Below are 108,458 nucleotides of genomic sequence, written 5' to 3'. Positions count from 1 at the left end.
AGAAATTCCATTCCAAACAACTGAGGCATATTCTAACTGTGACCTGGATAGCGAGCAGTATAACGTGATAAAAGCCGTTCGGGGTTTTTGAACTCCCTGGTTAAGCGAGAGGCAACACCCAACATTCGCAAAGACGAGGTTAACCAGCCTACCAACGTGATCAGAGAAACGCAACCCAGAATCAACCATGACTCCGAGATCTTTCATTACACTTACTCGAGACAAAGTCTCTCCTTGAATATTATATGCAAAAGAGATATTGTGAGTTTTCCGAGAGAGCGTCATGACCTTGGTTTAATAATAATAATAATAATAATAATAATAATAATAATAATAATAATAATAATAATAATAATAATAATAATAATAATAATAATAATAATAATAATAATAATAATAATAATAATAATAATAATAATAATAATAATAATAATAATAATTTTATTGTCAACGCTGAGGTACAAATGTTTTTACGGGCCCGTCAAAGCCTATGATGGCTTGTGCGACGGGGCCCTGCAAGTCACCAAGTGCGAGCGAACACAAAAGAGCTGGAAATATAATCAACAAAAGGTACTATACAGACACACACTCCAGCTCAACTCAGCTGCACTAAAGGCTGATTCCAAGCCTGCCTTGTAATCCCCCCCCCCCCCCCCAAAAAAAAAAAAACAAAAAACAACAACAACAACAAAGAAAAAAAGTAAAAAAGAAAACGTAAATTTGAGACCGTTTACACTGCGTCCGACATATATGCGCGGAGCCATTTCTTAACTTTCGTCTTGGAATCTAAGGAAAATACACAATCGGGTAGCCGATTGAAGGTATCGGGAACGTAGTAGTCTCGCGTTTTCATTCCGTATCTCGTGAAACAGCGAGGTTTCTCAAATCTGATCGACTGTCTAAGAATACGAGACGACACATGTGGGATTTTGTAGCTGTCTGTCCAAAAATACCGAAGAACTACTGTTTGTTGGTACAGAGAAAAAAAGTTTGGCATCTCTAGATCGGCGAAGAGATTCGTGCTGTTTGAATACCTTGAATTGTACGCCACATTTTTTAAAAGACACTTCAAAACACTGTTTACCTTCTCGTGCCAGAGCCCTGCACTGTGCGCGAACACTGTCACACCGTACCTTACCACACTGTACGCCAGGGCATGGACGAGGATTTTCCTAACGTGGAAAGGAACAAAAACTCTAATATTGTATAACAAACAAGCTACGTTCCGTAAGACACGACATATGTAGGCTAACTGCTTGTTCCAGGACATGTCGCTTTCAAAAATAATACCCATGTACTTCGTGCTGCCTACCCATCGAACAGGAACACTACTGCCAGATACACCGTCGACCCCGCGTAAGTAGAAAGGCTTATCTATGAAACCATGTTTTAGCGGATTGCGGAAACAAATTAACTGAGTTTTTACTGGATTGACTTTTAAAAGATTGGAGGCGTACCAGTCCACCACTCTACTGGCATTAGTTTGCAAATTATTACATGCACTGTCGAAATTCACATGTCTGGAAATCAGCAGAGTGTCGTCGGCATATTGATAACATGTACAACCCGAAATGACAGAGATAAGGTCGTTGACATAAATATTAAACAGCAGCGGGGATAACACAGAGCCTTGAGGAACCCCCGCTCGTAGATAATAAACGGAGCTCGTTTCATTGCCCACTCGAACTTGTTGTGATCGATTTGATAAGTAATTTGCCAGAATTGCAAAAAAAGGCCCACGAAACCCGATCTTAAACAATTTACGCAGCAAGATATCATGGTTGACGGTGTCAAAGGCTTTTGCAACGTCTAGGAACAGAGCACAGGAAAACATATTGTCATCAAACGCGGAGTTCAAAAAATCGGCGACGTCATCTAGTAACAATTGCGTGCCCTTTCCAGGCACGAAACCGTACTGCGAGGCTGACATTATGTGGTGGCGGTCCAGAAAACTATTCATCACCACAAAGAGATGCTTTTCCAACAAGAGTTCTAGAACAGGCAGAATGGATATGGGGCGGTAGTTTTCTATTGCTTTTGATTGACCCCCCTTGAAAATCGGTCTAACAATAGCAACTTTCAACGCTTCGGGAATCGAACCTGTTTGAATAAAACCGTTGAGCATATAAAGCAGGACATGTTTTAACGAATCAAAGTTCCTTTGTAGAAAACCAACGGTAATTCCGTCAGCGCCTGGTGATCTGGTCCACTTCATACTGAACACGGCAGAACGCAAACCCTCTTCATCAATCTCATAGAGAAAAGCGGACGCACAATTCTGACCCTTCAAGGTTAATTCCGGCATGCTCCCACTGAGTGTTTGCTTGGATGACGCAGCAAAAAAGGTGTTAAATTTTTCCACCGTCCCCTTAGTATCTGCACCAAAGTTCTTAACTATGACGTCATCAAGGGAGCGCTGGCGGTGGCACCCTCGAAGACCGTTTGCAAGGGACCAGGTTCTCGCGATATTCAAACGATTTTTCAAAAATTCTTTTTGGAAGTAGATCCTTTTAGCAGAGCGAACAAGGGCATTAACCTTGTTTCTGGTTGCACGAAAGACTCCACGCAGTTGCACATTTGCAGGTGATCGCCTACAACGCGCCCATAGCCTATCTTTCTCCGCGATTGCAGACAAAATATCTGCGCTTAACCAAACGCAATCTGGCTTACGTTTTTTCACTACAACGTTTCGCCGTGCCTTTGACTTGAAAGAGTCGTGGAGAGCAACAAATTTTTGGTAAACATCGGAATACGACACTGTTTTGAGAAACGAGCTCCAATCATAAGACGACGCCAGTGAGTCCATAATTTGTCTATCGAAAATTTCTAAAGTTTGTTGACTGATGTTGGTACAACCCGACGTGCGTTGCCAAACCATTTGGCATCCAACAAAAAAGTGGTCAGCCAGCTTTTGCAGAATTACTGCCGACCTCACCGTTGTGTCTAGAGTCCTAACCAGAATATGGTCGATACACGAAGATACCAGCCTTCCAGCCATAAATTCCTCCCTCGTTGGTGAACTAATAGTACTTTCGATACCCGCACTAGCAAGTGTATTAAGGTAGTCACAAACCTCAGACTTGTCATCTTTCAGCAAATCTATGTTGATATCCCCTACGATGAAAAGTAACCCCTGACTGTAACTCGCGGCTAGGATCTCCGAGAGTTCCTGAAAAAATTGCCTGACGCTTTTGGACGGGGGCCTATAACAGGCTAAGAGAGAAAGGGAGTGACAGGAGTTCTCGATTTTTAAAAAAATACATTCTACGTAATTGAAAGCCACTTCCTGTCTTGAAACGAGCCATTCCCTTTTTACGTAAACTACGAGCCCCCCTCCAGTGGAATATTGCCGAGAGAACCAAAAAGAATTGTACCCAGACAACTGAAAAAGATCCCACAGTGCTTCTGGAACGTTTGATTCAGAAACGACAAATACGTCTATACGAGACGAAACTTCATTTACCAAAACTTTAAACTGTTCCCAGTACTTCCTCAGACTTCTAATATTAACGTGAAGAACTGAAAATGATTGAAAAGGTGTTACGAGTAACTGCTGAAACTCTTTGAAGTCCTTACACTTATTAAAGGTCACTGCCATAGTCTAACGTATTTTTTCCAGATCTTGAACATTGGTTACACGGACAATGTCCATGCCTTCCGCCTTCTTCGCGTAGATTTTTCCCGACTTAACCCAGACGAACTTGTAACCCATTTCCTTTCCTCTTACTCTCGCCTTCCAGAAGAGTTCCCTGCACACCCTAGACAGGTGCTCGTTAAAAAATACACTCGAGAGTGCATCCGACTTAGGCAGTTTCCGCAGGCGACTACGGTAGCTCATCCACCTTTCTCTCACGTCGCACGACGCAAACGTAACTAGAATTGGGGCAATGGTACCCCTCTTCGACGGGAGACGACAGAGCTCATTAAAGTCACTTTGCTGGGGGACCGGTAGTTCAAGTTTTGTGGCAATGTTAATGAGCAACAAACACAGATCCTCATTCTGGCCGTACGGTACGCCGTGGACTTCCAAAGTAGACTTGTTCACAAATGTCTGCATGTCGCTTAGATCACTCTGAAGTTGCGTAATAGTGTGCGACTGCTCGCCGACTATCCCCTTCACATTCGCCAGCTCACTTTCTAGGTTCCCCGTCCTCTCTTCGTTACCCTTGACCATGTCCAAAAGTGTATCGTACTGACCAGAACAGAATTCGACTGAGGCCTGTAGGTCACCTACTTGACCTTTAAGTTCTTCTAAGGCAGGTTTAAGAGACAGTAGTTCATCGACCTTGGCCGGGAGTGGGAGCAATCTATCTACACTGGTCTTGATAGAAAGCAACATGTCAAGTTTGTTGTTTACCTCGTCCAGAGTTGCCGAGCAGCAAGTCGGAAGCTGTGAGTCTTCCAGACTGCTTGCGAGACCAGAACGAGAGTCTTTACGGCGGCATGTTTTGCATTGCCAGTTTAAACGTTTTTGGCCCATAGATTTAAAAGTGCTGTCTGAAATTCCCGCACAAGCTCCCAGATGATAAGAATTACTACATTCGACACATGTTATGTATTTCCCATCAGCTGGAACGGCCTCTAAGCACACTATGCAGTCCATAGTCACCCGTGAGTGGCAAAATACAAGAAAATGTTTAAAAGACGACAGTCTCACCCGTGACGAGGTCGAAAGCACTCGCCAGTTAAAACTTGTAGTCGGCCATGAAGACGGCCGTCAGATCCTGTGCATCTGAACGCGTACACGTCAGTTTGAGTTCCCAGATATTGTGGCGTGGTGACGCTTTTCTTGGGAGCACTGGGAGGGCGGTGTGCACACTGAAGAACGTCCAAGGAAGCACCTCCGTAGCTTGTCCTGAGGCCTCCGGTGACTACGATGGTGGGCGTCTCCCGCGATGTTCTTGAGCGTTTCCCGCGTCCGGCTCGAGCTGTCGTAGTCCACGGTGCGGCGAGGGCTGGCAGCAAAAACGGGCGGCGTGACGAAAAGCGGAGCACACACTATAATAATAATAATAATAATAATAATAATAATAATAATAATATCTTTATTTCCATCAATCTTGATGGGGGAGCCCGAGGAAAAAAGCTGCGATATGCAGCTTGTCCGGTCCTCGGTCCCCTTACAGCGGTCAACGGCAAGCATCGAGAAACAACTTGATGAAAATCACTATCAGTAGCAGCTGAAGGTATTGGTAACAGAAAAAGAAAACAAAACAAACAACGTTTTATGAAAATAATGCATCATGTACAAAAATATCCACGCAAGTCTTTGAAAGTTAAGTCTTCAAGGGAAACATTACTACTGCACAAAGTATTTAACAAATTTGAAAGAGTAAATTGGAGCATCTGAGAGCCATAGTTGGTTCGCTGAGTAACCATCTTCCACTTCTCCGCGTGACGAGTAGAATACACTGGTGAATTTTCCTCCAACAATGCAAGATTTTGTAAGAAACATGTGCCCTTTATTTTTTCACTCTTAAAACTGGTACAAAGTCTATATGAATAAAATTTGTGAACATCAATTATCCTATAGGTTTTAAATAATTCGGCAGTGTGAAAATCAAAAAGTACATTAACTGAGTAATTTCTTTTGTAGTATGAATAGTTTTTCAATATTAGTTAACGTTGATTTACCCCAAGCGAGGTAGCAGTAGGCTAAGTGGGAGTAAAACAAGGAGTTATAGATCAAGAGTTTCACATTTGTTGGCAATATGTAACGGTAGCGATTCACAATCCCTACCACGCGAGCTAGTTTTGGAATAATATAGTTGACATGGCTATCCCAGGACATATTTTCACTAAAAAATACTCCGAGAATTTTAAAACAACTGACTATTTCAATTCGAGACGAATTAAAACGGAGAAGCTTAGACACCACCACAGGTTTATTTTTTGGACGAAAAATAACAGCTTTTGTTTTACTACTGTTTACTGTCAACGAGTTACTATCACCCCAAGATTTAATTCTAGACAAAGTTAAGTTCGCCATATCGATTAGCTCATCAGCGGTTTTGGAGGAAAAAATATGCTTGTATCATCAGCATACATTAAAAATTTTGCCTCCTTATTGACGTTAATTATATCATTTATGTACATGTTGAAAAGGAATGGCCTTAGTACACTACCCTGTGGAACGCCTGACGTAATAGGCTTAATAGTGGAGGATTTACCATTGATGGATACATATTGCTGTCGATGCTCTAGATAAGATTGCAGAAGTAATAGCGCCTGCCCACGGATACCGCGAACTTCAAGCTTTTTAAATAGGACCTTATGACTAATACAATCGAACGCCTTGGTAAAGTCTAAAAACACACCGAGAACCAAGTTTTTCTTTTCAAAGTTTTTTAATATAAATTCTTTTTGACTAAGTAAGGCTGTTCCAGTTGAGCAATTATTTCTAAAACCAAACTGCGAGGAAGTAACAAGGTCATGTTTATTTGAAAAGTCTACCAAACGGCGATGAATTATTTTTTCTAACGCTTTAGAAAAAACGGACAGTATAGAAATGGGCCTGTAGTTCCCCAACTCATTCTTATCGCCTTTTTTGTACAGAACAGAAGGAGAGATTAAAAATATGATTTAAAACGGGGGCAATTATATCAACAACATACTTAATTGGACGTATCTGCATACCATCAGCGTCGCAGCTACTACTATTTTTTTAAGTGCATAATCACGTTAATTATTTCTGAGGCAGTAGTTGGTTCTAAGAAAATTGAGCTACAGTTTTTATGGCACATGTATCTGCAAGCGTCGGTACCATCGGTATGGACGGCTATATTTACAAAATGGTCGTTAAACAGATTGGAAAGCTGTTCGCCGGTTAATGTAACTCCGTTATGCTCTAGCGTTTCAATGGCAGTTGACGAAAGAGCACCTTTCACCAAAGAACCTATGTGCTTCCACATTACATCAGTACGTCCATTCGCGGAAGAAAAAAGAGAGGAGTAGTAACCTTTTTTTTGCATTTCTTAGCTCTTTAGTTAAGCAGTTACGACAGGTTTTGAAGGTTTTAAGTGCATCGGGGTCACGTGTTTTAAGGAAGCGTTTATAAAGTAAGTCTTTCTTACGAATTTTACGAACTAAATCGAAGGTGACCCACGGTTTACGGATCTTTTTTGATATATTCTTAATTTTATATGGGAAGTGATGCTTATATAGCTTAAGAATTTTTGTTAAGAACATACTTTTTTATGCCAAATGTGTCGAAACTGAAAACATAAAAATCAACTGAAGCAGAACCTAATGCATCAAATGGAAATGAGAAACCGTAAACTTTCTTCTGGTTATTGTTTCCTGTCAACGCTTACTTTTATCCCCAACATGGTGCTACACTCTAAAAAAAGAGCCCGTGCGTCTACTTTCCCGCACAACACTCGGAGAGCCAATCACCACGAGTTACGGAGGCAGCTCAGCGAATGATTGCATAATGTCACAACTCAGACTGCGTTTTTTTTTTGTCTAAACCTATGTTTCGACATCGTCATTCGCTGAGCTGCCTCCGTAACTCGCGGTGATTGGCCCGGCGAGTGTTGCGCGTAAAAGTAGACGCACGGGCTTTTTTAGGGTGTACACAAATTTTTAACAGTATGTTCTTTTTCGACCCTTCTGAGTTGCAGGCTTTTTCCCTTGTGTAGCTGCCTTCACGAAAAAATTAAAAAAAGAAATCCACGGCAAACGTTTTGCTGTGACACAGCGGTAGGGAAATAATTACAGTATCTTATAATTAAAATTTTGGCGAGCAATTTTTTTACAATATTTTGCCACGAAGGGTAGGGGAGCAACGGAGCAAGCGCGTCGGTTCTACCGATCGCTTCCCGCAATGCTTAGATAGAAAATGGCGTACCCATGCGATTCACACGATTCCCAGCGACCTCAGCGCTTCCCCGTGCCCCGTTGTTCGGCAGCACCATGAGTTGCGGAGTGAATGTTACGACAGTATGAAATGCGGGACATTTTGAAGATTGAGAATTTCTCGCGGGACGCGGGACACGAGCCCTCAATGCGGGACAGTCCCGTGAGTGGCGGGAGGGGGTGGTCACTCTACTAGAGGCTGAGTGGTGATGTGGGCGAGTTGGTCCATGTTTAAGCAATACATGAAACAGCGCGCAAAACAGCGAAGACGGGAGAGGGGTACACAAAACGAACGCTCGTGAAAAGCGCTCGCCGACGAGCGCTGTTGTAATAATAACAATAACAATTATTATTATTATTATATGTGTGGTGTCGCAACTCTGAAACACAAGGCGAGGAGCCCGTACCAGGAGGTCTGCGGTGCTGCAGTTAGAGGAGCAACGAGGAAAATACTTAAAAAAAAAAAAAAACGAACAAAAAGCATAAACAACATACAAAACAACACTCGAATGCGTGCCGCTCAGGACCGCAAATGCGGTATTGACCCCCCTTTTCCGCAAATGAGTTTTATGCCTTCTTTCTCCTTCAGTCCCGCTGTCATCTCTGATGGCAGGGACCGCCGCAGAACAGCGTCTGTGTACTTCCCCCGTCTTCGTTGTTTTGCGCGCCGTTTCATACATTGGAGTCTGAGACAAACAATTCCTGGCTGCTTGATACCGTCTAACGAGCCAGGAAGGAAGTGCATATATGTATATGTGTCCGCCATTTTGTGGGAGTGTGTTTATAGACAGGTTCTTCGCGCATACAGCAGCACGCTCCTGAACTGATTCCGTTGCACGCATCTCGCACCGAATTTCCCCTACTTGGTCGAAAACATGAGATTAGTTAAGTATTTGGGATTTCGTTAAATCCCTATCTCCCGAACACTTGCGGGGCCTATGTTCACTTCATATATATATTGCCGCAGTTCTATATGGGCCCGGCTAAACACGGACGTTATTATACATGATGATGACGTTATTATACATGACGTTATTATACATGACGTGACCCCCCCCCCCCGAGGTCACGTGACCACCCCCAGGGTCACGTGACCCCCCGCCGAGGTCACGTGACCTCCCCAATGACGTCATCACCACTGATGACGTCACCGGCATCCGCATCGTCATCGTCATCATCATCATTTATACAGACGTTCACATGCGATATACGTGTCCTGCCTCGCTCTCATCACCATTTACCCAAGTCCATTCAGATCGGCTCTCTACTCAGCGTCGCCTACCGCGTCAGCATCATCAACGGCGCGTCTGGCAGCGCCTCAAGCGCGAAACACAGGCGTGTCAAAAACTGTCCGATCCGACGTGCGGACTGTCGGAACGACGGTCGGTCGTTCGTCGCACCGGAGCGTCAGACGGGGGCTCCGTCCAGGCGGCAAGATGGACGGCGCTGCAGCTTTGCGACGTCTATCGTCGAACTCCGACGCCACTTGGGGGAGGGGGGAGTCCACTAACGATGACGTCATGAGCAGGCCTTGTCGCTGGTATTGCTCGACGCTTCGGTATCGAAACCAGGGCACGCACACACGCACATACACGCGCGCGCACACGCCACGCAAACGCGCCAAGATGTGGACAACGAGGATGGAGAGGCGATGTTCCTTGTTCCGCGTCCATCGCCGTTTCCCCGACCGATTCCGAACTGTCACTTGTCTCGGCGTCGGAATCGCGCATCCAGCGGTCGGCACGTGTGGCATGCATCTTGGAGCAGCCGAGCTCCGATTCGTCACGGATGACGTCACGCACGGCGTCTGTGCGTGACGTCACGGCGAACGTCACGTCCCCGCGTTATTTGCGAATGCGGCGACGAATCCGAGGGTTTGGCTGGCGCACTGCCAAACGTTTAATAAACTTCTAAAAGAAACAAAAGAACGGTGAAACTTTGAATCTCTTTATTTTAGACCGACATTTTTGGAGGTTAGAATTTAAAGATTAAAGTATAAATATTTTATCTAACTTCGTTTCATTTAATTACCTCGAAGCGCCCGAAGCCGTTACGAGAGGGGAGAACAAAGAAATAATAAACACTTTGAATACAAAACACACAAATTCAAAAAAGGTTTTACAAAATCTTACACAAAAAAAAAAAAAAAAATTGCTCTAATGTTGTACATAGGGTGAAAAAACACGTGGAATAATTCTTCACGATCACTTTTAAACTTACTACAATCAGGGATGACATGGGGGAAGCCGGATTTTGCGCTGGTGATCGCGATAACTCTATTATAACTTTCATTTCACTAGATTCATAAACATTGCGAAATTTCGAACTTGTAGCCCAGTCGTTCAAAGAAACAATTTATTTTTCACATGTTCGTTCTATCCTTGAGTATGCACGTGTTTTCTGGAACCCATATAACCGAAAACAAATTCGAAATATGGCTGTAAGGTTTGTCTTAGGAAATTATGATTGGTGACTTACTATGACAGTGTGTAAATAGAAGCTAAAATGGCCATTATTAGGTGATCGTATCCGTCTCAAATTTGTTCACGATCTTTATTGCAGAAAAACTGGTGTAGGAAAGAATAAATATATGAAAGTCCCTTTCTGCGTATCCCGTAGAAATGTCCATGTTTCAACAATTAGAGACAGATTCCTTTTAGAAATGACATGCTGCGGCACTAAGTTTTTTTATTGTTTTGTATCCCCCCCCCCCCCCCTTATTTTAATGCCAGATGGCAAAGTTAACACCCAGAAAAATAAGAAAAAAAAAAAAACTACACGCTTTGCGCTGGGAAAACACAAACAGCAGCACTTTCAGCCGATGATTGTGTTACACGCCGTTATAGAAATATGAGAGAGCTTTGAGGAGAGGAAGTCAGACAGACAGATAATTTTCTAAAAACACAAAAAAAAAACAAGCCTTTTATCCTTTCCTGTGTTAGGAGAGCCCCTAATTCATTACCATAACAATACTTGCACCGAGCATGCGCATATTAAACAAGTAAAAGTATCTCTCTCTCTCTCTCTCTCTTTCAATTTTTTTCTTTATCCCTGAAACGCAGGCAAAATCGCCCCTGCGAAAACTACGCATCGCACAGAATAAAAGGCTGACGCCGTAGTGGTCTGTGTCAAAGTGCCCATTAAGAAAAATTAGTAGCCTAACGAACGAAAGGCTCGGCATGCTGCGGCTCACCGTCTACGCAGACAAGTACCACCAGGGCCCGTTTGCTCGAAGCCGGTTAACTTTAACCGCGGTCGATTTGGGGCCTTCCCGGGGTGGGTGTGGGGGATCTTATTTCCTACTTTTTCCTTTTTCAAGTAATAAATTTTCAGTTGCGAGTCAGCGCTTGTACCGTCTGCGTGTTTCTTCTCCTTCGTCCGTGTTTGTTTGCGCTGTTTTTACATTATGATCAACGAGTACCAACTAGCCCAACTCTCGACATTAATTCTCGGTCCAGACGCAGCCAAAGCTACAAGCGCGAGCTCCGGGCTTTCAGCATCCCTGCCAAGCACGCGCGCTCGTGCAGTGGAAGCACTGTTCTGGGCCGCATGCTCGCGGTTGTAGCATCGGCTGCGTCTGGACCGAAACTGAAACGAAGTATAGCCCAACTCTCGACATTAATTCCGCGGTTAAAAGTTAAGCGCCCTTCCCTACTAGGTACCTACAAGTACCTAGCCAAGTTTGACGAGGGCTGAATGGGCGATAGCTCCGTGTTTTATTATGGGGTGGTAGCTGGTGTCACCTACTGGCTGTAGCGAATATAAGTGGCTTCCGTGGAAAGGTTCCCGATGGGGGGACCCAAAAATGCGCAAAACGCTACCGTGTTTTCGCGACGTAGCGCGGCATACATTCGAGCTCAAGAAACAATTTGTATTGCTCGTGGTATAAATAATCGGCAAGGCAAAACTAAATTAACCCTTGTTTGGAAATTTTCTAAATATTTGGCTGAACGAAGTGAAGAAATCCTTCGTTGAAATTTCCTTCCGGGTTTGAAAGAGGACGACGAAGTTGAGTCCTAGATACGACGAGAAAGAAGTGAGCAGTGGAAGGCGGGCGGTACACCGCATAGAGTTATTACAATAAACGCTAGAGGCTCAGCTGGCGCTAGTGTGCTGTTGCAAATTGAAGCAGACAGCATGCAGTCAGAAATTGACTTCCGGTAATGCATTTCTATGGGAAAAAGCGAGTGTATTTTCTCTCTGCGCTCGATTATAAGAGCAAATATCACGAATAATTTGAGCGTACTAGGCACATTGGAACATTTCTCAGTCACGCAGACGAAATTATTGGTCAGTTACAGCTTTTTTTTTTTTTAATTCGCGGCATTAAAAACGGTGTTAAAACCGCTTCGTTACATGTATTTATGTGCACTGTCGGACACTGTTAGCGCGAACACGGCGTCGACGCTTTCCAGCATAAGGGATATACGTGCCAAACGAACGAACGACATCTGGAAAACCAAGAGAGACGTCAAGAACTACGCAGTAACACTAAGTAAGTAACTACTTGTGCTTGCAGACGATCAAAATAAGTTGAAAGTCACGTAATATAGTCCGATTTGCAATAAATAAGTACTGCTTTATTCTTTCTGCTCATGGTGCGAAGATGCTTGTTCTATCTTTGCAAATAGGGGGAAGCCAGAGGACAGGTGCGTGATAAAAACTGCCCAACATAGGAAATAATAAGAAAACACACCTTTCGTAGCTTACGTACTTTATTCTTTACGTTTCGAACGTTTTTTTAACCGCTCGTAGAGATGCACGACGGGGTCATTTTCATATAGTGAGAGGACAGGCATATTAGCAATATACAAGCACCAACAGAATGCTGGCGAACTTTGAACACACTCTGCATTCCTTTCGATCGTTATTTTGCTTAAAATCGTCGCTCGTTTCTACATACATGCCATGGAACAGAGGTTTGGGCCTGAAATATAGCGAAGATTAGCATCGTTCAGTGGTAAAGGAAAAATGCTGTAACTAAAGCAATTACACTTTCACAATATTAATAAAGGTACATACTATCCGGTACAATCGAAATAACAAAAGTTATTAATGTTATTTTCCGGCGACGAGACAAAATTCACGAGCGTTTTCCCATAGGAATACAAAGGAAGACTGGAAAAGTAGACTGCATGCTGTCTGCTTCAATTTGCAACCGGAAGTCCCATAGACACTAGCGCCAGCTGAGCCTCTAGCGTTTATTGTAATAACTCTATGGTACACCGGCAGCATGGTTGGCCAGCATGTAAGAACTATATATAACACCGTCATAAATTGAGAAACCTGTAACTCGGCTCCACTGAAAATTGACCTATTAGTAAATTACCCGAACATCGAGAAGAACGCTGGAAGTGTAATTGTACGATCCGCGCGCGCTGGCCTTCCACTTCTAAAAGATTTGAAGTAAATAATCATAATAAATATTTGACGAACGCGCGTGCACGGCAAAATTTGTTTTAGGCGTTTTGCTTCAGAACAGTTATTACTGCAGACGCTAGCAGGTGCAGCGCGTGTAACTACACTCGTAGCATGCACCTCGGTGCTTTTGAAATTTAGCAAAAGGTCTATGGGAACGCTCTCTGCTTTTGTGTGCTATCAATACCCGGCCGATTGAGTCAAGGCAATCCGCTTTTCATTTAGGCTTAGGAATGGCCAGAGTCGAAAGTCTATCTAAAAAATACGGCGAGGTCATTGCTCATGTTTTGCGTTTTAAGTGAGGTAAGGCAACGCGAAAACCTCCTGCACCATTCATTGCTGACTAACTCGCCCGTACTGCAGCTACTACGACGTATCAGTTCCAAAGCGAGCGGCGCTCACTCACCGGGGCACCGCCATGTTTCCCCGCCGTCCTCACTCTGCCGGTCACGTGACCCGAAGTTCCCCCTCGTAGGGGAATCCGGTTAACCGCAGTTATGGCGAATTCGGGTGGTCAATCGCCGGCGAGCTCACGCCGGCGGCACAGGCAACGAAAAGCGCGCCAGCGGCGCACCACGTGACCCTCTCCACCCGAACACAAAGCGCCTGCAACTGGCGTTTCCGTCTGCCTGGGTCGCTCGTGAACTTCGTTAACTTCTTCCAGGATTATTTTATGATAGGCACGCTCTAGGCATCAGCAACATATATTCGGACTCTGAGATGTGGGTAAACAAATTGTAATATATTTTGTTTAGATTCTCGAGGAACTGTTGCCATCTTACAAGGGTCCTAGAAGGCTCACCAGCGTCGCCATTTTATATTCCATTTTCTTGTTATTACCCTTTTGCTGGAATCCTCAGCATTTTGATTTGACCCAGCCCTCTAAAATAGTACTGCGCGTTCAAGTGTCGAGCTGCAGCACTATCAATACATTTTTTACAGCGGTGTAATGACACGCTGTGGCCCATAGGAAACTGATCTTGCGGAAGCTTCCTTTAAAATATTTTAGCTTTATCTCCGTTGTTTTTGCTGTCTTTCTCGGACCACAGAGGGGTGTCTGTCTCAATGGCTTCGTTTTCTACTCGAACACGCTCTCGGCGACCATTGTTTCGTTTGGTTCCCTTTCCCGATTCGGATATGACGATACAGGATACAGTCTGGCAGACAAGCTGCCCGACCTCCTGGAGCTCGGGCAAAAATTGTGCCGGTAAATTGCCAGCACACGCCTGAGAACTGCCACCCGAACGGCGCGCACTCGCCAGTCTTTGACCACGCGAACGCCCTTGGCGGAGATGTGGCAAAATATTTTGCCGGGAAATGACCACGCGAATTCGCCATTAGTGAACCAGCTTCGAGCAAACGGGCCCAGAGCTTCGCCCCAATCAGGGATCCTGGGTTCGAGCCCCACCCCTGCCCGTTTCGATCTGGATAAGCATCGTACCGGCGTGCGGTCGTGTACCACTACTGCGTGATGCGCGTTAAAGACCCCAGGCTAGCGGCTGTACCGCACTGGCTAAATTGCTCATCTACAGCTGCAGCTGTAGATGAGCAATTTAGCCAGTTTAGACTCGTCGCCCCTGTGAGGCAGACCAAGTTCTAGGCTGTATAAACACACACACAACCCAATTTGTTTTCAACATCATTCACCACGTAAATGTGCGGGATTTTTTTTTTCCCCTTTACGAGCACGGAAGCACGGGAGCACGTGACCTTTCGTTTTCGGCAAAGTAACGCGCATAGCTGGCGCGGAGCCAGAGCGGGGGAGGCGCCGCGCAACACCTCATCCTAGATAACAAAGGCGTAGTGCTGAATGAGGTGGCTTAATCAGAGAAGGCCAACACTGGACACAGATTGGAAACGAGTGCTGCCTCAGCGCTCGGCTGCGAGTCAAGTTTGAGCCGAACGTTGACGCAATCGTCGTGTCCAATCTGTGCCCAGCGTTGGCCTTCTCTGATGACGCCATCTCATTCAGCACTACGGCTCTGTTATCTAATACCCCTGTTACACGGACACACTTAACCGCGGTTAACTCAGCTTTAACTGCGGTTACGTGGCAGCACAGATGCCACACTATACCCTCGGACAGCTATTTCAAAAGAAGTGAAGAGAGTGCGTGCACTGCTTTGATGGGTGCTCAAGATGCTCAAGCGCACGTTCGCCCATAGCTCTGACTGCATCGCCGCAGAATGTTGTCGGCAAGTATTGTGCGTTAATTGTGGTTTAGCGTAACTGCGGTTAAGTGTGCCCGTGTAACAGGGGTATAAGAGGTGTTGTGCAGTGGAGTGGTTGAATGCGGGCGTGCTCGGTTGCCGCTCCGCTGTCGACGGTTGTTCTTCGCTCTGGGTTTCGGCAGTAGCGGTGCGTGGGCTGTGACGTGTGTTTGTGTGTGTGCGTGGTCAAAACGATATATCTGGTTCACTCCACGAGTGATATGGACGACCGTATCCAAGGGCGTCGACGTGCTCTGACAGGCAGACTACCAAAAAAAAAAAAAAGAGGGTAACAAAATTACAGGAAGATCCATTGGTGGGTTTTGGGGAATCCGTTAACATGGCCCTCGGGGAAACGCCACACATGTCTCTCTTCGGGGAACGCTAACACTGACTGCGTAACGAGGCCAAACAGAGGCAGCACAAAATAGAGAAAGCAAACGAGAAAGCCAAAAGAAAAGAAGTGGAGGGGTCAGCATTAGCATTTCCCAAAGAATCCAAGGGACGTGTATGGCGTTTCCAAGGGTCATGTTAATACATTCCCGAAGAATCCACCAATTCTTGCAATTTTTTTTTTTTTTATGTTCATATGGTTTGGTCCAGTTTCAAGCTGTGATCGCCCGCTATAAGGCCGACAAAATCCAATCCAAAATATGGCTACCACGTAGCACGAGCGGTCACGTGATCCTCTACGCGTCAACGGGTGGGATCAGGTGTGGCGGTCCTTAGTCGGGCTGTCATTGGAGCAGGCCTCCGCCTGTGCGAGGCACAACTGTCGTCTGCACCGCAGTCTTCACGTTTTGGGGTCTACAATATCTGATGACGCCTGCACAACTGCGGCATCATGTCTGCGCACGCAGTGCGACCGAAACTCCGAGAGACAATAACCACAAACGGCGAGACGACGACAGCGTTTGGAACTTGGGACATGGGAGGCGGCCGGACGAAGGCTGAGAAGCGCGCTGCGGAGGAGCGTATATGCTAATCACGTGGGACACCGCTGAAAACAAACAAATATTAACAGTGTTGATGACTTTTAGCTCAATGTTGGCTACGCCAACACCGTAACCTTGACTGCGCCGTTGATTTCAATTCGCCCGCTAGAGTCAGCTGATTGAAGTAATTTGGTGGGTTCCATACTTTGCCAGTTAGTTTAAGAAACAGTTAGCTAGAAGATAGAATTAGGTCTTAATATTCAACGTGCAGTCTTCGTAAATGATACTGAAGGGAACTGCATTTTTTTAAAACAAAAATGAAGCGGAGTACACATAGAGAAGAGAGAAAGGATGATAAACCGATGTACACAATTATACGTGGCTGTTTATTTATCAGGCTTTTCGCAAGTTGCTGAATTATTTAAATGTCAGCAACATGCCGAATCATCTTGGAATCTATGCACTTTCAGGGTGACATATATCGATCTCATAAATTGTTGAAATGAAGCACTTCTAGTTGTGTACCAACTAGGTCATGAGATACGTTCTAAATATAAATACTCGAGCATATGATAGCTTTTCGACTGCGATTAGAACATACCCATAAACTAGTATGACTTCCGATCCTGTAAGTTCGAAGTTATTTAATCTGACCATGCATGGTTGCAAATGTGCATATCAAGTGTGGGGGGCTCTAATATACAGCTCTATTGAAAACTGTTATTTTATGCAAATATTTAACAATACTTAGCATGTATCTTTTTGCCCCACATAACCTTTTGCATTTAGCAAATGAGAAGCTTCTTTTGTCAGCGATTTCGAGATTCAAACATTTTCTGCAATAAGCACAGTGGGATCAATAGTAGGATCGATAGTATGTAAATAAATAAATGTATTTACTATGGCACTCTATCGTCAAGGGTGAATAAGGATACTTTATGATACCCATAAATACGTCTTTTTGTTAACCGAAGGAAGGGTCACCCGACTCATCGGATCGGTTCAAGAACAGTTACGATTGATAAAGTATGCAATATATATATAACCTTCTGGACATTCAGACACTGTGCTGGTCCCCGGCCCCAAGCAGGACCTGCGACAGCTGCAGCCGAAATTTACAGACACCAGACCCCTTTACGCAAGAGAAACCTGCAAACCATAGCTAGGCTCACCAAAGCCCACGAGAAGATGGTAAGTACCTGGAAGGACCCGCTTTACACTAGACTGGCCGCTTACACGGGCGCTGAGTGGACGGCGGTCCTGTGGGACCTCTGCGCTCCGCGGTGGAGTTGGGCAGCTCTTTCCAGAGCTGCCCATCTCCACATCCTGTGAGCTCCCATCGAGGACCACGATCAAGGGGGGGGGGGGGGGGGGGGGGGGGTGTGCTTGAAGCCATCGCCCTGGTACTCGAGACCGTTCTTCATGAATACCCCAACATCCGAACCTTGCGAACAGCGGGTCTTCGCAGGCTCGCAGGACGCACTAATTCCTTACAAAAATGACACTCCGAGGACGTTCTATAGAGCAACGTCCTTAGGAAGAACATAGGGCACCCATAGGCAGACCACGACTACAGTTGCCTTCCTGAAGTCGTCCTATGGCCGCCCTATAGACTATTGGCCAACGGACGTTTTATGGACATCCTATTCTAGGGATAATGTAAGGTCATCCTATACACTACCTATACTAAGGCACCTTCGGATTTTTCAAGGTTGACTTCATAATGCCCATACCGACTCTACAGGGTGTCTATAGGGTGCCTGCAGAGAACCCATACAAGGTCTACAGGGAGTCCCTACGGTGTCCTCAGGGAAGCCATACAGGGTCTACACGGGGTCCTTATGAGGCCTGCAGAGAAGCCGTAGAGGGTCAAATCAAATCAAATCATTTATTTGCATCTGCGAGTACAGATGCCGCGGAGCCACGGACAAAAAAGACAATCTTTGTCGGCTTGACGGGGTCCGAGCTTCGAGAGCGTGGCAGATGGTGACAGAGATGCAGGAAAAACAATCAGGGTAACAAATATGCAGAAAACACGTTAACTAAAAGGTTAACGTAACTTAATATATATTATACAAAAAGTAGGTACTGCGATTTACGATCTAATCTATAAATGTCAAGATTATCTCTGGAATACTTATTGAGTAGTGTGGACAGGTTATAATGAAGGGACTGCAAGCCGTAATTTGTACAATTACGGGACACCCTCCATTCCTCAGAGCAGCGGGTGCGGATGGTGGTTATATTTCTGGTTAAATTTGATGTATGCTTCGAAAAACCAATCACTTCTGGTGGTGAAAAACAAAATGACCTAGTCAGAAGGTATTCATACAATCGATGTCTATTGATATTTTTGTATTTTTGAAATAATGATTCGGCGTGGAATAAACAATGAACATTTCCAATAAAGCGTGACACTCTCTTTTGAAACAATAGTTTTTTATTTAGATTTTATTTTGTCGTCACATCCCAAATAAGAGGACAATACGTTATTTGGGATTGAAATGCATGATATATTTGTAATTTTATATTTTCGCGGAGAATGAAACGACGTCCAGCAATAATACCGACGGTCTTGCATAATTTACTGGTAATATGTGATTTATATGTTCATCCCAAGACAAGTTTTCTGAAAATATAACACCCAATGTTTTATGATTTTTCATAGTTCAGCTGGCTTAGAATTAAACTGAAGAGTCTTGTTTAGAGCTACATGTTTATTGATTTATCTAAATAATATTGATTTAGTCTTTTGTTTCATTAATATTAAGCCCATTTGTCTTGCACTACACGCAGTCCCTACGGGGTCTGTAGAGAATCTACACCGACTGCAGGGGGTACAGGTATACGGGGTCCACAGAGACCAACTTTACTAGAACAACTCAGTTGGGAAACTGCCACAGAGCCTGCTCTGAAAAAGTGGCACCGATCCGTACTCGAGAACCGGAGTAATGGCGATCGCAACGCCGCCATTTCTCCTGCAGGAACCACACTGGGAACTGCAGGGCCGCTTGTATTGGTTCGGGAGTATCGCATTCGATAGCGGCCGCTGTGATTGTTCTATTATTGCTTTAATCGGCCATTTTGACGCTGAAACATATACGGCAGAAGGGGTTTCAGGGGTGTCAACCCCCATCTCCCAGTCGGATGCGCCGCGGATCATCACCCAAGTTAGGACGTACCCAGGTCGGGACAAGCTACTTGAAGTCACCGGTGACACATGGTGAGACACCTACCTCCCACTGAAAAAGTAAGGGAATTATTTTGGTACATACTAAACACTTCCACCTCCACATTAAACATGCCCTGAGGTTGGCCATGTCTCTAGACATCAATGTAACATACTGATGCCCGGCGCTTAATTAACAACTCTTTAACTCGGACACGTCCCTAGACCTAACGAAAACAGCTACCCGGCATCACTTTAATAATCCACCAATCTATAGCTCACAACATAGAGAGGGACTAGGATGTCCGTAGACTCACCAGGGCCGTAGCATTGCAATAGGGAGGAATGAAAAACTTTTTGAATCGGGAGATCCCTATTTCGTTGTTAGGGCCGTTCTATGCAAACCGGCGGTCCATAACAGGTCCATGAACTGTCTACAGGAATCCATAGGATGGACATAGAGATCGGCACTAGTCAGGCACGTAGCCAGGATTTTGTTTCGGGGGGAAGGGGGGGGGGGGGGGGGGGGGGCGCCCATGACAAAATGCTGTATGAGGGGGAGGGGGAGAGGAGGCCCCAGCAAAACGGAAGATTTCGCCCCCCCCCCTCCCCCCCCCCCCCCCCGGCCTACGTGCCTGGCACTAGTATGGACATAGGACGTCCATACCAATTTTTATAACGATAGGAAGCACAGCAATGGACGCCGCACTGGATTGGCTGGTTATAGGGGAGCGACGCCGTGACGTAAGACCTAGCAACCGAGAATCGCAAGCGACATCCTCCCCCCCCCCCCCCCCCTCTCCCCCTTTGCCAATTTCGGCGCCGTGCAGTGGGGGACGGCGGGTGTATCATTGAGCATTGAGGCGCGTGTTAAACCCCCTCCCCTCGATGCCGTTTCGCGGCGACAGTCTGCGGATGGCTCATTAAAAATATTAACCCGTTTCGGGCCAATCGAACACGCCGCCTCGCGGCGCCCTGCCGGTGGCCCAAGTACGCCCTAACCCTGCTGTCCCCTCGGTTGCGAGGTGTTACGTCACGCCGTCTATCTCTATAACCAGCTAATATTGTGCGGCCGCCGTCCTTCATGCTCACGCTAAGTAACCTGATCTACTTGCACTAGGAAGAAGGGCGGTTTGGAGAATGTTCACCCCACGGAAAAGTGCTGAGAGGCTGCAATCACCATGCTTTGTTATTTTATATAAAACCTCTGCGGCGAAATGTTAACGCACTTCTTAGAGAATCAGCGTGGCGGCCGCATCGATTTCGGTCCATTTTTCTTCGACTAAGTCGACAATGTTTTACCCCATTTTCTGGTTATGTGGAACATGATCAACACTTGTGCTAATTTTCACTGTTTCGTTCGTCCCTCATTCGGGGCTCACCTGTTCTGCGTTGCAGTGTGAAGAAGCAACACAGAGGGACACGGTCGTCATTGGACCGGTGTTGCATAGTGGCCAATCCGGAGTTCGGACGATTCCGGAATCATTCCACCCTTCCGTGACCCTGGAATAGAATGGGAATCGAATGGCGGCAGCACTGAATGGAATGGAAATGGAACACAAGGTTTTGCCCGAAATGGAGTGGGAATGGGATGGGCTCTGTTCATTCTTAAGCGAGCGGTGCCGATGCCGGCCGATGTTCCTTCGAGGATGAAGGTGGCACCCCCAGTGAAGCAACCAAGATTGCAGAGGTGTAGGCGGACAAGGACTCGTTCCTGGCGCAGCGAGACACGACAATGTGACTGTTGTGACCATGTGCGATTACAGTATACCAGTCGTAGGTCACCAGGCAGGGGCAATGCCACACCGCTCGCGGTTCTTGCATGCGTGACTCCTAACTTGCCGTGTATCTAAGTGGAGGACATATGGTCATTTTTGTGAAGAATATGTGTGGCTTGATGTTTCTCCGTCTGTTACGAGGCTTTTACGCTTTGTCGAGTGATCGATTTCTGCAGTGCCACCATATACCAGTTTCCCCCGGCGCCGCTATTATGCAACCACTGCTCGGTTTAGTGGAATCAATGCTTTTGGGACTGTTTTGCATATTTCTTTTTTACAATTGTCCGTGCGTTTGATAACGTCACCTTTATACTGACGTTATTTGTCGGCAAGCGCTATTCTTCACGGTTGGGAATTAGAGGAATAGAATGGAACGGGTCAGCCCTTCTAAGAGTGAGAATGGGCCCAGTGTTCATTCCTAGGAGTTCAAAGAAATGCAATTACCGGAAAATCCAGTTCTCTGGAGTGGAGTTAGAATGGAGAGGGGTGTGCTCCTTCTGCAACACTGCTGTGGACACATTCTTACTTTGGAGGCTCGCTTGAAGCGAAGTGCACGGCACTGAAATGTTCAGCGCCCGCATGCCGGGCGATCCTTTCAGTGGGAGTGATGCACACAGCACCCCAACTTGTAAATCGCCCGTATTGTGAACTGATGCATGCGCCCTGAAGTTCAACTGCGACGTTGATTAGAGCCTATAATGTTTCCGCGATGTTTGTTCCGGGGCAGTCTTCCTTTCATGCCAAGAATCAGCTCAACTGTGAGCCTTTACCGAGGACAGCAAGTTCGAAAGCTGAATGTTCACGCAATATCTTTTCGCAAGTATAGTAAACGCAGCTACGTCACAACTTTTTTTTCACGGGATGACAAAGTTTTGTGGGAGTGGCTGCGACCTTTACCGCAGCAAGCAAGGTTTAAGGATTGCTGAAAAATGGAGCCTTCACTTAAATATGTTCATCAAGACAAGTCGCAATGCAATTTAGGCATATGAAAAGACGGTGAGAGTGCAGGCGAGCTGGTGGTAGCTAATCATGTCGTATTACACCTGAGACTGCGGTGGAAGAAATCGGAAGAACTTTCAGTAGAAGGAACAGACACAGAGAACGTCTCAATGACGTTCTCTGTGTCTGTCCCTTCTACTGAAAGTTCTTCCGATTTCTTCCACCGCAGTCTCAGGTGTAATACGACATGATAGGCATATGAACCGTTTCTATAGAATTGATTTATCTAAAAGGTGTTGATGAAACAACTATAATTTCTTCTAATGATATGGGGAAACTCTATATAATGAGCTGATATGATGAAATATCATGACTAGGGCTCCGTGTTTTCGGAGTTCATTTTTCGTGAAATTCGGAGGGTGTTTTTCGGAGTTTATTTTTTAGCAAAAATTCGGTGTTTATCGGAGTTTGTTTTTCGTAAATCCCCAATTCTCCGAAATTCGGAGATTAATTTCGCAGTGTTTCCTATTAAAAAAAAATAATAAAAATTAACCGGATGCAAACGTATGCCAGATAGAAATAAAGCGCGCTTGTATCAATTAAAGTATCTTCAGTTGAAGTTGGCGTTGGTGTCATTGGCAATACTAATTTGTCCCACAAGAAAAGTCGCACACAAGTGTGGCTTCGATAAACGTCGATACCTTAAAATCAATAAACTGCCGGAGGTAGCCGCAGGGAAGCTCGTAGTCATCCCATCAATCTATCCCGCGGCCGCGCGAGGTGGAGTGGTTAAGGACGTAATAGGTAGTTTCAACTGCCCCTCTTCCCTATTTTAAACAATCTTTATGGTCCATAGCTTTCACTGTTACCACAGAAACATACCCTCTCCTTTCTCTAAATCCCATGGCGCAAACTAGAAACCAAAAGGGTGGCTTTTGTCGTTACACGAATGGTGTACGATGACCTGTTACGAGACAAGCCGTAAGACCCCCTTTTGACAACGGTATGTGGCTTGAAAGATAATTATGGTTTCATTATCCCAGGACCATTAATCCTGCGCTGCTCAAATTGTAAAAAATAATAATGATTATTATTATTTTTTTTTTTGTAGTTGTTGGGGGGGGGGGGGGGGGCATGGGCACATGAAAATTCAGAGTTTATCGGATGAATCCGAATTGACAAAAAGTTTATTGGCGGGTGTTTTTCGCAGTTTTTCGGCTTTATCCGAAAACACGGAGCCCTAATCATAGAAATGTAATTAACGTGGACTGATTTCAAAGTGTTTATAAGAGGTTTACTAATAAACATATTAGCTGAATTTGAGAGGTCGAAGACTGACTTATTCCCTTGTCTCTTCTACTTTTTTGGTTATTTCAAGTTTCCTCGCACCCAGTCTCAGGTGTTTTAACACAATAATGGAGTGTCCATTGCAGTTGCATAATGAAGTGAGTATTTTTGCAGAAATACTTTGCCCAGAAGGTTTAGGTTAGGCTTATTTTTCAAGTCCATCCGGGGTTAATTTCATTTTTTATAACACAAAATGGATTTGCTGGGAATACAGGCATTCATGTCTTAGAGCGCAGCTCTTAGGCGCCCGTTCCCGGGTGCCCGGCGTCGGCGTAACCGCGCTACATTTAGCGGGGAAAAAAGACGTCACATGACTTGGTGTCACGTCACCTACGAACAAATTCAGTTTATCCTCTAGATTTAGGGGGAAAATTGACGTCCCGTGAACTCTACAGAAATTCAATTCCTCGCTAAATTAGCGGAGAATTGAATTGCTGCTGAGGTCACGTGACGTCAATTTTTCAGCTAAATTTAGCAGGGAAACTGGGAGGAGGGGAGGATATGGAGGAGAAGGATTTGAGGGTACGCAGGAGGAGGAGGACGACGGAAGGAGGAGAGGAAGAGGAGGGGCATACCCACCCCTCCGTACCCTCCCTTCCTCCCCAAGAGCTGCGCTCTAATTTCGCGTTACAGAAATTTGTAAATGGTTGTCCACTTTTTTCTATTCTAAATAGATGATTGTCACCAATATTCATTATATCCCATATAAAGATAACATTTCGAAGACGAAATATAGAATCAAAACTTGTTTCAAGAAAATACTGTCACTTTTTAGTACGCAGCTCCAAGGCGCCCGTTTCGTGGTTGAGTGGCGTCGGCGTCGGCGTAATTGCGCGCGTTGCATTATGGGACGTCACAGCCTCCCCGCTAAACTTAGCGGGGAAACTTAATTGGTGTTGAGGTCACGTGACGTCAATTTCCCCGCTAAAGTAGCGGGAAAACTTAACCCGCTAAATCTAGCGGGGAAACTTAACCCAGTAAATTTAGCGGGGAAAGTTTCGCTAAATTTCCCGCTAACAAGGAAGGGAGGAGGTGAGGGGGAGGGGAATTCCTCCTCCTCAACAGCTGGGCTCTAATTTCGCATTACAGAGAACTGTAAACGTCTTTCATTTTTTGTTATCCACATATTCGAGTTAAAATAAAATTGAATTAAAATGGTGCTATCAAAATTACGGTGAAATCTTTTTTGGAAGCTCGTTTTCTCTGAGGAACTTTAAAAGTAAAAGTGAGACTGCAGCCATTCCAAGCGCCTGTAGAAAAAAAAAAGAAAAGATTACCCGTGCTCCTTGCGCCCTTTATTTATTCAAATTAAGTTTAAAGTAAATAACCAAATCACAGTTTTGTGCGTGAAAGAAAATAGACGTTTCGAACTTGCTCTCGTCCGTCATCTTTCAGCCAAAGAATGCTTTGCTGTTGCAAAGCAAACGTAGTTGCGACTTCGAAATCCGCGAAGTCCCAACCACGTCGCTGAAAAGGGACATAAAATGCGAAAAGCGTCGTAGGATACCCCCGCGAAACCTTCTGCAGAATTCCAACTTGGCACGCGCACTTCAATCCACTGCACCCGTCACATTCGAGAAACAATCGCGATTCACATCGCAACACATTGGCTCGCTCTCGACGTAACCGCGCGCTTACGAAAACGAATGCTCACCCCAACAACAACGCATTTTAAAGTAGACTGGAGCCTATTTTAGACCCATCATTGCAAAAGCACCGCGGCGTATCCCTCATGGTGTGCCTAGATTTGAGAGTGTTTCCAACTGCACGATCAGGGTCAGATGGTTTAAGGGCCGCGTTTGCAACACGAGCTGCAAGGAGGTTACCAACGCGGCGATCGTCTGCAATCGTCTCTGCCTCTCTGCCCGCTTTTCTCCTTGCCAGGTGACAAGGCGGCACATGCGCAATGCGACCAATCTGCGCAGGAGCGTCCACCATTAAATTGCAAACGCTCTTTATGGTTTGAGTTGCTCCCTCTCTTACATCTAGGCTTTCGAATCCCCCCAAGCGCGCACAACCGCGCCGCGCTCACTGCGACCGACCATCGTCTGCTTGCTCCGGAAGCCGACCGCTTCCTCCCAGAACTCTCCCTCTCGTCGAGCCTCGCGTGACTTCTCACGAGATCTCGCGAGACCATTCGCCTGCGCGGGCGCAGTTTCCCCACTAGTGTTCGCTCTCCACACCGCCGAGTCCGCGCAGGCTTCGACGGGCGAGCGGAAACCAGCTGATTCAGAAGCGCTCGCGCTCTGCAGCAAGCACAGCGTTCAACGGCCACCACCCCCACAAGATCGGAACCCTGGCTCCTTCTGGTCACCGCACCGCCACCGTAAGCCTTTTTTCTTACCTTCTGCCCCGTAACCACCCGAAGCTTAACCCTAGATATCGACAAACACGGTTGAGAGTGCTATTTGTTTTAGAGATTTTTTTTTTCTCTCGGGGTAGAATGAGACCTGGCACGCTCGCCGTTTCATCTGTCAGTGGAGCAACTGTTCCAAGGCGGATCGCGTGTTTACCTCGGGCTCGCGAAAATATGAACACATTATACGCTATCTTTTTTTTTTTTCTTCGTAGCGTTTAGGTGGAAGCTACAACATAAAAACCTCGATAGTAAGGTTATGCCAGACGAGCAGCGTAATCAATATTCCGCCGGTAGTTCGATAGAGTTATACGCGAGCACGCCAAAGTGCTGAGGACTTGCGCCTGACAACAGCCCGGAATTTGCTTATAGTGGGGAGCGTTGCATGCTCCCGGCGGTGCTGACTCTGAAGTGAACGTTGATCGGTGAATGTGCGATGGACTTTGAGTCTATTGCACCGTGCGCCGATTTTCTTACATCCTTGTTTCCCTTTGCAGTAGCGGGGTGGGACGTTGAGCATTGGAGGATGGCTGGCGCGGAGTTCTCTTGCATCACTCGCCGTGCGTTGCGGGAGGGAGGGCTGTTGCCCACTCGTGCTGACTTCTGTTGAAAGTGAGAGTTGGGACACGAGCAACTGCTGATCCCGACACGCGGGATCCTTGGGCGCTCTCTGAGTCAGCTGTCACCCCGACAAAGGCCGCCCTTTGTCTTTGAACAACGTTCCGAGATGAGCTAAGAATCGGGCTCAGACAGTGAAGCCGAGGAGTCTGCGCGCAGCTCTTGACAATAAAACACGCACCTCTTCCGAGAAAAAAAAAAGAAAAGTATGAGTTCGATATTTGCCACTGGATAAAATAGCTTTTCTCTCTGTGTGGATTTATGTTGACAAGACATATTCACACGAGAAAGTAACTTTAGCTTAGTGCGACATCTTCTCGAGTGAAAATTAGTGACGAATCGGCTGTACTCAGATTTAGACAGGGAGAATTTTGCCTCCTTTTAAATTTGACGATTCGTGTCTCTGCTGCCTAAAAGAATTTAAGCCGACACATTACAGGAGCTAACCTAGAATCTTAATGTTTGCCTGCATTTTTCTCGTGTTTTTATTCACAACAATTTCCTCGCAAATGCCCACATATTCATGTCAATCTGAATCTGAAGTCGGGTGTGCAGTTCCAACTCTAGTTTCAATTAAGAGTCTTCGCTTGCACAGGGAAGTACAGCTGAATTTTGAATAAATTCGTAAAATATAAATTTTCATGTGTGTACATACGAATTTCAGGAGAGCGTTGAAAGATCTAAACTATTTACAACGTTTGCCTGCCGGTGCCACTGCGCAACAAGCTGGGTGCAACTGCCGTCGGTAAGTGTGCTTCGCCACACTGAAACGCTATGAGGCAGGGAAGCTAGCTTGCCGGTACCGCTCTGTTGCTGGCACCGGTCGCGTGCTTGAACTTAGTCTGTTGTCACGTCAACAATAGCATTCGGCTTTTATCCCAAAAGTAAATGCGCAAGTTCGGTATATCTCTCCCTCTCTCTTTATTTCCTCCCTCTTTCGGGGTTGCTCTGTAGAAATTAATGTGTTCATAATGTAGTCGCTGGGCTACACTTTGAATACAGTTTTCCTATCTACGAGTATATCTTCGTAAACACATATAATGTCAATCTGAAGAATCACGGCAAAAAACAAGCCCCAGAAAAAAAAATCGAACATAAATAAAAGTGCCATGTTTTTCCTGCTTAGTGTCCCCAGCGCAGATTATACATACACCTTTTATACAAAATCGCAGCCATCTTAAATGTCGTCACTTTTGGTATATGCGTTAAAACATCGTTTTGGTCTCTCTACGCCGCTGGAAGGTGTTCACGTAAAAATGCGTGATTTTTCACACATTCTTTTTTGGCCTGCCCTATATGTTTTTGCGTATTCCAAATTGAATTGTTTGATTATTTTTTTCGTCCCGCATACCAGATACAGATCCCACGTGACTGAGAACAAAATGAAACGAAAAACGTCTATAAATTGAGTGGTCAGTCTATAAATTCAGGGGTCAGTCTCGTAGATCTTTAAATTGTTATGTCAATTACGGTAATCATGGAATAGCGTCGGTTGCTAACCGCTTTACCTTGGCGGATCGTCAAGAAAATACCGTGCAAGTATTTGCGGCTCATCATGAGTGGCAGTGTAGCTCTGCTACTTTTGAGTACGATATATTCGACAGATGCAATTGAACAGTGAGGGATCATCATCATCATCATCATTGTTTATTTTTCTGGAGGACCGCTAGGGGTATCATAGAGATTTGAATAACTGCACCTGCTGAAGTGGTGCGTACTGTCTGAAGCCACGGACGAACAAAAACGCGATCTCTGACACTGATTAATGTTCGCTTTCTAAGTGCAAGGACAAGAAATAAATTTGACGGAAGCTTCGCTTAAGTTGGTGATGCGAATCTTAAAATTCAACGATACATTTTTGTGGCTTTTGCGATTGTTCCATACTGTACTGCCCTACAGAAAAACGGTAAAGGTAAAACAAGAATTAAAACAAAATGGCTGAAGGTCTCAACGTCATTCGTCTAGTAGTGCCTCTCTGTGATTGGATGAAGGGAATCCGAGCGGAGCAATCTCCATTCCTCCGCCAGACTGCCACAGACTTTGCGTCCCGCTGAAACGACCCCTTCCAGACATAATAGGATGCCGCCGAGCAGAAAAAAACTAAGAAAAGCTAAAAAAGAAGGAGTCTGGAAGTCTTTTGCATAAGAAGCACATTGCAGAGAAGTACAAAGAGGCCCGCGGAACCGTTTAATTAGGCGAAACCTGAGAACAGAATGAACGCGTGTGCCTATATTTCAGAGTGTGTCCAACTGCTCGATCAATGTCACGTGGTTTGTGGGCCGCGTTTGCAGTGCTAGCTGCGAAGAGGTGTCAAAAGCGTTGGTCGTCTGCGATCGTCTTCGCCTTTCCACCTGCTTGCCTCCTCGCCACGCGACAGCGCAACGCACGCGTATTTGCGAAGAATCTCTTCACAAGGCGTCTGCCATTAAATTACAAACCCTCTCCGTGGTTTGAGTTGCACCCTCTCTTAAATTTAGGCTCTCTGGAATGAGCTGCGTCAATATGGCGCCCCCTTGCGGCTGTGACCGTCTGCTAACCCTTCGCGTTGCCGATGGCTTATTTTGTTTCCTTTTACTGCGTTTTGTAAGCCCATGTTTGTTTGTGGAGATTGAGATTTCATATGCTTTCGCTGAAATCGTATGAGGATTTCGTCTCCGCTCTTTCAGCTAACGGGAGGACTAATGGATTGAGCAGCGTACAGGGAAGACAGCCGTCTTTTAATTAGTTAATAATTGTCGAAGGTTTAGAGTGCACCAGGATGCAGCAGCAGCGGTTGTAATGATCTTCCAAAGTTTTAAAGCTTACACTTATCGGAACCGAAGGGACCTTTTGATCTGGATGGGCATCGCACCGGCGCGCGTTCGTGAAACGTGATGCATGATGCGTGTTATAGACGGAGTCATGCGGTTTAGAAAAGCTCGTTTTAGCGAACGCCGTTTTACCGACCCCGGTTTATCGAATTCTTTTATAGAGAAACCCAGTTTAGACAAAATGGCGGTGAACCTCCTTATAGCGAATTCGGCCGCCGCGAAGCGGCGTGTGCAGATAAGTCAGGTGAGTTAACATTTTTGTAATGAGCCGCCGCAGACTGCCGCCGCGAAGCGGCGGGAGCGCAGCGGAGGGCCTGGGTTAACACGCGCACCAGGGATACACGCGCGAAGTAGAAAACCCTTTTTTTAAATAGCGTCCCCTTTTCGATAAACGGCATTTCTCTAAACTGAGGCTCTGCTTTCTCTAAACTGCGCTTCGATAAAACTTGCCCGTTCTCTAAAATGTGCTTCGACGAAGTGGCATTCTATCAATAGTAGTAAACCCTAGCCTGGCAGTCGTACTCCACTGGCTAAATATATCATCTACGTCGGAGGCGCTCATTAGGGCTGACTAATTTCCCGCTGTCTAAACATACCCACAACACGATTACAATTACCCCTACTGTATTAGATAGTTGCGAGCGAAAATCCTCTTCCGCCCACGAGAGAACGCCGTCGGTTTTGTTTGATTGTTTACTTTTGGGAGGACGAAAATGGTGGATATCAGGAGATGTCTGTGCCTCCAGTAATGTAAACCTTTATTGGCAGATGCAATTACTTCAGCGCTTTACATTCACGGGGCACGTCTCTGCCTGGTAGATCAGGGCTGCAGAAACGGACGGAAGGAATCTATTTTTCGAGCCATCTTTCAGATGGCGTTACTGTCAATGAGCAGCACTGCTAAGGTTTACGTCGACATTTTACTGCCTGTCAGGCGCTTGTCATTGACAGTAGCGCCATCTGAGAGACGCAGTGAAAATCCAGAAATGTACTCTGTCTGCTTCTGCTGCCCGACGGATCGTCTTGTAGGCGGGATCAGTTTTTGGCTTCATCTTGCACGAAAGAAAACAACAAAAGCCAAACAAGTGTTGTAGGAGAAACAAAGATAGAGCATTTGTAAAGCCCTGAGCTACAGGCGTATAGCCTCTATTAAAAACTACAGATAGAAAGATATGACAAGCAACAATTATCACTTGACCCAAACGGTTTCAATGACTTTCGCAGCCATTTAGGTAATTTTTCTATTGAGTAATCTGGAGATTAATAGAAACACTTTTTGTAAGGGAACTAGAGTAATTGTAAATATATATATATTTTTCTTAGTAAGGCTTGCAAGACCGCGAGCAGACTACTTTACTTAAAGAACAAAAAGACTTCCTTAACGCATTAAGGAAAAAAACAAAAAACTTGGTCATTTGCCAGTATTTGCTCTGTTTGCGGTACCTCCGCTCGACACTGACCACGGACAAAGTCGACAAAAGCGACAGAGCGCAAACTTGGGATCCCTGCGGAAAACTTGCTTCAAGCAAATACCTCGCTGGCATTTTTTCTTTGTAAAAAGAAAATTGCTCTACGCAACGTTTTTCCTGGCGCGCAAAATCGACAACTTTGTTCTTCCTACTGTGTCTCCAATTCGTACACGTAACGATCACATTAATCTTCAGATTGTGTCTAGTCATCAATGCTAAAGTAAAGGTGGTTCTAGAAATATGAAATCCTTACCCCGCATCTTCCGCGTTGAAATATGTATTGCGTCTTATGGAAAGGCAGCTTCGATTTGTTTGAACCGTAGGTGCATTTAAAGAGCTTCTCTTAAAAAAAATAATAATCCGGGTGAAGGCGTTTTTGTTAGTCGGATGTTCTGACGGGTCGGCAGCTTCCTTCAGATGCTAAATTTAATTTTAAAAAAAGTAAGTTTTTTTACATTTTGTATCGTGTCATGCCACAGTCACAGTTTTGGTTGTATCGGTGACACGAACGCGATTTCATATAGCTCACTTTTTCTATATACAAGGTGCTTAATGTTAATTCAAACATATTTATTAAAACAAATTAACTGTGAAAGGTACAATAATGCGATCTGTGCGTGTGAGTTATACGGCCAGGGGGACATACTATAGGGCGCTAATCGACACTATAAGTCGAATAATGGACCAAAACCATTTTAATACTCTTTTTATTTAATGAAAAGAAAAACAAAACACAAACACGTGGTTTTAATAGATCGATCTCACGAAGCGTTCAGCGCATGCTTGACGCCGCCATAACTTGAGTTCGCAGGACGCAGGCTCCGGTGCACGAGGCGGCGCGTGTCGTTTTCGTGTTGTACACACGCAGAGCTCCAGCGAGGTTGTCGCGCGCGCAGAAAGACCTCCCCGATGCATTGCCTCAGCGGTGGCGTACTCAAACTGGCTGGTGAGATCGGTCTATTAGAAACTTGCTGAGTGTCATGTAAAACCATCGAATAAGTTTTTTTCTTTTTTTTCTTTTTTTTTTAAATAAATATTTAAAGCAGGTGGTAAGCGCGGAGGTGCGCGAAAGTTTCTATGCGTGGGACAGGCGTAACGCTTGCAGTTCGAAAACGCGGTCTATCATCCACGTTTTTGAATCGCCAGCGTTGCTCCTTTTGCAGGAGTGCAAAGTTTCGCGCGCCATCGCGCTTACCACCTGCTTTAAATTGTACTAAGCGACTGATCTAGCGGGTTTCGATGACGCTCGGCAAGTTTCTAACTGGAACCCTTTGTTTATTTTCATTAACTAAAAGTTAATGAAAAAGTTGTAGTTAATTATTTGACTTAGCGTATCGATTAGCATCCTATATTACCGTATTTTCCGGGCTATATTCCGCGGACTATACATGTTTAAAAGTTGAAATTTCTGGCTGTGCGGATTATCTACGCGTGCGGACTATACAGGAATTATGTTTTTCAATGTCGTTTATTATGACGAGACGTGACGAATTTTGTGCACGAAAGTGTATGTTAATGATGATTCATGCACATTATAGGCCTTATTGTGAGCTAAAAAGCAGACATTTGTAAACGTGTGCCGTATATGAGAAGATTTTCGTGTCGACTAAGCACCAGGTGCGGACTATGCACCGGGTGCGGGCTATGCACCGGGTGCGGGCTATCTAAGCAAAATCTTTTATTTTTGACCCCAAATTTCCCCCTGCGGACTATACACCGGGTGCGGACTATAGTCCGGAAAATACGGTATGTCCCCCTGACCGTATCTCTCAGCTGCACGATAGAATTAGACTGTACCTTTCACGTTTTTTTTTTTTTTTTTTAATTGAATAAAAAAAAAAATAGATTCGCTCGAACTATAGTTAAACCCTATATATGGTACACCTCGCTCCGCTGAGACGAACTATACTGCTCAAAGATAATTTGAAATGTCTTTATTTGTTACGTGCGCTCTGCGCATACACCGTATTATGCCACATATTGTACCACTTCGCCATTTAAGTGAATTTCTAAAGTCGCCGTATGTAAACAATTTTTGGTCTAATCAGCATTTGCCCCTCTCGCTCTACAAATATATTAAAAAAAACGGTTTGATTTTTAATGCTTCGTAAAATATAAAGTACTAAATGCGCATGCCATGCAAGGTTGAGCTTCGCGTTGCTACCGGAAACTCCGCGTCTGCTGAGGCGGACGTTGAAAAAGAGACCAGCATTGAACAGACTCGAGTCTCGAGTAGCGCTTCCTGCCCGTACGGACAGGCAAAGAAAATAAAGATGACGGCAGCTGAAAAGCGCGCGCCTCCGACGCGACAAATCCGTGTCGTAGTTGAAGTGATTCGCGATAAAAATGCCTCGAAAAGACAAGCTCTGCGTGAGCCTCGCTGCCGGTTTGCACGATTCTCCGTGCACTCCTAACTTCAACCTAAGCCGATAGGGAAGGGAGAGCGCTACGCCCCCACGGGACCAATCAGACGCCTCCATCTTATCACGTGACCCCTCCCTCTCTCTCTCCGCGTGGCATTGGGCGGGAGCGGACATAACCAACTATAGAGGCATGACTAGACCAACGAGTATGTAGCTTCCACTCCACTATCAGCTCAGGGGTGAACCGCGTATACAACTCTGGGGCAGCTCTTTCGTGTACGCACAGGCACGCACGCACGCACACGCAAAGAGACCCAAACTTCCTCACTCACGTGCACACATATGCACACACACGCACGCACACGAACAAGCGCATCGGGAAACGCGAAGCAGATAGGCGGTCAGGCAGTGAGAAAAACGGAAGGTACGTTTAGTACAGATGTACACAGACACGCACTTACATAATACAATACAGACAACTGAGGGGTGGGCGAATAGAGGTTTGCATCTAATAGCGCTGCGTCATACGTAGCTTTCACGGTGCTGCGAAAACCGACGAAAACCCTCTGCAGTGTTGCAGCTAAAAATGACCTAACACAAATATACACAGAAATATGCAGACAACCATACAGGCAATAAAGACTTCACTATCAAGAAAACATTTATAACAAAAAGAATATTATTAACCAGTTTCGTTTAACGATAAATGAAAAAAAAAAAGGAAGTCATTTGAAAGCATAAGAACAAGTTACAGAGTAGCGGATTCCAGTCTTCAAATATACGCGATCACCTTTGATCAATGTCGTCGAAGTATGTGCTTTACTAGCCGTTAGTGAAAACTGAAAAAAAAAAAGTGTAATAGCAAGTGTCCAAACACAGCCTGGCGACCTTCCCCATGGATTATTTTCGTCTGTATATAACTTTTTTTCTTCTTCTTTTGGTGTACGCCAATAAGGCATCGACTGCGAGAATTGAACGGCGCAGAAACCCGCCAAGGGATCTGGACTTTGAATGGCTTCACTGCCCAGAGCTCTATAGATATACTAGTCATAGTGTGTATTTATGGCTGAGAGAGAAGGGAGCCACATTCATTGCCAAATAAACGCCATACAAAATCAAATCAGTTCTGCACTTATGTTATTTGGCTATTTTCGGTTGGAATGGTGTCCGAATGTTCAAATACCGGCTGATATGAAGTACATATGCTACACGGAGTAGGGCCTCGTCAAGCTGCAAGCCACGCAGCTTTTTGCCCTATCTCCCTCCTTTGTAAAAAAAAAAAAGAAAATAAATTATTATTATTATTATTATTAAGTAAGACAAAGTTACAGCGAAAAAAAAAAACAGATTTTATTTTGCTTAAACATAATTTTATTAAGTTATTTATTTTACGATTGATATCGCACCCCTTATAAAAAAAATTTCCAGGGGTGGAACGAGCAAACAAACATTCATTGAGTTTATTAAAAAAAATCTCAGTAATTCGTTCACGAGCCGTATCCGAAAAAGGTAAATGTCATCACATGTTAGTTAGTGAAAAAGTATAAACCACACAACCGCTGTCAAACATCCGAACATAAAATTAACGCAGTAATATATATGAAACGGTTAAAATGACAGCTTACGAATATTATCTGAAAACCTCGCATGAAAATATTGCATCGTCCGTCATGGTGATCAATACTTTCGATAGGGATATTCCCTCGTGTATCGTCCCGCGAAAGAACGAATATTTAAAACGAATCTATTTCACGTAGTACGTATTCGAAAAAAGCCGTAACGTCCTCCGTTTAGAAAACGATGTGGTGAAAGGTGACGGCTAATATATTTGAACTTATAACCTACGCTAAAATCGTTGTTTGATTCGTTGATAATAATAAAAAAAGCCTTTTAATTACGCGTAATCAAGTTAAAGTTAGTACGTCGATATGAAGTCAGTACGTATTATGTCGGTATTAAGTCGGGAAGTGATAATCGTTCTAAATAGAATGCAAACTTTTTTTTTTATCTATTTCAATTTAAGTTAAGGTCATATGCCATAAAGTATATACTATGTCTGAAGTATTCGAGACCCGACATCACGAAAGTTACACAAGCTCTCAATGTGAAGTTGTTCGGAGTTCAAATCACCTTAGTAAGTACCAAATTTAATGGGACAAAAGTAAAAATAAAAAAGAAGAAGGAATTTTTTAATAGCTTGGGTTTGTTAATGACGAGTTCCGGGCGTTTTCTCATCGCTCGGCAGCCAATCAGAATGCGGCATTAGCCGATAGCAAGACCGAAGAACCAATCCGGAAGCACGAATGGAATAATTAAGCCCTGCATTTGTTACACTGTCAGTGACTATCGGTAATGAAACCTGTCGCATACGGCGGGGACCACACAGGTTGCGTAAAGAGCGATTCAAGGGCATTTGCCACGCTTCACATCATTATATTTTTTTAAATGTCACGGAGACAATTTAGTTTTAAATCTGATATTATTACTACACTATGCACATCTGCAAAATTACTTATGATCAGATGGACACCACGTGTAGTGATGATCCCACATGGAACCAAATGGAAGATAGAATGAAGACTTAAAAATCAGTCCCGAAGAAGACAGTGCGACTGTCGCAACGTCGACGGACGTCGGGCCCCTTTCTTATTTTTATTTGTATTTTCAATTGTTTGTTAGATTTTCTATTTAACAATATATTTTTGTAAGTTCTCGTGTTTTCTAGGCTCCACGTATCTAGCGGTCTTGTGTCTAGCTTTGATTGTTCTTCTTGTAAGCTAATACAACTTCTTTTCGGCACTTTACTCTTTTTTCTTGTGTGACTTTTTTCTCAATTCGCCATTAAATTAGATTTTTTATTTTTATCCTCCCACGGCTGCTATGTCTGCGCACCTTACTTTTGCCAATAAATCAGCGGAAGCATTTGGAAACCTTCACTAACGTGGGCCTTCAATCAGCAACGACTGTCGTCTACCCAATTAAGCGAATTCGAAACTAGCAGTACACACAGAGAGCTGATAAAAAATTGAGTCCGTCGAATCCAGTGGCCGTGATGGTCTAATGATGGTTCTCAGCCATTGATGTTTCGCGGATTCCTTGTGGATCGGCTTAGATGATGGAGGATCCCGTTCGTGGTGAGGGGAAGGAAAAGTTTAGGTTAATTATGATAGTTATTTAATAAATGAATATGACTGAGGGCTGGTGAGAAGTAAACTTCTCTTATTGACATATACATGTACGATGAAACGCACCCGAAAATTGAAACGTCTTTTCTCAATTTCAGAAAAGACAACTTTTATTTCAGGGCTTCATTGATGAGGCTGGGTTTCGCGGACCCCCGTTTGAGGTCTGGTCGGTGAAGGCGTCGCGCCGGATAGGCGAAGGTTGCGGGTTCGAACCCCGCTCCTGGCCCAATTTTTCGCCAGCTCTCTTTCCCTTTTGCTAACTCTATTGCAATAAATTCAATAATCCCTATTATTGAATTTATGCATGCTCCGCAGCAGGCAAGCTCGACAGAGTTACATAGTGAAGAATTATGCGAGAATAGGAAAACTGCACGTTTCGGCTGTTATCTGGGTAACAGCGGTAAGGTCAGACGAGCACAACGATTTCGGTCACCTTCGGAAGAAATCAATTGCAAGGCTATCGCCGACCGAGGGACTCTGGCACGAATATATGTGATCGCGGAGCCGTCGCAACTGCAGTACGCCGTTAGCAACTCGCTCGGACCTGACTCCGAAGCATCGTCCAATTGTCGGACGGTCTCCGGATAAGTGCGTCATCGTCTTACACTTGCCTCGTGTTTCCGACCGAACTTGGGAGCCTGGATTTCCTCGTAGCTTTGCGTCATCAAAGATAAATATGAGCGGAACTGGGGGGGGGGGGGGGGGGACGTCACGGTACGCCGGCTTCCGGCTAATGGAAGGACTGTCGTCCGATAAGTGGGCGCTTATTAAGAAAACAAGCGCCATTTTAAGTTTGACTCACACAATTGATCTGACATTATACTCAGTTTCGCACTACGTAGGTGCGATGTTGCTTCAAACAGTGTTTACACTGAGTGAGCACGTGTGCAGTAAAAGCGTCGTTCAAGGTCACACTGTAGCACTTGTACATAGTGTCGCGTTCCAATTTCGGTATAGGATGGTTAGCCTCTCGTATACCAGCGGTACGCTTCCCAACACCAGATCGTACACAGGATCGCTTGGAAAATAGTTTTCCGTGAAATATGGAGTCTTCAGCATTATCTCCGGAACGTACCTCACGGTCCGGTCCAGGAGAAACACCGGGTTTGATGTTCCTAGAAAGGCTTCCTCGGGCACCAACTCTCGGCGAACTCTGGCCGTGGTGTAACATCACGTGTCTCTGAGGACCGTCATTTTATGGCCGCCCATAGAATCCCTCAACGGCCGGCAAATTCTCCACTAATAACTTCGGAGGACTGTCGTGCGTGCGAGGGACTTTTGCTAGACGGTTCGACTTCGACTCCATCCCGAAACGAATACACCGGTGGCTGGCCTGGCCTTACCACCCGATTAGCTCCTGCCTCGTGCTGAAGACGACCACGAACTAATTCATTTCTCGCGAGACTGGCCGATGCCCGCATTCAAATGGAAAACTACCGACGAGCACCTCAGTGGTTTCCCTACACACCCCCTAGGAGGGGTGTCCCCCCCCCCCCCCCCCCCCTTGTTTTCTGAAGGCACCCCCTTGATTCGCAACGACTCCTCTATTCTCAATGCCTCCCCCCCCTTCCCCCCCCCCCCCCCCCCCCTCCCCTACAAATTTAAACAGCCCCCCCAATTTCAATTCCTGAGGAAACCCCTTGAGCACCTTCTGGACCTCCGCGGTGATGTGAGTTAATGACAGTCACTCTGGAACTGTATTTAAGAGTTTGAACCCGGTTTCTTTCATCTGAACATTCCGTTTAATCCTCTCTTTTTTTGTTTTGTAAATATCTTTTTTTGTGGTCCCATCTTTGTTTCTTACATCTCCCGATTGTGTGCACGATCCCAGACGAACGTGACATATGATGCACCTATGATGAACCGGAGTATAGAACGATGTTTATTCTAGAATTTAGGGGATTCATTGAAAGATTAATTAATTGACGGTGAAATTTGAAGTTTTTTTTTTTAAACTACTTTTATTTTGTAGTAGAAATCTTACTATTTCTTATGTTGCAAAGACGAAAATAAAAACTCTTCAGTACTCGAAGCGTCAATTTTCGCTGGTTTTGGAAATAATTGCACGATGCGGAATTCGCGTATAACCGTACGTGAGATTTATTTTTAATATTTTAACTTTTACAGACCACCCGCCGCAGAACCGAATTCGTTGATCAGCATTGTCGCCACACAACAGTGGTGACAAATGCGCAAGAATCCGCTTCTTTTTTTTTGTCAGTACGAAGCGTTGACGAAGCGTTCTATTCCATCGCAAGTACCACGTTTTTACGCGTGTTGTCAGGAACATTAGTTAATGTTAGATCTTCTTTCGTGTTCCCGACAATCACCTCATGCTCCTCGGAATTCCATTATTCGAGGATGCATCGACGCCGCAAACCGCGGCATTCTTTTTCGGCTTACGGCTACCCCAGCTGCCTTTGCTATCCATCGAATCGATTATCGACACGAGCGGACATCCCGGTGAGAGGTCCGATATCGCTGCCTGCATGCAGTATCTAGTCGCCGCCGTCTTATCAGTCCGTTTTCATCTGCAGAGTTCGATGAAAGCCAGGGGGAAGAAGCTCCCCCTCGGAATCGGGGACTTGGAGCTCTACCTGACGTGGGCCTTATCAGAAGCTCTGACAAGAGCCCCCATCCCCCGCACAATTCGGAGGAGTTGCCGTTGAATTTCCGCTCGATTTCCCGGAGGCGGCAGTAGCCTCTGTCTCCAAGCCGAGTTTTTTGCGGTGGCCAGCGCTGTCGCCTTTGAAGAGCGTGAAGGAAGTCGTGCCCACGGCCAGCTGCATGTTGGCGGGTGTATGACTCTACGTTGCGGACAACACCGCTAAAACCGGCGTAACGCAAAAAAAAAAAAAGGAAAGTGTTCAAGAGCAGTGCACAAGATATAAACTTCAGGTGTGACCAGAGTGCTCCAAGCTTTTCTGTGAGAAGTTTGGGCATTGAAAGTGGGCTTGACGAGTTCTGCCTCGCAGCGGCTGGAGTTTTTGTTGGTGAGTTACGTTTTTGGCTATTTTGTCAATCAAACAATTTTATACGCGAGATATCTCCGAGGTTATTCTTCTGCACAAACGTGACTTTTTTTTTTGTTTTTTTTTGTTTGGGGGGGGGGGGGGGGGGGGGATAGGCCCAGAGCTGGTCAAATTACTTTTTTTTTGTAGTTAAATTACATTACTAATTACGTTGGTTAAGACGGCTGAGATGCAATTACATTACATAACAAATAACAAATTACATAACAAAAACATAACAAAGTAATGAATTACAATTATAAATTATAGCAAAAAAGTAATTAAATTACTTTCAAATCACTGTTTTTAATTTCATAAAATCTTTTATTAAAACGCTATTTACTCTCAAGGAGTGCCTACTAGAACTCCCTGAACTCCCAGTTACATCTTAGGAGCAGCTGAGCTTTGAAACTTTCGTCGGAGAGAAAGTTCCGAAGCTCTCGTGTATTCCTGTGGGCTGGGTGGTGTTACCGACCGGAGCCTCGAGTCTCACGGTGTTTCGTGTCGGCCAGCGGGCGGATGCGCCGAAGTCCAAGTCCAAAAGGCCTGGTCGGATCGACTAACGATGACGTGATGTTCGAGAAAGATCGCGGCCTGTTGTCAGGCGCCCAGCTGGATGTAGGGAAGGAACACGAATAAAGGAAGGGAGGCTTTTTTCGTTGGTCTCTGGGATCTGAGCGTGACACTGCCTAGCGTCGCTGGCTCGCGCCGGGGCCCAACGCGACACTGTCTTCGTCGTGTGAATTTAGGGGGCAAGACAATCTTCAGGGAGTACAAAAGCCACCCTTGGGGAAGCCTATTCCTGGTAACAGCAGTGCAAACCCAGCAGGATTTAGGTGGCACGACCCTCTAGTCCGACCATCAAACGAGCCAGCGGCCACAAACGAAAAGCACAGTTGTCGTTTCTTTTTCGCTATTTTTTTTAAAGATTCTTTATTTGTTTCGAAATGCAAGAACTGCTTTGTTTTTGTCCCTTTGTGGGCAAATAAAAAGAAACATGCCTAAAGACCCAAAGAAAGTAATTACGGATCTAATTACAGTTACTGCCACTGGGGTATTTCGTTACATTACTAAATTACCTGCACCAAGAAGTAATGAGATGCATTACAAATTACTCCGAGAAGTAATTTAATTACAGTAATTCAATTACAGTAATTTCATTACTGCCACCTGTGGTTAAAACCATTTCGATCTGAACGAGCATCGTTTACCGGCGTGTCGTCGTGTAATCACTAGCAGTGGTACTACTGCACTGGCGAAATCTCTAATTTGCAGCAGACGTTCATGGTGACCGACCGCTCTTTCAACATGCACACAAATGCTGGTTCACAAACTTGCGTTGGACTACGACCGACTGCGCCACAGCCGGAGCTATTTTTGCTAGTCGGTGTCAGTCGCATAACTGCATGAGTAGCTCCGGGAGAATGCCATCAACGAAACTCTAACGTGTGCCGCATGCAGACTCCATAACACACTTCAGTGTGTCTCCATAGAAAGAAAAAAACCGGCTGAACGTTGTGCATGTTCTGGAGGAAGCGGCAGCGGTCAGCAACAGGCGTCCCCGCCCTGTAGAGTGACGATTCACGGGGCCCGTCGAGAGGGCTATCGGCGTGGCGGTCACTTGCGCAAGGCTCCCCTCGCGGCCCGCAGCGAGTGAGCAGCCAGCGGCCGAGCGTGCCGAGCGTGTGGAGCTCCTTTGAATCTCGGCGCCGGCGCTTGCCAAGAAGCCGCATCGCGAGGCCCGGAATAGAGGGCTCGATGACGTCACCGAGTCTTTGCTTGCGTTTTTCATGCCGCTTAACGACAACAGTGCCGCGGAGGAGTTGGCCGGCGAGGCACTTTTACTGGACGGCTCTTTCAAGTCACTGACTGCATTCTTCTCCGCAGTGAACTCCGAACCCCAAACACTGAAGCTGGGGTTTGGGCTAGTCGGTTTTTTCACTATTTTTTGTTCTGCGTTGCTAAAGTTTACGAAAGAAATAGACTCGCTAAAAAAAAATGCGGCGTCATGATGGGTAGCGGAGACGTGTATTGGCCGCCGCAGCCAAGATGTGAACAAGAGACGTTTTTACACTCGCATGACTGCGTACGATCTGATTACATCCGTCCCTCTTTTATCTTTTCAATGTGTTTTCTTTCAACCATGCTTGTTTGGAAGGAAAAAAAACGGTTGTTATTTGCGCCTTTCGCGTGGGTGTGTCGTACCTTCTTCGTTCTAGATTGTAAACTTCAGCAGAGTAGAACAAAAAATAACCCAGTCACTGGTTGTCCTCTGATCAATTCAACCAGTCAGTATGGCGATCGGTTACCTTCTCCAATGGCTACTCGGTTTAAATTAAGTGCAAAAACGGGTGAACACCTCTCTAATACTTATTGGCTAAACAAATTAAAACCAGTCTTTTTCATTGGCTAAGCAGGTTAAAGCTAGCCTTCTCGTCGACGAAACGTATAAAATAAGCCTTCTCGTTGACCAAAGAAACTACAAAGAAACTCGATATTTGGTATTCCAAGTGCATCGTTGGTAGGTAATATACACATGCACGTAAGGCAAAAAACAGCCCAGAAGCTCCGTTTCTCTGTATGCGGTGGTGTAATGCATTGCAGAGTGGCACAGCAAACTATCTGGCTCCAACGGTAGCGTCTGGAGAGTAGACTTATGTGAGGGGAGTGTTTATTTGCTACGAACATGATGTTGTTGTGGAAGTGCTGAAGGAAGAACAGGTGCGCGGCGTATGACTTTTCGAGGTAAATTTGTCTGCGCGAATCCGCGTACCAACGAAGCATTTGGCGGAGCCACAGGGCATTCCAATAGTCACCTTTTGCTCGACGCCATCTTTACCTAGGCGCAGCGCAAGTTCGTCTGCTTTTTGCACAGAGGCTGCGATAATGTCATAACGCAAAGCTCTTATTGGCTGATCGAAAAAAAAAAAATAGTGGGTAGACCTTGAGGCATCTAGCAGTGAGGTCTACCCACTACCCTTTCAATCAAAGCCAATCAGAGTGCGGTGTCGTTCTGACGTCACCGCAACCCAAGAAGCAGACGACTTGCTCCCCGCAATGAGTTGTGGAACGCGTTCCGAACATGCGCCGTAGCTCTCTTCTGCGAAATCAGAGAGCCGCGCATGCGTCCACAGCCCAGTGACTCGGCATTTTCCGCCCGTGTGACAAGCGCCGGAAATGTGCGTACGCAAGCCCTCAGGCCCGTGTGGCTTTGATAGCAATACGTACGATTCGTAAGATGCAGTGGTGGTGCCCTGATTTTTTTTCTCTAGGGTACTCGCATTTCGTCGCATCACAGCTTATCCTGAACGTGTCAGCTTCGAACGGAACCAGTGAGACCAGGCAGGCGAAGCCAAGGCAACAAAGACGCGTGCAAATGAAGCGGCGGCCTCTCGCTGTGGAGGATTATCCCTTCCGGTGGCCCGCTAATCCCGGAGGCTGGCTCTCTGACCTCGCCCCGAGGGGATTATCCCCAGCGTAAACAGGCTCGCTTCCAAAGTGCCGCGGTCGGCCGTCTTGGACACGTAGACCGGTTCACTGACTGTGACCCTGGCACAGAAAGTGAACCCCGCGAAGTTCCCAAGAAGTGCTGGTCTTCAGAGCTGATCGACGCAAAAGAATGTTGAAAGTTCAACAAACTAAAAATGCTTTCATAGATGATTCAATAAAGGCTACAGTAAGAAAAACACCGAGTGTTAGAAAGTAGCGCAAGTGGATTACTACTATGCTTCACGCCCACCACACGCATAGATCAGTGTCCGAAATCTTAGCCCCCATCGATAAAAATGGGAAATAATAATCTCAAACGCGGGCTCTTTTGGAGAGAGGGGCTGCGCATAAAACAATAGTTTTCCTGTTTACAACACTCTTGGCATCGGTGTTGTTCTTGGACCGATCGCGACTATGCATTTCTGGCGTTCGTGCACTACGATATGTGCGAAGGTTTCTAAAAAAAGAACGGAGTCTTGAAAAAACAGCCCCCCCCACTGTGTCATGGCGTCAGCATAAACAAACATGGCGGCGCCCATCGAACAGAGCAGACGCAGGTCTTTAGGGAGTATTCACCGGACGCCATATTTGTGGGTGCTCTTTAAAGCGCATGCTCAGAGCGAGGTCACATTAATAGGCTGGAATGCACGCTGAAAAAGAACTGCGAAAGCTCACCGTCAGCACGCGCTCAGTAGTCGCGCACAGAGCTATGGCCGCCAGTGAATAGTCCCTATTAGCGGCGAGATGTTTCGGTGGCGCCCTCGTTCGGTTACCTTCCGTGACGTCGTTACCTTGAAAACAACAAGTTCAATGATGTTTGTAATGAGCCCCCACCATGCAGGTGGAAGCCTCAAATCCTATAGCGCTCTCAAAGAACACTGCCAACGCCGTCAAGATTGAAATTCTTACATTCCTCTTATTTCCGTCGATGAGACATCCTTTGCTGACGTCATAGTCAGTATTCGGCCAATTGTGGTGGGCCGCACACAGCGACGCTTTTGATCGCTCACGTCGTGAGCGTTCTGCCTTCGATAGCACTTCGTCGCACGCGCAGCCTAAGCCCAGGGAAAGGCAACAAGCACGTGTTGAAGCCGGAACTTGTACTCAATTCTTAACCTGTCACTGGTATTAACTGGGTGCCATATTTGAGCGCAGACTTGGACAGTGCATGCTCAAAACGATACCCCACTTATCTTCCGAGGAGACTCGCTATCTTGGTGGTGTGAAGTGCACGTTTCGGAAGCGCTGTGGAGGCTCGTCGTGCATGAGCTCGCGGTCTGCATCAGCGGTTACAACTATGGCCGCCAGTGCTGTGCCTGGGCGCCGCCATAACCGACCCTCAATTTTTGTTTCCTTTTAATTATTACGCTTACTTCACTCCATCGTGACCACAGTAGGCCCGTAGCTCTCAAGTTTTAAGCAGCGCTCCAGGCGAGCAAAATATAATATTTGGCTCGCGTTTCGAACATGCGTCAATACGCTTCCCCACTCCAGTTTTTTCTACTCCGTTCCATTCTAAGTGCCAGCGTAGCAGAGGCTACAAGAGCGAGCTCCGAGCTTTCAGCGTCCCTGCCAAGCACGCGCTCGTGCAGTGCGAGCATCGTTCAGGGGAACATGCTTTAGCACGTAGCTTCGGCTTCGCTATCAAGTAAAGTGAAACATACGGGCTCACGGAAGCCATGAAAGAAAGCAATAAAAAAGCTGAAAGGAATGTTTAATGGGACGTTGAGGCCGCGAGCTGCATAGTTCTTTTTTTTTTATTTCAGTTTCTTTTTTTATATATACGTTTTGTTATTGCACGTCTACAGATACTGACAGACGCTTGCATTCAAACGTGGCACGTGCAAAATCGAACGCTACAGCACCGCCTGGGTGGTGCTGCCAGCATATATCATGGTCGCGTCTTGCGGACGCTCTCGCGCCCCCTACCCGAGAGCAACGGGTCTGTAGGGCAGGTGATTGCCATTTTAGATTCTACTGCGTCTCCCCAGCATTGGCCTTTGTGGAGACTCGTCAACGCCCGCTTCACTTGCTCGGCATCTGGATAAGACTAGAGAAAGTCAGCAATGGCGGCTGTAACCTGGCGGGTGTGCAAACATCGACCCTTATCTAATAAGCAAATAAAGCAACACAAAAAAAGTAAACCTCCCGGGCAAGGAAGACCGGAAGACCGGGTGAAAGTTACTGTTAACATTAAATAGATAGCTTTTTATTTTCTTTCTTGAGGGGGCCGGGGGGGGGGGGGGGGGCGTTAGAGAACAACAATTTATTTCAAAATTAATGGAAACAGCTCGTTATATTTTATGGTATTTAAGATATTTTTGTCGGAGCGCAGTCAGTGCCTGCGATGGCCGACGTTATTGAAGTCCACGTGTGTTTTGTTATTCGAACCAAGTCGGAACATCTTTAAATTTTTCATGGGGAGTGCTCAGAACGGGCCCGATCATACGCTACGCTATGCGACACAACTAGCACACACAAAAAGTAATTTTTATTATTATTATTATTATTATTACACTCGTGCACGCATTTCTGCGAGCGTACAGGAACGTATGGCCCCCTGATTGAGTGATGTTAGAGCGAAAAACGCAACGTATTTGGATCGATGGAAGATTACGAGGGGGAGGGGGGCAGCCTGCAACGACGCGGAAGGCCGAACGGTTCTAATTAGCGGTAATGAGGGAGCCTTATCTTTGGGAATTGCCTTTGTAGTTACGGACTCTGGTGCCTACCGACTTACAAAAAAATGATTGCCCAATTTTGCTCGAGTGCGAATGCAATGTATCTTGTTATAACCATTCTCTCGTTCGGGCATCGTATAATGAGAAGATTAAAGCTCGCGCTATAGTTCGAAATCCCGTTAGTTTGTGGCTGGAAACGGATGGAGAAACTACAATCGTAAGCGATATTATCGAATTGGAAGAACTGTCTAAGCAGCACTTGTTGTCACCAACATCATAAAAAAAGACGCGGCAAGTTCTTAGCATATTACTATCGCTCCGCAGCCAATGGGGTTGCAACATTATGCCATTACATCGCCAAAGAACCAATCACAAAGCAACAAGCGCGAACACAATAAGCCAAACCCAGCGTTAGCGGTCTCTGACTGTATGTATACGCTTTGAGAAATCTGGAGAGTCTGCTTTCTAGTGCCACATAATTATCTGCACCGTCATTGGCCGAGCCACTTCCGTATGCGTTACAGCGATAGGTTCTCCACACTGCTTTGTGGGAATATATACATATTCCAGATTTCTTACAGTGTAGCTCTACTAGCTGCCAGTGCGTCCGCTTTTCTGCAAAAGATTCGCTGGGCCAATAAGGAAACTCAACAAATTAAAAACCACGCAAAAAAAAGTTTTGACCTAGAAATGGAGTTTGCGTTGTGACATTAGTCATGACATGAACCCGTAAAAGGCTGTACCCAGTGCCGCTGTGCAGACTGGGTATAGGTTTAATCGTTTCCTCGACTTCGTCTTTTGCGTACGTTGCAGTAATTGCCTCGGGAAGGGTTCTGCCAAAATGCAAAATCAATCTTATTTTCTTTTTTTTTGTAAGTGTTTTAACGTTTATAACGTTTCGAAGGCGAAACAAATTCGCACGATGACTACTGGGGAAGGTAAAATACTCTGCGGCTCTTCCTGGCGCTCTTTATGCCCAGGTATATTCTCAAAGCTCCAATTGTTAGACAAGCGATATGGCGCTGATAAGCAGGCAGAAACTAGCTTACGCCATGAATACTCGATGAAGAGCACTCCTGAGGGCTGTCTTATGACTGGGCGGATTTGAGTTTCAGTGTGGCCGCGAGCACGCTTATCTGGACTTAATCGCTCGAGAGGAAAGTGTTTGTTTAAGATAAGCCGACCGCACGCCGCAGCAACGAAAACCACATTCATTCGCCCTCTTAAGTGGAGTCAATCTATATCATTGACATCGAATTCCGGTGTTCATTTAAAGAGGAGTTTATCGCTTTCTTATCACCATGCTTGAAAACCCTATGCTCCCGTTGTCCCGCACTTCAGTATCTTCAGCTTTATCTGCGCGCCGCTTCTCGACATATTCAAGTTCTCGGTGACAATAGACACTATAGGGCCGATCGGATAAAGTAACGTATTCACGAGCGCGTCCCGTCCACACTTGTACACGTGTATAAAACAGCGTAACTACAATCGTGCCACTCGTTTATTCGCAACTTCAGAGGAAGCAACGCCATCCAGTGAACAAGACGCGAAGGAGATAAGCGGGACACTGCCGCATGTCCAAGTGCGCAGCGAAAGCTGGTGTCCTGGTGGTCGAAATGTGAAACCGAAGAAAGTGGGTTAAATGCACAGATATGGAGTTGCGAAATAGTTATAAGCACTAGCCTATCGCGATATGAGCTCTGATGAAGCAGCTCCGCCTCCAGCACGCGCTCGTTGACTGCGCGTGCGCATTATCGAAGGTAGAAGGCCCGCGTTGGATGCGGAGCTTCTATGTGGAACTTAAGTTGCAACGAACTTTGAGGAATCACATTTCCTGTAGAAAGGCTTCGTGCTATTTGAAACCTACAAAAATATAAGGTTTCTATTTGCAAATCCAACGAAATCGACGGCACCTAGCGGCTTAAAGAGGAAGCTGAGGCGGCAGATTCGCTCACCAGACTTCTCGAGCGAAGCAGATACCGCATTTACTCGAGTAATGGACGCACTGTTTGTGAAGAGAGCCGTTCGTTTTTTCGCGGAGCGTATGGGGGGGTCGCCCATCACCACGAAGCAGCGACTTACGGGACAGAGGAAACACCTTCACGCAAAAATGCTATCTGCGCGTCGTACATTTACGGAGAATTCGCGTCCTGGACTTTCTTATTCGCTACATTTCTTATGCAGAACGCAATAATTGGATGCATCTGTGTTCTGCTGGAAAGTAGACACGAGGGCCTCGTTCGTAAGTAAGTAGTGGGTCTATTACTCGAGTAAATACGTTATTCACAGTGCCTGGAGGTCTAAAGAAAAAGCCTTGAAAGTAGGTTCAGAAGCGCGCGATGAAAATCGCCAATAGTCATAAACACACCGTAATCTCACTAGTATATGATAAAAGTATCTCGTAATTGTTTAAGGGTTAGTCTAGTACCATAGTCGCTGGCATTTCCGGGCGACGTTAATCTTCACTCTTTTGGTTAGTAGTGCCGTATATGTGCCGATGTATCGGCTCCGGAGCGTTTTAAATTAATTCCTCGATCTCGTTTATGAGCACAGGATTAGTGTGTGCTGCCGTTATATTACGTTCTGAAGGGTTTATTGAACCGAGACATCAGAAGTCACACACGACAAACGTGCGTTCGATCGGCCAGCTTGGCATTCCACAAGGCAAAGACCGTCTGAACAATTGAAGGTGAAGAATCTTATATATATATATATATATATATATATATATATATATATATATATATATACACGATTCAAGAAAGATAACAGTCGTTTTACTCGTTTTGCGCATAAAAAAAATAACGTATGCCAGTTACGCGATCGCCCTCCTGGAAGACAAACGTCGGTTTTACATCGTCAAAGTTCAGAAAAGTAACTAGTAACGGCGTCACATGTAACGCGTTAAAGACAGAGTGACCTAAATGCTCGGTGTAAGTACGCATTATTGAGTGTCTCTTAGCGAGGCCGGCTGGTGTCACGGTCAGAAAAGGACGCCAAGGACGGACGCAACGTTTGGAACTCCTCCTCGAGCAGGCCAAGGTCAGCGCGACCCCGGAGCCAGGCGGAAGTGCGGGAGCATGTCGCCCGTTTTATTGCCTCTCGCTTGCGTCCGGAAAGGCTTTTACTTCCGCGCGCACAGGGTGTCACGCACTGCCCACGGTCGGTTTTGTCGCTCGTTGGCTCCTGATTAATTAACTAACGCGCGGGTATGTCGGACCTCTCGGTCGTTTTATCTCTGGGACGAACGGTCACGCCGAGCGGACAAAACGAAGCCCATCGCGAGTGCGACCTACGTGTCTGTAGAGCAATGGCGGTACGGGCAGCGGGAATGAACCATGGCACAACGGTTAGTTATAGGAACGTTAAAAATCGGGTCGCATTTGCGTAATTGCATGGTGTTCTTTATTTTTTTATTTTTTAGGTTTAGCTAAACTTTTGTTGGAGGTGGTTCAGCTCTTGTACCTGCACTCTACCGGCCTGGGACGTGCCACCGATTGAGGTCATGGCGCCCTTGGAACGTGAGACGTACATAGATTGACCATGTTATACGGGGAGTCAGTCCCAATGCTCTAAACCCCCCCCCCCCCCCTCCAAAAAAGCAAAAAAAAAATGTTTGGGGCGTTGCAGTGCGCATGCTATGTGCGACGCCCCAAGCTGCTCGGGGCACCTAAAGCGTTGGGACCCCTTATTCTAAAACCCCCTGCTACCCACGTTTTGGATCATCACAAGAAAAGAGAAACACAAACTGGTTCCGGAGTACGCGACTCCAGCGAACTATAGGGGGCGCGCCGGTCAGGCAAAATGGCGGACGAAAGGAGGTCATTTTCGTCGTTCAGCCACGCGGACCGCCATAAATTTCTTGCACTGTAGCGTAAAATGGGTGTTACATATGAAAGCAAAGCGATTTTTCGACGGTAGAAACCTTCTTCTAGTCAGTGCGTAGGAATGACATGGCGGAAGCATAAACACATTTACTGGAAACGATATTTGTTTCTATGCTGCCTACGAGAAAAAAGCACCAATAGCAGACGACAGAGTCGTCTTAAGCTTCTCCAGCAAAATCGAAGCCGCGTAGCGGCGTCGATTTCGCTTTAGTTGTTAATTGCGCGTCCCCTAAAATGCTTTTAATGACCTTCTTCATCTATCTTACCTGGATTACGCGGGAATCTACTTAGCCCCGAGTGCAGAGAAGACAACAAGTGCGAGCTTTTAGCCTTCGCTGGGGTAGGTAAATAACCTGAACTAAGACGCCAAGTCCCTTTTTGAGCCTATTAGGCGACGTGCGCGACCAAAAGTCGCTGCGATCGGCCATCCACGATTGGTCAAACGCTCGCAATGCCATCTTCAATAGGAGAATTTCTGCTCTCATCGATGAAAAAAAGAACATTGTCAGACTGTCCACCCTGACGGTGTTGATTGAGAAGCGTGATTGCTAAGCTTCCACAGCGTTTTTTTTTAAGGGTTATTCACACGAGGGACGCTTTTCATGGAGGGATGTGGGTGACGCTAGTGATCGACGGAACCAGTGGAGCTCCCTCCCCGATTCAAGCATTCACGCCGCGACCTACAGTAGGTCGTAATTCACACGAACAGCGGGGAGCCGAGAGGGATATCAGTGTTATCAGGCGCTTTTAACGATTGCACTCTCGACAGCAAGGTTCGATGCGCGCTGACGAGGGTAGAAGAATTGAAGCGTACATAAAACGGCGATACGCGAATATGGCAGCAGCGCGGTTAGATGCAGAAGACGACGAACCGCTTCCCGGTAAAAGAAAGACGCTTCTTGAAGGGGCGGATGCAACACAAAGGACGTAGAATCCAAAACCAGCTGTATGAGGAGCGGCTTGAAGATGGCATTGGTGAGTATCGAATACTCCTCCGGGTGCTTTGGACCAGAGTCGTTCTTGTTGTTGTTCGCCCATGGAGGTGTTAGAGCATACCCAAGTAGAGGATTGGCCAGAGTCTCCGATGACCTACGCACCAGCGCAAGCTGCAACAATTCAGGCGATCCCTATGCCACCGCCGGCATCTCGCTGTGCAAAACCTGTAAAGTTGCCACGCCACGGTGGGGAGCGTTTGTGCCAACGTTAGTTTGTGCAGCCCACCCCCCGGGGATGTCTACGTCAGCGTGGCTCCGCACAAAAGCGTGACGTTGTTACCACGTGATGCGCATCCCGGGGAACAAAGGGAAGGATTTTCCCCCATGTGAATATCCCTTTACGCACCATCGAATTTGTGGCTCGCCACGAATATTATCGGTCGTGACGTCAGGGATAGGAACCACAAGAGAACGCCGCCGAAACATCTCGCCGCCAATGGCCACCGTGGCCTATGTACAGGGGCCTAACCGCTCATTCACACTGGAAGCGGATCCGCGTTCGCAAAGCGGTTGCGAACGCGGTTGTATAAAGATCCAGTACAATTGCACGCGCACTCGATGACATCGGGTGCGCGTGCAATTGTACTGGATCTTTATACAACCGCGTTCGCAACCGCCTTGCGAACGCGGATCCGCTTCCAGTGTGAATGAGCGGTTAGGCCTATGGCTGAGCCAACAGCATTTAGACTGACCAAGGCCTCTCCAATACCTCCTCTCTACATCGCGTGACGTCGGCCGATGTGTCCGACCTCTCTGGTCATCTCGGCTTCCAGCCAAGCCGAGCCGCCGGGCAAGTTCTAGGCTGTTCGTCCACGCTGTTTGCCCGTCGTCAAATGCGTCGTCAAATTCGTTGAATACGCAGTTGGCAAAGGCGGAAGGAGTTTAAAGGGGTCATGAAACGATTTTCCTACTTCTTCCTCCTTAGCTTTAATCCTCAACTCAAATGCGAATTGTAATATCACGTGGTCGTGACATCCCTTCGGCAACGGTGCGATGACTCCTAGCTTCCACCGTGCTTTTTATGCACACCATAGAACTAGTCATTCCCCATTGACAATAAGTTCCGTCAGGGCACTCATTGGCCACGAACGCGAATCCAAATATTCGTCAGCGGATTGATAGTTGACGAGCGCATACGTCCGAGTGACGCAGTTCTCGTGTCCAATGCGTGAGCTGGGCTCTGCTGACGTCAGTTTGGCGCCGGTGACGCGCTTTTGGAACCGCGGATATTTCATAGTGAAAAGGCGGAAAGATTTAAAAGGCAAGAAGGTACAAAATAGTCCGCTATATTTTCAAATGTTCGTACCGAAAAGCTGGCTTTTGACTTTCTAGCGTCTTTCTTTTGGCCAACTAAACGATATGCGATTAATGAAGTCCCAATTTAAAATCATTCATCCCAACCCAAAATTCGTTTCATGGCCCCTTTAATATGTACAGAGAAAGCTTAGAACGTTGAGACCGTTGCGTGTTGCGTGTTTCGCGGGGGTTCGTCGTCGTCTTTCCTTTCGTGAGCTCTCGTGCTCAGCAGGATTCTAATGCTAGACCTAAACCAGTTAAGGTTTAACCATTAATAAAAGGCATGTTGAAATATACCGTCACGCAGAAATTACATAGAACTAAACAGTGGCGTACTGGTTAAGAAAAATTACCGTCTGCAAATCCAACAAAACGAAGCCTAATCGAAGCTGTTCTCTACAGGGTGTCGCCCCCCCCCCCCCCTCCCCCCAAAGAATATTACAGGGTGTTTTTAAACGCAAAAATAAACTTTGCATTGCCGAACGCTCATTCTCCGCCCAAAGGTAGCGTTGGAGGTTCGAACCACATGCCAAAGTTTCAGCACGAACCGGTATCTTATTCAAGAGTTATAAGTGATTTTCTGAAAATTTCAATAGGAAAATGGAGCCCATTTTGGATTATAATGCAATTAATGAAAAGGTGCAACCGAGCTGGACAAGAATGACAATAATAATCCCTGGAGAAGGAGAAACGAAGGGGACAAAGTTTGGAGATTTGCGTTTGTCCTTTGTCCCCTTTGTTCCCGTTCTCCAGGGATTATTATCATCATCCCATTTTCGCTTGTTTCCGGTTTCTGGCGCCATAGAGCTCCATGTACTTGAGAGCTCCATCGGCCGCCAAAATCTCATTGAAATAAAAACAAAAAACACTTATAACTTTAAGATAAAAAAACGATTAGTGGTGAAACTTTGGCACCTGGTTCGGACCTCTAGCGCTATGTTTGGGTGGAGAATGAGCGTTCGCTGATGCGTAATTTATTCTTGCACGTTTCTTCTACATCACAGTACACATCACAGCACACACTGTCGCGTACTGATCATTCCTAGGAAATCACTTCAAATTAAAAAAAAAAAAAAATGTCGAACGATTGAAATTTAGACATGTCAGGCGGCCGGGCCCAAAGCGTGACGTCATGGGAAGAGGCCTGTCAGTCTAGGCGGTGTCGGCTGAGCTCATCATAGAGCGCGCGGTTCCGGGGTTCAAGATCCAGTGCACCCATCGACAGCGAGACCCCGCGCTCGACACCGGAGCTCGTGAGGCAGAGAGCCGGCTGGAAAGCAAAGCAACGATTTTCTGTCAACGAGATGACCGTTGTCCCGACGGCTTGAGCTCGGACAAGGCCAGACCGCGGGATTCGGTGAAGCCAGTACGAGACAGGCTCCGCAAGATTGAGGAAGGTCAGTTACGAGACGCGATTGCACGGATGGGATTGACGCGAATACTCGAGGAAGGCCCGAAACGCGAGGGGTCGGAAGCTGCGCGGGGGCTCGTCGGTAATAGGAAATTTTCGTAGATCGTTTTCGCAGTCCCGCAACGCTCTCCGCAACGCGCTACGATAGCGGGAACTCCGCGGTCAAGGCTATCGGCGCGCAGGCGCAGTAGCAACGTCTTCGTTGCGGAACGCTTAGCGGAGGGGGCAGCGCGGTCTACGAAAACTCCCTATTGAAACGAAGCGGTCGCGCACAGTGGCAGACGGAAAAAATTAAGGCGACGCGCAGATATGGACGATTGCACCGGACTTTTTAAGTGCACGTGTTTATCCCTGTCCATATTCGCGTGCGTGGCGTTTTCGCTGCGACAGAAACTGCGGAGGCGACGCTCTCGCAATTGTGGTTGCCACAAAGTTTCGAGAGCAACACCGACTGGTCGTGACACTCCTCCCCATCTTGCAGCGTTTCTACAAGATATTCGAGAGATCAATATTCCTGGAATGCGACCCCTTAGGAACTATAATACGTTAAATTCCAGCGGAAAAAAATATATTACTTCGATAGATGGTGCTGGTTAGCGGTGCTTAGTTCCATAGTTTTGCTGGAGGCTTCTACTGGAAATGTTTAAACTCAAAATCTACTTAATTAAAACCGAAGGTGTTGTCCCGTTCCTGACTCAATCGTGTTAGTTATGGTGCAAGAGGGATTGTGGCTGTGGGTCGGTCCGCAGGCTTCGTTTTTCACAGTTCTATCAAGGAAGCGAACTTCGGGACCCACGACATAGTCTGCTGTTTCACGAGGACACAACTCGTGTGGCAAAGAGCCGTAAACTGCGATGATGATGATTCTGCAGTGTTGAGAGACATCGCGAAAATGCATGCTGATGCCTTCTCGCAAGATTCAAAAAACGGAAGTACGCCACGTATACCTAAGACAGCGTGGAAGCATGCAAGAACATTCGCACTTTGACGACGCGCTCCTAGCGATATTCTCGTTGTCCGACCGCCATCACTTAGACGTGGCGCTTTATGATCCCCAAAATGGTTAATGATTTCACGTGGGCGAAAAAAAAAATAGGCCTCGAGGCACTTCGAATTTTTACCGCGCCTTTGTCGCCGGAGTGTCCCCGGATTCAGGGAACAGGGGACTCGATCCTGAATAATGCGTTCCTTTTTTTATTTTTGTTTTTAGATGAGGCATCGCGTTGTTTGTAATCGTTTTAGGGAGATTCACCACAAGGAGCACATCTTCTTTCTTTTTTTAGCTTTGAGAGGGGTGTTAATGCCCATGGAGTGTAGCGAAATAATAATAATAATAAAAAAAATATGCTTCGAATAGGATGTTAATTGTTGATGAAGTGTTTGTTTGGCTGCGTTGCCGGAGTGCTAAAACGCCGGTCGAATTTCTGCGATGTCCCGTTGGGTGCGTTTCAGTCGATCTTTAGCTGTCATTGCGCCGAAGCGTACTATACAAACCACTAGTACACACTCGTTTACAAACACGCAAAAAGTGACATGGGCTTTCCATTTTTGCCATTTGATAATACTAAATGTAAACAAATTCTTGGTAAATACTCACGTAAGGTGTTGTACAAAAAAGAATATGAAAAACGACACTTCTCGTTTTATGCCTTGAAAACTCGGCGATGTATACGAAATGAAGTCCAAAACGATAACATCGCGTTTGGCGACTCATAGATGCATTTTTGCATGAGCACCGCATCCCTCATTAGTTTGAAAAAGAGACACAATGCATACGAGGTCGCACAAGGTTGACTTCACCCCGCTACAGACCTGCATTGCGTTGAAACGAACCTCAGGGAACCCTGATTGCTCCGAAATCAATTTTCTGATCGAGATGAACAGAAGGCTCTACGTAAACAAAGAAAGAAGAGAAACACAAAAATGAAAAGAGGGGAGTTGAGTTGCTGGCGATGAAGCCTAATTACTCGCGGATTTATCTTATCGATAATGTCGGGTAGCATGGTAGATTTTGGGTGAAACAAATCTCCCCCCCCCCTCCCCCCCCCCCCCCCACGCACGCACACACACACACACAAAAAAATACGACTAGAGATGTAAGGAACGACCCACTTTTCAGTGAAGCTGTTGCTGTACATCTGACGGCTGTAGTTATTACGCATTTTACGGGAAACGGACGAGGGCTGCTGCACATCAGCGTGCTACAACGGGTTCCGGACGTTCTGTGAATATAAATGAGCATAGGCCGGGGCGACACGCGCAAATTCATCTGCCGCTCAAGCATTCATGGTCGTTGATTTCGAGTTCGCCAGCGGCTCTTCACTCAGAGGATGCGGCAGCGCTGCTTTGCAACTTGACCCAGGTCGTCCCTGCAGCAGACTGTCCTACTCATAGTTCGGTGAATGGATGGATGCCGGCTCTGATCGGTGCTACCGGCTGAACCCTTTATATTGGGCGGTAGCTTGTGCAACCTAGCTTGAAAGTTAAGAACCAAAAGAATGATTTATTTTTTTTGCTTTGCCAATTTGCTTACCCTCTGCAATTTCGTAACTTTCACCAAGCGGTGTGGGATATCACCAAAATGACCTTCACGTAAACAGGCAAAAAAAAAAAAACACAAAAAAAACACACCTAAAAGCTTTATTTTCCGCCTCTTCCCTCTGGCGATGGATTCGCCGATCTTCCTCTGGTCAAGCCTAGTCGGCGTTGCCCTGGCACTAGGCCTACTGGGCGACACGGTACCTGGGGCCGGAGCCACGCGGGAGGGAATCCCAATTTTCCTCTGTTCCGCCTGTCCCCAGCTGTGTCAGTTAGTTGTACGCCATTCAATTGTCCCTAGATGTTTTCCACCAGTCTTACAATCTCCTCTTTGTTATTAAAATGCACTTACCATTCATTCTTCCATTCTCGTCTGCAAACCCAGTGCTCCGGCTAAATCCGTCACCCCTTCGGGTGACGAATTATGAAGCCTGTGCACCTCAAGACCACATGTTCTATTGTCTTGTCTTCCCCTTGGCATACCAAAACACCGCGTATCCATTTCCTCATACTATATGTCCTAGTCCTCAATAGTCCTGGTCTAGCCTCGAACAACAACGAAGTCCCCCGTGATCGTCATACCAATGTTCTTTCCTTATTTCGTGTTTTCGTCTCTTGTACATAGTTAAAGCTGATTTTCCCATGTCTTTCCTCTCACATCGAGTCCCTCAGCTTCTGTTACTTCTTTTTTTACAGAGGTGGTCTGTTCTGCCCCCGCACTTGACTATTGGTATTTGAATCTTAGTTCTCGAGTTCGGTTACTTTTCATGTACAGATGCTTATATACATTCCTCGCCCATCGTGTATCCTCGATTGTGTTTAGTCTTTGTTCAAATTTCAACTTACTGATCGCCTATCAAAGCCTCGAAAGGTGCCCAGCCTATGTCTCCGTGCACTCCTTCGTTTGGTGTGTTTCCATGCGACCCCAGTGCCAGTCTGCCCAGGCTCCTCTGCCGGATCTCTAAGCTCGGCTGGACCTCAGAGTTTACGCATAATACCGCATTGCCGAAAGGCAAACCCGGTACCATAACTCCTTTTATTCCCCTAACAACTCCATATCTATTGTAATTCCATAGTGCACTGTGCTTCATAATTGCTGCATTCCTTCTTCCTCTCTTTAGCATATTGCACTGTTCTAATTTTTTGTTTCTATTCTACTCAGGTATATCATAAGAAAGCAGAGGTGATAGGGGACAGCCCTGCCTGAGTCCTTTTTTTTTATTATTTCTGCCGGTTCTGTTATTTCTGCTTCCCACGTTACAACAACCTTACTATTTGTGTATACCTGTTGTAAAAGCCTATTCAAGTGTGCATGTAAATCGTACTCCACCAGCTGTACCCAGAGTTTTTTCTTACGCACATTGTCGTACTCCCCTGTATTGTCTAGAAATGCTATCCATAACGTTTTTTTTTTCTTCTTCCCATCCGTGGCAACAGTAAGGCATCCCACATAATGCCCCACTGTTGCCAGGGCTCGACGCCGGAATGCAGAATCCGGTCGAAGTATGTACCTTTTCTCTTCTTTTAGTATTTATATTCTAAAACCGGATTCGGGGGGTGGGCTGAATGGGGAGGTGTTCTCATTGCCTGCTTTGGCGTGGTAGACTGGAAGTGACGGTGTGGGTCCTTTTTGCTCCTTCTCATTGTTGCTGAAACGTCACTTGTGCATGATCCGCACATCGGCGCTGTTGCCGTCAGTCGAGTTACAGTCAAGTCACACATGAAACGTACACGGCACCTTGTTCTAGCCAGTTAGGAAATCTGTTATCTAGCATCAGAAGTAAAAGAAGAAGAGGTTGAAGTTGTTTTGATATCAGCTAAGGTGAGCTACGGATCTGTTTTCGGCACCCGTGTGTACTGTCAGAGCCTTTACCGAGGCTTCGGCACATTAACACAAGGAGCCCCTTAATCCTGTCCCATTGGGGCAGGCTCAGATATAGCATACATTGACTGATGAACCCTGGTTCAGCTTTGTCCGTTTACTTTCGCCTAGCCCACTTTAATTTCAGTGCACTGAGACAAATAATCAACGGCTTCGGGGCAAACATGAGAGGGCGCTGGGATCGAATCTGATGCAAACGTCGTAGATCTGCTCAACCAGTCATCTGCCTGAGCCGCGTCATACTTGTTTTGACATGGACAAGCACCGTAGAGGTGTGCGGTCGTGTAATCAGAGCAGCGTGAAGCACGTTACGCACCTGGGGTTAAGGCTCGGATCGCACTGGATAACCCCTCCACAGCATCGAACCGTGCCGCCCAATCTGAGAGGCAGATTGCCCTCTCGCTCTTTAAACTTTCAGGAAGCAGCAATTTCTTTTCCAGCATTTAATACCAAAGTAAAAGACGAGAAAAATTACGAAAGGTTCTGTAAGAGTACGTGTGCTTCTAAGGATTGCAGTGCACTTCCCCCGGATTACAGTGCACTTCCCCCCATGAAGGACATTTGAAAGGGGGAAATATTAGAGAGTTTTAGTAGACCGTTTTCGGTTTCCCGCTCCGCTCTATGGAAAGCGGAGTTGCCATCGCGCATGCGCGACCCGCTCTGGGATTTGAGCGAGGAGCGTCAGCTCCGCTATCGTCGCCATTTTAAGAAGTACGTTCCACTCTCAGTAAAGGTTCACTAGATGCTGCTTTTCTGGAAAGGTGGGTGCTCGCTATTTGAAATCATGCTTGGGATCGCGCTTGACCCTTATGAACCTCGCTGCACTAAGAAGCTGCGCAGACTTTGTTTGAAAAGGCGTCCCCCAGAAAACGTTTCACGGTGGTCAAGAACCTCTGGCTGCTTCGAGAAATCGCTGGCCGCAATCCTTTCACGGCCCCTGAACGGTGGGAACAGGTGCTGCCTTGTCTAAGCCAGCGGGCTCGATTTTTCTATGCGAGATGACGACGACGACGTTGAGACGATGACACACCGGGCGACGGCGGTGTCTCAATCTGAGCCCTGGGCCTCGGTTCCTCGGAGGCGGCAGCTTCTACTTCGGCTTGACTACCTCCTTGGAGCATGATTCTTTGACCCCAGTGGACCCCAGTGAGCAATAGCGCCATTATGTTCCTGGTGCTCCTTCAAGCACTGATCGAACGGCGTGCAAGATCCTCATAGCTCGCTGCTCACCCGCCCAACCCGCCTCCACGAAGTCTGGACTTCTGCGAATCAGACTGCCACCCTCCCCAATACCAACAACCCATGTCGTCGTCATCTTGCACGTTTATACTCATCACATTACCATGTTCCCTAAACGCGGCACCGCAGGCCTCGGTGGTACGGGCTGCTGCTTTCCGCGGTGCCGCGGCCCTCCAGAGCCAAAAATTACAGGTTAAAGACCAAAGACTAAAGCAATCGGCAAACGGACAGATATTTTGTTTGGTTACTTCAGGCAGCAAGACAGCGAAAATTAGCGAAAGCGAGTGCTCCATTTATATCTCTACATTTTTTTTCCCAATGAAATTAGTTTTTTCTTCTTCGTATGCTTCGATTTGTGATATGGTGCCTTGGTGTTTATGTACACTGCGCGACACTGTTAGTGAGAGCATTCAATATCCTGTTTTTATTTTTCACCTTAAATTCGAGGGGCTGACATTTGCCTATTGGTGTGGAATAAAGCGCTCGTTTGGGGCACTAATCTGAGCGACAAATTTTCAGCTTTTTCAATAGCTGTCAAAAAAATAAACTGCAAATAAAAGCGATTTTTGTCGTGTTCGTATTAACAGTGGAGCGCAGTGTATGTATCTGCCTTGGGGGGTGACATGAAACCATTTTGCTTGACTATACACTTCTTTTTATTTCTTTTGCGTGTTTATGAAAGTGCGTTTTTCAGCTTAAGCTCCTGCCCAGTTTCTGCCTCACTTGTGCTACGGTCTTTTCTTGCAATAGAAGGCCACGCAACATAGTCTACTCTTACAATGCTGAATTCAACAGTAACACTGTAATTTGGTTAGATGCAATATTCACACGCACATCTGAGAAGTAAAATGGGAGTCGTTAGTAAACGTTTTTTATTAAAATATTTCTAGATGCCTTTCAGCCCAGTTGGACAGGTATTTCGCTCAGTACAAAAGCTGGAACATGATTTACTGTGATAATTTTATGCATTCTATTATTAAACAAACAAAAAAATGCCCATGGTCTTTGTAGGTTTCGTCCAGCCGTCAAATTATGCCGTCTGCGCACATCACTGCCTGGTGCTTCACGACGAGCACCCTCTTGTGGTCTTCTTCTAATTTTTTGATGGACGGCATATGGGCATGCTGTGCGGTCAACAAAACCCCAACAGTCGTTCAGGGGTGTTCCCTTGTCCTTGACGGCCTAATAAAAAAGACAAAGAAAAACACTCTTACAACACGGCAGTATTTAAACACTACCAAAACATGTGATATGGGACTTGTTACTCCTCTAAGATAAAGCGTATTTCCATTGTAGGGTTGTAAAAAAACTGGGTATCGTAAATTAATATATATATAGATAGTTGTTCCTTAATTCTGCTAAAGTTTGAGGCCGTCAAACTGTGCATGTGAGGCCCGCTACGCCGGAATTCAAAACGAAACTTCTGAAAACTGTTCTAATCTACCACTATTGCTTAGAAGTCCAGGGTTGTGTTTGCTAAATTTTGCAGTGTTTATGCCTGTCTGGTTTTCACCAGACAAAAAATTTACGTGGAATATTCTTTCGACCGTTATTGGTAACTCTTTTCAAAACACCACCGGGTAACATATTCGGCCGCCATATTTTGGGCATCGCTTTTAGTGCGAGACTTGTGACTAGAACCCATTTCATATTCAGTATTGACGCAGCATTCGTGTCTAATACATTTAGACTCGCATCCGCGACAAACAATGACGTAGCTCTCTTGCTCCCTAGACACTTGGCCAAAATAAGGCGGCCTCGAAGACTAGCGGCACCATGGGTTGCACTTTTAAAAAGGCTGCATTCAAGTTTCTATTATTTTCTAAATCTACCAAGGAAATCCAATGTAAACATTTCTTGAGGAAAGTTAAACAATTCAAAAGTTGCGAGCGAGTGTGAATAAATAAAGCTGAGAGGAATGGTTTCTTTGGTGCAGCTTGCGAGCGCTATGCTCGTGGTCAGCTTTCAGTGGCATTTTTGACAGGAGGGCGCATGCACAGATATAATCGGCGTTCAAGCACGCGCACCCGTACATCTGACTGCATAGCCATAGGACGTCCACAAAACGCGACGACTTTACCGACGCCGTGCTGGTTGCAAAGTGATACTCGTTCACTTCGTTTGATTATGCTGTTTTGTGTTACATAGAACTCAAATCGAATGGTTTACTTTTTACGCGCGGGGCGTACGCTTTACTTCTCGATTCGACCTCTTTCAAGCTGAGGTCACGGTCAAAAACATCGACGCGTATTGAGTAAGTGCAGCCATCTTGAGATCTGAGCGATCACGCTAAGGACGCTGAGGGCAGTCCGCTCTACAACTTGTGAAGCGGAGCGCACGCTCACTCCGCTAACTATACGCTCCAACTCAGAGCGGGCCACGCATGCGCGGTGGGGACGATGCTTCTCGCAAAGCGTAAAGTAGAGCAAAGAGGGCTCATAAAAGTGGCCTACTAATACTCATAGATTACGAACGCGCTCGTCGTGACTTGTCCTGACACTGCCCATGTACACCTTTGGCGTATAGAAAAAAGTAACTTTTCACCAGACAGAGCAGCTGTGCTAGAAACAATGGAAACGCGAAATTTACACAAACCATGCAAGGTCTCACCTGTGAGCACAGCTCTAGTTTCGCCAGGGTCAACCACCTATGTTTGTTTATGTCAGCGAGCAGGTGGCCGAACCTCTCGTTGATGTGACCCACGATGAGGTTCACAGAACTGAAGAACACCGACAAGTTCCGTCCAAACGCTGATCCAAGTACGAACAGACGGTTGGGATAGGCCAGTCGAGGAAGAACCATGCAAAGCGTCTCGCCGGATTGGCAACACCCTGCGCCGATCTGTCGGGTGCTGGTATTTGGAGGCCCGCATGCAGAACAGCCACGTCCTTCTTTAAACAGGATAGCTTCCTAAAGGGTTTCTTTTCTACGTTGGAAATATCCAGCAAACCGCGTTCGCAAAGGAAGCTTCGGCGCTTGATGGCACGAGGGGTACGAATCATAGATTCGATGTCTCGCCAGCTTAATCTCGTTAGTAAAAGTCTCCTTCCTTGAGAACAGCGGGGATTCATCGTGCAGATGCCTTGCTAGCCTTGAGCAACACTGTACTCGTACTACGCAAAAGGATGTACTCGCAATGCGCAAACTTCGTCCTTTTCTCTTATTTTTCTACTTCGAATAAGTAAATCTGTTTCAGTTTTAATTCGAGTGGAGCAGAAGCTACAATAGCGAGTGCCGGCCTTTCAGCGCCCTTGATAAGCACGCGCGCTCGTGCAGTGCAAGTACCGTTTAGAGCAACATGCTCATGCTTATACCTTCGGCTTCACTCGCACACAAGGCGGAACGATTATATTTATATTTTATAGCTTAATATTTCTTCAGGTGTGTGCCTACTCTTTTGTGTTCATTATTGTCGCCTTCGTTTTTACTACCTCTACAATCACGCTCCCTTTTACTCTCCTGGTGTTAACGCTTAGGTTTTTTTTTCTCTTACTAGTACTATAAACGTCCACTTGTGGGGCTACGCAAATTTTTCGAACCCGCTCAAAACGCTCTTACGCTGAAGAAAAACGCTCTACTAAAACGCGTTTTTGGACCTCCGCTTTCCATTCCGGCGAAGCGGGCCGCGCATGCGCAGTCTGGCACCCTCAGAGCGGAGCGGAAGATGAAAACGGTCTACTAAAACTCTCTATTATTCAACTCTAACGCTCTGCGCCATAGTCACCTAACCTTACAGGTACACTGTCTGCGCCGGTCAGCTATAACCTTACAGGTACACTTTTCTCTAATCGACACCAAAAGACGAAACCCGTCTCCAAACCTGGAAAACAAATATCCTTAAATAGTTACTTGTACTGTGCGAACTTTATTTTGAAATCAGCTGTAGCCAGGGGGCACAGGTACATGCGTGTTATTACCCGAGACACTTAAGATTCTACGTAAGCATCATACCTTTTTTAGAAGAACAGCACCACGTGACAGGTCGTCTGGGTCGTTCCTCAGTCGAACTGCTCAACTCTCATATTTATTCACCGGGTGCTAGATTCATCATGAAGGTTTGAGTTAATTTTCGTAGAGGGAAACCGTTACAGGAAATGAGATGAGCTGCAGTAGGTGGAAAAGCAGTTATTAATAGCATGCAACTGAGTACTGAGTACTCCACGATACCAAATGATCCCAGCACAAGCGGCGACGCGCCCAAAGGCGCACGGTTCTTGGCAGATTTTGATCAGATTCGATGACTGCGCCATCTACTTCCGTCCTGGATCTCTGGATTGAGTCGATCCAGGCAATGAGTACACTTCCCCCTCCATCCACTCTAACCGGCAGGGAGGTAAGAAGTACTAGGAGGGGGCACGTTGCAATATTGGTGAAGCCTAGTCATAAAAAGTTTAAACGATTTTGTGCCCAGCGTGACCGCAGATCTCTCTGGCGATTGGTGCGCGTGACATGTCACGTGCGAGATGGATGGTTGATTGTAGGAGGATTCCTTGCAGGCGTGCGCGCGCTCCGTCCGGTAGGTTTTATCAGATCGAAGGCTACGCTGTGGTGTATTCTAGTACACCATAGCTAGACGAAGGCTAGCTACGGTCACGTGATGTGGTGAGAATAAGGAGGAAAATGAGAAAGAGGCGAGGCGTCAAGGGAACATGGCTTGTGGAGGCTACGCGGCTGACGTCATACCCTCTCCTACCCTTCTATTCTCCATGCTAACCGGGATGTGCCGGGTATTAAAGTGGCCAACATAATTTCTTTTTTGTCCCATTTTTAAACATGGAAAAAAAACATGGAAGATTTTAGAGCCCATCTTCCAGTCTATTGTCTTCGAAAAATGTCACGTGTACTTGTTTCGAAATTTTGCCTTGTTTGCAAGCTTCCATATTGAGCGAAGAACATCGGCACATGTACGCCAAATAATATTTTATCGCATCGCGGAAACACAGATAGGCAGCGACTACTTGGCCGACCGCTTGGCGCTACTGTTATCAATTGTACGCAATCGTACCCCTGGTATATGTTACGTAAGAAATACAGATTGAATATGGAATAACACACCTGTCAATATAAAGCTGCAAGCATATAGCCATCTTTTGATATTCGGTTAGCGAGGTTTTTAGTTTCCATATGAGTGAGGTTGAACCTCCTGAGCTTACACTCATGCGCCTAATCGTGTGAGAACATCGCCAAGATTGTAGGGTATTTTCTCCTCTGCGAAACGCTGTTAACAAATTGATTACGGTCGAAGAAGTGCTCACGTCATCATATTTCCCGGAATAAACATAAACGACAATTATACAATATTGTTACTACGGATCAAACCTCGGGAAAGTATACCTTTCCATTCATAGGCCCGACATCTTTTTATTTCCCCTTCATTCGATGTACAACACATCGGGGACCCAGGACTGGCCGGAGGACTTCAAGGATGGTGTGATGTGTGTGGACTTGGAGGGACAAAGGGGTTTCGTCCAGCGAACCCGGCGCTTGCTTCACCGGCAGACTGTGCGTAGGTGTGTTGGTGAAGGGGTGACGGAGGGGTAGGGGTTTTCGCAGGACCAATAAAGAGGTTTTCCACCACCACAACTTTCGCGACATCTTGAATTTCTGCCCGCCATAATGAAAGGAATCGTGATATTCCCGAGGATCTAAACAAGGTCAGACTCACGACAGGTATCTAAATTAACATTGCATTGTTCCAATATAATTTGCCCCCTTCCCCTTAACAAAAGTCAACAAGAACAACAAAGAAACGAAGTGTCCCGTAATATTTCCCATATAAGCGCCCTATCCACGCGAGCCTAACCATCCGCTGGACCTGCAGGTGACGTACACGGTCACGCAATGAACGGCGCATCGCCAGCACGGGCGAATCTCCTCGCTAGGCGTTAGCTGCACCTCGCACGCGACGCCATAACGATCCCGTCCAACAAATTCTGACGTCTTCGACGAGATGAGAGGATTTCCGAAATGTCAGAGGTGGGCACTCACTCCGCGCTTAATCCTCCTCCAGTTGTCTATCCGCATAAGAGGGGAGCGAAAATGATTTCCAAGCACGATTCGGCGGAATGAGAAAAGACCTTGGAGCTGGCACGAGAAATTAGAGAAGGCGGATTCCAACAACCAAGCCAACACGAGTTCGATGGATGGTTGTTCCAAAGTCAATCGGAGATCTTCCAAAAACAAATTGTCATTCAATTAGAAAAAAAAAAAATGAACTTCTATACAGAATGCTTTACTTCATTTTATTTCATTAAAGGCCCCTCGAATGGATACGACAGAAGGGGTGGGATTTAACGAGACAAATGATCCTTCATTATGAAAGGTGGCGGTTGCATATTGCATGATGCTTGATGGACACGCGATGGTAGTAATCTCGTGGGAAAGTCCGTTCCAATCCGAAGCTGTGGGGGAGAAAATGAGGTGGAAAAGGCTGTGGTGCACCTGCGTGGACGAGAATCTTAAAGTGGACGGCCGGTGCGCTGGGATATGCGTGCAGGTGGTACAATGTAGGGTGCATGAGCGAGCGAAAAATAATGCAACTTGTTATCCGATGTGCCTTCGCGTGGCCCATAAAAGACGCTAAAATTGCCTAAGTGTTTATTAGATTATAGTACAACTAAAAAGATCGCGCTCAGAAGCTTTTTTTTTTTTTTGTGTGTCTAAGTGAAGTTGCAGTTATACTTTGTGGTACCGACTTGGTGGACAGAAAATACGCTACCCCTGTCACTCCTTGCAACGTCGCTGAAAACATCGTCAAGCATTCCCGACCCTCCCAGCGAGACTACCTTTAGTGCCTTCGTGTTTACGCGTCTGATGACTTCAGGGCCAGGCACGTAGCCAGGATTTTGTTTCGGGGGGGGGGGGGGGGGGGGGGGGGGGGGGCGCCCATGACAAAATGCTGTATGAGGAGGAGGGTTGGAGAGGAGATCCCAGTAAAATGGAAGATATCGGGGAAGGGGGTGGGGGGGCCCATGGGCCACCCCCCTTGCTACGTGCCTCCTTCAGGCCATTGCATGACACGATACATATTTCTCTTCTTTGCTCTGGAGTACACGAAAATGGTTATCTCGGGTGGAGCTCTTCGAAGTAGTCAATGATTCGCCGCCGTTTCGGATCCCGCTATTTATTTTTATGTTTCGCGGTGATCACGCGCCTGACGGCATCGATATGCAACTAAAATTGGCATTACCTAAAAAAAAAAAAAAGGATCAAACAATATTGAGACTTTTTACCTTCCCGTAGGGTCCTGCACATACCTTTTCCAACGGAGCACTCGAAACACCAATCATAGCTATTTCCTTAACGACATCCGATCCCAGAGGCAAGAAAAGAGGGCCACCAAGTTGACCGTTGACACTGCATGGTCATCGGATCATGATGCCAATCAGCCTTTTCATTGGTTTAACGTAATTAAAGAAAGACCAGTGAGTGGTGCGTGGAACTTTATCGGCAGCTTGAAAAACGCGGGGACTTATTACGTTCCATGCTCCCTGCTTTCTGATTGCTTCTTCTTCGGCGAAGCTTCTCGTCTCAACATATATTCAACCTGATCATTCGTCGAGCTTCTTTCACACACTCTAAAAAATGTCTGTGCGTCTACATTCACGCACAACCCTCGGAGAGCCAATCACCGCAACTCACGGAGGCCGCTCAGCGAATGACGATGCCGAAACAAATGTTTAGACCAAAAAACGCAGTCTGAGTTGGGACATTAAGCAATGCAAGCATGACGTTTTGCACTGCTTAATGCCGCAACTCAGACTGCGTTTTTTCGTCTAAACATTTGTTTCGGCATCGTCATTCGCTGAGCTGCCTCCGTAAGTTGCGGTGATTGGCTCTCCGACTGTTGTGCGGGAAAGTAGGCGCACAGACTTTTTTTAGAGTGTAGATTGAGGCGATTGGCTCTCGCAAGAGCTTCGTGGGAAAGGAGACACTCCGGATTTCTTAGGGTCTAAACGACTTTCTACCGAGTCCAGTTCCCTTTTGTTTCGGGCAGGTCAGAGAACAGTCTACCGGCCCATTTCGCGGGACACCTTTGCCGGAGAAATTCCGGGCCAAGGCCTCGGGAATCAGGTCGTCGGCGTTTCCCGACGACTGATATGTCCCAGGGCGCATAATTTTCTTCTCCCCGCAGGTGACACGCCCGGCCTATCGATTCGCTGCATGGAGTGGGGGCCGCTCTCTTTTCTGTCGCCATCGCTCTCGCTTCCTCTCCGATACGGCAGCGCTCCCAAGACGTCCCGGTCAATGCCGCGATCACGAAGTCCCTCGATTAAGAACAATTCTGCGCTTTTGTGCCGTAGGGAGGGTCCGTTTTGCGACGACATTGTCGCGCAGGCAGTTCGGGTGTTTGGCAACTACGACTACTGCTGTTCGCGAGGATCGAAGTTCTCAGTGCTGAGAACGCACAGTCAGAACTCACTGCAAGTATACTTCGCCACAGCGCATTTAGAGAACTAATAATTGATCTTTCCTATAAAGGGGGGGGGGGGGGGGGGGGATGGTTTCTTTGTTTTTGAACGTAAGCCAATATAACAATAAGAACGTGATCTCAGTGGCAAACGGGCTGAGCGCTTTTTTGCCGCTGAGGCTATATAAATGCCCATTGGTACGCAATACTTCAGAGAGTCAATCGCAGCGACCTCCAGAGAAACTCGGGCCAATCATGAGGCTGGAAAAGCGCTTTAACCGAAAAACAATGTCTGTGAGAATAGGGGGCTTTCGTAGACCGCTTCTTTCCCCTCTGCTACTCCCTACGCTACTAAGACGACGGAACCGCGCATGCGCGCCACTAGCCTGGACTCGTGGCGGGTTGCGCAGAGCGTTGCGGAACGGCGGAAACGATCTGCGAAAACTCACTATACGGCACTGGGCCTGACACTAGCTGACAGCATACTTCAATCATACTGCTTCAGCAGTCGCGAATTTCACTGGCCGACTTCGGTGCGTGGATTGCAGTGATTGGCTCAACGATCGTGCGCTGCGGGAAAGCAGGCGCAGCCGAGACATCGTACAAAAGATGTCGCTGAAGTCACGATGACCATCTGCAGATAGTTTTTGTATGGCCAATGTGAGCGCCATACAAGGAAGAAACAGTCCTTAGTGTCTGTAGTCTGTCCTCTTTATACGATGTATATTAGCAGTGAGACGGTGAGACCAGTGCTTGAAGTCTCCTCTAAGTTGAGGGGGGTCCCTACAAGAAGGGAGGAGGGCGGGAAGGGGGGGGGGGTTCTGACGAAATGTATTAGATGCACATAAAATAAAACCGACTGCTGACTATGTCCCCGCCCTACCTGCAACCCTCAAATTGCTAATCCCCAAATGTCACATCCCTGAAAACAAGCTATTTTATTGCAAGATATGATTTTGATTTCACTAATGCTGGGGCTGTGGAGGAGCGTCCCAGACCATCCGTTAAAATCAGTGGGGGGTCGAAGACCCCCTGAGACCCCCCAGACTTTAAGCCCTGGGTGAGACCACGGTTTTAGTGCATGCATTTTCTCTGGCGATGACGAGGAGTCCTCCGGTGCCTCTGCCCTTGTCACCAGGCGAGCCGTCCCCGTGCCGGGAGTGCCGGACGAGCCGAGGTGCCCGCCGGGTCCATGCTCCTGGGCGGGTCTCGACCCGGGGCGTGCAGCGAGAGCCCGGGCTCCCGCCCTGGGCCCAGCCCAGGATCTGACGGAGTCAGCGCCAGGAGCGGCACGGGACACCGCACGCACATCCGCAGGACAGGTGAGCGGAGTGACAGGATGGATGGATGGATGTTAACGGACGTGCCCTTTATAATGGTCGGTAGCTTGCGCCACCTAGCCTGAAGTCCGAAAACCCACAATTGATCCATCCGCCCTACTAAGCCAACTTTCTTCCCCTTTGCATTTTTGTAACTAAGAACAGGCAGTGCGGCATATCGCCAGGATGACCTTCGGGAGATCGGGCGTTCGGGACAGCGGAGCGGAGCTGCAGATTCCCATCCGCAGCCGTGTTGTCAGATGAGAACATTCTCCATCAGATTGTGTAAGTCTGGCGAAATAGTTGAGCCCTCTGTGTCCTGGTTCCTGAACCACTACCAGGCAAAATATGAAGAAAACGGGAGGAAAATGTCTCGTGGTGCCAAGTGCTGTCGTTGCGGCATTAAAGTACCCACTGCTTGGTAGCGCAGGACCCCGATCAATTGAAGTAGTCACTGTGCCTAAAGTCAAAGACCGAAGAAACCAGACAAAAAATATATATAGTGTAAAAGATAGCATCCCGCCAAGGTGCCAACCTCCGAATGGCTTTCTAACCTACTTTTAAGATCGGCTTTTTTTTTTTTTTTTTAATCGGAGCGTACGAATTATTTTTACAAAAACAGAGAAGAAAAGGAACTTTGACAAATAAATCTTGCAAAAACTATTTCGCGTAGTGCACGAACTACTATTCGAAAAAATGGTCTCTTTCTCTTGTGGTGCCGTTATGACGAACGCGGTGACATTTGCGTTCTGCTGGTCGGTTTCGTTCCACTGTAGCTTCGTGGCATTGCGCACTGTGCGTACCTAGCTGAAGCTGAATGTGTTTGTTCATAAGATATGTAACTTGAACACGAATGCTTGCTTTCTTTTAGACACGTTTTTATCTTAATCGTAGTGTCTGGAGTAACCTAGTGAAATTTCGATACGGGTCCGATGCCGCGACTATTTTTCCGATCTATCTGGCAACGCTGAGAGACGAACCGGATTTGTTTTACAGTGTGCCTTCTTAATTTACTTAAAGAAACTGTTTCTTGACTAAAAATCTCTAGATAGAATTTAAAAAAAAATGTGTGCCTTCATGGGAAGTATAGAATAATAAAGAGTTTTAGCTTAAGAAAATATTTGTTTCGAAATATCCTTTTTTTAAAGATGTGTTTTCTGAATGATAATAAAAATTACGTAATTTAAATCATAATTTAGATAACAATTTAAGTCATGACTTTTTCTTTCTACTTTGAAAAAAAAGAAAAGAAACTAGAACGAAAGATTTTATATTTAAAACACGTCTTCGCGAAAATTATTGCTGAACTGATACTTTTCTTTTTCACCTCAATCTAAATAAAGATGCCTCGTCGCAGTCTTCGTGCCGCAGCAACCATCGAGTTCGTGTTGAGCGATTTCCTCGGTTTAGTCTTTCCTTATAACCGCTCTCTGTAAATCACATCGATGGTTCCTTCTTCCCGCGTTCTCTGCGGCGGCGCCAGCGTTTTCGAAATCCGCCAAGATGACACCAGACCGACTTCCGGGTGACAACTTTCTGGCAGGCGCCACTTTCGACCGCCGCCTCGTCTTTGTCACAAAAACCAGCAATCGCCTAAACTAACTTCCTCTCTCTCTCGTGGGATGTGATCCAACAAACGAGCCAGCAGCACTCTGTGAATTTAACGGCACTTTAAAGTTCCCCCGCTTCCCTCTAAAAACAAAAAAAAAGTTAGAAAATAAACAGGAAATATATAAATAAACGAGCAACAGTGCCAATCAGGTCGGTTCGCCATGGAAGCTCGTAACTCTTGAGCCCTCTTCGCTCAACGGTCCCTTTGGCGACACCGCTTTTGCCGGGTTAAGGTCAAGCGGCCTGCCAGGAGCTGCCGTAAAAGAAAATACGAAGCGCGCGCAACCGTGAATTAAAAATAGGGCGTCGCGCATCACCGGCCCCGTCCTCCGCTCCACAACTACACCCCGTTCCATCTGGTACACGGTGGACCGCAGCGATCGTTGCGAACCATACCCAGCCAATCAAGTGCTGTGAACCCGTCACGTGACTGCGCGCCCCGTGTCTTCCGCTGGGTCACGTGACACTCGCGCGGCATTTGATTGGTTCGGATGGCTCGCGGGAGCGTCTGCGGTTCATCGTGACGTGAGCGCCGAATGAGGAATGATATGATCAGTGTGACCGGTGGAACGGAGAGACGATGGTTGTGCGACTCGGTCGGCGAAACACCCCGCCAGGCATTTTATATCGGTTCGAACACCGATGGTTGGGTTTGCCTAAAGCTTCTCGATGTGCTTGCGTGTGTCTCGCAAGTAGCGTCATAGTGCACCGGTGCACGAGGCCCGTGTCTCGAGCGGCCCTTGGAAGAAAATGGCGGCGCAACACCGTAATGAGCGGTCCTTGGAAGCGAATGGCGGCGGAGCACCCGCTCGTGGCGCGTGTCTTGCGCATTTCCACAACAATGGAACTTGCAAAACAAAACAAAAACGCCTTTATCAAGGGGCTTTAGGTCTGCAACTTACAGGAGCCTTTCTATACAGAATGAAGCGAACGGCCCAGTCTAGTTGTTCGGCGTGCTTTATACTCTGTTTCACCTTCTGTTGTACCGCAGGATAAGCTAGAAGCGCGAGCTCCTTGCTCTAGGGCACATCTCGGCGGCACGAGCTCTCGTGCGTCAAGAGCAGCTTCCAACGCTATGAGCTCGCGCTTCTAGCCTTCTCTGCGGTACAACATAAGGTGAAACGGAGTATAGACGGAAACTGAAGCGCGGTTCTCACGGTGCTATTTTTTGGATGCTATGCAAAATGCATTTTGGATGCAAGTTCATCAACATTAAACCGACATTTGACATTTTTACAGAAAAAAAGCAAAGCGCCTAAATTTAATTTATGGCATTAGTGCCTTTTAATTGTGCTCACAGAGTGCTTGGAAAAAGTTATTATGATGTGGACTGAAAATCAACGGCAGGAGATCGAGCGAAACATCTGCCCCACAACGGATGTGAAAAACACTGCTTTCCGCCGCGGCCTCTTTTAAAATTCGTAAGTCGAGAACAAAAAATCTGAGGAGCTTGCGGTTTGTGGCGACTGCGTTTTTAGAGACGGTGCAATAACATATATCTTTTTCAGCGAAATTAAAAATCTGACCCTTTTTTTCCTTCACGATTTGAAATAAAATCACCCATATATATATATATATATATATATATATATATATATATATATATATATATATATATATATATATATATATATATATATATATATATATATATATAAAGAGTGACGAATGTTGACAAATGCTTCCGTTGATATATGGGCAAAAGTGATGTGCGCAGACACAGCAGCCGTAGGATGAAAAGAATAAAATTCTAATTTAATGGCGAAAAAAGTTACGCAAGAAAAAATGGTGAAGTGCCGACAAAAAGTTGTCTTAGTTTACGGGAATAATGAAGACTAGGCACAAGAACGCTAATTACGCGGGAAAGAAACTTCTAAACAGGACGGAGTAAAAGTCAAAGTTAACACACAAGAACTTACAAAAATAAATTGTTAAATGAAAAATAAAATAAAGAATTGAAAATAAAAAATGGATAAAAATAAGAAAAGGGCCTGACGTCCGTCGACGTTTCGGCAGTGGCACTGCCTTCTCATATATATATATATATATATATATATATATATATATATATGTATATGTGTGTGTGTGTCCCTCTCCTCGCATACTGGTTCTGTAACCTCCTCCACCAACATACCCTACCCTCCTCCCACACGTTCCCTGTTAAATTTAGCTGTAAAATCGACGCCACGTGGCCTCAACACCAATTGAATTCCCCCGCTAAATTTAGCGGTGAAAATGACGTCACATGACTTCGTGTCATGTCACCTATGAACAAATTCAGTTTCTCCGTCACGTGACCTCAACACCGATTCAATTCCTCGTTAAATTTAGCGGGGAACATAATGCAACACATGCGCATTCAGTTTACCCACTAAATTTAGCGGTAAAACTGTCGTCACATGACCTCAACACCAATTCAGTTTCTCTGCTAAATTTAGCGGGAAAACTGTGACGTCCCATATTGCAACGCGCGTTGTTACACCGACGGCGTCGGCGACGACGACGACGCTCAACGCGGAAACAGGCGCCCAAGAGCTGCGCTCTAAAACAATACAGACGACACGGGCTTTTTTTTTTTTAAAGCGCAGCTCTTAGGCGCCCGTTTCCCCGTCGAGCGGCGACGCTGTCGCCGTCGGCGTAAGCGCCCCGCTAAATTTAGCGGGGAATTGAATGGGTGTTGAGTCACGTGACATCAATTTTCCCGCTAAGTTACGCGGAGAAACTAAATTTGTTCACGGGTGACGTGACACGAAGTCATGTGACGTCATTTTCCCCGCTAAATTTAGCGGGGAAAGCGTTCGGCAAGGTTTCGCGTTCACTCACACGTTTCCTGCCCGAACATTGCCGACCGCCGATGTTGCTCGATGAGGTTTTGAGAAGGGTCTTTTCACACAAATTCACCTGTACTTTATGTTTTCTTTTTATTTTTATAGTTTCTCTAACACGATAAGACGCTCCATGGAGGGTGGGAGGTGGTCTGAATTATGTCATTACGACAGATGTGTACCTTTAGAGCATATGGCGCATCCCCCATGCGATCCGATGTCCGACGGCATGTAACCGTCGCCCCGTGGGTGACATCCGAACTGTTAGGCGCCCGCCTTCAAACGACGGTTTACCAAACGCTGCTGCTCAGACGTCCAATGAGGTCGTGCGAACGACGACCCCCAGATGCTCCTTTTGTACACGATGGGGCGGACAGAAAGGCGAGTCGTAACACCGGACGCGAAAACCGTTACGCAAGAGATGCGGAGCCGTTACATGAACACGACGGGTTCATCGCGGCCATTGTTGCATTCGGCGCCCCACGGGGGTCACGTGCGTGGGGGAAATGAGCTGTTACGCAAAAGAAAGGACCGTTGTGTCAAAAAAAAAAACGCAGGCAATTTAATGATTTTTCCCCGGCCCCCCAAAAAATACAATGAAAAAGAAAGAAAAAACGTACAAGCACACGCACATTGTCCTAAGCTTTGTGTTTTTAAACAGTCTCGTGTTTTACATTATGAAGTCTGTTTGCGTGTGTTTTCGGAGAGCTACGTTTTATTAAGGCGAGAGCCTATGTCTCATCGTTCAGTCGACCTTCAAAGTCCTTGAGCGAAAACACGTCGGCGACACGGAAGGCACCAAAACGTTTACGTGACCACTCGGTCGAATCGGAGGCGATGAAATTAAGAAGGATGACAAAGCGAATTAAGAGGAATCAAAGTGAATTAAGAGAAATTAAAGTCAATTAAGAGGAATTAAAGTCAATTAAGAGGAATTAAAGAGAGGTAAGAGTAATCAATGGCAATTAAGAAGGACTATGAAGCGAATTAAGAGGAATCAAAGTGAATTAAGAGGAATTATAGTGAATTAAGAGGAATTAAAGAGAGGCAAGAGTAATCAATGGGAATTAAGAAGAACTAAAAAGCGAATTAAGAGGAGTCAAAGTGAATGAAGAGGAATTATAGTGAATTAAAAAGAAGTAAGAGGTGATCAAAGCTAATTAAGAAGGACAACAAAGCGAATTAAGAGGAACCAAAGTGAATTAAGATGAATTAAAGTGAATTAAGAGGAATTCAAGCGATTGAAGTCGATGACTAAGCGAATTAAGATGATGACTTAGCACATTGAGGATGACTTAGCACATTGAGAGGGATGACTCAGCACATTAAGAAATATGACTCGGTACATTAAGAGGAGTGTCTGTCTTTAATGCATCAGTGCTTGGGCTTTCGACTTCAAGCCGTCTTAGGGATCACATAAGATGCCCTGTGTTCTTTTTCTACGGGTTACTCGAGGCCTCCAAATTGTGTAATCCCTGTAGTACGTTGGGGCAATCTGGTGCTGTCAGGAGTGTGTTGTCCTGCAAAATCTCATCCTTTGAACCAGTAACAAATTAGTTAATCACGAGGGTTGCCACGATTTGCCGAGTTTAAATGTTTCTGCTTCGCGAAACAATCATTGTGCTTGCCACGTGCAATATTCTGGTTCGCGGGGTTACACGCGTTGCACGTGACACGACCTTCTCCGATTGGTGGACATATTTGATAATTAAATGCTGAAGGAATTTGGAATGCACGTGTGACAAAGTCAGTCAGCTTTCTCGTTGATTACATAATGACTACCACTTACGTCACAGCATCCGGTTGATGACGAATCGAAAATATGACTCGAATAATTCCTCATTTTCTGGGGGACCAATTTTATGCCATATCTTTTGTTCGCTTTTGTTCGAAACTTCAGCGGCACCATTGAAATTATGCAAACTTCTCCCAAACCTCGGCATTCACCTGTTTGGCCGGGCTGAGTCACTACACGATACCCCATATTTGGTGCTCTGTATGCAAGATACACTATGCGAAGCTCTTGCATGCATAGCTGCGATGCACTCGTAACACGAATCGTTGATGTGAATTTAAAAATTCCAGCGGTGCATACGCATTCCTGTCGAAAGTTTGTTCCCGCTAAGAAGTTCAATGCATCTGCCTCCCCGCACGACGAATGGCGAGGCTGGGAGTATGGTTAGACCCAGAAACAATAACAAAAATCTACAAAATAAAAGCAGTCTGAGCTGTGGCATGACTTAAGTACGTGAAACGCCCAACTCAGTGCCACAGCTCAGATTGTTATTTGAGATATTATGAGGCAGTCGGAAAGTCCTTGAAAAGGAACCTGCTGGAAGCCTCCGAATCAGAATAGCAGCCGAAGTTTCGCATCTTGTTCGAGAGATTTTCGTAGATGAAGAGGCCTGAAGAGGCCATGAAACGATTTTTCTACTTTCGCTAAATACTACTAAGAATACCTTTCCTCCGTTAATAGCCGAATAAACTTGCCTTAGTTTTCTTTCTAAGCAATGGAAGTCGGAAAATAAATTTGAGAAATATGAGCATGGTTTATTGCCTCAACTCGGAGCCAGAACATGCGGCCACGTGGCCTGGTTAGTCATATCATAGCCTTCTCTATCCACGCACTGTGGTCGGCAGAGTAGAAAACGCGTGCTAAGCTCCAGGCATTGTCAGAGTTCAACTCTTATCATCACCGTAGTGGTTGGACACGATTCACTACCCGAGTGTCCGCCGAGGCGTTGATTGTTACGAGCCGATCGAAGTCTAGTGCTCCCGCAGTTCTCAAGTCCAATCCATGCATGAGTCGCGCTTGACTATCGTCAGGCGGGTGGTTTCTATCCCACAATCACGTAATTCAGTCTTGCCTTCGCAAAGCGAAGGCAAGACTGAAAGACATATATATATATAGTCCCCTTTTATCCTCGCAATTTCACCGCGACATAGAAGCTTCTGAATCAGAAGCGGTCGGTGTGAGTATATTTGGGTCATACTAGACCAGTACGCCTCAGCAAAGTCATGGACATCCCAACCCGATACAGTTCCGTGACCCCTTTAAGACGCAAAGGCGCTTTCGGCTGGCACTCTTGAGACTTCCATGAGGTTTTCTTTTTAAGTTCCTCTTCGCAACTTCCCTCGAAAACAAGAGATACAGCGCGTCTCGCATTGAACGTGACACATCGTCGCGGCATGAGGTGCGGTCGACGCTTCAACGGTCGATGTCGTTTCCCCGTGCAACGTACGTTTCCGAGAATCGGTCGGCTCGCGTGGAGGTCGGTCGCTGCACTCTGCAGCGATGCGCCCGACGGCTGCGGAGAAGCCATCGACGCTGCGATGCCGCCGACCGCCGGCGCACGAGATCGTAAGAACCGCCGCTACGGATCAATTGGCCCAGTTGTTCACCGCGACGAAGTGCAGGTGCGCGCACGCGGTCAAGCGTGGCCGCCAGCAAAGCCCGCGCGGCTGCTTTACAGCAGAGCACTCCAAGAATTAATCACTGCCTTGACTGAGCTGCGCTGTGAGGGGTTACAAATAACCAGTGTTGGGCAAAGTACATCTGAAAAGTACTTGAAGTAAAATACAAAGTAAATGAGAGGTTATGTATTTTGAGTAAAATAGTGAGTACACCGGGCGCCAATGTACTTGAAGTAAAATACTACAAATACAATGTACTTCCAAGGTAAAGTACAAGTATTTTTAACACAATCTTGTTAACACAACCTTTCATTCCCCTATGCGTTTTTTTTTCTTCTTTTAACTGTTATGCATTGCCTCGGTGGTAATCGGGAGTGCATCAGATATTTTCGGAAATGGTGTCGAATATTGTATAAAGTCAAATGGCTACAGAAGTAGTTTGCTTACCCTCGATGACGAACTATAAAACAACCAACTTATAAAGCACTTATTTGTTGACAAATCATCATTTTGTGATAAAAATTTAACAATACCAAATTTGGGGAATGTACTTTGAAATCGGGAGTTGTATTTTCCTCGGCACTCCTCGGGGCGTAAACACCATCGTCTAAGTAAAGCAATGAACCAATTATTTATTTATTTATTTCACTTTCAGGGCCAGAGACATAACAGAGGGGAGTGATGAGAAAACAGACAAAATAACAGTGGAAAACACAAAATAGTTACACAACAGGGAATACATGGTTTGGAACATTTGAAAAAAAAAAAAAAACACAATTAACAATTGATGTAAGTGATGCAGGTCGATCACTCCATTCATTCGAAACTCTGGAAATAAGTGAAGCAAAAAATATTTTTTTTTAATGGAAAAATGGAACGCTTACATTGTGACGGTGATCCAAGAGTGCAGGAACAAACGATCGGGGGGGGGGGGGGGGGGGGGGGTATCAATTGTTGTAATGAAACATTTTGTGAAAGAGACAAATAGTAGAAATGTTTCGGCGATGCGCGAGACTGGGTAGTGATAAGGTGTTTTTCATTGATGTTACGCTAGCGGTACGATTATAATTTGCTAAAATAAAACATGCAGATGTGTTCTGAATTAATTCGAGAGAGTTAGTAAGATAGTCGGTACCGGGATCCCAGATGGAGGCTGCATACTCAAGTTTTGGCCGCAGTAATATTTTATAAAGAAACATATTTAATGATGACGGGACCATAAAAAAATAACGTTTGAGATAACCAAGTATACGGTTAGCGTTGTTAATGACATAATTCATATGAAGGTACCGGCGGATAGATCGGAGCTTAGGATCACCCATAGATATTTGAAAGAATATCTACGAAACCATTGAGGCCATCGAACAATTTCATAAAGGTGTCTTTAGATGGTGCACTTATCATTCTCATAGTTTATCAGTGTAGGTTCAGGCACACGGTCTGAAGTGCTGGATCTTGTTCATCTCAAGGAAGCTTTCACGTTTTGGCCTTATGTTGTGCCATCTGGAAGCAAAGGCGTCAACCCGATGTTTACATTTTTCTAACCTTTTTTAGGCTTACATTTTTTTCTCTGAAACCTACACTCATAAATTTTGAATATGATGAATGCGCCACCTTAATACACGCCTGTGAAATGTTTAATTGCAATAATTCGGCTGGTTTATTTATACGACTTTTTTTTTTACGCCCGGATAACGCTGAGAAACAGTTTGCATAATGTCGGACGACATGTGACATCAGGTAAATATCGGATCGAACGTTTCCTAGAGCACGTCGAGAACGCCGGCCTCAGGAGGCCCGGTGTCGGTTCGAATTTCGTCCGTCCCCCTCCGTGTCGATGCTGGCGTTCGCTCGCATCAACTCCTGTATCCGTCAACGTCTCCCAGAAGAGAGCGGATCGAAATATGAGCGGATTAAACATTCATTCGATCGATGCCAACACTAATAAGGAGTATTCCCTGGGCACCATATTTGTGGGTGATGTCTATAGCGCATGCTCTGAACGAGCCCACATTACTAGGCTGCTAAGACCGGCAATCTTGAGGGTGCGAAATGCACGTTACAGAACAACTGTGGAAGCTCGCCATCAGCATGCACTCAGCAGTCGTGCACACAGCTGTGGCCGGCAGTGAATACTTCCTATACTATGGCTCCGCGTTGTATCGTCGCCTCGTTAGCCGGGAGCGAAGAAGCGACGAATCGGGTCACCTATTTATTTTCACGGCAATTTGTGGTTTCCGTTAGGCTAATTGCTTCAACGTTTTCGCGGTTCTTTTTTTTTTTTAGATTTGTTGGGTTCTTTTCAGGGTTTATTTTGTTTTGTGTTTTTCTCTCTATAAACTAGATGTTTTCTTAAATCAAAATTTAATGTCGGACTAAAAACAAATATCCGCGTTAATTAAGGTTTACATTGGAGAAAACAAGCGCGTGGGATTTCCCAACCTTCAAGAAATATGCATGCACGTGACCATTCTAGAGTCCGGTACCGGTGAGAAAAGAAAGCAAAATTCGGGTATTTTTTTTTTCGAAAAAGAAGCAGCTTCGCAGAGAGTTTAGTGTTTGCTGGTGCTCCGGGTCAACACACAATAAAGCTGTAGATATAGATTGATTCCAGCCTGGGGCTTTTCTTATTCAAAGACAGCTCCGATTCGAAGTTTCTCGGCTTTTCATGATCTTCATGAAACCGGTTCGGTGGTTACTATTCGGCGTTTATCGGTACATACCAAAAAACACGGAACCCTACTTGCGAACCCACTTCCGTACGTATTTTTAGTAGCTTATTTAGTACTTTATTCGTTTGTGGGCACATGCCGAACTTTAGGCACACTCCAGAAAGGTGATCGTGCAGCTGAGTCAATCGCCGAGATCTACTGAGTGGGCGTTTGGATACAAAAATTAACGTTGCTGCGTGAGACTAAACGTGAAGAGAAAATTGGCAACGTCATTCTCCGTTTCACATCGCAGGTTATAATCTATGTATATTTTGAGTCTCCTCGTTTGCCTCGTCGCTCCCTCCGTCGGAGGTCACAGTGATTGGGCCTCAAAGCGCTTTGCGAAAACATAAGTGATTGGGCCTCAGAGCGCTTTGCGAAAACGTAACCTGGCAAAATGCATTAGTGCATTTTGCCAGGTTAGGTATGGAATCGAAATCGTAGCTTTATTGCCGGTACTGGATTTTCTATTTGTTCTCTAGTAAGTCTTCATACAAAGCGAAGCAGAACAAGAAAGTAGAAGCAGAAAAAATATGAGAAAGTAAGACTGAACAATTATTTTTGTTGCGCTCGCGTGTTCAGTTATGAAAACAGTATCTATTATATGCCAAATGTTTCTTTTTTAAAGGGATTAACTTTCTTAGAAGCTTCAGGACACTTTGAGGTATGTTTCTGGGCCTTCTATTTTCCCCGCTAAATTTAGCGGAAAAATGACGTCACATGACTTCATGTAACGTGACCGATACACAAATTCAGTTTCCCCGCTAAATTTAGCGGGAGACTTGACGTCACATGATCCCAACGCCAATTCAGTTTCCCAGCTAAATCTAGCGGAAAATATTACGTTGCATGACCTGATGTCACGTGCCTCAACACCAATTCAGTTTACCCGCTAAATTTAGCGGTAAAATTGACACGTTACCGGCCGCTGCTCTTTCAATTATATTATACAACATAGTTGGTCCTGACCGATATTTTTTTAATAATTAATGTCGTGTTTCTAGTGTCGAGACTTGACTCGTTATAATGCTTGTTAACATTATTATGCTCGTTGGTATATCGTGACTTTCTCACTTCCTTGCTTCCTGTCTCACGTAATGAATCGCTTGATGCCTGTGAGGTAGATTCAATGGAATAAAGTGAAAGTCGTTTTCGAAAGAAAGAGAAATTGGAGCTTTGATGCTGCAGTAAAGGACTGGGATACCATCCAGCGCTACTATTATAAATGTATAGAAGAGGACGACGTTTGGGTAACTATATGCACAAGCCGTTTAGCGTAAATGTATCCCTCGTGTCTTTCGCCACGCTGACTGCCTCCGCTGCTTGTTTTCGCGAGGTGAAATCCCTGTGGCAACATAACCTCCAGTTCGTGGCGGACGTCGGTCTCACCCTTCCAAGTAGCCTTCGCGCAACAACGGCGACATGCTATCGCTTTCAACACGGGCCCGTTCGGTGGAACGCCAGTGAATTTCCCTCTCGAGGAATAGCACAGTGTTGCGCTGCTCCTGTTGCAAGAGAGAGAGAGAGAGAGAGAGAGAAAAAAGAAACAGACGCGTTGCGTTGTAGCGGATCTGGAGTCGAGGGACTTGTCTTCTGCTATTTCGAAGTCCGCACGGTACAATGTTCTTGCTTTTGCACGCCGTATGCCATCTGGTGGACGTTGCTGCGTTCTCTATTACTATCGCACTCACGCACGAAAAAAACTTTCAGCCTTTCCACTCTGGTGAAGACCAGCGAAGCTGCACTCTGGTGGGAATGAAGTAATGGCCGGCCGCAAGTCGGCAAGCCAGAGTGGAAAGGCTGGAGAGGTTGCCGACATCTATGAGCGACGGCGGCAACCAGACAACCGGCAAGCCGGTTGTCTCGTCGCCACCGTCGCTTATAGATGGCGGTAGCTGTCCAGAGTTCTGTGTCGTCATTTGTTTGGTGGCGGACACGATCCTAGGGAAACTATCCCTTAACAGCTCCGCTGTAAAAGTCCGTCCGTCCACTCTCTCGAGGAGCAAGCGGTCTATCAATCAACGCGATCTACAAGGCCCGTTCAGCGAACGGCGATGCAAGAAATAATTTAGCTAGAAAACTCAACATGCCCAAGAATAGTGAGCGAGAGTAAGATCACGCTCACTGTCCGTCACGCGGAACATCATTCACGCCGCGCATGCGCAGATGCGCAAGTATCATCTATTTCTAGGGCATACAAACAACACGGGTTAACAAACGCAAGGGCGCAGGAGATCAAACTGGCGATAAGACGATCCTCGTGCAGCTAGAGATCGCAGCAACAGTGGTTTCGCTTCACCCGAAAGGCAAGCGACATCAGTGCGGATGACATGCTCTTTCGGCCCAACCACTCCAAGAGTTGATTCGTGGTTACCCAGAGGGGGTTCCGTAGGACGCCGGTTGCGTCACTGACAAGCTTCCTTCTTGGAAGGGTTCGTCGCGGGGTTCTGACGCACGCGGTCGCGGTTCGCCCGGCAGTCTGACCAGCAGTCGGGGGTCTGGCGGGGCTCCAAGCAGCTGTTTACGCGAGCGTGCCAGCCGCAGCTGATCGCCCGCGCCCCTAAATCGCCTTGCGTCACCTTCCCCCTCCCCCCCCCTGCCTCCCATCCCCGCGCCCCTCGAGCGAATAAATCGCACTTTTCCCGCCCGCGCTATCGTGGTAAATGCAGTGGTATCCCAAAATGTGTTACAAGTTGCCTCGTCGCAGTGAGGTCGCACAGATGAACTTGGAACGCATTTGCGCTTCGATGGCACGAAGATTAAACCTGTTTATACATCATAAAAAAAAAAAAATAAAAAAAAATAAAAAAAACACGATAATTATTTTTTTTTTCTTTTTTTTTTTTCTTTTTTTTTTGGGGGGGGGGGGGGGGGTAGGCTTTGTCTTCTAGGTGGTAATGGCTTTGCTCTCTTCTACTCACGTACCTGAATAGAACCCCGACAGGGGTGCTAAACTCGTCGAACACAAAGTTTGGGCCGAAGTTCACGGGACGCACCGATTGGACGATCCCGACGATGACTTGGCGCTTTTTTCGGCGGCGTCCAATCGGCGCGCTCCGCGAACTTTGGGCTCCAACTTAGTGTTCGACGAGTTTAGGGCCCCTGGTGTGTTGTTATCTTTTAGTGTCCTGTGCACATTAAGGGGGGGGACTACATATGAGAAGGGTGCAACGAAAAACGACATAGCGCTGGAAAGGGGACTGAGAAGGGCGAGGGGAGAAAGCACACTCTTGGTTTTTAGTTTATAGGCTAGGTGGCGCAAGCTACCGCCCCTTATAAAGAGTACAGCCGTTGGCATCCATGCAACGTTGTAATAAACGTAATATGGGAGCAAGCCCACGGCACCCACGGGTCCCAACAATTTTGGTGGTGTGGGATGAATGTAGGAAAAGTAACGCCAACAAGAGGGTCAGAGAAGAAAGCGAGCGATTTTAAAACGGCGTTTTTTTGACTGCCTGCTCGACTCGCAATTTATGATAAATGTGACGTCACGTCACTGGAGAGCGCGGGACAATTCGAACGTTGACTTTGTCATTTAACCAGGCCCGGCGTCTACTGCGCAGGCAGGTCCGACCTCGGCCCCCCTGCGCTGGGGCGTCGGATGGTGTGGGCCGCACCGGCTAGGCTTGACTTAGCTCTGCAGGCAAATAAAGACGTTTATTCCTCCTCCTCCTCCTTCTTTTTCTTCCTGTTTTCTTAATCGTTATTTTTAATTAAGAGATACTAAATAGCATATCGGGAGCATCTGAGCCTGGGAGTTCTGGAAATATGCTTAATTTGCGTAGCAAAAAAGTAAAAAAAAAAAAAAGGAACAATTAAAAAAAATTTAATTATGCGAATGGAAAAATAAAAAATAAGTATAATAAAATTTAAAAAAATGCAGGGTCACTAATGGTTGCCAGGTCCTGGAGATTTCTCCGAACCCCATTAATGAGGGGTAGTAATGATTTGTTAAATGAATTACTGGAACCAGAAGTACACTTAAAATTGCAGCAGTCGTCAAATCGACGAGATGATGGTGCGGGAATATGCACATATCAACTTGTATATCCGTGGTGAGAGCGGTACAGTTTATAAAGCTACAAAAACGGGTTAACGTCGAGCGTAATTAAATTTAGGCTAATTTTCACCGCAGCGACGATGGGGCTGTGTTGTGGTAATTAGATAGAATAGAGCGACCTCGCAGCCTGTTTCATTACGTAACCGCTGCCGTCATCCATCGTGGGATCTGTAGTCTTTCTGCGCCTGCGAGAATCACGCTGAGAGTCTGTGCGAGCAGAGCACGAGGCAGCACGGACTGTCTCGTGCACTGGCTCCAGCCTCCTATGAACTACAGTCATGGCGGCGTCGAAAATGAGCGGAACACTTAGTGAGATCGGTCTATTAATGTTCCGAGTTTTCCGTCTTTTTTTTTTTTTTTTTTCAAATTAAAAGGATGTTTTTTTATTTTTATTTTTTTTTGGGGGGGGGGGGGTATTTGTTTTACAGGTTCGGTGTTTTCGTGTTAATTGGTTAAATTATAACCAATTTACACAACAACACATCGAATTAGTGGGGGAAAAAACACAGACCTCCCAAAAGAAAAAAAAACCCGGAATTTGGAAGAAAAAAAAAACAAACACCGAAAACACAAAATTAGATATAAAATGTAAAGCGCTGTTCACACATATGCGACCCAGTAAGACCGAGAGAGACCAGACCGGTTTTTAAGCCTCTTTCTGACGCCTTAGGACCGGATGCGCTGCAGCGCATCCGGTCCTAAGAAGTCGCAAAAGGCTTAAAAACCGGTCTGGTCTCTCTCGGTCGTACTCGGTCGCATATGTGTAAACGGCGCTTAACGGGAGACTGAAACATAGACGGTCTCAAATGACTAAAGACGAGTGATGAGATTTCGATGGGGATTCTAGCCATTTTCTTTGTTGCAGTTTTTACATGTGTGACGCATTGTAAAATTTATTTTGTGATTGGACCCGACTTGAGCAACTGTGGACACGGGTATAAACGAATTTCGGTCGTTTTTATCGAAGTTGTCGAAAAATTAATAAATCTGAATCTTATTCTGAATTCGAAATTTTGGCGGCGTATTCTCAATTTCTAATTTGAGTCGAATGAAAGTACTTCGTATGCAATTTTTTCAAGATTCTAGGGAAATATACAGGCAGCGCCGATTGTAGCCAATAAAATTGTACTAAAACATAAAAGACCACTGAAAAGAAAAAAAAATGTCTTTTTTTTGTTTTTTTTGTTTTTTTAACAGTTTAGTTGGGACACGCGCGTCAAGAAATCAATTTTACGCGAAAATTTGTTTAGAGCAATATTGAGGGCTCTGAATTACGTCACGTAATTTACTGAAAATAAACACGGATGGTCAGTGGCGTACCAACTTGTTTTTAAGTGTGTGTGTGTGGGGGGGGGGGGGGGGGGGGGGCAAACCAGACTCTCCCCCCCCCTCCAAGGGCCGGGGGGCGGTGCCTTTGGTATCCCTTGGGCGCCGCCGGCCAGTGTTTGCGCTGCTCAGTGGCGGCTGTTTCAGGGGGTCTTACTTGATTTCTAAGAGCACAGAAAACGAGATGATTGAAAGTTGAAACAAAAACAAGACCGGGCTCTTTGTAACTCCCTGTGATCGGGCTCAATTTACCCTTACGCGTCCTTGAAAAAAAAAATACCGTGTTTTTATTTCTACCATCTCATTCGTTCTCTTCCAGGCATCGTTAGGACAAGCAGAAGCATCACCAGGATCTAGAAAAGAAGAACGCTTTACGAGAGACTAGCCCACCCAAGGACAATCAGCCACTAGGTCTGACTACAGTATTCCACAATAAGAAACAAAAACAAGTTAGGAAAGAAAGGCCAGGGAGGAAGACCGGCATGGGACCCGAGAAGAGGCCTCGGAGCGCGACCATGACGTCGACGACGCCTCCCAGCGGGGCGGCGGCCCTGGCGCAGCCTCCTGACGGCGGCTGGGGCTGGGTCGTGGTACTGTCGTCCTTCATGATCCACGTGATCGCCGACGGCGTGACGTACACGTTCGGCATCTTTTACCTGGAGTTCCTCAAGTACTTCCAGGAGAGCAAGGGCAAGACCGCCTGGATCGCCTCCATCATGGTGGGCACAACCTTCTGCATCGGTGAGTCTTTCATTTCTCACAGTCGGGATGACGCGTTTGGGCCTACAGCAGCGCCACCGTAGTGGCGTGATGTCACCGACAGTTGAAGAGACGTAGGGCAGGAGTATTTATTGGGTTCACGCACCTTATTTCGCCATTTCGTTCTGAAGCTTTCTTATTAGCTCATACCACAATCTGATTTGCTGCGAAGTGATGGTAAGGCGGCCAAGACTCGCCGCGCTCTGCGTTTCTTAGCCATAGGCGACTATAGTCATTAGAGAGTTTTAGTATTGCGTATGTACAAACGCAAGCTCTGTGCGTTTCCGTTAGAGTGGCGTGCTCCCCGCAGCCCATGCGCGTCGTCGCCATGCGCCAATTCAAGACCGCAGTTTGGGCTCCGCGCACGCGCAGTGTGGAACACGCAACGCTAACGCAAACGCACAGTGCCTGTGCTCGTTCAATACTAAAACTCACCATTGACAGTATGAGGAAAGCAGGGTGCGGCTTATCACGTTTCCTGCTTCGCAATTCGTTCTTCAGTGTTCTTATCGGCTGATGCCGCGGTTTTATCGACTGCGAAGCAATAATAATATTCACGACACTTGGTCGATACTTCAGCTGGGGCGAGTTGGTGAATCATGCTAACACTTCACAGCGCACAAAAATGTATTTTTTGTGCGCTGTGTCTGTATTTGTATAGTGTGTTTTTTCTGTGCGCTGTGAAGTGTTATCACAACACTTACGCTGTCGGTGACCATAGAGTCGCATTTAGTAGCGTCGGCCATCGCATCAAAGATACTAGATACGACAATCTTAAGAAAAAGCCCACCAAGGAGCGTTAATCAACCTTCAACACCGACATTCACCACATTGTCCGGCGCACTATATCGACCAGGGTGTGTCCGACCAAAGCCACATTACGATGGATGTCCTCTTTCTACGAGAGAAGTCGTCTACAAGAGAGTACGAAAGACCTTTCCGAAAAGCTCTGTTAGAAACTCCGAGTGATCCTTTTATCGAACCAGAGGCTACATGCCCAATTCAGCCAAAGCCTTATAAAAGCCTCGAGGAAAATAAGCTCCGCCGGAGAATCGACATGATAGTGGCTGTTCTTTCCTTTTGTTAGCGTCTGTCATAGGTGCGTGGGACAAAGTTTATTCTGACAAAAGGCGGGTAAAATAAAAATAAAAATGTATCGCGCTTACGTGGGCGGAGTTCAACCCGGGCTCATGCTTGTGAGCCGTTGTCCCACCGAATTTGTCATCACGAGGCCATTGTATACGTCTGCATACAGCGCACTCATCGACAAGAACCGTCACTTTTTTGTTCTCGTAGTCCTAATGATTTGCGTACGCTTAGGTAAACATACGAACAAAGAAAACATAAGATCGATGATGCCACTCTGGACGCAGCCATTCTTCATCGCTTTTAGGTCAGGTGCGCTTTATGGAACAGAACGACAGATGGACTCTTTTTCCTTTTATACGACGTAGGATCGAAGCCATAATTCTCGGCGTTGAACCGCACTCGGCTGTCCGAAGTGTTGTTCGCTATGTTGGAGTCTGTTCGATCTTGACCTGTGCACAAAGAGCGACCGTTTCCCCGGATTTCGATTAACGATAAAAAAAAAAAAAAAGGCGGATTCAGGTGGGTCTAACGATTCGGTCGCTCGTCGCGGTCGTCCCACCCATGTACGGAAAGCCTGCCATTGGCGGGTACCTAAAATAGAATCACTATTACGTGGAAGCGATTTTTATAGGGTCATTAGCTTGAAGAACAAAATCATTTCTCATATAGATCGAAGCGAAATTCACAAAAACTACGTCAATACGTTTTATAAACGTCCTTTTTAAGGAATTCATGCAGCCCTACAGCAGGTAGCCAAAAGCCTCTTCGAATTTAGTTCCAAGTTACTCCCAATGGCGGCGCATGCGCCAAAACCATAATGTCCCCCAACGTGTGGATAATATGCGGTAGAAACTCGGGTTGGATGGCAGAATAGGTCCGGAAATGAACACATAAACGACACGAAAAGACGAAGAACAAGTACATAAGGCCTGTTCCCTTTGTTTACTTGTCCGTTGTTTTCTAGCGGCTCTATTTTTCCTTTTCTACGTGTGGTCTGCGCCCTTACACATCCTTTTCTCCGAGTAATGGTTTCCTGATCTGTTAGCTCGTTCGGGCTGAGTTCCCGCGTTCTACCTGGCCCAGTTAGATAAACCGTCCGACGATAGGGCTCCGGTATTGTAATCAATAAATTTCTGCTTTTTTTTTTTTTTTTTTTTTTACGTTTTTGATTTGGGGGAAGAGTCTTCTTTCTCGCGGGCATGTGGACACGTCTTTGAAGAAGACAGCCACAGGGTAGCGGCCCACGCAATAAAAACGCGCAGTGTTCTTTTTCCCTTTTTTTTTTTTTTTTTTTTGAGCGATATGTTTGCAATCGGGCGGCCTCGGTATTTTGAAAGGCCGCTTTTAGCGACTCGTTCATTTCCCCGGCACTTTCGTTACAAGGTTGGTCTTTAGCGCGCACCCAGGACCGCTTTGTGAACACGGCAGGAAGCCGTGACCTTGCCTCGTTACAAACAATTCAAAAAGCATTCACTTCTTATGGTTTCTTTTTACGAGCTCCCCCTCCCACTTCCTTTTTTTTTCCCCTTTGCATACGCTTCATCGTTAAAAGGATTTTCCTATTAGTCGGGTTAAATCTAATAAACCGTACGTAAGTTACCGCTGCGAAGCATTTTAACAAGCTATGACATGGTCGAATGTAGTAAAGTGTTCTTAAGTTGCCTCTGCGATAAAGTGTACAAACCCTTTTTAGAAGTAATATTAACGAACAATTATATTTATATATATTATCTCACGAGGGGGAGCTTGGCAAAATTTTCAAGGGTCACATCTCAAATGGCTGGTTTCCCCTTGAAGAGGTGTTGTTTTTCTGGTATTCAAATGCAAAGTAGTCGTACGCTTAAATAACAGAGAATCGCAGAGTATATTTTGTTTTAATGCTTACAGATTTTACATCCAAGCTGTTTATGGCTATGGTACCGGGGATTTTTCGTGTGCCGCAACAGAAATGACGTCACACGGCTTCGTGACGTCACAATGCCGTGTCTTCACCGCACAAGCGTCACGTCTGTGTCGTGGTCATCCACCTTCCCAGAGTGGAATGGCCCATCATTTTTATGTTACTGTTTGTTTGCTTGTGCAGGGGCTACCGCACTTCAAATGGGTTCTATTACGGACGTATACCTTATCACGTTTTAAGTTTTAACTTTCCATTAATAACTTTAACTAATTATACCTTTCTATTTGCTAATTATACAGGCACCTTAATCTAAATTAAAAGAAAAACAACATCGTCTCGATTATAGTATATCTAAACATATATTACTAGCACTTTGAGCAAGTATGACCTTCAACAAGTTCAACAACTGAACGAACTTAGCGAAGGACGGGGCCCAAGCCAGTATTTGTTTATTCTAAAACGGCCTCTGCGATGCGGCAGCAAAAATATAACACGTAACATCCTCAAGCTGGAATGGCAGACGTAATGCGCCAAGTACCGCGTGTAGGCACTCGCACTAAGCTTATCATGGAGGTGCGCTTGCTGCAGCCCTTTGCCCCTGCTACCGCCTTTTTTGATAAAATAAACCATTAATTGATTAGTACATTGATCGATGAATCGATTGCTTAATTGATCGATTGATGATTTGTCCCGCCTCCAGCGCAAGTCCAAATCTTGTCACAACGCGTGCAGCTGCAAGAGACACAACGAACGAACCCCCAAATTTGACCACCTACGTTGGTGCTGCGGGCGGGCAGAGAGATCGTGACACCGTAGCGTTACGTGGAACAGCGTCACATTACGTAACGTCACGAAGCAGCACGACGTCACGTCACGCGGTCACGTGGCCCATAGGGGTGAACTGCGTTAACTAAATTTAGCGGTTTGTCGTGAAAACCCCTTATTATCACGCTTTCGTAACAACTTCCCGTGACGCCCTAAACTTGGAAACCGGCCCGTAGAGACGTTCTGCTTCAAAATATACCCAGCCGCCCGCTTGTCTCCGCTTGCTGTTTCGAGTTGTGTATATAGATTTTTGCTGGCTCGTTCCGAAGGCAGGACAGTGTCAAATTTATGCGGCTCTCAGTGATTATAACTGCGTAGAGAGTGTGGAATGTTACCACGTGTCGTTCTTAAATGCACGCAGGTCCAGTCGCGAGCGGACTCACGACCAAGTACGGCTGTCGGTCCGTGACCATAGCGGGCTCTTTGCTCGCCACGGCGGGCCTGGTGATCAGTGTGCCGGCGCCAAACGTCACCTACCTCTTCTTCACCATCGGACTGTGCACGGGTGAGCACGGGGCTCGATCACCAATTAGACACGCGATACTCACTCTTTGTATCTCTACTTCACTTCTCTCTGGATAAGCTTTTCCGACGCATCTATTATGGGGACGTTTTTGAGTCACGTGATTTTCGAACAGGTGACGCGATTGCTTTTCATTGCCTAATAAAACATATATATATATATATATATATATATATAAATTACAATTTTATGGTTTTAGTGAATGTTCCGTATTGGCTCGAAATTAAAATGTTGACGTCAGCCGCGTAGCCCACCATGCTCCCTTGACGCCTCGCCTCTTTCTAATTTTCCTCCTTACTCTCCTCACTTATCAGCGCAACGTGACCATATCACGTGACCGCAGCTAGCCTTCGTCTAGCCTTCGATCTGATAAAACCTACCAGACGGAGCGCGCGCAATCCTGCAAGGAATCCTTCTACAGTCAACCATCCACCTCGCACGTGACATGTCACGCGCACCAATCGCCAAAGAGATCTGCGGTCACATTGGGCACAGTATCGTTTAAACGTTTTATGACTAGGCTTCATCAATATTGCAACGTGCCCCCTCCTATTAGCGGCGAGATGTTTTAGTGGCGCCCTCCTATGGTTACCTTTCGTGACGTCATTACCTTGCGAACAACAAGTTCGATGGTGTTTGTAAGGAGCATGGTGGAAGCTTGAAATCATTGCGCTCTTAAAGCAACACTACCAACACCGTCGAAATTGAAGTTCTTCCATTCCTCTTATTTCTGCCGATGAGACATCCTTTGCTGACGTCATAGTCAGCATTCGGCCAATCGCGGAAGGCCGACCACAGCGACGCTTTCGATCGCGCACGTCGCCAATACTCTGTTTCATACTTAGCGTGCAACGCTGTCAAAGTCACTGGCGCGAGCGTGGGGCTTGATCTCGTTGATCATTTGCACGCGTTCTCGCGCAAACAATACAATAGATGAAGCCACGCGCTCGCGCCAGTAGCTTTGACAGCGTTGCACGCTAAGTATGAAACAGAGTATAGTACTTCTAACCTCCTTGATCTAAGCGCGGACGTTCCCGATTTTCCCAGCTCTACCCTATTCCGCACACCCCCTTCGTCTCTTTCTGATGAGACAATCGATTAGAGAACAAGTCCCAGTAGAGACAGGTTTAATAATAATAATAATAATAACAAGAAGAAGAAGAAGAAGAAAGAAGAAAAAGAAGAGAAAATTGGACAGAATTCGTGAGGTCACATAATAGCTGAGCTATTAAACAAATTCAAGGAGCTCTTTCAGCTAATAACCAACATTAATGGCTCGGCGGCAGCGCTGCAATCACAATGATTTCAATTGCAGAAGATTAGGCGTCTCCAAGAGCAATCCCGGACGCCTTTTTGACCCTAATAACATGCTGTATCTGACAAGAATTGTCTCCCGTGCCCGAAGTTCAGTCGGGTTGTATAATTTTCGTACCAATATCACCGAAGGTCGAACCGTCCAGCCTTGCTAGGCTCTTCGCACTGCCTCGCTTCCGCTGTCATTTGGATCAAAAGAAAGTATCTGGCAGCTGCCTGCAACTATATAATAAAAGACAAGTCTTGAAATATGCATACGTGCGCTCGGTCGCTTCGCGCGTCAATTGCAATCGATGCGGCGGACTGACGTTCCTTTCTACTAGCTTCCTCTCCTTCTTTTTCCTACGCTCGCCTTCCTCCTTCCACGCGCACACAACCAAGCCGTGTCTGGGGTTCTGATTTAATTATCGGCATCCGTGGGAATGGAAGGGTGAAAAAGATAGGGGACACGTAATTGTGACGACGTTTGCCGCTCCGCCAAACGTTTCTAGGCGAAAAGAACCGCACACTTTCAAAAGTAGGTCAATTCATTTAGATCGAAAGGGAAATACAACTAGAGTCGCAAACAGGTTAAAAAAAAAACAGTAACAAAACATGATTTGGCTTATTTGAGCACGCTTCTTGCTTTCGATTGGCAGTTTGTTTTGTAGCATTTCTAAGCCGTACGTTGTTCTGCAGTTGTATATTTTCCAAGGCTCATTGTTTCGGGTGTCATGTGTTGTAACTGTGTGTTCTTAGATTCGTTAAATATCGTAAAAGACATATGTCAAAAGACTAAAGATAAAGGCCAACGCTGCCGTTGACAAGAATTTTAGCGTTCTGAAGAAGAGCCCATCCAGATAATTCCGCACCAAGCTAAAAGACCCGTGCATTGAGTCAAACCTTGCGAATATCAGGACTTCCGTAGCAGCTCCAGCAGCTGTGAGCTCCAGCTAAGCACTACCTGGAAGTGCTCTGCTCCGCCAAAACTCACAAACCGAATATCCCCTTCCGCACTATCGTTTCCGAGAGAGGGTGCTGGCAAAAACACTTGGCTCTTTTTCTTCAAAGACACCTCACTCCATATTCTCCCTTCCAAGCCCTTTACCATCCGAAATTCGCAAGTGCTCATAAGTGCCATCCCTTCTCAATCATGCTTTTGCACCTGAAATAGCTTTCTTTTAGTGGACATAGAAGACATGTATTATAACCTGGACATCCCCTTTCCCCTAAACTGTGTTGAAGAGGCAATCACTGAACACGGACAATGCGATTTCCAAAACTCCTCCGGAGTACCGCCTGCAGGAATCCTTAAATTTCTTCAGCTATGCCTAAACCTACGATGATTGAACACGAAGGAAATAACTGGTTTTAAACATTTGGTATTTGCATAGAGTTGTGCCTTGCACCAGTACTAAGTGAAATCTATTTGTCTTACACAGACCGGGCCGTCGAGGCAAACCTAAAAAGTACAGCCCCCCAGTGGGAAGTCTTCCGCTAAGTAGACGACTATCTCACCGTCCACCCTAAAACTATAAAAGTGCAGGCTGATTCCCCTTCTTTCCACCAAGCAGGTAACCTCAGGTTCAATAGGGACGACCCAGTGCCACTGACCAAGACGACACAATGTGTTTGCTGGACTTTCCAACAGCGATAAAAAAAGCCGGTTCTTCCGTTTAAAAGTGCCCACTCCAAGTCGGTTAAACTGGGGGTGATCAAGGTCCTACTCACCTCGGCAAAAATTAAATTATGTCCGCATTCAACAACCGAAAGCATCAACACCCAAACTCAACGGCTTCTGAGCTCAGGACTCCCAGGAGAATGGATCGCCTCCTGTTTTCACCAACTGATCACACCAAAATTTACCAGGAAACCCCCACAATTCACTCGGAAAGCCAACCATTGAGAGGTGCTATCGATATCATGATGGAATGACTACGCAGTTTCAGTGGCAACATGGCGTCTACCCTTCTGCTACCGTGACAGCATGTTCAGTGAAAGTGGCCTCCTCACTGGTTGTACTGATTAAAGAAATATCAATGAATGGTATTACGAGGGCACCAGGGGCCACCGTACACAAAGGAGCTACTGAGAGTGTTCTGTACGGAGAGGTTAGCAAGACTCGTTGTTGGGATGGTTTGGGGCGTGATGCTTAGGAAACTTGTACAGCGCAAACAGAGACGAATGGGAGGACACGGACAAGCGCTGAAAGTAGGACGCACAGGCGGCGCTTCCTGTATATTCCTGGGACGAACCCATTTCGCATCCGTAAAGAAGCTCTTGGTGGTGGTAGTTCTGAAGTCCGCTCGCAGCGCTACGCAGCCTCACTTACGAAGAAGGGGCCACCCTCCTGTCGTGCGGGCCAAGCTCGAAGAGATGTCCTGGAAATTGGAACCGCTCCTGGGCCGGTTTTCTAGTGAATCCATGGCTATTCCTTACAGCTTGTATGAGATATTTTTATACCACGTGGATAATACCGTGGATGCAACCTGTATAAAAGTACCTTGCGGCGCGCCAGCTCGTGCGGCCAGTGTTTCATGTAGTTACCATGACAACTTGCGAGGAGAACGCATATTGTTATGCTTGCTGCATTGAAACGCCCGTTCACCAAAACTGGATAATTGTGGGCTGAAAATGAATTTCGGAAACGTACCACCTAAAACCTTATTTAAATATGCAAATAAAATTAGAACAGTTATTTTCCAGCTTGAAACGGCTTCTTGCGTCTTGTTGAAGCAATTACATACAAATTAGTGTTGTCATTTGATTTTAATTTAGCTAAAAGCGGTGGTTTTCCGTGCTCCATTAAGTGACACGGCGTGATTTGCGTGTACTTCCACTGCCACCGACCGACAAACGGACTGACTGACGACTGATTTACCGAGTGATTACGACGCCCCGTCGGATTCGTTGACATGAGGCTCCTGACGACATTCCTTACCATGAAACTCAAGGAAAACAGCGGTCAGCACAGCAGCTGCGGGGTGCGATTTGTGCGGAAGATCGCAGTTGCGCCGGTTCACAAATCGCCACTAACGGGAGTTATCCGCCGAGAAAGCGATGGGGAGGAGGAGACAAGGAGGGGACGTCAGAGGCTCTGGTCGGAATGACCATAGTGGGTAGACCTAAAGCTACCTGCCTTTGCCTCCACTGCACTCGTCCCCATGGGGTGGTCGAAAGTAGTCCTCCGCTGGAGCGTGCCAGATGCTTTTCGTTGGTTTGGCACGTAAAACCTCTCTTGGATTGCAGGGGCCGGCTTCGGGCTGATGTACCTTCCGGCCATCGTGTCGGTGACCATGTACTTCGAGAAGCGGCGCGCCTTCGCCACGGGCATCGCGGTGTGCGGCTCTGGCTTCGGCACCTTCGCCCTGGCGCCGCTCGTCGAGTGGCTGGTGCACGTGTACGGCTGGCAGGGGGCGCTGCTCAGCACGGCCGGCCTGGTGCTCAACTGCTGCGTCTTCGGGGCCCTGCTGAGGCCACTGCCGCCGCCCAAGCCGCCCCAGCCGCCGCCGCCGCCGCCCTACCAGAAGAGGGAGATCAACGGCAACGCCTTTCCGGAGATGTGAGTGCACCATCTAGAAGGCCTGCGCGTGACGTCATGGTTAGTGGATCCCCAAGCGGCAAACACGCCGAAGTTCGACGAGAGCCGCCGCAGCAGACGCGTCCGTATTGGCGACGCCGCCTCCTAACGTCGCGCTCGTTGTGAGACGCTGCGAGACGCGCTGGCGGCGATGCTGACGCAAGCTAGGCGGAGCTGCGTGGGAGTGATGACGTCAAAGGGACGTAGGCGCAGGCCTTGTCTTTTAGGTGGTATCGGTGCGAAGCTCGCTAAGGGCGCTTCTCTGTTCCTCACTTTGGGTAGTGCACGTGCTGCCCACTCGGTTATGTTGTATTTTTCATTGTGCATAGACGGCATTGCACGTGTTTGCGCCAGCGGAGGAAGTTGAAGTATCCTCACTCTCGGTTGTGAAAAAATAGCATCAGGCGGCGATACCCGAACTTCTCACCGCGAAGAAGGAGTATTCCCTGGACGCCATATTTGTGGGTGCTGTCTAGAGCGCATGCTCAGAACGAGCCCGCATTAATAGAATGCTAAGACCGGCCATCTTTGACGGTGTGGAATCCACGTTGCAAAAGAACACTGGAAGCTAGCCATCAGCACGCGCTCAGCAGTCGCGCACACAGCCATGGCCGCCAGTGAATACTGTTTTCCCTGGTGGCCATAGTTGAGTTCGTTGCTGCTGAGTGCGTGGTTGCGATGGGCTTCCACAACGCTTCCGCAACGAGCACAATTAACACCACCAATATTGAAGGTCTTTCTAAAAATATGTTGGGCAGTGGCGTAAGTATGAATTTTTCTCGGGGTGTGATGTGTGTGTGTGTGTGTTGAGGTGGCAAGGATGTCCATGAATTGGGGAGCGAAGAGGGGAAGCCTCACCCCTGGATACGGCACTGATGTTGGGTATTGTTCTGAGCATGAGCTGCGAACGCCGCACTGAAGTATGGCGCACAGCGAATACCACGTATAGCCCCTTTCACCAGATTTCACAAGATCGTCCACTCTTTCCCCTTGAGCAGTGCAAACGTTCGGGAGGAGGCGAGCGGAGAGGAAGAAATCATATCAATCATGGCGTGCAGAGGGGCTGCGTTGCGGGGGGTTTGCCCTGCTATTCTAAACCTGCAATGCACTTAGAGGTCTGCGGATTGCGGCATTCACGGGAAAACATAGCAATAATGAAAAGAAAAATCTATATTTGACGGACCGGCAGGAAAGTAATCAAATAACGGGGACAAAAGGATTCACCGTAATGCTGCTGTTTTCTCTTTCCCCTAACTTTTATTTAGAGGTGTATACTGTAGTGATTCTTATAAGCTTCGAGCGTCCTAAAAAAAAAAAAAATCTAAACGTACAACTACGCACGATCTATGCCCCCCCTCCCCCCCCCCCAAACTGATCTTGGAATTGTGACCAAAGATTGCTTTTAATAGGAAAATAATCAGCAAACATTGTAGATTTTTTGTTCTTTTGGGATCTTTAGGGCGTGTAAAATTAGTAATAAAAAGTTAAAAAAAAGAAGCAAAAACCCATTTAGCGCCGCGATGCTCGTCTTTAATTAAGTAAACGTTATTTGTAGTAATGATGCCTTTCTGCAATAGTGTATAGCCAAAATAAAATTAAAAAATAATACTAAACGAATAACAGAATAATATTCTCTACTAGTGCATTTTCGCTCGCTTTGATGAACCGCTGATATTCTTGTTCACGTTATTTATAATGCCAGTTTCACCAAGGCTGCGCACAAGCTAACTAAATGTCTCCGAAAAAAAAATACCGTGTGTATATTTTTTATTGCAATAATAGTTTGCGCATCGTTGTACGCTCAGTCTCTGCCCAAACGTAGCGCTAAAGCTGTCCGTAGTAGATGCCTTTTCAGAGCTTGCCGCCATCCGGTGGTTTGAAAAATGTTCAATGGGAAATTGGTAGCCGACAAAGCCTATGAACACATAGAGCCGAATGGCGCGAACCCCTGAGAACGGACCCCATTTTCCCATCGAAAGGTTCAGAAAATAATATATAACTTGGTAGTTAGCTTGGAAACTTTGGTATCTGGTCAGGGGTCAGCACCGATAGCGCTATACTTGAGCGGAGCCTCAGTGTTGGGCGACGCATAATTTATGTTCCGCAACGAAAAACATTCCGACACACGTTGGAAAGAACAAACTTGTCACGCCAAACCCCGACGAAAAAATAAAACAAATGAAAACCAGAAAAGCGAAGTGCCCTGTCTCGCGTACACGCTCATGGAACCTTCCATGGTTCGTCCAGGGGCGGCCTGAAGATCAACGGCCCGAACACGTGCTCGGCATCTCGGGAGATGTCCATGTCCACGGGGACGATCGCCGACTCCGCGGAGTGCCAAGACCTGAGCCTGCAGAAGAACGGCTTTGCCGACGACTACGGAAGCCGCAAGAACCGGAGGCCCAGGTCTGCCCTCCTGGGCCGCACGGGACCCGCGCTGCCCTTGCTCATGGTGAGCCTCTATCCGACTAGCGCCACTGTGTATGCCGAGGGCCAAACAGTCTGCGAACAGCCAGCGGGGCATGATGAGCTTATGGACTCTTCGAGCGTCTGCATGGTATCATGTCTTCCTGAGGGAGAACATGATAGCCCGCTTGGACATCAGATCGCCGATCTCTGATTGAAAGGATAGTGACCCAAAGCTTTGTCTCCACTCACAGTTCGAACACGAATGCCGAACGCAGGCGTTCGATCGGCGAGCAGACAAATCTAGGCTTTTGTGTCTACCTTTCCAATAAGAGCTCGGTGTCCTGAAGTCCCCGCGCGCTTTCATTTCCTCCTCTTTCTCAATTTTGCTTACAAGGTGAGAACGACAAGGCGTACAGCCATAGTCTCCTATATACTGAAAAAGCCTGGCAAATCGCCACGAGAAGTGGCCGCCGAAATGGAAAAGGTGGAGCGGCAGACAACGGATAAGAGGAGAGCCACGTGACTGGCGCCCCGCTGAGGCGAGATGCCGAAACACCCTTCTCCCGAGCGAACAAGTGTGTTTCGGGTTCTTGCGCCGCTGACCTACAGGTTCTCCGAGAAATGGCTCTTTGATGCTCCGTGCTATCAGATCCCCGCGCTCCAAATTTGCGACCGGGAACTCTGTGGCTCCGTCGTCGAACTGCCAGGCTTTGTGAGTGTAGAGGAGGCTATGGTACAGCACGCGCTCGTTGTCTTTGGCCGTGCTCTGGCTGCGCGTGCACGCTCGAAGCTCACGAAACGCCGAAGTGCTGTCGAAGGCACGGAAGCTCGCGCTGGAGGCGGGATAACTGAGACTCCCCCCTGGCCGTTTTCATCCCGTCAGTGTCTTTGATGGCGCACTGCGAAGGCTGAAGGTATACAATCGCGGTAAATATGAGCTGCAACAACCCTTCATCCGTTCTTTACCGTGCCTGCCAAAAACCTTGGTCCTAACTGTACGGCGGAACGCCAAAACTTAGATCCTATTCTTCGAACTTTGACCAATCGAGATATAATGGAAAGTATGAGGTCGTAGAGGCAGAGAAAGGTCGGATTGGGTATTGCTGCAGCTTAGATTGTTCACGGGAGTATGCTGTTGCGCGAATGTTCGCGCAACTACAGAATAGCTTCTAGAGCCCTTCGCGCACGTGCGTATCGTTGTGTTTTTTGTGAGGGCGAGGTTTGAAGAGAGCAGCCCGACACTCCGTGAATGGCGGATTCCCCCGCCGCAGCTGGAAGACGAAAAGACATCGCTGTCGTGCGTGCACATCGCCGGCTCCACCCCGCCGAGTCCCACGGCCGTGTCGGGGCCACCGTCGTCCCAGCAGACCAGGAGCCTCCTGCTGCGCAAGGACATCTTCTACAGCGGCAGCCTGCAGAACCTGCCTCCGGAGTACCGGGGATCGTCGTCGCTCCTGTCCAAGGACATGTCCCTCTCAGTCGCGTCGCTCAAGACCGTCAAGTCCGTCACGGTGCCAACCTCAGACGAGCGGACACGCTTACAGAGGTGAGACAAAGAACCAATGACTTCACTGGAAAGCTACAAAAGAAGTTTTGTGTTATGTAATATTTTTATGTGTCACAATGAGAATGGGACGGGCGGCATATAGAAATTTTCAGCGATGGTGGCATCGCAGTGCGAGAATCGCGATCCCTAGTTCGTCGTGGATAATCGACTTCACAATACAGATGATTGCTTACACCTCCCAGGTATGATAAGATGATGTAAGGGTCTAAATATCTCGCATTCATTGAAATAGAATGACCCACATGTCACATACCTAAACTTCCACTGCTGTTCTACATCGATCCAGATGACAGCCATTTTGATAAGCTTTAGCGCGCCACTTAAAGACGACGATTTGATCAGCGGCCATTGTGGCCTAACTGCTGCTGAGAGCGTACCTTCCACAACATGCGTACTGCACCGCCGAATTTGTCTTTCTCGGCAAGAACAAGTGGGGATGACCACCACCATAGCGAGTGCAAGCGATCTATAGGTCGCGTAAGTTGCGAATACTTTATTGTTCGATGGGTGCATTCACACGATCCACGCCGTGTAGAGACATGACGTGCCCCCTCCTTTCCGGCGCAGGTGCCTCTGCTCGAGTGAGATGGAGGCTGCCCTGCGCGAGATGATCAACTTCAACTTGCTCAAGTCGCCCGTGTTCCTGCTCTTCGCGCTGTCCAACTTCTTCACGAGCGTGGGCTTCAACGTGCCGTACGTGTACACCAAGGACCGGGCCGTGGAGGCCCTCCACATGCCCGAAGACACGGCCAGCCTGCTGCTCTCCTGCATCGGCCTGTCCAACACGCTGGGCCGCGTCCTGCTCGGCTACCTGAGCGACAAGTCGTGCGTGAACCGGCTCTGGCTCTACAACGCCAACCTGACGCTGTGCGGCCTGGCCACTGCCTTCAGCTACGCCGCCAGCGACACCGCGTCCATGGCTTCCTACTGCGTCGTCTTCGGGGCCACCTCGGGTATGCCCTCGTCTTTGTAATCCTCGTCAAACGCACGTGCAGTGGCACCACTCAGGGTAGGTGAGGGGGGGGGGGGGGGGGGGGGTGCGGTGTCGATGGAAGTAGGATGGACACCTCAGCCTTCCGGCTGGGATGGCCACGACTTGGGTAGCGGGGGTTGGAGGAGGGGCTTCAAGCATAGGTATATTATATTATAGCTAGTGTTCCGGGTTTCCGGGGTTTCAATTTATCTCAATTCGGGTAAGTTCTTCAGGGTGTATCTTTTTGCCAGAGGCTCCTTTTTACGCGTACATTTTCGGTGTCGGGCGAAAAATGGGCGTTTATCGAACATGTGTTGAAGAAAACAGGTATGAACCCCAACTTCCTGGCCATGTGTTACCCCAATACTTGTAAATCGACCCGGTGCCGGTAAGCGAAGGAAACGAGATAAGGGGTGCAGTTCCCGAAGGAGAGAACTTCAAGCACAGTTTAGTGTTGGCTCTGTTGCGTGCCAACAAAACAATTTAGCTGTAGTTTCAAATTTCTTTCTAAGCAGGAAATTTTTTTTTTCTTTTTGCAAAGGCAGTTTAAATATGGAGTTTTTCGGCTTCCCCGATTCGGATAAAACCAACCGGTGGTTAATTTTCAGGGGTTTATTGGTAAGTACCGAAAACACGGAACCCTAATCTTAGCCTAGGGCTTCAACCTCATAAGCCCTACCTGGCTATGCCACTGCCACCGTGACCACTAGGTTTCGCTAGGCGCTCTATCCATCCTCGCAACAACGCAAAGAATCTCTGCAATTTTTAGCGATAAAAAAAAAATTAAAAAAGAAAAACTGTCGGGGGCTGCACGATTTACTAGGATGCCGTGGGCAAACTTTCTACATATCGCAATTACTGATCCTTACCCGTTCTGCTGAAGTGCGCACGCATGACAATTTTTTTTGGTGGTGCTACAATGAAACAAACTTGAGTTTTAAAACTGAACAGCGCCGCTTGTCGATCCGCCCTCAACAGGTGCCTTTGTGAGCCTAACTTCGGTGATCTTGGTGGACATCCTCGGTCTGGAAAGACTCACCAACGCCTTCGGGCTCCTGCTGCTCTTCGAGGGCGTCGCCTGCCTCGTCGGCCCTCCCATGACAGGTATACAGCCCCGCTTTTCGGCCCCTTAAAGCAGCCGGAACGCAACGCTCGACAAAAAAAAAAAAAAAAAAAAAAAACTTTTATGGCGACATTTTTTAGTTTTTTACCGCATAAATCGTACTGAAACGTGTTCAAAGTGCTATAAAACGCACCTCACTGTGAGGCGGTGTAAACACTTTTCAGGGTCGTAAAATTTACTAAAAAAAAAAGACCTAAGTTTCAGTTACAGCTATCGAAACTTATAAATATCTAGGTTTGTACCTTAGGTGCACGAAACGTATGTGTCACCGGTTCGCCGTATACTTTTACCTAGGTACCTTGTTGTTCGGCTTTAAGAGGAAATCACAGATGATTAATGGCGATCAGATTCGACGAATAGCCCGAAAATACATCTGTACAATAAGAAAGAAAAAAAAAACTGGCATGGAATGGAATGGACAAACTCTATTGAGATGGGGTGTGTGTCATTGAGCCTCGTGATCGGGTCCCCTAGTCCAAGGCCGCGCAGGCTCAAGCCACCCACCCAGCTCGATCGAGCTGCGCGAGCTGCGGATCGGGCTGTGAGGCGAGCATTATTTGTGATACTGAGCCTATACCAAATAGTAAAATACCCCTTTCCAACGCCCTCGTAAAACAAAAAAAAAAAGAAAAACTTCGTTTAAGTTTTTTTTTTTTTTTTTTTTTTTTTTATAGTTGACGCACACTGCCATACACCATTTTTGTACCTGTAGAACAGCAGTTATGCTTTGGCTCCTTAGACTCCACACGTTGTCCCACGTTATAGCTCAAATATTTATTCTGCCCAGGTTGGCTGTACGACTACACCGGTTCGTACGATCCGGGCTTCTTCATTTCGGGCGCCATGATTGCTCTCGGCGGCATCATGCTCTTCTTCATACCGTGCGCCCAGGACTGCGAAGCACGCAGCAAGCACCGGGTCACCGTCACCACCGCCACCGCCACGACGACGACGAGCAACGCGTCCTGCGACGACACGGTCACAGACTCCATCGGAAACGGTCGCGCCAACGGCCCCAGCAACGTGTGACTATACGTGTGAACCGGAACACACGAAGCTGCCCGGCGTTCGTCGCCATGGAAACCCACAGGGCGTCCCTCAGACCGTGTCAAACGAAGGCACCAGGCACCGGTTCCAAAGCGCCGCGCTCTCCAGAAGGCAACCTGCAGCCGATTACGCCTTGCCAGCCGCCATATACAATCTCACTTTTGGCTCATCTTCCGGAGCTCGCTTTCGGCGCTGGAATTGCCCCATTTCTGAGAAGCCAACTGAAGCGGCCATCTTATCCGTTCCACTGTCGAAGCGTCCCACACTGCGGGAACCGCCGGCATGTGGATCGAAGCACACGCCTTTGCGCGTGGGTAAGGTTTACTTTCTTGGATGCGGCCAATGGCGCGCTGCAGCGCTACAAAGACCGGACGGCTTTATTCCAACAGCTCCGAAACATAAGATGTGATAACGTCGAGTCATTCAGTCTTGTGAACTTGGTAAACTTGGGAGGGTGAACGCAAAAGGAGGAATGAATGGACCTTATGAAATGAGGATGCACGAGCAATAGCAATACCGCCATGTGATGAAGCCAAAGACGCCATACCAACGCAGTGGTTTATTCCTTAATTTCTAGCCACGGACACAGACTAAGTGCGCTTCGCCAAGGAAAAGGACCCGTGGAGTTAAGCGAGCGGTGAATGGCCCGCCGTTGTCCAGGGACCCACTTTAAGGTGCTGACACCAGAATGGTCGCACATTGACAAAGAAAATGAAGAAGGACGCTTAAATTTCAGTAATGTAGCCAGAATGTGTGTGTATATATATATGTATATATAAGAAACTACGCGTTATATCAAAGGTTTTTTTGGCGTTAGAGGAAAAGGTGTACACAACGTCTACAGGGCCAAAGAAGTCTCCAGCACGTCTCTGTCTACGCGTAACTCCGCCGACGTATACTCCATTTTAATCTTCTCTCTTCAAAGCGTCTCGCCAGGTTATTTCTCCTTATCTTTCTCTCACATTAATTCTCACACCCGCGCAGAGGGGTGCGGATGAAGAATGGTGAACTTTGTAAGTTCAATCCCTATTTTTTCTACACTCTCGGAAGTGAGGCAATGTTTGCCTACGCAGCTCTCCTACCCTCAGCCGCCCCCACAGACCCAACGTCCCAAAGCCAGTGTGATATGCAAGTGTCTCCAGATGCCTCAAGTGACCTTAGGGTGCTCAAATGTCACGCGCGCAAGAATGGATATGTGCCAGCTATTGTGACGTGTTGCTCTGCAGCCCCATCCACAGTTCTCCGTTCGTGCAACCAGAACAGCCTTTCCGCAGAGTCGTCAACGAACTCTTCCGCGCTGCTGGCGGTGAATCGACCGGAGTCGTTTTCATTAAGAGACTGTGGTAAATCAGAATCTATCGAGGCATTTGCAGTGTTCTCTCTGCGACCTGATCATAGCTTAGATTTTTTTTTTTTTTTTTTTGAACTCGTATGTAATAAAGTGGGGATATACGAGGTCGTGTCTACTCGTGTTACTTTGCATCGCCGACGCTGTCGGGAGTGTGACGCAAGGGTGAACGGATATCCACGTCAAGGGGCGCGCTTCGTCGGCTCAGTTTCAAATCGCGGTGCAACTGGGCAAGCATTTCTTGCCCCGTGGAGCCAACTATACATTTTGTAATAAAACGTTATCGTGATGGCTCCTCCCACCTCTTTCCATTTAAACGGAGCAGATGCCGAAGGGGAGGCGACGTCCTCTCCAGCGTCCGCTCTGCTAAAGTGGAAAGGTGGCCGTCCCAGTGTTGCCCTTTTTGGCCACCAGTGGCGTTGACTAGCAGTCCACCCACGCGACTCCTGCGCACTGCCCTAAAGCTATCCCCTAAAAAGAGTCTGGTCCCCTGCAGTAAAGAAAGAATACCCTTTAGTACGCCTTACGCAGAACAAAGAAACATACTCCTTCGTAATTGCGCAGGCGGTCACCTGCGAAGGTGTTTCTGACTTGTCCACTGCAGCATCAAAAGGCGGCGGAGCAGTCAACAGAACTGCGATCCCTCTCCCATGCGTAATTACTTGTGCATGCATTTGTATTTCCTGTGCATGTGAGAATGGGCCTTTACCGGAGTTTCCACGGCGCATGCGCCGCAACAGCCGACAGGAGTCCCCCATTTTTGGCGGCGCGGTGCGTCCGGCTCGGGATTGCGGGAAGCAGTGGCGGTCGCGCGTTTCGAAGTTCTCCGACATGCCCCAACGCTGTTTCGTTGTCGGCTGCAGCAAGGACAGCAATCGTGGTCGCGGTTTAAGTTTCTTTAGGTTTCCTTCTACTAACCTGCACCCGACGAAGCTGTGGATTCGGGCGATCCGGCGAAACAGTGCGGACGGCTCGTAAAGTCTGCCTTCAAAGCACTTCCGCGTTTGCAGTTGCCACTTCAAGCAAGATTCATGTTTTGGCACCTTTATCTTTTATTGATGTGTAAATATGAGTCAGCAGAATGATTAGGTATGCTGCCACGTCGCTTATGTGCCACGCAGAGCGAGCGCCTCGGAGTTCTGTGATGGTGCGTTTGACTGGCGCACGTTTTCGCTCGCTAAAGTGAAGGTCTCGCGTTGCTACGCAGCCTGCCTCTCTACTTTTTTGGTGTTGTAAACATCGCCCAAGGTTACCAAAATATAATCTATTGAGGTAAGCGGCTATGCTGCACAGTTTGTTGCTATGTGCACGCCAGGAAAGAGAAATGGGTGCAGCTGTATACGACCGCATCTGCTGGTCTTGCTGTTAAATAAGAAAGAGAATCGACTTGATGTGTTGTCTTCATGGATGTATCGAGTAATGAAATTACTTTGCAAGCTTTTCTTTTAGGCGCGACTCAAATCACACAAATGTGGCCGATATCGTGTTTTAGATCGCAGCTCTTAGGCGCCCGTTTCCGGGTTGAGCGGCGTCGGCGTAAAAGCGCGTTGCATTATGGGGCGTTTCCCCGCTAAAGTTAACGGGAAAAATTTTCCGTTAAATTTAGCGAGTTACGTTTCCCCGCAAAATTTAGCGGGGAAAATGACGTCGCGACTTCGTGTCACGTCATCCACTAGCAAATTTAGCGGCAGGAGAGGAGCAGGAAAGGAGGAGGGGAGGGTACGGAGGAGAAGGCGGTGCATACCCTCCCCTCCTCCTTCTCAGGAGCTGCAGTCACTTAAAAAAAAAAATAGAGGAAAAAAGTGGAAGCCGTTTACCACTCCCTGTAACGCCGAATTGGAGCGCAGCTCTTGAGGAGGAGGAGGGGAGGGTACTGAGGGCCACGTGTTCTCGGGGGGGGGGGTGAGAGGTCACGTGACCTCGGGAGGGGGTCACGTGACTCCCCAGGTCACGTGACCCCCGGGTCACGTGACCAAAATTTTTCCGCTAGATTTAGCGGGGAAATTTTTTCCGCTAGATTTAGCGGGGAAAGTTTTCCGCTAGATTTAGCGGGGAAATTTTTCCGCTAGATTTAGCGGGGAAATTTTTTCCGCTAGATTTAGCGGGGAAATTTTCCCGCTAGATTTAGCGGGGAAATTTTTTCCGCTAGATTTAGCGGGGAAAGTTTTCCGCTAGATTTAGCGGGGAAATTTTTTCCGCTACATTTAGCGGGGAAATTTTTTCCGCTAGGATTTAGCGGGGAAAGTTTTCCGCTAGATTTAGCGGGAAAATTTTTTCCGCTAGATTTGACGGGGAAATTTTCCCGCTAGATTTAGCGGGGAAATTTTTCCGCTAGATTTAGCGGGGAAATTTTTTCCGCTAGATTTAGCGGGGAAAGTTTTCCGCTAGATTTAGCGGGAAAATTGTTTCCGCTAGATTTGACGGGGAAATTTAGCGGGGAAATTTACCCATAATGCACCGCGCGGTTACGCCGACGGCGACGGCGACGGCGACGGCGACGGCGACGCCGCTCAAGCCGGGAACGGGCCCCTAAGAGCTGCGCTCTAAAAGGGTGCAACGGCGCATTTTCCTCCCTTCTACTGACGTGCCCCCAAGCGGACACGAGAAGAAGGGAGGAACGATACGTTTTTCTCCTTCTCCAGGCAGACGGGAGAAAGCGTCCGCCCTGCCGACTCATCTTTTTTTCGGTTTCGTTTGTCGAGCACGTCGCACGCGTTGTTCAATAAAAGTTGTTGAGTTGATTGAGCTTCAGCGGCAGCGAAGGCCGCCTGTAATTCCATCTCCCAGTCCAAACGTGCAGAACATTTCGGTTGCATTCACGGTTTTACCACTAATTTTATCAAACGAGCAAACGAAGCCGCTAGAAACAGCGAAGTTCTGGAGCAGTGCCAGCAGCGCTACGTACACTGGGCTAAGAGGGCCATCTCCGGATTGCGGAACCCACGCGGAACCATGCGGTCCACGCAGAACGATGAGTCCACAGTGGATGTGTCGACGTTGACGACGTTATGGAAATCGCGGAAACTGCATGCGTCCAAGACAGGCAGGTTTTGCTGCCGGGTGCCTGGATGCCTTCAGTGCTGAGTTTGGCTCTGTTTTCTGATGCCGAGTGCCACCCGGCAGTTAACGTGGTTCTGTATTTCTGCGTGTCAGCAACATAGGTGCGGAAAAACCGTCTGGCAGCGCCCCCTACGATTTGCTTGTCGGTATTGGGTAGTACAAGCTTGCGCATTCCAATTTGCCCCGCGTGAAAACGTAGGCCGCCGGTATGAATTCCTTCCTTGTGATTGTCTTACGGCAAGGAGTCGAGCCGATTTCTAACATGGAAAGCTTTCATTCCTCAACACTTCGCAAAGAGAATAAACTCAGCGATGCAAGCTACGTCTGCGCTGTACAAGAAGCCGCAAATTTGATGTCGGCGTGCTGTCACTCGCAAAAACAACAAGCTTCTTATGATATCGAGCTTGACGTGAGCATTGTGAGATACGTTAACGCACCTTGTAAGCAAAAACTCCCAAACTGCAGCCCCTCGGTACAGCCATCGCTATCAGCTGCCGACCAACCTCGAAAATGCGCGAAAGCAGACGCAAGCGATCAAGCGTTAAACCCCCCCCCCCCCCCCCCCCCCCCCTTCCCCCCAGTCACTGCTGGACCCGCGCGCTACCCTGCTCACGCAGTCGGCCTTGCACGGGGCACGGAGCAAAGGGGGAGGAGGAATGTTTGTGGGGTAGAACATGCTCAGATAAATAAAATAATCAATATTTCTTCATTCATGCTTATTTTATAGGATGCGGTACTTGATCTCAGATATATAGAGAACGGATATTTCAAAACATTTGTAGGGTGAATTATGGCGATTTCAAGGCAAAGTATAACAAACTATCCTCACTGAAATACATAGTTAAATCAAACTAAAGTGGACATAATAAAACGCACAAATGGTGATAATATAAAGCAATGTCAGTGATGTAAGGAAAATTAAATTAATTGTAAAAACAAGTGCACCGAAAGCAACGGGGGGCGCTGCGCTCAGGCACACCTTGTGTACTTGATCCGAAATACGTACTTTGGACTATAAATTACCGCGAATAAAAGAGTAACTGTGACATCTTATTTCAGGAAGCAATTTAGTCTCTCTTGATCATTTCATTTATGCCAAGCGCCTACATATTAAGATGCAGCCGCCTCCGTTCACGGCAAGAATATCCAGGAAATCCACCGCTTGAACTTCAATGTTGCGGTGAACATTCAAAGCAGTAGACCGAACAGTCGCTCATTCAAAGTGGACGCTCTCAGGTATGTTTTCAACCGTCTTAGTGAAGAGAACGAGCGGTCAGCTTACGCCGTTATTACGCGCAGAGTCGTTAGGATCTTGATACAATAGACGTTCGGGAATAGGGCCTGCAGACAGAAGGCGGTCCTGTAACGAAGACGTGACGGGCGTTTCATGCTTCTCCCTCTTTCATTGGACGCCTAAAATTTCCCTGTTTTTGGCGCAGTTTCAACCACTTCGTGAAATTTCCCTCCATCGAGACGACCGTCTCGATGGTCGCTTACGGATGCGGTGAACTCCGTCTTGCTTTCCGATTTGCATGTCGAGGTAGCATCCGATGCAATTCATTATTAGATTAATCTTTTCGTTGCACGTTCGGCAACGAACGTGGAAACGAACTTGAATACCCTTGCGCCCATGCGTAGTGAGAATATAAAGGTTTTTCGGAGTTTCTGATGTTCCGTGCAGGTTTGAGTGTTTCTGTGTGGTGTCTGATGTCATCTCTCCGATTGACGGAACGACCAGTGACTTCTCATCGCCCTGAGGATATGCCGCTGCTGCCTTTAGACCACACTGCGAGATAAAGCGGCCTAGCAAAAATAACACTCTCTTTCCTTCGGCATCTTGTTCTGTAGCACGAATTTGATAAACCTTTAATTGATAATAGATTTTGGTTGTGTGATTGTTCAGAATTACCCTCGCCCTATATATGGGCCCCTATTATTCGTCTCACCCTACGATGGACTAAAGGCAAAAGCTACGGACCACCAGATCCCATCACGAGCGACTCAGAAATTGTCTGGTATTTGGCTTCAATGCACGTGTCGGTGCCCGCGTCTAATGTGGATGGGCGGACAGTGGGTCGAATTGAATAGCACTGAGTGACTCATCAATTTTACATTGCAAAGAAGGCCACAACATAAGACTTTTTGCAGTGTGGAAGCTACAGAAATGATGCAGCACTTTTTGATTCGGTGCATTATTCGTCCACCCCTAATCAATGTTAAGCATGTCATAGCTTAACGTGTAACGTGATTGGACCTGGCGGCCTGTTTCTTTGACCTTTAGTCCATCGTAGCCTGTAGGATGAGACAAAGTGTAGAGTTTGTGCGAGGACGGTTGCTCTATATTTCCAGCGTCAATTTTTTTTTTTTTTTTTTGCTGTTTAATTTTTTTGTGACAGGTAGCTT

At 46.7% G+C, this 108,458-nt stretch overlaps 1 protein-coding gene across 1 annotated transcript; it reads left to right on the top strand.

Moving 5' to 3' along the window:
* Positions 1-25,806: 25,806 nt before the first annotated feature.
* On the top strand, positions 25,807-103,102 carry LOC8030973 (monocarboxylate transporter 12). Its single transcript, XM_042294062.1, has 10 exons — positions 25,807-25,979; positions 68,432-68,615; positions 84,879-85,300; positions 89,494-89,637; positions 94,198-94,510; positions 96,776-96,980; positions 98,209-98,483; positions 99,072-99,457; positions 100,456-100,581; positions 101,388-103,102. Exons 3-10 carry the CDS (start codon positions 85,042-85,044, stop codon positions 101,627-101,629), a joined length of 1,950 nt encoding a protein of 649 aa, XP_042149996.1. The 5' UTR covers positions 25,807-25,979; positions 68,432-68,615; positions 84,879-85,041; the 3' UTR covers positions 101,630-103,102.
* Positions 103,103-108,458: the final 5,356 nt, after the last annotated feature.

Source organism: Ixodes scapularis, unplaced genomic scaffold (assembly GCF_016920785.2).
Source record: "Ixodes scapularis isolate PalLabHiFi unplaced genomic scaffold, ASM1692078v2 PGA_scaffold5__190_contigs__length_132052651, whole genome shotgun sequence".
Lineage (NCBI taxonomy): Eukaryota > Metazoa > Arthropoda > Arachnida > Ixodida > Ixodidae > Ixodes > Ixodes scapularis.
The sequence above is the reverse complement of the archived record's forward strand: the minus strand, read 5'-3'. Positions and strand labels throughout refer to the sequence as shown.

Excerpts from the sequence above, each read along its gene's own strand:
- LOC8030973 (XM_042294062.1), top strand. The coding sequence starts at position 85,042 with ATGGGACCCGAGAAGAGGCCTCGGAGCGCGACCATGACGTCGACGACG. Across the intron at positions 85,301-89,493 it reads GGGCACAACCTTCTGCATCG|GTCCAGTCGCGAGCGGACTC; the intron begins GTGAGTCTTTCA and ends AAATGCACGCAG. Across the intron at positions 89,638-94,197 it reads CACCATCGGACTGTGCACGG|GGGCCGGCTTCGGGCTGATG; the intron begins GTGAGCACGGGG and ends CTTGGATTGCAG.